The sequence below is a fragment of the Papaver somniferum genome, chromosome 2, assembly GCF_003573695.1.
Source record: "Papaver somniferum cultivar HN1 chromosome 2, ASM357369v1, whole genome shotgun sequence".
Classification (NCBI taxonomy): Eukaryota; Viridiplantae; Streptophyta; class Magnoliopsida; order Ranunculales; family Papaveraceae; genus Papaver; species Papaver somniferum.
In genome coordinates, this window is record NC_039359.1 from 68,657,243 (window position 1) to 68,801,421 (window position 144,179).

Genomic DNA, 144,179 nt, shown 5'->3' on the forward strand with positions numbered 1-144,179 from the left:
ATTTCGCATCAGGGTTCTTCCTCTTAGAGTCAATAATTGTATGCCAACCAAGGAGATTCTTTAGTGCTTTCCAAGGTTCTGCGTAGATAGCTAGGGTCTGGAGTATTGGTTTTTGTGGGTACACCTCTGATAAACCCACCCGAGATTAACTCGGTCACTTTTCAAGAATAAATTTTGCTCTAGGACTAGCAAATAATAAGTTTGGGGGTATTTGATAGACACATTTTTGTGTCTAATTTGATCTGAATACTATATATTGTTGGCACTCGATTTTGTACTAATTTTGTTATTTTATGTATTTGTAGGTATTTTTTTGGAAATAAATATTTTTGGAAAATTCGGCTCGAAAAGTTGATTTTGGCACCCGAAGGACAAGTGTTATTCGGACTCTCGCTTTTGGATAAGGGGTAACCTAATTACTAAAGGGCACCCCCAGGTCACCCCAAGGAAGCTGCTATTCGCACCCCAGTTCAGGATAGGGGGACACCCTTTCTTCTTCGTTTGAAAACTGAAAATTGGCGGGAAACGAAGAACAGTTCTGCATGATGTTTGATCGAGAAAATGAAGAAGTTGGAATGCGATTCAATCGCTTAAAATTGGCATAAAGATGTGATATGACATAGGGAAGACATTTTGGGCATCGAATTTGATCGATATTGGCTGGAAAGCTCGTTTTAATTCACGAGCTCAAAACAGAGCAACGTGAACTGAACACGAGCTCAATCGTGTTTCTGCTATGCATGGAGTGATGTGGAGGCGCGGGAAAGCTTCTGAGGCGTGGAGAAGCTGATTAGGAGCGTACAGGGAGTGAGTTAATTTGGTAATTATTCTTATTTCTGGGCAGCGAGCAATTAGAGGATTAATGGGAAATTATAAGCATTGATGTTAGTATTTTTGGGCTCCAAAACACTATAAATACTAGCCTAATTCGTCGAAAAGAGGTTGGAAAGTCATTGGGAGAGAGATAGAGCCGAGAGAATCAAAAGAAGAGGTCGACAGGCGAAGAAGTTCTGCTGCTGCTCAGCCAAGAACACGAAGAACATTGTACAGTCCAGGAGAGTCGTTGAAAAGTGTCGCTTAATTGCGACAATTTCCAATTCCTTTCTCGCGACTTAGGAATAGCGCTTACAGCACTTCAGTTGTGCCGTTCTTCCGTGATGCTTCATGCGTGTCGCAACGGACGGTCTTAAATCGATTTTCCTATTATTTCATCATTTATAATCAACTTTTGAGCATTAATAAAATCTTTTGAGATGTATTACACCATGATGAGCTAAACCCAATCCCAGGGGTGACGGAGGAAGCCATTCACACAATATTTATGTGGTAATTGTTATTTATTTAATTTTTGCAATATTTTTATATGATTAATTGCATTGAAAAAAAAATGATTTAAATGGTTTTTATTAATCAATTGTATTTTCTCTTGATAATGCATGCTTAGTTTTATACTCTTGATGCATTATGCTTGCGACTAACATTTGATATTTTGGAAATCTGCTTTTGGCAATTATTAAGAATCAAATCAATTGTTTAATTTGCATAATTAAAAATTAAATAACATTACATAAATATTGTTGAATGGTGGAATCTTCACCTCTATTTTTCTCCATAAAAATTCACATCACTTTGTTTAATTTTGTTACATTTCTAAGTTTTCTAAAAAAATCTATCATCACAAGTCTGAAAAGAACCCTGTTTTAAAACCACTATCTACAACAACTTTTGAAAATACATCATGTACCACCGGAACCCAGATGGCTCCCTGTCAAGATGCCTCAGAGAACAAGAGGCACAACAGCGGCTTAACCATATTCATGGTGAAATTTGCGGGCAAACGCTAGTGGTAACACTTTACCGCCGTCTGCAACGCCTTGGCTACTACTGGCTAGAAATGGAGGCTCAATCTCGATTGCTCCAAGTATCTTGCTCCAATTTCCAAGAGCCGCCACATCAATTGGAAGTTTTCAATGTTGGATACACTGGGGACTGAAAAGAGTCGTACATCAGTTATCTTCGCGACGACGTACTCCCTACCAGCAAGAATGACGCAACCAAGATGAAGCAAAGATCCAAGAGATTCATATTCCATGAAGGAATCTTATATCGTAAAAGCTTTGGAGGAAATCTGTTACGGTATCTAGGTGGGGCGAAAATCCCAATCATGCTGAAAGAAATGCATGAAGGCGAACACCAAGGAAAAAGAAGTTATTTCTCCAGATACACGAGAAATACTACTCGCCAACCATGGAGGACGATGCGGCTGCTTTTGTTCAGAGATGCCACGAATGTCAAATCCATAGAAACCTTATCCATGCACCTTCTACCCCTCTGCACTCGGTAAGTCGTCCATGGCTGTTATATAGCTGGGGACTCGACATCATTGGGAAGATCAACCCGCCATCGTCGAAGCAGCATGAGTATATAATAACCGCAACGAAGTATTTCACCAAATGGATCGAAGCCATCCCTCTACGAGGAACTACTGGAGCCACAATCGCGGCGTTCATTAAGGAATGCATCATTTGTCGGTTTGGCGTGCCTAAACACATCATCACCGACAACGGCACTCCTTTGACCAACAAGCAAGTATGGGAGTCACTTGAAGAATATGGAATTAAGAAATTTTTCTCCACCATTTACTGTTAGAGCATTGCTCGGTCGAACTCGCATGCGTTGCAATCTCAAGCATGTTTGTCAATGTTAGTGATCAAAACTATAAGTCTTAATTTCTAGTCTATTATAGCTAAGTCTCGGACTAGGATAGAAAGTGTAGTTGAGCTCAAGGACTTCATGGCGACTCATCATACAAGAAGAAGAACTACTCAAGGAACCGGTGGAACTTCTCGACAAAAAGGTATGTGAAGACTTGAACTTATCTTTCACTCAAAAGTCTATCTACTCCATCTACTACTCTTTGAGACAAGAAGTTGTATGCTATATATATAGTCTTTGATTATACACATTTGGTATTTCGAGCCGAGTATATCTCGCCCATCTATATCTCGAAATATGAGTTGGTAAGCTTTTCGCTTTAACCAAGTTTATCTTTACCATTTGACGAAAGTCATCATATGTTTCAATCATCTTGAAAATTTCTTTGACGAGAAATGGTGTAACAACTATATAACATCCTCTAAGAATGTTTCAATGATTGAAATGAGAGTTTAGATTACATAACCTATGGTGGACATAAGCATTGTTGTGGAAACACATTTATGTATAAGTCCTATTTCTTGAACTAAAGTTTGCGAACTTTGTTGATCAAGAGAACCGGAAGAATGGCATGAGCCAAGTCTGCGAACTGGCGAAGTTCTCATACCCAAGAATTTCTGCTGGAGTTTGTAAACTCTGCACGGTAACTTAAGTCCGCGAACCTAGTCTACGAACTTGAGAAGGTTATATATCTTAAGATGATTTCTGAACTTAAACTTAAAAAGACTAAGGAATGCAGTTTGAAAACCGTGGCTATAAAAGTTCATGAACCAATTCAAGTGAATCAAATCATCTTTGCTTCAATTGTGTCTTGTGTAGTACATGAGATTTCTTTGCAATTGAACAAATCTCTAACTAGTTCATTTTGAATTCATTTGAGCTAGTTATGGTGAAGAAGAACGTGGTTATATGAAATGCTCATATGGCTAACCTTTCGGTTAACTATTGTTGAACCAACAATTGCATATGTTTGGGTACGGTTAACAAACCTAGAAGCGTGCATTGTCAAGTGTGTGTAACAAGCTAAGTTTTCGATCTAACGGTTTTAGAAATATTAGATTGAATCTAAATCAGGTTTTCATCAAACGGTGGATATTGATTGCTTTGTTACCAAGGTAACCTAATTGCAAACCCTGATTTTAAAGACTATATAAAGGAGACATCTAGTATTGTGCAAAACTAATCCCCACACCTCATGTGTGATACTAGTTTGCATACTAGAGTCGGTTCTCCTTTAACCTTTGGTTTTCTTCTTCTAAAACCAGGTTAACGACTTAAAGACTTTATTGGGATTGTGAAGCCAGACCGATACTACTTTTATCGTAGTTGTGTGATCTGATCTTGCATCTTCTATCGTACGAGTACAATCAGATTGATTGGCTTGAGATTGATATCTATGATAGGCAAGATATAAAAAGTAATCACAAACATCTTCGTCTCATTGTTTGTGATTCCTCAACATCTTGTTTCGCTCCCATACGATTAAGATTGTTGTGAGGTGATTGATAACTCTAGGTTGTTCTTCGAGAATATAAGACAGGATTATCAATTGGTTCATGTTCACCTTGATTATTATCAACAGACAGAACAAACCTTTTAGGGTTTATCTGTGGGAGAAAGATTGATCCTTTAATAGACTTGTCTATGTGAGACAGATTTGTTTATTGTCAAGTCTTCCACTTTGGGTCGTAGCAACTCTTGGTTGTGGGTGAGATCATCTAAGGGAATCAAGTGCGCAGTATCCTGCTGGGATCAGAAGAGTAGGGAGTACAACTGTACCTTGGATCAGTGGGAGACTGATTGGGGTTCAACTACAGTCCAGTCCGAAGTTAGCTTGGAGTAGGCTAGTGTCTGTGCGGCTTAATACAGTGTATGTTCAATATGGACTCGGTCCGGGGGGTTTTCTGCATTTACGGTTTCCTCGTTAACAAAATTTATGGTGTCTGTGTTATTTCTATTTCCGCATTATATTTGTTTGAATAATTTAAATAATACAGGTTGTGCGTCTGAATCAATCAATTGGAAATCCGACCTTCGGTTGTTGATTGATATTGATTTATCCTTGGATATTGCAATTTGGTACCATCCAAGTTATTCCTTATGTTTGATTAAAGACTCGCTGATTTCTATTAGCTCGAGTAAATCAAAACAAGAGAGAGATATTAACTCCTTGAGATACTTTTACCTAGATTGAGTCTGACTTTCTAGTTGATGCTCTAGAAAGTATTTCGGAATTAGTCCATACAGATTGCTAAGCGAAATATTGGGTGGTGTTGTTAGACCCCTGACTTTTCATTTACTATCCCCAAGGAATGGGCAGGACGAAAGCACCAACAAGACTCTAATTCGAATCCTCATCCGGACAGTACACGATAACCCTCGGACATGGCACGAACAATCTCCAATGGCGCTTTGGGCATATCATACATCACCAAGGAGATCTACTGGCTCCTCTCCTTATTCTCTCATCTACGGTGCAGACACCATTCTCCCAGCGGAAATTAAAATCCCAGCGGCTAGGATTGTCGAGGCAAGCAGAGTCCGATGGAATGAAACTGAAGCATCGAGTGCCAGGGTAGCGGAGTTAGACACTTTGGATTCTAGAAGAGCTAGAGAATAAGAACACGCGCAAGCATACATAAATAGAGTTTCCCGATAATATGACAAAGCTGTGAAACCTCTTGTTTTCAAGTAGGAGATCTGGTGTTGAAGACTGCCAAACACATCCAACAATACATGTCCGCACCAAAATTCTCTCAAAAATGGGAAGGACCTTATGTGGTCACCAAAGCGTATAACAGTGGATACTACAAGGTCATCAAAGAAGATGGATGAAAACTAGAAGTATACATCAATGGGAAATGGCTCGAGGAATACTACGCCTTACCATTACCCCACCCCTCGTTGTCTCATAGCATGGCTAGCCAATCATTTTTTCCGTTTCCTTCACATCTCATTTATCAAATTTCATTTAATCGAAGTATATTAATGAAAATTCTCTTATTTCTCCAAAACCAATACAAAAAAATATATATTCGATACCCAGAAAGAAAACCAAGTATCTCACAACTACATAACTCAGAAAAGCCCATCCAATAGATTGTAGCTCCTTGAAAGCATCATCTTCAACCTGTTTTGATATCTTTCAGTCCTACTCTTCAACTCCTGGATTGCCTTTTCCACCTTTTGGGACTCCCTCGGTCAGAGCCTTCTCCTCTTCCAAAATGGCCTTTGCGGTAGGAACGACGTTGGCAAGGATACCGGCTCTATCAATCTTCACAATGTCAAGGAAATGCCGCAGTCAACTTACGTTAAACTCTAGAGATTCACAGGTAGACACCATGATTTCCCAATTTTCTATAGTTGATTCTACGACGTCGCGGATGGATGTGCCTTCCATTTCGACAATCATAGGCAGGACACAGTTCACTGTGTTAACCAAGGTAGACGAGCAATGCTGCACCACGTTCCTGGTGGCAATATGGCCATATCTTTTACATATTTTCGCGTACAGAGCCACGAATTACTTTCGTACTAGGAATCCACCAACGTTTCAGTATATAGAAGATAAGCACTTCATGCGGATTTCGAATGACAAACCTGCATTGGGATATTCATGGAAATAAATTCCCAAATCAGCATTTTCCAGATCTGCAGCGGTTGGCGTGCTTGAATTCGAAGGAAGGGGGTGGCCAGGTCATCATCAACGACAACGGTCACAAATTTTCCAGCTGAATATCTCTGCACAAAAGAAAATCTCTCTTTGTCACTTGCTTCTGGTAACAAACAAATATCCATTGGTTAATAAAAGCGTACTGGTATGATCTTTTTAACTCGGATGATCCGGACGGGGGAGTTGTCGCAAGAACCATGTATTTGTCCGCACTAAGAAAAGAAGAGATAAGGAGTGTTATGGAAAAGAAAATTAATCATTTCGAAAATTAAGAGATGGTTAGAGACATACTCTGGATGCAAGCCGCCTGCTTTGGACCGAAGAATCTGGCTGGCTCGAATATGATTCGCTTACGCTCGATATGATAAAGGAAATATGGATTCAACATAGGAAGAGAAACGGATGCTGAGTAAACACGATGAGCTTACACGATAGCCGAAAAATTAGCCTCAATTAGATAAAGTCTCTTTTCGAAACCCTAATGAGGGTCGAGAAAAAACGGTCAGATATTCAAATGAGGAATGCGTTTTCCTAGCTCGGAACCCTGGGTTTAACATGTACCTGGAATATGTTTGCCTTTCCACGGAGACACGGAAACAAAACCAATGATGCAGAAATGAAGGGGGTGGGTAACGCCTTTTATATACTTTGTATTTTTGAAGTTTGAATAGAAGAAGGTTTCTTCTTTTGGCCACGCACAGAAGAAGGCAACTGGGCCCACAGAGCTGGCGCTCCGCTACCAAAACCGACGCACCATCTCTGCCGCTCCGTGGCCAAGCAAGCAGCGCCATCTTTACCACTCCTAGCCGGCGCCATCTTCGCCCGCTCCATATATTAGCAAGCAACACCATGACTCCAACACTCCGCGGTCAAAGCCGCGCCATCTCTTCCCATTCTGCGACCTAGCCGGCTCCGTCCTCACTATTTGGTAGCCAAAGTTCCAAATGTCGTTTTCACCATTATACGGACTTGAAAAGGCAAGGGTACCCAAATATACCTCAAGCTAAAACTTTTCCTACCTATAAGTCCTTCATCCGAAAGTGATTGTCTATGCACTGAGTCGAGACAATACAACTATTCGGTTCATACTTCGTGTGATCGTCTATGGATACGAGATAGAGACAATACAACAAAGAAGTATGTTTACTTGATACAAAGGTTTGGACTTAACCAAACACAATAGGATTGCTTATCAAGTAAATAAGAATTAACGTTTGTGTAATTTACTTTAATTATAATAAAACAATTATAATGCGGAATATAAAAGTAAATGACACAACAAGATTTTGTTAACTAGCAAACCGCAAATGCAGAAAAACCCCAGGGCCTAGTCCAGAACTGAATACTCTCAGGATTAAGCCGCTACATAAAATTACACTAACTTCATATAGTTGAGACCAAGTAACTAAACTTATAATTCACCTAGTTCCTTCTGTATTCCGACGCCTCCAACTTATAAATAAGTCACGTACTTGGAACAATTCCTTTGGTTCGTATTCCAAACAGTAAAGGAACAAAAAATCTATTTGGTATCAACTCTATTCAACCAAGTGATATGAGTCGGACAAAGGATATTCCGTTTATCTCAACATAAACTCCTTCGTCAGGTCCTTAGATCTATCTTATATTCAATCACCCAAAGGTAATCGATTAAGATTAAGCCAACAGCACCTTTAATCCGAAGAATCTTGTTGATGCCGATCTACTTAATTAATCAGTCCAATCTACCACAAGGATAAACCGATTATCAATTGGATCCTCTTTTACCGAAACAAGTATTGTGCACACCAAAGATTATAAAACCCAAGTAAGATCTTCAATATCTTCTTTGTCTTCAAATCTTCTTAAATTTTCAATAAAAACCTGCAGACAATCACTTGAATCTCTTATGATCAATCACGCACAGAACGGAGTCTGTTAACAATGGATTATCACAAGATCGTCTTTAGAACTAACAATAGTTTAAAGATCCCTGTCGAAATTCTGAACTAGTTTGAGTGAATCTTATATCATAATAGAAGATTCTCAAGAATAAACAAACTAGGTGCAATAATATTTCAACCACCGTCAGTCAATCAAATCAATTGAAAACAAAAGATAAACCGCAATTATCTAGTTTCCCACCAACGGTACACATTATAGCTTCTCAACCCCAAATAAGACTTTAAACTGAGCGACCGTAAGATATTTCGCCTAATTAGGTTACTCTCCTCTCCGAATAGGCGGCTACACCAATAACAACAACAAAAGAGTAAATCTGTTTTTACGAAGGATTAGTTTGATATAAAGGAAAACTTCGAGTATTTATAGACAAGGAAGTTTGGACACCAAGGAATTTCAAAAACCGAAAATATTCTCAAGATATTCATAAAAGCACAGATTCGGTTTTCATAATTCTTGGAAATGCTCTGTCCAAAAATAACGATCGAAATCTCTCGGAAAATCTAATTAGTAAATGCACATTACTAATTCTGTAATTCCCCTATAAAATGAAATTAATAACCTTAATTAAAAGATTCTTAACTTACTTATTTTTCGATCCTGGGATTCTCTTCCCTTATCCATTGATGAATATCTTTGAACAATTAAAGAAATAAACATTCACAACACGTGTTCAAAGTTTGTCGACATCTTAACTTTGTAAGTTCTCTTTCACACTTACAACCTTGAAACCGATTTGGAAAACTTCCAAACAAGTTTAGAATTGGTTCATATGACTTTCAAGAACTATGTGATTGATCAAACCATCATTCAATCACAATCATGGGTTTACGGTTCTACCAAAAGAAGTTTTGGTTCTACCTCTATGTGAGTATTGTGCATAGTCACACTAGATTTCCAAAAATCCAGTCGACTAGGTACTAGGATCGGTTCCCCACATATATATGGTATCTAACTTATATGTGTTGCACATGTCCATAAGATCGGTTCCCGTTTGCCTAAATACGTGTTGCACATGTCCATAGGATCGGTTCCCCTTTCTGCTATAAACCTTGCTGCACCCCATACAGGGATCGGTTCCCTTTGATGTACTGCACCCCTTACAAGGATCGGTTCCCCTTTCCTTTTAATTGGTCAGACATACAAAATCCGATCATACCATAGGTGATTACTTAAGATCGGTTTTACTAATATAAGTTATACTAATACATAAGTCAGGCCTTTGTAAAAGTTATACTAATAAAATTTATGCAATGAATAACAAAACCAATAACATATAGAAATTTCCTTTTCGGTCCACAAACAAGTTTATAAACTTACTTCCTTCGAACACATGTAAACATTGTTCCATAGGATGAAATCCTCACCTCATACCCATACATAATCACAATAGCATTCACATGATTATGGCTATGTCTTATCTACAAAGTTTAATGGTTAAGAAATAAATCTCGTATTGTATTCCTTAATACTATGTCTATCTAGAGTTCAAATATGCTTCGCAGTTATGTTTTTAATTTGCACGACTTTAAAGTTACGTTAGGGAATGAAACAGTTCAAGTCAAATATCACTAACCTCAAGTGTAAGGATGATTGTTGTCGTTGTAGCTCCTTGCTTATTCACATCTTCAAGACTTCGCAGTACTTGTAATGTCTCATATCCTAATACTTTCAAGCTAACCTATACGAAGTTGATTCTAGTACATAATCAAGCGACTCTTAACATGAGTTTTGATTCACTAAAATATGACAACCAAACTTGACATATCAACGCTTGGTGAGTTCAACCGAGAAATGCTCTAAGAATCTCCCCCTTTGTCAATTTTAGTGACAAAACTCTTGCATCATATGTATAAAAAAATTACATGAATTCATTACAATCCTCTTGATTCCCGATTCAACATCACAGTAAAATTGCTTACATTCAATCCTTGAAAATGCTACTATTGACATTATAATAACAAAGCTAATACTACCCATAAGTAAGATAGGTAGATATTCAATCCGCGCGTCTTTGTTATACCAATTAATATGACATGTTACTCCCCCTTAGTTTTTGCTTTCACTCTTTCGTCAAATAAAACATTCAAGTACCAATGTTCTTTTCCCTAGCGATGCCAATCAATATAAAATCAATGCCAGCATCACCTGTTTACTCCATATATTTCTCCCTTTTTTTGTCACAAAAATGACAAAGAAACGGATAAATAAAGGACAACACGAAAAGAATCTCACAAATCTCAGAATAGACTTGCAAACCTGTAGAGTTAGGCATGAGGGTTCCACACATCACGTTCTGATAACCAATATCAAAATTGAAACTACAAGTAGTCTCATTTTGATATGTTACCAAGGAAACAATTGTCTGAAACAATTTTTCCAATTTAGTTTACTAAACCAAAAACAACTAAGCACATTAGTCCCTTTGCTAAACCGATTGTTCCAAAACAACCGCTTAATTCGATAAGACCAAAATAAAGATAAACTACATTTTTCTCATCAGGTTCTAATTATCCATAAACTTAGACCTTTCAATTTTAAAAAAGTCAAGTACTAGGTTAGTTAACTAGATTCCTTGTTTAGGCATTCGATTAGACTTGAATAACCGAAAGCTCACTTTGATAAGACAAACTAAGATCAGAATTAACTTATTTTCTTATCCGGAATCGAATTGGACTAAACAACTCATCCCGTACACAAATTATTTCGTTAAGCCATAAATAATTCATACAAACCAAAATAAACCAACTTGCATAATTATTCACCTCAACCGGAAGCAATTGAAACAACATAGACATTAAAAGTACCGCAATTGCACCGTAATTTTGTAAGCCTAAACAATTGATACCATACAAAAGCAAGATAACAACAGTTTTTCTTAATCAGAACCAATTGAGTCACACACACACATCAATTGTACCGAAATTTTGTAATCCTAAACAATTGATACCACACAATAAAGCAATATAACAATAGTTTTTCTTAACCGGAACCAATTGAAACACACATCCACACACACATCATGGAATAAATATCAATTGAACCGAAATTTTATTAAGCAAAAGCAACAAATATATATAATATAAACTCAGGATTTTCTTAAACATGAAAAAAATTAACTAACAAGATTTTTACCTCAAATTTCGCATCCACTTCTCCAATATGATAGCATCTTCGTCCAGGGAGAATTGATATCGAAATATCACCACGTTGTCATCCTTATGCATAAACAAAAGAATAACAACACACCTCAACCTTTACCATAGAAAGGTTGAAAACCGGTTTTAACAATTGCAAGCAAAACTTGAAAACCGTCGAAACACATATGCTTTTATGCTAAACCAAAACCGATTCAACATATTCTGACTTTTTCACATATTGTTTCTATCAAAATCCCTCATGATACTTTGATAAAGCCTACCTACTAGGGATAGAACTTAATCCCGCTAAATCAAAAAGTCACCCAAACCATAAGGGTTCACAATATATGAGATCGAATATTAAGGTAGTAAAACCGAAATCAAACACCCCATAAATCACTTTGCAATACACCATAAATATCCAATAAAGAATCAAGTATTTCTATTACCTTTTTCTTGTAGGGAATTGAATTGCGAAAACAACACAAAAAGAATGAGGTCATTCCGAGTTCGGACGAAGAAGTTATGTGAAAAACAGTTTTTACACTTCTTCGTAAGGGGACCTCTCACTAGGATCGGTTCCCTTACCGTGACATGGTACTAGGATCGGTTCCCTCACCATAACAGGGTACTAGGATCGGTTCCCATGAGTTATTTGTGACAGATCACCACATTAAACTGTTTTCGACATAACTTTTGCATACGATGTCCGAATTCAATGATTTTTGGTTCGTTTTAACCGTAAAAGCAAGAGATACACATATATGATCAGTATATATCAACATCATAAACTCACAATTACCGTTTCTATCAAAACCTCAAATATAGATAGAGAGAGTATGAGTATAGAAGAAAATAAATCTCTTAAAAATGTTAATTAGTCATATAATAACCGAGAGATCATGTGCTCAGATTTTCATGTTCTTCCTCACCTTTCAAAAGATTGAGCACCAAGGTGAGCATGCGCATTCCAACACAACTAGGTTGTGTTGAGTTGATCCTTGTCTTGTACGTCATGAGTGACTAAGACCGAATCATCATTCTTGACCTCTTGCTTGGTTTGTTTTCTCTTGTTCCATATCTCTTGTTTTTTTTCTTTGATTTGTGATGAAGAGTGTCATTATCACAATCTTTACTACTAAAAGAAATTTCAGACATAATGTCTTTCTTTAGTCTTTCAAGAAGACTCTTGTAATTATTGCCACCAACAATTAACAGTCGAGAGTCATTCTTGTGACTAACTTTTGGTCCCTTCTTGGATATGGAGGACTTAGGGACCTATTTAGAGTTGGGTTTCGCAGGAGCATCTTTCTCCTTCATAATACCATTAGGACGATTGTCCTTTTGCGAAACATCCTTTCTCCAATTTGGAACATTAAATCTTGTCTTTGCATTTGAAATATCATATCTCTTTCTATAATTGGGTATTTTATGAGATTACCTTGTCGAATGATATGCAAAATTTGAACTATCATCATAATAATTCTTTTGCCTAAACTTAGGACAATAACGATCTGAGTTCTTATGAGGAGCAAACTTAGCCAATTCATTTGATACAAAAGAAAGTGCATCTTGCATCTTACGAACTTTGCATCCCCATTGCAAGTGTCCTATATTACCACAATAATAACAATGCTTAGTATAAATATACGAAGTATGAGTTTTAATGTTACTTTTTTTTGGATCCTCTTGCATTGGAGCTTGATGAGTTTTCTTCTTATTCTTATCCTTGTTCAACATTGTTGCCTTCTTTACAGATTTCTCTTCTTTACAAGGAATATGATCATCTTTTCCATCAGTGGAAGCCTCTGATTGAGAAGAATTCGTAGCTTTAACAAATTTTACCTCTTTGCTAATATTTGAAGCATCTATTCCCTTATTTCCCAATCCTCGTGTATCACGATGATTTCTACTTGCTTCTAACATTGAGGTTAACTTGTTGGAGCTTTCATTGGATTTTTTCAGTTCCAAATTTTCTTCTTCCAATGTCTTGACTTTATCAAGAGCACCGGCTAGATCAGCCTGCGTTTTTCTCGTGAGAGAGATACACTTTCTTTCTCTTCAAAACTCTTTTGTTGAGAGTTAATCCTTGCATCAGATTCAACAAGTTTTTCTTCCAACAAGTGAATTTTTTCAAGAGAAACTTCATGCTCTTTCTCTAACAATTTTGTTTGAGAGAGACTAGCACTGGATTTTTCTTCAAGACCCTGTACTTGTCGAGAATTAAACATAGCTTCCGATTCAGCACGTTCCTTTTCCGAAAAAAACAGTTCTCATCGAAGATTTTCACATCTTAATTTCTTATAATTTAGATCTTTTGTACGATATTTAAGAAAATATTCACGGTTTTCGAAACCAATATAATAACCTTGAAAAACCTTCTTGAATTTCTTTTTCTCGCAACAAAGAGGAGTCATAAAACCAAGAAAATCCGAAGTTCTCAGCTTTTCATTTTTCAAAGGTTCCAGCAGTTTAGAGTATTCTGAGATATCATCTTCTACTTCTTGTTCAAAATATGAGTCATCATCATCGGAAATTTCATCTAGCCTTTCTTGTAGACTTATTTTCCAGTCATCATCGGTTTCTACATTATTAACAAGATTAACTTGTCTAGTAGAGACTCTAGTGATGATATCTTCAGATATTGATTCGTAGATGCCATCATCAAGTGTTAATTCAAACTCTTGATGTCTTTCTTTACGTTAACTGAATCATTCATTAGATTCAATTCTTATAGGTTGGATCGCACCAAATACAGATTGTTAGATCTTTTCGTGTTTGCCTGCTCTGATACCAATTGAAAAGGCGAGGGTACCCAAATATACCTCAAGCTAAAAAATTTCCTACCTATAAGTCCTTTCTCCGAAAGTGATTGTCTATCGACTGAGTCGAGACAATACAACTAATCGGTTCACACTTCATGTGATCGTCTATGGATACGATATCGAGACAATACAACAACGAAGTATGTTTACTTGATACAAAGGTTTGGACTTAACCAAACACAATAGGATTGCTTATCAAGTAAATAGGAATTAACGTTTGTGTAATTTACTTTAATTATAATAAAGCAATTATAATGCGAAATATAAAAGTAAACGACACAGCAAGATTTTCTTAACCAGGAAACCGCAAACGCAGAAAACCCCCGGGACCTAGTACGGAATTGAATACTATCAGGATTAATCCGCTACATAAAATTACACTAACTTCGTATAGTTGAGACCAAGTAACTAACCCTATAGTTCACCTAGTTCCTTCTGTATTCCCACGCCTCCAACTTATAAATAAGTCACGTACTTGGAACAATTCCTTTGGTTCGTGTTCCAAACAGTAAAGGAACAACAAATATGTTTGGTATCAACTCTATTCAACCAAGTGATATGAGTCGGACAAAGGCTCTTCCGTTTATCTCAACATAAACTCCTTCGTCAGGTCCTTATATCTATCTTATATTCAATCACCCAAAGGTAATCGATTAAGATTAAGCCAACAACACCATTAATCCGAAGAATCGCGTTGATGTCGATATATTCAATTAATCAATCCAATCTACCACAAGGATAAACCGATTATCAATTGGATCCTATTTTACCGAAACAAGTATTGTGCACACCAAAGATTATAAAACCCAAGTCAGATCTTCAATATATTCTTTGTATTCAAATCTTCATAAATCTTCAATAAAAACCTGCACACAATCACTTGAATCTCTTGTGATCAATCACGCACAGAACGGAGTCTGTAAACAATGGATTATCACAAGATCGTCTTTCGAACTAACAACAGTCTAAAGATTCCAGTCGAAACTCTGAACTAGTTTGAGTGAATCTCATATCAGAAGAGAAGATTATCAAGAATAAACAAACGAGGTGCAATCAGATTTCAACCACCGTTAGTCAATCAAATCAATCGAAAACAAAAGATAAACCGCAATTATCTAGTTTCCCACCAACGGTACACGCTAGAGCTTCTTAATCCCAAAGAATACTTTAAACTGAGCGGTCGTAAGAGATTTGTCCTAATTAGGTTACTCTCCTCTCCGAATAGGCGTGTACACCAGTAACAACAACAAAAGAGTAAATCTGTTGTTACGAAGGATTAGTTATCTATAAAGGAAAACTTCGAGTATTTATAGACAAGGAAGTTTGGACACCAAGGAATTTCCAAAACCGAAAATATTCTCAAGATATTCATAAATACACAGATTTGGTATTCATAATTCCTGGAAATGCTCTGTCCAAAAATAACGATCGAAATTTCTCGGAAAATCTAATTAGTAAATGCACATTACTAATTCTGTAATTTCCCTACAAAATGAAATTAATAACCTTAATTAAAAGATTCTTAACTTACTTATGTTTCGATCCTGGGATTCTCTTCCCTTAGCCGTTAAGGAATATCTTTGAACAATTAAAGAAATAAACATTCACATCACGTGTTTAAAGTTTGTCGACATATTAACTTTGTAAGTTCTCTTTCACACTTACAACCTTGAAACCGATTTGCCAAACTTCCAAACAAGTTTAGAATTGGTTCATCTGACTTTCAAGAACTATGTGATTGATCAAACCGTCATTCAATCACAATCATGGGTTTACAGTTCTACCAAAAGAAGTTTTGGTTCTACCTCCATGTGAGTATTGTGCATAGTCACACTAGCTTTCCAAAAATTCGGTTGACTAGGTACTAGGATCGGTTCCCCACATATATATGGTATCTAACTTATATGTGTTGCACATGTCCATAGGATCGGTTCCCCTTTGCCTACAAACGTGTTGCACATGTCCATAGGATCGGTTCCCCTTTCTGCTATAAACCTTGTTGCACCGCATACAAGGATCGGTTCCGTTTGATGTAATGCACCCCTTACAAGGATCGATTCCCCTTTCCTTTTAATTGGTCAGACATACAAAATCTGATCATACCACAGGGTATTACTTAAGATCGTTTTTACTAATAAAAGTTATACCAATACATAAGTCATGCCTTTGTGAATAGTTCTACCAAGAACACAACAAGTTGTGAGCGGTTATACCATATCACACATATTGGTTGTTCATAAGATATGCAATGAATAACAAAACCAATAACACCTGGCAATTTCCTTTTCGGTCCACAAACAAGTTTATGAACTTACTTCCTTAGAACACATGTAAACATTGTTCCCTAGGATGAAATCCTCACCTCATACCCATACATAATCACAACAACATTCAAATGATTATGGCGATGTCTTATCTACAAAGTTTAATGGTTAAGCAATAAACCTCGTATTGTATTCCTTAATATTGTGTCTATCTAGAGTTCAAATATGCTTCGCAGTTATGTTTTCAATATGCACGATTTGAAAGATACGTTAGGGAATGAAACAGTTCAAGTCAAATATCTCTAACCTCAAGTGGAAGGATGATTGTTGACGTTATAGCTCCTTGCTTCTTCACATCTTCAAGACTTCGCAATACTTGTAATGTCTCATATCCTAATACTTTCAAGCTAACCTATACGAAGTTGACTCTAGTACATAATCAAGCGACTCTTAACATGAGTTTTGATTCACTAAAATATGACAACCAAACTTGACATACCAACGCTTGGTGGGTTCAACCGAGCAATGCTCTAACATCTTTTATTTCTTTTTACCTTCTTCTTCCTTCCTCCTTTTCTCTGCAACTTCTTTTGCTGCTGCATCTTCTTCATTATCTTTAAACAATTCATCATCTTCTCTCATCATTCTTCGCACTTTCCCATCTTCTTCCTTATTATCTAATCGTAACCTTGTTAATCTTGATCATAATTTTGTTGATCTGATCTTAATCTCACTGATCTGATCTTGATCATAATTTTTTTGATCTGATATTTACTAGATTGAAAACAGAACTTGGTGCCAAAGGCTATTCACTTTCTCTTCCTCCTGAATCTAGATATTTATCAAAACTCAGTCTTGAATTGATCACCTCTGAAGAATGGAGTAATCTGAAAATTTTAGTTTCAGTAGGACAACTTCTTACTGGCCTTCCTATTTCTCTATACAATCCACAAATTCCTTTATATTATGAGATTCTTTCTGATAAAAGGTTTGCACGAGGAATTTTTCAATTAAGCGGTAACTCCAATAGAATAATTCTGGAATATGCTCGTCACGCAGCTGGATTGGGGTCTTCGTATTCTTATGATGTACGAAATCCTTTACATCGTGATAAAGAAATCAATCCTGCTGATTATACTCTAGAAAACTGCTTCAAGCATTACTACATTGCGATTATGAAGAATAACTCATCCAAGTGGGTCATTCGCTTGAGAAGGAAAGATGGTATCGCTGAGGACGATAAGATCATGCGAGATGTTGATTTTAACGACAAGTCCAATCACACTGCTCGCAGATATAATGATACACGATGGTTTGATTGTCCTGTTATCTTGGTGGGTCCTTATATTTCTGGAAGAGCTACTGATGGTTCTGATCTTCCCCTTCCTGAGAAATTTTCTGCTTATCAACCTTAGGAGTTCATCTTGTCCGAAAAAGAGAATATGAAAGTGGTATGCTATCTTCGCAGAGGTATTTTAGATTTCGCATGATTTCTTTTCCTTCGTCTCTTATTTTTCAATTCTTTTAATATCAGGCTGCTAAGCGAACGAGTGAAGCTAAAAAGGGTAAGATTCTGTCCAATGCGTCTCCTTCGCAAAACAATGAAGTAAGGAACATTCTTTTTTCATTTATAACAATATTGTTGCCTCTGTTTCTTATCTTGATTGTTCTCGTAGGTGGAGGCTTCTCGTGCTAAAGAGAAAGGAAACGGTGTAAAGAGATACAAGAAGTCTGTTTCCGGACACTAGTGGAAAAATGACGTTTTAAGATAGTTTGAAAGTGTCGTATTGACGAGTTATAAGACACTTTCGAAATACCTCTGAAATACACTTTCGAAATGCCTCTGAAAGTGCCGTAGATTCAGTGTCTTTTTCTGGAACGCTTTCAAATTGACTCATATTTACGATACTTTCAAGTTGTCGCTAGGTACGATACCTAGCTTACATCGTAGATTTGATTATATTAATATAAAGAAAACGAGTCAGTTCTGGCTGACTGATTGCAGTTATTCTGACTGGGCTAGAACAATTCTGATTCAAAACTCAAATTACCCTAAATTGAAACTCAAGCTACACTGAAATTGTGCTGGAATCAATTTACAATTTCATATACTTAGATGACATATTTCACCATTCAACCAAACTTTCAAAATCGATGTACAAAATCAATCTCCAAGTTCAATATAAATTTGAATACAGTTTACACATCCTCAAAAATACCAACAAAAGAAATCTAGGAAAATAATGAATTCACACCATAAGTTCTAAAAGGATAATTCTTTCTTACAATCAGTGCAGAGCAACCAAATAAACACAAACTGCAGCAAAAACCAGCAAAAAGATGAACTGACCTGCCCAATCCAGAACTTGGAAGTACCTGTAGAAAAAAAAAGTTTGAGCATTAGAAGTTTAATTACATGTAGACAAGAAAAGTTTGAGCATTAGAAGTTTAACTACAAAGAGGCCATAACTTAGCAATTAACATCAATACGGAATAGCCTTAATAAAGTTGAATGTAAAATTGTTAAACAAGGTATATATTTGTTTGATGTGTCTGCATTGTGGCTGATAAGCAATGTGCATTATTTATTAATGTTTAATGAAGCAAGTAGTGGCATATGAGACATGCAAACAATGATCTAGAAACTAGTAATATTAGGAATTATTATTTCCTTAGGCTATGCTGACTAATAACATGATCAAATCCAAGTACAAACAAAAGTAAGTATGAAGTGGGTCTTTTAGGCACCGAACTTACCGTTTATCATTGAGCTTTCTTCTACTTTTGTAGACTATTATCACTTGTTGCTCCACTACGTCCAAGTGTCTTCTCCTAAATGATTTTCCTGCAATAAAAAGTTAGAAACTATCAGGTATTAGTATACATAGCAAGAGTGAACGCAAGACACGAAACTTTAAACTCTACTGGTCAAGGACAAGGTATTCACCTCTACCAGTAATTACTATGGTATGTACAGGCAGTAGCCATGGTACTTTTCTAAAGGAAACAACTACCAACCGTCGGGTACACAGTAACAACAATGCGGCAGCAACCATAAGCAATAATTCGCAAGCATCAGATTAAAGGCTATAAAAGATTGAATAGTTGCGAAAACATAACCCAAGGAAAATGCATTTAACTGCTTGCAAGAGATGATGACCCTCAGGAGTACCTTTTGGTAGGCAAGAAATTAAGCTGCGATTCTTTTTCAAGTCCAGTTTTATCATTCAGGCCTAAGTTCAGGTCAGGCATACCAGAGAGATCATTTCATGAGAATTTTACCAGTCCCGTCATAATGCAAAACACAGCCCGTAATGACAAATTTATTCAGGAATCAGAGAATAAGAACTGATAGCTGCTTAGACAATAAATAACAGCGGAGCAGAACATTCCATACCTTTTGAGTACATAAGAAGATTCACAGTTCCACAATATCCAGAAATACCTGTAATGCAGTTCTGAGTGTCAAAACTTGGGATTCAATTATTGGATTCATTCATAAAAATAAGCCATGACTCTGTTTGCAAACCGAAGGTACCTATAACTTGTAGAGTCGCAAGCCATGGAACTCTTTTTTCATGTTTGTCAAAGCTTCGCAGTTCGTTGCACGATGATACCCCAAAAAGCTATCAATGTCATCAATAAAGATAACAGCCAGTTGAAGCTTATGAGCTAAGGTGATATAGCAACAACTGGAAACAACCATCATAGAAATGTGTTAGTCAGGAGTTAATGTTACTATAACTAACTTGGATCACAGATATTCAAAACTGAAGATATTAGTATTCTAAAACACACAATTACGTAGTATCAGCATAAGTCTCTTTCTACTAACCCCTAAAAAACAAGCTTAAATTACATAGGCAATAACAACTGTACTAGGCATTAGATATACACAATCATCATATTGTAAACTAAACTACTTAGCCAATTAAAAGGCCTTAAAAGAACAATCAGATTAAAGATATACCCTTGCAAGACTCATGGGAGCATAAGGATTTTCGCGTATGTGCTCGCATACCATTGTGTATGTGCTCGCATACCATTGTGTATCGGTGTTGCTGAAAACAATATAAGATATTTAATTCTAATATTTTCAGGCTGACTTTCTAGACTAAGAAAGAGCACCACTCATTCAAATGAACGAACCTTGATGCAGTGGAGTTTGTGAAGGATGCATTGGTGTCTCGCTTCCCTTTCCATATCGAGGTGTTTCACTGGTAAAGCAATGTAAATGTAAGGAAAAGTTTCCACTAAAAGGCTATATCAGAGAAACAAAAGAAATAAAAGAGCAATACAGAGAATGTGACCAATGTTGATCCTCTTAACTTTTCCAGCATAAGCTAAAGACCCGTGAACTGTACCTGCACCAAAATCACAAGAAAAACAAAAAATTAGAAACAAATGACTATCTGTGCTTTGTTGTAAGTTGACATTCGAAACAAAAAATTACATCTGCCTTGTCGGAACCAGACATGAGACTCCAATAAGACTAGCTATTGCAACTCCTGCAATACACTGTAGAAATACTTTACAAAGTCTGATCAAAGACTAATTAAGGATCAAAGACCTTTTACATCAAATTTCCCTTTTATATACCAGAGATCTTATTAAACATCAAAATACCCTTATAATTAATGATTATACAAATTACCTCAACAGCAGTAGCAACACAAAAGTGCTGTTTGTCTAATCATTTTTTGATTCTCGACATTACAGCCTCGAGATTTCTGAACTCCACCATTTGTAGAAGACTTTCTAATTCCATCATTTGTAAAAGAATTTACATGAGTTCCTGCGAACAAAAAATTCCAAACTCAGCATTGCAGATCGTTCAACAAAGCACATCAGCTTCAAATCAATCCTATGTAACCCAACCGCGATTACCTCCAGTAGAGCAATGGTTCACCACCAACAAGAGAAAGTCCAACAGTCACTATCACCAAAGCACCCATGAGAAACACTTACAGCCACCCATAACACCAACAGCTACAGAACCACCAGCTTCACCATCAAACTACCACCACCAACAATTACCAGAAAAATACCATCAACCACCAATACCTGAAGCCAATCTCTACAACAAAATTTCCATCCACCATGACAAACCCATAAAGCTCTACCAATTTCTACCTGCATCACCGCCAAATCCAAAACTAGTCATCCATGAAAGGCAAAAAAGTAAGGAAATCCATATAAAGATAATACACAATAGACAAGAAAAAGTTGTAAACAAAATCCTATCGAGCAAAATAAAATTTGTTCATAAAAAAAAGTGAAACAAAACCCAAATTAGAGAAACAAAAGGTGCAACTAACCATCTGACCAAGAAAAACAAATAGAAAGAGTACCAAAGAGGGAGATTAAGGATAAATAAATCACAAGAAACAACGAAAAAATCAATCACGAAAACTAAGGTCACTGCATTCAACAAAAAATTAGGGCAAAAGAAAATCATAAATCTGTCTCCAACAATAAAATTAGGTTTATTTAGCAAAATTTCATTCGAGTTTACCTGATTCCTGTTCTCAACTTTCTAGGGTTTCTACTTGAATCTGCTGGGTTCGCGAAATCAGGTTATTCAAAGATGGTTTTGATTTCTGAAAAATGAATCTACTGGGTTGGCGAAATCAGGTTATTCAAAGATGGTTTTGATTTCTAAAAAACGGGTTTGCAGATGTGAGATAAGGTTATTGATTTATCGCAGGTTTCAGGGTTTATTTTTGGTAGGTTCAGGGGATTTTCCTGAATTCCAGCTAAGGAGAGAAAAGATGGGGTCGAGATCGTCTGTGCCACTGCTTGTGTGTGTCCTATGTGTCAGACCAATAGAAACACGCCACATCATTCCTCTCATTAACCATGACTAACTAAATAGATTTTTTATTTATACATCACTAATCGATTAGGAAAGATAATTAATTAGTTAAAGAAGATATTACAAATCCAAGAGAAAATACCGTGTTTCTATTGGTGTGGCACATAGGACACACCCAAGCAGTGGCACAGACGATCTGGACCCGAAAAGATGAGGGAGAAGGAGAAAGAAAGGCGGAGAAGGAGAGAAAGAGATAATGTTTTTCTCTCTCCGCTTTGGGATAGAGCAATGTAGTCAATATAGTACCGAGACAATATATTTCGGTAAATATCGGCCAATATCGATGAAATATCCGCTAATATCAGCAATATCGGCACTTCGGTGAAACACCGAAATCGATATTATCGGCAGTATTTCAACCATCTCGGCCGAAATTAACTACACTGGGATAGAGATAGTTAAGGTGAGGCATTTGATCCAAGTGATCTTATTTTTAGATTAAATTCCAACAGAATATGTAACCAATGGAACAGAATTATGGCCTTGTTTGGCAAAATTTATGATTATCTATTTATGATTATAGATAATCAAAAATAGATAAATGATTTTAGTATAATCATTTTTATAATAAATTTTCACAAACACCTTTATCAAATAATTGATTAACTTTAAAAAATGCTCCCTAAAAGTAGTGGAAAAAATAATGATTTAGAACTTTTTTCTAAGTTCCCTAGTGTTTTTTTAACCCTCTCTTGATAGTTTATAGAAAATAAGAGGAATAAACACAACTCAATTTTATTAAGAAAAAATAATTGATTATAATAATTTTAAACAACTTTTTCTGTTTATGGAAATAATGGATTTTTCAATTATGATTAAAATAAGCAATTATTATAATGGTTACCAAATAAGCAATTATTAAAATAAGCATATAGAATCCATTATAATCTGCATAATGGATTATGGAATGATAATCCATTAAAATAATGGTTACCAAACAGCCCCTATTCGTATGTCGTTGTCCAAGTTTACAAAACTTTTTACACAACGATAACTTGACTTTAGTCAGCGAAGAAGAAGCATCGTCGTCTAAGTCAACAAAAGTACCAACACAACGACGTTTAGATTTTGGTCAACACATTTTCGGTATGAAGTTATTTCGCGAGTTTTAGTTTGTGTCGTTTCATTGTGTCTCAGATAGCCCTTTTTCCACTAGTGAGATCTTCTAAACCTTCTTCTGCGAATCCTTCCAAGAAGCGAAAAGAACTCTCTTCTTCAAGTTAACAGAACTTTTTACACAACGATAACTTGACTTTAGTCAGCGAAGAAGAAGCATCATCGTCTAAGTCAACAAAAGTACCAACACAACGACATTTAGATTTTGGTCAACACATTTTCGGTATGAAGTTATTTCGCGAGTTTTAGTTTGTGTTGTTTCACTGTGTCTCAGATAGCCCTTTTTCCACTAGTGAGATCTTCTAAACCTTCTTCTGCGAATCCTTCCAAGAAGCGAAAAGAACTCTCTTCTTCAAGCTCAGAATCTAGTGATGATGATGATGACATTCTTCTCTATGAAGATCCTTCAACCGCATCATCTATGGGACATCTTTCTAGTCTCTTCTCTGATTCCATGGCTGTTGTAGGGAATGATAAATTACTTCGGAGTTTTGGAATGGTTTCGAAAATTTGTGACGCCGCTTCTTTAGATGATTCGTCTCTTCGTGGAGCTTCGTCCATGCTAAGTCCTATCTTTCAACTTGCGTTTGGTTCTCCGGTAATTTCTATTCCTTTGCACTTTCTTTAATAATGTTTAATGTCTGTAATCTAATATTAATTCTTCATCTTCGCAGATGTCTCGCGTGTCATATATGATATCTTTGGATTATGAAAAGAAACTTCGATCTCTTGAAACTAAAATTTCTGACCTTGAACATGAAGTTTCTTCATATGCGGATACGATATCAGATCTTCGCAAAAGGAATGATCAATTAACTGGTACATTATTTCTTATTTATTCCTCTCTTTTATTCATTTTATATCTTTGATTTCCTTTAGTTATGTATTCTTGCAGAAATTTATCGTCTTTCCGATGAAACAACCTCTCTGTTTCGCTCTTCCCATCATCCTGTTGATGATGACACCCTTATTAGTTACCTTAATTCTTCTTTGAGTAACCTTACTGAAGATAAAATAAATACCCTATCTCTTGAGGAACTCAAATCAGAATACCAACTTCTCAGTATTGATCATAGAAGCGCCTTGACTACTAGCAATAGTTTTAAACGTCGTTTTTGGGAATCCAAAGAAATAATCAAGGCTTTGGAAGCAAAAAATAATTCCCTTATTAATGAGAAGGATCAAGTTGTTCTTAAGGGTGCGAAGGCTTTGAAGAAGTTCCAAGAAATCATTCTCCAAGTTCAAATAGAACGAGATCTTGTTATAAGCGAGAAGAACACACTTATTGACAAGAAAAGTTTATTCGATCTCGACTTCTCATAGAAAGTGACGCTGAATTTGAGTGGGCTGTTAAAGTCTTAAAAAATGCTAGAGAAGACTTAGCTGGGACTGTGAGCCTTGAGTCTGAACATTCTTCATTGGTTAAAGACATTATTTCTAATAATGAAGGTCGTTTGTTACTCTTTTGTACTTGTTATTTTTTGAGGAAAGCATCCCTTTTTGATTCTAACTCTTTGTCATTCTTTCGCAGAGAAATAGAAGAATCAACTTGAGGAGATTGCTGAACTAAAGGCGAAGTTAATTGCTGAAGAGAAGAAACGTCTTGAGGAGATTGCTGAACTAAAGGCGAAGTTAATTGCTGAAGAGAAGAAACGTCTTGAGGAAACTGAGAAGATGGATGCAAAGTTAACCGCTCACAACTCCAAATATTAGAAACTTAAGAAGAACTATATTATCACTGTCTCCAATAATAACAAAGATGTTGTTTGTGTCCGTGATGCATCAATAAAGAAAAGCTGTGCCGATAATGACATTCCTCTTTCAAATTACAAGCTTGTTGATGTTGCTCCCAACGAAGTAATGTCTGACATTTCTGATAGTGAAGGAGAGTATGAAGAATACGAAGAAGAAGAAACTGGTGATATTGATGCTGAGCGTGAGAATGAGTGAAATGGTGAAGACAATCCAGGCAAAAATTTATCATTTTTTGCCTATGTACAATCTTTTCCTGCTTCTTGTATATCTTTATGTTCTTTAAATTTCTTTTCCAATGTACATTTTTTAATCATCAATTTTTCTTATTTAATACAGACTTTATTTTACTTACCTCCATTTTGTGAATAACAAAGCACCATCCTTTCTCACATGTGCATGAGTCTATCATATGGAGCAAGTAACATTCTTTTTCATGCTTGCATTCCCATTCTTGCCTATGTTAGCTGCCACAGAATGTTGGACAAATAAACATGTCTCTGCTGCTTGCCTCAGTTGTGAAACTCGCAGTATATTTATCTTCTGCGATCGAAGATTATTAATTCATGAGGTCTTATTTTTTCTTCCTAATTAAAGGTCTTATTTTTCCTATGATAGTGTTTATTCTTGTGCGACGAGATCGCAGGCGGTCCTTACATTTTAGTGTAATGACCCATTAATCTCGCCTTATCATATTCTTGTATTATTTCCTCTGCAGGTTTAATTTTCGCATAACTACGATAAGCCTTAATACTCCCGTGAGTAAAAAGCCTCATGATATTTACGACTTTTGATACAATTCAGCTCCCTAATGGAGGGTGTCGTTCTTATATTCCCCCTGATTTCCCTTTCAAGGAAGCTTACCCCTACCGTGTTAGGGTGGGCTCCTCCCATCCGGTAATGCAATAATCAGTTGATTTCGCAGTCTCTTATCCCTCTACCGATAAGGTTTATGGTTACGAGACTACACCCTAAGTTGGGTTTCTTCGGACCGAGTGCATCATAGTCAGGACTTGTCAAGAGTGGCAAGGTACACTCCAGATGCCCCGGGCACTCTTGACTCAACCATGTACCTCGGCGCCCTGATCTAGTTTCTGCACTCCTTAGGAGAGATCTTATTACCTTAATCTTTCGATTTAGGTGTCTCTCCTGGATGGGATTTCATCTTACCCCAAATCTCCATGACTCAAGTTCTAGGGTTTACCAGGTCTTCCCCAATTATGACGTGTGTTAGGTCTTATTTTTGCCTCTTGGATTTATGCGAACTAGGGTTCATGCCACAATTGGATGCCTAGCCTCCCTAAGTAGAGTCTTTACTTCTGGTTCCTTCTATTAAGGTCTTATTTTAAGGTCTTACTTTTTCCTTTTCTTAACTCAATATCTTCATAATGAAATAAAAATTTTCATTCCACTGTTACTTTTGAGTTATACAACTCTAGTACATGGAATTTTTATTATATTCTTACTCATGAAGAAAAAAAAAATTACTTCGCAGACTACTCGCTTGTTTCTTTCGTCTTTTGCTCTTCTTTGAGTTCGCATATATTTTTCAGAACATTGATTCGCATAAGCTCTTCAGTCTCATTCGTGTGATAGTTGTCGCATGGTTCATACCTTTTTGAAATATACCTGGTTCCAGATTTCAGTTGATGTCTTTCCTTCTTTTGTTTCTTCTAGCTCGCATATTCCATTACCAATAACTTTCTTGACGGCCCTTCCCATATGCTTGCCATGACTCCTTCACCATCCTTCTGAATGTGTAACTTTTGCCTCAACACCCATTCTCCTTCCTGAAATTCCGTCCTTCAAATTCTCTTATTGCGTTTTCTCGCAGAAGACTCTACTACAACATCATTCTTATTAACTTCTTCATATTTAGATACGACATCAACCATTAGCCTTTCGCCTCTTTGAAATTCCTTAACCTGCTTCTTCCAATCTCTTCGCTTGCTGGCACACTCTTCTCACTTTTCAATATCTATTTCCTGACAGGTTTTGCTTTCAATTGGGTCTTCTCTTATGATTCCAATACCTTGGGGCATATGGAATTTGATGCACTAATGGAAAGTTGAAGCAACAACCAGAATACTATGGAGCCATGGTATTCCAATCAAAGAATTATAAGGTGATTCTACGTCAACTACGCAGAATACAATCTCTGATGTCATGCTCTTCAAAGGAATTCGCATAATTATCTCTCCTTTCGGTTTATTGGATGTACCATTAAAACCATAAATCTTGTACATTGATGGAATCAACTCATCATCTCTTCCACCCATAGTCTTATATGTATGGTAGAATAGAATATCTACGGAGCTTCCAGGATCTATTAATATTATATCTATAGCCCACGCCTCATCCTCTTCATCTTCATCAACTTTCGATTTCGGATTTATTCCTAACTTCACCACCAATGGGCATTCGTGTGGCTCTCCTCCTTCTGGCACCTCTTCTGCATTAAACGAAATCGGTTGTTTCTGCCAACTTTTCAAGGGCGACATCTTCGCAAGATTAATAATTTCTCTTCCATCAACATCTCTCGCATAGACTCGACTTAAGATATTATCATGAAAGTACTCTATACTTCTGGATGAATGTATTATCGAATTACAATATAATTTCTTAGCCTTTGCTCTCACTTCTATTAAGTATGTAGTCCTTCATTTCTCAGCACTTTGCGTATGCCCCTCTGGTGGTGGTGGTGGTAGATTATGTGGTTGTTGCACCAAGAAATGATATAGTTTTCCTTGATCAATCATACGCAGAATGATTTTCTCACATTTCTACAGTTGTTTGTGGTGTGACCATGAAAGCGATGATATGCACAGAACTCTTTACTTCTTCTTCCTGGTGCTGGTTCATCTCCCACATTATGTGGTTCTGGAATGTCTTCCATTAAAATTATAGCTTCCCAGATTTTATCTATTGCAGTATTTAGATGCGGCATTTTTATCTGCTCCCAAAAAACTTTACCAGTTCCTTAACGTTGATTATAGTACGGTTGTTGACCTCCATAACCTTCAGGCTGATTATCCATTCTTTGAATATTATTGTTTCCTCCACGATTTTGAAATTGCTTTTCTTGATACTCTCTATCGAACTCCTCTTGATCTCTACTTCCCATGGCTACAAGCTTTTGTCCTTCCTCTTTGTATTCTACCAAGTTTTTCTTTCCTTGACTTCCTTGAGATGTGCTCGCAACAACATTTGTCATTCTTGGAAGTAAAATTGCATTCCTTTCATTCGAATTTGACATCGCAATTGGGTAAGACTCCATTTCTCTCTGCTTCTCCTCAAGTGCTATATATTCTTCTTGATATTCATGCAACTATGACATAGTTATTATATCTTTTATCCTGAAGATTTGCGTATACAGTAAATCTGTAGGAAAGAGTGCGTTAATGAAATCTAATATGAGATTTCGCTCATCTACTCGTCTTGCCATTTCACTGCACATGGTTCTCCAACGCGTGGTTAAATTATGGAAACTCTCATTTATCCTCCTGCGAAGACTGAACACCTTTTCAATTCCTGGACGTGACATATTATTGCTGATATATTGTCCCAAAAAGACGTTCTGTAGATGATGAAATGACCTAATAGTTCCCACTAGTAACCCTTCAAACCATTGCAAAGCTTCTCCTGTCAAGCTCGCTGGGAAATATTTACACAATACCGCATCATTTTCTTCCCATTGCAGTAGAGATCGACTATATATAAGCTTTTATATGTTGTACCGCGCATGTACTTCCATCAAATATATTAGTGAATACGGGTAAGATACATTTAGGTGGTATTATTGCGAGTTGTATTTGTCTCGCAAAAGGTGTTTTTCCAGCTTCCTCTACTGCTTCTTCCAATTGTCTCCTTCCACCATCTCTTCGCGCCGTCATCAATTCTCTTAATTCCGCCATTTTTCTAAGAATATCTTCGCTCATAATCTGATCTAAGTCCTGATGCATAGGTCTCTTTAATCTCGCTTGTATCATTCTATTTTCATGAGCATTTTGACACATAGCCTCCTGTATTTCTTTATCTTCTTTCCCTTCTCTTCTTCTCCTATGTCTATCTCTTTCATCTCTTGCACGTGCATCTTTCTCTTCGCGTTCATATTGATCTCTCAATATTTCTCTTCCATGCAATATCATCCTCCCTTGCTCTGTATCATCTTCTTCACTTTCAGAGTTATGATGTGTGCGACGGGATTCGCAGGCATTTTCTCTTCTGTTAGCTCGTTGATTTTTTTGTCTGCGAAGATGGTCGTGTGGATGTGCATATCGATTATTTGCTAGATCTTGTTCTGCACGTCTTCTCTCACGTTGATCTTGTAAGTTATCATCTACTTGTAAATTTTCTTCAATGGTACCCAAAAGTTTCCTTCGCCTAGCATCTTTCCTATTAGATCTGCTTCGTCTTGATGAGCTTATGCTTGATCTCGTTCTGGAACTTGCATGTGTGTTACTCCTTGATCTTTCCTCTTGTAATATTATATTTTCTTCTCTCAAATCATTATTTTGTTGTATCAAATTCGCAAGATCTCCACCTTATCTTCTTCGCTCTGCTCTCAATCTCTGTCGAAGTTCTTCAATCGTCATATTCTCGTCATTTCCTTGTATTAATCCTGCATCTCCAGTTTCCTGCATATCTTCTTCTTTAGAATTCTTTCTTGCAGTATGAACACTTACTCTATCATAATCAACATCATTACGTTGGTCTGGTTCGTGCGGAGGTTCAGGTTGAGCTTCATTCCTTTGGTTATTTCTTTCTCCTCTTCTTGGAGATTCAAGTTGAACTTCATTCCTTTGGTTATTTCTTTCTCCTCTTCTTGGAGATTCAGCAGCCTCGCCTCTTCTTCTTCCAACAATTCTTCTATTCCTTCTAATTGTTGTCGCTTGCTCTACAGTAGATCGATTCTCACCATCACAGCTTTCTTATATTGACTAAGGAAAATTTGTTTTTAAGAGAATAACAGGACTTTGATGATGAAATCTCAATTGATTATTCAAGATTTGAAATCTAAACTTCTGAGATTTAACTCCTAAAGCAATTCACCATCAGGGCTTATCACAGGTTCGATCCCTGTTTCAAGCGCCAAACTGTAGTTACAAGAAGTCCCACAACTACATCCCTATAAGAATCTAGACAATAATCTAAGAAATCATGGTGGAAATCACATAATCATTCATTAAGATCTCAATATTGGAGACAAAATAATAAGAAAACCCTAACTTGCTCTCCAAATAAATTTTCTCTCTCCTAAATTTCTTGTCTAATTACTCAAAAGATCTCCCCTTTACATGGTTGATTTACCCTTTATATAGGTATTACATAGTGGATAACATCTAATACATAATGGGATACAGCTAATACAACCCCTATTTTCGGATATACCGTGCGTTACTATCGCACATTCACATAGATCATTTTCGCACACGCTCTTAACTTCACATGGTTCTTCACACTTTACTCTTGACTGTGCTGACATCATTTGATACGTCATTTTAGTTTAACCATGAGCGATGCCCTTCGCTCATACTAGATCATCATTATATCATATAGATAGTAAGTGTGCGATATTTCACTCCTACATTATGCGTTATTAGAGGTGTAAAACGTGTCAACCCGGCACAGCCCAGCCCACGAAGTCACGTGCTTAGCGTGCTACGTGCTGTGCTGGGTTGTGCCAACAATTTAAACGTGCTGGGCTGGGATGTGCTTCATTAGTCAAAATCTCGGCACAACACAGCCCACGGGCACAACACGTTTATTCGCGTGCTGTGTCGTGCTGTGCTGTACCGGAACACGTGCTATGCGCAATATACCAAAACAATTATATATATTAAGATAAAAAAACATAAGAAGCGCACAAGTCTGATTGGTGAACCGCTAGTCCAGCTTACAAGTTAAGGAACTGGGGTATACCCTATTAAGTAAACAGAAAAAGAAAAAAAAACAAAGCAAATATTCAGCAGAGAACAAGCTCATCACATCTGAAGTATGCCATTGAAGGCTTTATCTTGTTTGAAGAACACCATATCTGGAAGAACAAACAGGAACATAATATGTTTAGATGAAACCAAAACAAAAATGTAAATTAAACATTTTAACAAACACTTCATGTCCGCATTCTAAAATCAAAATCACAAACAAATGCATGAAATCTCTTGAAACATCACAGATCTAAACAATAAAAAGTCCAATTAAGTAAATTACCAAACCAGAACACGAAAGACTAATTTAAGAACAACAAAACGTACCTTGAGCTTCAAATTGCTGAAAAAATCCCACTGAAACCAAACCGTGTCAAGAAAATATAAACAAATTAATTAGACGGAATGTAAATAGAAAGAAAGAGTGCTATCAGATTAAAGATAAAAACATTATGTTAAATTTGTTAGAAGATTTACCAACGGCGGCAGCAGCTGTTTGGTTTCTTCTGGCTAGGATGTACGAAAAAGAGAAATGATATCTTAAACTTTTTCCTTGTAATACTAGTCAAACATAGGGTTGTGCCTAGGTAACTGCATGATAACGGGAGTATTGAAACTAGCTACGTGTTGTTACTTCCCTACTGAAAGTAGCTACGTGGTTTGGTTTTAGGTAATGGACCGTTAAATAATAAGGGGATTGACTAATAGGTCTTGCTTTACACGTGTTGTGCTTTACATGTGCTGTGCCGCGTGCTTACACATGCCATGTGTTGTGCTGTGCCGCGTGCTTACACATGCCATGTGCCGGTGATGATGAGGATGAATACGTGCCGAGAATGTTTCCAGAAGTTGGTAATTATAGAAATAGACTACGCACATTTGTTGCTACTGAAGTAGGAGACTGTGATAAGATTGAAAATGTTTTCCGGAATAGGAATTTGCGTGTATTATACTTGAGTGGTTCATCAATTCAGAAACTACCGGCTTCGCTTTCAAAGTTGAGGCATTTAAGATATTTGAACCTCTCGGGATGCAGTAATCTTGATGTTTTGGATGATCAGTCTTTCAATAATCTCCATAAGTTGCAGACATTGGCATTACACAAGTGCACCTCCCTCTCGAAACTTCCCGAAGGCATTGGATCAATGAGAAACTTGAGGCACCTTGATATTTCACACACAAAAATTAAAGTATTACCTACTTCAGTTACTAGTCTCCAAAACTTGAGAACATTAAACGTCTCTAATTGCGCAGATTTTGAAGAGTTACCTGAAATTTCGAAAGTAGAGGTGCGGGACAGTCGCCTACTACCTTTCCTTCAACCAAGAGCATATTTGTCCGCAGCTTCTGGTGTCTACCTCGCCAGCTAGAGCTTAAATCGAAGAAAGTGCTAAGCCTAACCCGCGGAACATCGTTTCCTCCATAAATTCTCTGATCCAAATGGGAGAGAAGTTTCAATCTTTATACCTTTTATTGTCGGAGTTGTTCGGATGGGTGTTCACCCCAAAGTGCGGAATGATCTAATGGCAGCAGGAAGGACGACATTAGTTGTAGCTTCACAAAAAGCAGGATCGGAGAGGCATCCCTGCGCTTTGGAAAATTTGCGGAGCCTTGATATTTCACATACAATGGTGAGAAAATAACCAGACTCTACCAGTGGTCTCAAAAGACTGGAGAAGCTTCGGTTTCACTCGTGTCCCAACCTCAAAGATTTTCCTAAAGGAATTGAAGCATTGGTATTACCATAAAGTTCTTCTTAACAGAAGGGAAAGATTATAGTTTTCCGCAAGGACCTATTCAGGCCTAGGCTTTTCTTTTTTCATGTCATTTTTAGTGCTTATATATAAAAAATTTTATATTTTTATATGGAGCAAGCCCCCTTGGCGATCATGCGAGTCTAACTCAGTCACTTATTCTAAAGGAATTGAAGCATTGGTATTACCTGAATTTCTCAACGAAAGGGAAAGATTGTAGTAATTTGAGAGTTTATTATGCACTGCAACGACCTTAATAATCTAATTCAGGCCTAGACTGTTAATGTAATGATAAATTTCCTCTACAACTTAATGAGTCTTTTGACAATTTATGAGTAGAACCAAACTTACAACTTATATATATTTTGCCGTCGATATTATTAACTTAAAAATAATCAAACTGTTGAAAAACTTATAACTTATTTTATATCTTTTAAAGTAGGGAAGTTGAGCTTTTGGATAATGTTTTACACTTCAACTAGTTGCTTTCGGATGCACTGCATATTGACATATTATGATAGAGATAAATTTTTGTGGTAGTAATCAATGAGTGTTGGGAAAAATGTTCTTCTCGTATTCTTCGACAGATTTGAAAAGAGCTGAGATGTTTCCTTTTCCAAATCCTCCACATCCTCCTTTCTGAATAATATCACCTTCTTCATCTTGTTCCATGCATCCAATTCGTTGTATTATCTCTAAGAGTAAAGTTGGCCTGAAAAGTTCATGAAATAGAAGTTATAGGATAATGCAGAAAAGAGACCAGACCATGAGACTACATATGTATGCATTCTGTTAATTGTTATCGTGCACACCTATCGCCCACAGGCTTGGTGAAGATTTGAAGTATAACACCTTGATCATCTTTATCTACCAAAATCCCCAACTCTTCACATTCTTTTATCTGTTCATCTTTCAGAACGTTCTCTCCAATTCTACGCCTCAAACTTTTGTAGTAAGTTGGTGGGGGTGGTGGCATGAATTCAAATCCGTGACGGTTTCTTTTTTTCATTTCTTTCAATGTTGTAAATATATCTTTACTAGCAACTGCCATGTGCCATACCCCTTCACCTTGGTTGTGTTCAAGATACGTCTGAATTTGACTCTTTCTTTCTGTACCATAAACCGGTTCTGATATTGCTAACAACACTGATTCTCCGTTATTCGCCAGCATTGTTGAGTTCAGCCCGCTCTCAATTTTTCCTGTTATGTCGTCTATGGTAAACTGAGCGAAGTCGTGAAACCCAGAAAACATTTTCACGTAAGTGGTAACTTCTGCTAAATTCATTACGTTACCTGCTACATGATCCAAGCCTCGTATCCCAAAATCATCTAAATATTTTGAAGCTAGTGGTTCGTTATCCTTCATTCCTATAAGATAAGAAAGCTAAGTGTGAACATTAATAAATGCGCAAACAAACATCAATTCATGTATACGACTAGAGAGTAAAACGCACCTTTGAAGCCTGGTAAGAAATTGACACCAGGATCTGAGTTTTTGAAGCTAATAAAACGCAGTACAACATCGCCAAAGAGCTGAATCTCTGAGATGATTATACCATTATTGATTTCGATAGGAGGATGTGACGGTCTGGCACCATAAGAAACGCTGATATTGAATGCAGACTCTGCATCGTCGACTTCCACTGCAATTGCTCGAACACCAAGACCGTGTGAAGTGGAAAAAGCACATGCCGCTGAATAGTTAAAGTAGGGATGGAGGCAGTGCTATTCTTGATTATACTGTGCATCGGTATTTCAGCTACCGAAGGAGAGTAAGGAGCTGTGAAGATTATGTTAAGATCACCTGAATGTAGAAGATAAGATGCATGTGCCGTGTTTCCTGTGGAAAGGTCAGATTTTGCTGTAATTGGTATGCCAAGTCCATAAGAAAATCGTTGAGCCACATTGATTGCATCAGTACACCAAAACTCGAGGTGGTGAAAGTGTTTGACTTGAAATCGATCGGATTCTGGATTTGTTCTTATGAAAGTTGCATGACCGACTAGTTTAAATGTTAATCTTGAACCATCACCATCACGGTCGTTATCTTGCTTCTGCATATCTTTCTCTATCTAACTTGTGTTAGGCTTTATAAAAAGATATGAAGATCAGAAAATGTTGTCACTAATTGGCGTCACGGGTTCTCTTTATATAGTAGTAGGTCTAGATAGAGGGCATTTGAAGGTGTTGTGCAACTACTTAGTAAGTGACTAGTGGAAGACTCAACCTAAATAAGTCTAGAAAATTTGAAAATTTGACTGGCAAAGACTCCAAACCCTCCCATTTTTCCTTAGAAAATTAAAAAATTTGACTTGTGAAGACTAAATAATCTTATAGCTCAACCTAGCTCGATTGTTGACGAGATAAGGACGTCATTGACCTTTCGAAATTGCGAGTCCTTGAATAGGACTTACGCCCTTCAAGTTTGTATTTTGCTTTGTGATAGACAGAAGTGGAAACGACCTTGGCACGGCTCGTCTTTTTTGTTAACTGACATTTACTTGGTTTCTTTCGCACCCAATTTCTCATTCATTCGACCATTTTAATTTTTACGTTTGGACATCTAAGCCTTTAAGCTCCTAAGTCATGTAAGACTCCACATCGCTCGGTGAGAATACTGATGAGTGCTAAAAAGTGCATATTTCTATATCTTTTTGTTGGCATTTAACTCATCTTTTGTGCATTAATTCTACATTTTATCCCATATTCTGTATTTTCTTTGTTTTCAAGAATAAATATTTTTATTAACTAATTTTGCATTTTTAGGTAATAAATAAAGTTTGGATGAATAGCGGAGCAAAAAGAGCAGAAAAGTGGTGGAAGCCAAGAGGAATCACACAAGGAAGCCGCGAAGAATGTTGTGCGCAAGACCAAAAGGCTAGAACTGGGCTTGAAGAGGAAGAATTGTTCTTAAAGAAGATATGGGCTTGGCATACCCAAGGCCCAAAACCCTCACCCAAACCCATTTCCAATATCCATACCCGCCTTCATATTCAGCCGTCAGATTGGATCATCTCAGCATCGTACGGTCGCTTCATCATAGTGCATCAAAATCTGAAGATCCTGAAAAACACTATAGCACCTAACTTCATCTTGAGCCGTCAGTTTCGTTGTACTTCCGCATCCAACGGTCGCTCCTCGCTTCCTTCTATCTCGTCGTTAGATCGATCCATCATCTCCACATCCCACGGCTCGGCTTCGCGAAACATCAAAAATCCTTATCCTCGCTCAACACCCTAGCACCTAAGTTTATATCCCACAAAACAAACACACCCTAGCCATCGAACCCATCTTCTTCTTCTCCCTTCTTCCCTCTGCAGACGCCATCACCACCACCTGCTCTGCCTCTGCCACCACTACCAACTCCGTCTGCACCTTCCATACCTCCACCACTATAAACCATCATTATCAACACGTTCACCATCCTTCTATCAACTTTTTTCATCATTTCCAAACCCTATTTTTCTCTGAACCCCTAGGATTAGGGGATGATGAAATAAGTTAGGTTAGAAAATCAATTGGGAGTAGCAGGAGACGCAGGAGAAGAAATTGAAGAGTGGGTGAAGATAATTGATTGGATTCAGAGATTAGGTGAGACCTAATTTCACTTTTCATGAAACCCTAGTTTTCTGACTTTGGGTATTTTTTGGGGGAAACTTGCATGTATAAATTGGGGGACTTGGGTGTTGATTTTGGGTATGCCTGGATTAGCCAGAGCATCAGTAGAATAGTTTAAGTTTTTTTTCAGTTTTGTTATTTCCATGAACTGTTAGCTTTGAGGGTTATCAATCTTTTCAATTCCATGATTCTCAATTCAAATGCATTGTTAATTTTAGCTGTTCTGAACTCCAACATGTATTTAATTTGAGTGTGTGATTGTTACAATTTATATCAAGCTCCTGTTCATGTTTATGTTATGTTTTGTTCTTATGATTTGTTCTTAGGATAGTTTCATTAGCCCTAGCATTGTTATGTATCTTTTTTCTGAATGTTGAGTGAGTTTTCATTGCAACTTCATGCTGAATTCACATGCCTTTGACTAGTTGTACCTTAAAAAGACAACTAGTACTTTGGAAAGAACTATAATTGTGTTTAACATTTCAATAAGAGAATGCATAGCATGAACTAGGGTGAAATCAAACCCCTTATTTCACTGATCTTCTTAATCCACAACTGTTTACTTTCATCTTCTTTTATTCATTACACTAGTTCACTGCCTTTGGCTCAATGCCATTGTTTCACAGTTATTCCTTGGTTCACTATCTCACTGCCACTTAGTTACTTGTTTAGATAACTTTAGCTTAGGAAGATTTCAACACACACCTTGTCCCTGTGGATCGACTCGCACTTGCACATTAGCTACATCGACGCCGTGCACTTGCGGTATTAGTTTGTGACTCTTTTAGAGAGCCACCAAATACCTACCCTTCGTTGAACGTCCCCGCTCTCTTGAAAATTCTCCAATCCACTTTTCCTCAAATAATATGAATGTAACACTAAATATCTCTTTCGGTGAAAAAAACGGCAAAAACAAACCGGCTGATAAAAACTGAAATAGACTAAATAAGAAAGGGTGTTCCTTTATGTACCTCCACCAAATACTAACAATACCCCTTTATATGTGTACCCTCTGCTCTAGTCTTCCTACCCATCAAAAATGTTTAGTGTTTATACCCCTATAAACCAATAATATTTTCTTCTTTAGAAAAACGCAAATATTTGGCTTTCAATTTTCTATCTTACAAAACATCGCAGCTAGGGTTCTTGGATCATATCTGAAACACTCATCGTGATCACAAAAACTTCCTGCTTTCCTTTAACATTATCCATCATCACAAACACTTCTTTTAGGTTTTTTTTCGATTGATTAAAATTCATAATACTGAGATTGTTGAATTTACAGACCTTCCATTCATTTTCAAGTTCTGTAGTGGTGGAATTCGTTGACCATTAATTACATACAATAGAAGATTTTGGAAAGGATCATTATTGTATTCGGTGGATTATTAGTGATCATTAGTTCTCCTCAAGTTCTTTACCATCACCGAAATTACAACTCAAAGGAGCAACATCCATTACCAACGCGGCGATGTCATAGAATAAACTATTAGTGTGCTTGTTTCCCATACTAATCGGTATTCTTCTCTTAGATGCCATTGCTGGTGCTGTGATATTCAATTTACCAACCAAAATAACCTTGCTTCTCATTCATGATGTAATTTTGTAGTGGTAAGTAAAGTGTTCATTTCTCGGACTTGTTGAGATTTGATTTTAGACTTAATATAATATGTACAAGGAAAGATGTCACAGTATCGAGAGATACTGAGATTCAGGATTCCACCAAATTCCATTCATGTGACTCAATTAATAACTCCAATCAATTATAGCTCAAATATTAAAAATATGGACTCTTATTCTTTGCCAAAAATAGATTTTTAAAACTTTAGATGTAAATCACAAGCATGGTGTATCAAAAGCTCTTACGTCTAAGCATACACCATCAAACGAAATCACAACTAATTAGTGAAAATTATGAATCAATTAAATTAAGTGCAAAAAGTCATAAAGAATTATTAAAATTACCACATGCGTGAAATAAGGTTTCCTCCGTCGTCCCAGTGTTGGGGTTTAGCTCCTCATATTAATCATGATCTCAAAATACATGTGTAAATCTCAAAAGTTGATTAAAAGGGAGTAAAACAATTGAACAGAAAAATCGAAACAGAAATAACTGTTGCAAAGGCGTTGATCATTGTTACCAGAAGAACGATATATATGAAGTGCTGTTGAGACTGCAGCTGCGACCCCCACAACTTTGTCATAAACACTGTTGAAGAACGACTGTCTTCGGACGTCCGTTCTTCGTGTTCTTCAGCAGCAGCAGCAGCAGAAACAAAGTTTGATCGAACTCCGATTTCTTCTTCTCTGGCCCTCCTCAGGTTCCCAAACTCTCGACACCCCTTCTATATGACCCAACCAATCTATTTATATCAAAAAGGCCGATTAAATCTCTCCAAAATCTTCTCGAAATCTCTTTTTTTCTTTTCTTGGCAGTTACGGCAATAATCTTTTCTCTAAATTGTTCCACGCGTTTCTGAGCTTTCCCGATTGTCTCAAACTCTTCCTTAGATAGATATGTATCTTTGGAAAGATTTTTAGGTCTTCAGTCTCTATAGAACTTCTAAAAATAATCTCAATAGGGTCCGTGTAAAAACACTTTCCCTGTTTAGCTCCAACTCGGTTTCTAGCCCAATTCGATCCAAACAAACAACTATACCAGACTTGTTTAGTTGAATCACGTCCAGCCCAATCAATTCTGGCGATTGAATCTCACTAAAACACCTTTGAAACCAATCCCCAACTCTGCCAGTTGCATGCAAAAAATTTCCCGCCAATTTCAGTTTTTGAACGTGAATGGGAAAGGTTACCCCTTATCCAATGGTCGCCCCTTATCCGCTTCTGGAGTCCGTATAACACTTGTCCCTTGGGTGCGTTTAGTAATTTTTCTGGGATCTTTTCCACACTTTTCTCGGGGTTCCTCCGGGGTATTTATGGGATGTCACTGGTACGTCTGCTACGGAGGTTCAAATGCCACGTTTTGAGCCAATTTCGCCGCAAAAGCTTATTTCTCCAAAAATACCTACAAAGAGATAAAATACCAAAATAAATACAAGAATGATAACTATCAATATATAGAATCGAGACAAATTAGACACAAAAATGTGTCTATCAAATACCCCCAAACTTATTATTTGCTAGTCCTCGAGCAAAACTAAAATAGAAAACAAAATCCTAACTCACTGTCGCAGGCATCGTCGATTGCATTTAGCGTATGCAATAAGCGTTTAAACCCCTAGGTGTCCCTAGTGGCCGATTTATAGTCTCGGGAGGGCTTACAAGAGATATACCCACAAAATATTTTCTCCAGACCCTAGCTATCTACGCAGAACCTTGGAAGGCACTAAAGAATCTCCTTGGTTGGCATACTTATTGACTACAGGAGGAAGTACCCTGATGCGAAATTCCAATTGTTGTACACGAGTTTGCACTCAAGCATATTGAAATTCATATAAAGTGACAGAGCTCTACTCAGATAGTTGCACTATGGACATCAATATCCGGAGTCAAAACTAATCACGTGGATAGGTCAAGAAGATGGATATAGAAAAACATAGATGGTTTTGATGTTTACTAAGTGAACGGCGTTTCCCATATCTGTCTGAAGGCCTCCACCAAAATGAACCTATCATAATGGATTGAGATACTAGTCTGACTAATATCAACACACTGGCATATACAAGGGAACCAGTGGTCGATAACCTAACTCTAGGTCAACACAACTGGCACATACAAGGGTACCAGTGGTCGACTTTATTGAATTTATTCATTTTGGTCAAATGGTCTGGTCTCAATTTTTTTTTTCTCTTTTTTTTTTCAATCTTTTTTTTTTCTTTTTTTTTTCTTTTTCTTTTCAACTTTTTTTTCTTTCATGGTATCTCAATCACTCTAATTCACCCTAGCATTGGTAACAACTTGAATAGTGAGCCCCACCAAATCACTTAGAAACATATTTAAAAATAAAAATAAAAACAGAAGTGAAAAGGACTCAACGAGATATGGCGAAACTACCATGTTATTTCTAACACCTGAGCTCTGTGCTTTTATGAATAGACTCTTTAGATGTTTCCATCTAATCATATTGGTTCCTCAACTCCTACAACCAAAATGCTTCCATCCACTTAGATACGATCCTTAATAGGCATAAATTTCTAGGCTCTGGAGTTTATTTATTCATATTGCAACTAAAAAGTTTCTCCCATACCCCCAAACTTAAATCTAACATTGTCCTCAATGTTCTAAAGATAAAATTAAAAGCATGAACAAGGAGAAACTGTTACCATTTGAAGCAAAAGAGATAAGAAAAGATATTACCGTGTCGCATGAATATTGGGTTACCTCCCAAGAAGTGCTAAGTTTAACGTCTTCAGCCAGACTAATAGATGATTAGTCACCTCATGGAATCATAAACTAATAGCCGAAATTTCTGTGGGTCATCAAAACCAAATAGATCTATCACAAATAAAAGGAATCTGCAACCTGTCAAGAAAATAAGCAAATAAATCACATCCTTGTCTAGTTTCTTGTTTAAGACAACTACATCTACCTGTGGTTCAGGTTCAGGTTCTATAACTGGGTCCAAATAAAATATTTTTATGGGTTGGAATTCCTCAAAGCTAAGATCCGGTTCAGGTATTAGAGTCTGAAGAAACTCAAGTAAAAATTTAAAAGAACATAATAATAACCTGAATAATTGAGGATCCTTAAAGTCAATCAGTTTTGACTCACACAATCGACCACAATGAAACTGGTGGTCAATCTTAAGCAAATGTATCGACCCTAATCTCTTAAAGTAATTAGGTTTAGTCTCAAAACTAAATAATTGACACATCTGAAAGTTATACGTTCCCACAATTGGTTGAAAAATATTTGGTGGGAAAACAAAATCGATCTTGGTATCATAGCTTGGTCTAACCTCATCAACCAGAGGATGGGTTTCCAACAACTGAACTTCCTTATGGACATCACTAGGTTCAGGAAAACGTGTATGAAGATAATCTTGCTAAATGGTTGAGGCACATATGTCAAGTCCGAAGTGAGGGACCTTTCTAAGAGTTAAGGAACATGGAGAATGATAATCACCCCCAAACTTAGAGTTTTGGGTATCTCTAGATACACTAGCTACAATTTCCTTAATTTCTAGATCGTTGGAATCCTGAAAATAGTCAATTGCTTCTTCTAGGTTATACTCAAGTGACGCATCCTCACTCATATTTAATAGCGTACGAGTTCATTTTCTTCGTCTAAGACCATTGTTTCTAAATCGCTAGACTCTAAAACGATATTCTCAGAATAAACTCGTTCCTCTAAACTATTATCGACTTCGTAATCAAAAAGAAATACTACATCGTCTAAAACGGGGGTATATCTAGTCAAATCCTCGTCCTTTTGAATAGGTGAATAATTATTAAAATTATTTGGATTTGAACTAGAAATAATAGTATCATTGTAAAGCTCAATTGGAGTAACAAATTCCTGATCACTATGCCTACTTATTTCAAATTCTTCATCAACACTATCCTCATCATAATCATCATTATAATAACATGAAAATGGTTGAACCGCATCTAAACAAGTAGTGTTACCAATTTTATCCTCGTCATCTTGATTATGTGAATAACTATCTTCATTTTCAAAGGTACTATTGGAGACACTATATTGGAAATTAAGAGCACTTATGTTCTGGGCCTCTAACAAAATATTTTGAGTCGACTTACATGACTTCCTGATTGAATATAGGAAAGAAAGTTCACTCGTTGCATTGGTTTCGTCCATAACTAAGTTATTCATTTCTTCTAACTTACGTGTCGACTCAGCTAACTTACGTGTTGACTCTAGTAGAGAGGAATTTTGCTCGTATGACCGGTTGGCGTGTGGATAGTAATTGGTCTCACCATGGTATGAACCATAACCTTCAAAAGTCTGATGTTCCCAACCATTATTCACACTATGGTCAAAGTAGTAACGTCCATTTTGAAACTCAGTCTGATATTCGTTGTATTGGCTATTGTAATACCAGTTCGACATTCTATCGCAGGGGTGTGAGTTGTTACACAAAATAAAACCCACTGACAGGGGATTCGTGGGTGGATAGAATATTACCTCCCGAACCAGACGGGCGATGAACCGTTGAAGTCGACTCAGGCCACCGACTCCGATGTCAGTGTACGAACCCGAGGGGCCGAGACAGTATCGTAACTGTCGTCCTTCCCTGCAAACAGTTGATATTTAATTTTGACCCTTCCTTAGGGTTTAAAAAAAATAATGTCCAAGAATGTCCAAAAAATAAAAATGTCCAAAAAGAAAAAGAAAAATTACAAAAACAACACCCTATTTACAGTTTCTAAAAATAAAACAAAATAACTATATACAAAATCTTCTTTTTCACTCCTTTCGGATTCCTCTTTGCTTTCCTTTTTTGGCGATGCTTTCCTTTTATAACACTTTTTCTTCCCTTGTAGATTCGCTCCAAATCTGAAAAGAATCGAAAAATACCAAAACGCGTAAAAAAGAACAAAAATAAAAAGAAACCTAAAACAAATCTATACACAAATCCGCGTCGGCGGCGCCAAAAATTGATGTAATTTTGTAGTGGTAAGTAAAGTGTTCATTTCTCGGACTTGTTGAGATTCGATTTTAGACTTAATATTATATGTACAAGGAAAGATGTCACAGTATCGAGAGATACTGAGATTCAGGATTCCACCAAATTCCATTCATGTGACTCAATTAATAACTCCAATCAATTATAGCTCAAATATTAAAAATATGGACTCTTATTCTTTGCCAGAAATAGATTTTTAAAACTTTAGATGTAAATCACAAGCATGGTGTATAAAAAGCTCTTACGTCTAAGCATACACCATCAAACGAAATCACAACTAATTAGTGAAAATCATGAATCAATTAAAATAAGTGCAAAAAGTCATAAAGAATTATTAAAATTACCACATGCGTGAAATAGGGTTTCCTCCGTCGTCCCAGTGTTGGGGTTTAGCTCCTCATATTAATCATGATCTCAAAATACATGTGTAAATCTCAAAAGTTGATTAATAGAGAGTAAAACAATTGAACAGAAAAATCGCAACAGAAATAACTGTTGCAAAGGCGTTGTTCACTGTTACCAGAAGAACGCTATATATGAAGTGATGTTGAGACTGCAGCTGCGACCCCCACAACTTTGTCGTAAACACTGTTGAAGAACGACTTTCTTCGGACGTCCGTTCTTCGTGTTCTTCAGCAGCAGCAGCAGCAGAAACAAAGTTTGATCGAACTCCGATTTCTTCTTCTCTGGCCCTCCTCAGATTCCCAAACTATCGACACCCCTTCTATATGACCCAACCAATCTATTTATATCAAAAAGGACGATTAAATCTCTCCAAAATCTTCTCGAAATCTCTTCTTTCTTTTCTTGGCAGTTACGGCAATAATCTTTTCTCTAAATTGTTCCACGCGTTTCTGAGCTTTCCCGATTGTCTCAAACTCTTCCTTAGATAGATATGTATCTTTGGAAAGATTTTTATGTCTTTAGTCTCTCTAGAACTTCTAAAAATAATCTCAATAGGGTCCGTGTAAAAACACTTTCCCTGTTTAGCTCCAACTCGGTTTCTAGCCCAATTCGATCCAAACAAACGACTATACCAGGCTTGTTTAGTTGAATCACGTCCAGCCCAATCAATTCTGGCGATTGAATCTCACTAAAACACCTTCGAAACCAATCCCCAACTCTGCCAGTTGCATGCACAAAATTTCCTGCCAATTTCAGTTTTTGAACGTGAAGGGGATAGGTTGCCCATTATCCAGTGGTCGCCCCTTATCCGGTTCTGGAGTCCGTATAACACTTGTCCCTTGGGTGCGTTTAGTAATTTTTCTGGGATGTTTTCCACACTTTTCTCGGGGTTCCTCCGGTATATTTCTGGGATGTCACTGGTACGTTTGCTACGGAGGTTCAAATGCCACGTTTTGAGCCAATTTCGCCGCAAAAGCTTATTTCTCCAAAAACACCTACAAAGAGATAAAATACCAAAATAAATACAAGAATGAGAACTATCAATATATAGAATCGAGACAAATTAGACACAAAAATGTGTCTATCAATTCACATCATTAATTTAATGTCACAAATCCTAAATCAGCTGATCTGCTCTTAATATAATTTATTATCTCAATGATTCAACAATATGGATGTTGCAGCTTTTTCACTGAATCATTTTGATGTTAAAATTGATTCTCTCCGTGATTATATTTTTAGTACACACATAATTCTGAGTTTTGGGACGAAAGATATTGCAGGCATTTTGCATAAGATTTTTTTCTTTTGTTTTAATGGTTTTGTTACATGGTATAACAAATTTTAGAAGGGGGTATTGATATAAAAAAATTCAAGTAACTTAAGGATTTTCATGCTAACTAAATTATAACTAATCTAACTAACTAATAGGGGTACCGTTAGTATTTTGTGGGGGTATATAAAGGAGCACCCATAAGAAATAGACTTTCTCTTTCACGCGCGCTAAGAAGAGAAAACTGAAGCAAACTAAAACCCTAAAACCACAGAACAACGGAAAAACAGTAAAGATATAGAGTCAGGGTTTTGTTTTGAGATAAAGGAATCAAGAGCAGTTTTGAGATCCAGGGATGAGGATAAAGCTTAAGAAAGGGATGATGAAGTTTGTACCGATTGTTTTGATAAACTCATCATCTCTAATCTCTATTTGTTTCAAGTTTTCTCCTAGCCCTAATCTTCATATTAGTTTCTTATTTGATTTTCGTCATTGTCATCTTTATTCTGATTTAGGTTGTTAATATTTTTTTTCGTTTTGCCTTTTTTTGCAGGCAATTATTTCTCAATTATGTTGTTATATAATTGTGGTTTGGTATCTCCTCATCCCCAGGTTCTTACCGAAAAACCCCTGATTCCCTTATTCTTTTTGGGCTTTTCTTTTTCTTTACAATTCTGATTTATGTTTTGATTTGTAAAAAAATCAGAGAGCTTCTGCTTCGGCAAATCTGGAATTCTCTACATCAGTTGTTCAGTTGATTGGTTTAATTTTTTTTAGAATGCAGTTACAAATGCAACCATGAGCTTGAGGTTGGCCAGTTTCTATTTACATTATAAGAAAAAGGAAATTGAGGTGAGATTCAGGTTTACTTGGTTTCACTCATCACTTATGAGTTATTTGACTGTGTGCATTTTATTGTGTTCTGATGCTCATCATATTGCAGGTGCTGCTGATAAACTTGCAGATTGTTGATTCTGAAGACAAGGAAGAAATCTTCCAGTGAGACTTACTCTTAGCTTCTGGATATTGGTTAAATATTGGTGATGTTTTCTATAGGCTGCGTACATATTGACAACTTTCAGGTGTTGTTTCTCTTATTATCTTTTCATTTTTCTATAAAAGCATGTATATGTTTTAGTGTGCATCCTTTAAGTAGGTCCTTCTTATAATCTGAACGTTGCTCTCACCGTCTCACAGTAATCCCAATACCTCTGCTTGGGTAAGTTGGATAATGTTGGTTAATATTTCCATGATATAAAATGAAGCATTTTCAAAGAATGCAGTTCCACACCGGTAATGAAATTTTTCGGGTGCAACCAGCTCACTAATATCTATAAAATAGTATAAGCCTTATATTGTGTTGAGTGTTAATGTAATGTTCAAATGTAATAGGAGTGTAAGAATATAAGTAGTAGTAGAATTGTATGGACAATAGATGTCCACATGTCATCTTATCTCTATGGTCTTATATTGACCATGTGTAGAGAGAGAAATTATTATGAAGAAAGAAATCAAAAGAAAATAGAGTAAGTAGAAACTATTAGTTTCTCACTCCTTCATGATCAAAAATCCTTCTAATCTTCATCATAAATTTAACCAAATATCTAACAATTGGTATCAGAGCATAGATCAAGTGAATCTGATCTTGGAGAGTGAAGAAAAATCAATTTCTATCCATTAAATCTCAAAAATCAGCAACATTTAAAATTCTCAAAAACTAGATCCAAATAAGAAAAAACCAATTTCTTCAATCAATCATCAACCAAATCAATGGCAAGTACTAGCAATTCAAGTTTATACATTCAACAACCATCAATACCTCTTTTCCATGGAGAAAATTATGATTTTTGGGCCATCAAAATGAAGACCTTGTTCATGTCACAAGATATGTGGGAGATTGTAGAAAGTGGGTATGATGAAATTGAAGATACATCAACTGTAGATCAAGACCAAAAGAATTTACTTAAGGAGAGTAGGAAGAAGAATGTTAAAGCATCCATGTACATCCAACAAGGAGTTGGAGACACTATTCTACCAAGAGTAATTCATTTTCCTAAAGCTAAAGAAGCTTGGGATATTCTTCAAAAGGAATATGGTGGTAATAAGAAGGTAAGAGAGTTAAAATTACAATCTTATAGAAGGGATTTTGAGAATCTTAAAATGAATGAGAATGAATGCTTGAATGAATTTTCTTCAAGAGTTGTTGAAATTGTTAATAATATGATGATGTGTGGTGAGAAGATGGAGGAAATAAGAATTTGTGATAAGTGTATATTTCTTGGATATAGCCTCCAATCAAAAGGTTATAGGTTGTTGAGCTTGAAAAACAACACAATGATCACAATCTGTGATGTCTTGTTCGATGAAGGTGTTTCATGGAATTTGGAAGAAGGTAAAATTGAGAAGAGAACCGATATTGTTGATGAAGAGCAAGAAAATTCAGCAACAAGTGAGGTTGTAGAAGGTGAAGAACTACCTAAATACCCCCAAATGCAAGGTTTAGAGCATCTCCAAGTATGTCTCCAAGTACTAGTGCATCAACATTACCACCATCGGCACCAAAGAAGATGCATAGGTTGAGTAAAGTGTATGAAAGATGTAACTATTGTACGGTTGAACCGTAAAATTTTGAAGAAGCATCAAAAGAACCGGTTTGGATAAAAGCTATGGAAGAAGAAGTTGTTGTCATTAATGAGAATGACACATGGGAGAAAGTAGCAAGCCCAAGTGACAAAGAAGTTATTAGTGTGAAGTGGATCTACAAGGTGAAGTACAATGCGGATGGGTCACTTCAAAGGGACAAAGCAAGGTTGGTGGCAAAGGGATACTCTCAACAACCCGACATCGACTACAATGAGACTTTTGCACCGGTTGCTCGTCTTGACACCATTAGAGCCGTGATTTCTATGGCATCTCAAAGAGGTTGGTTACTTTATCAACTTGATGTCAAATCGGGATTTTTGAATGGAGAACTCCATGAAGAGGTCTATGTAGAACAACCACAAGGTTTTATGATTGAAGGAGAAGAAGACAAAGTATATAAGTTAAAGAAAGATTTGTATGTCCTAAAGCAAGCACCAAGAGCTTGGTATAGTGAGATAGATGGATACTTCAAAAGGCAAAACTTCAACAAAAGCATGAATGTGCCAACACTATATGTAAAGACACAAGGTACATCTATTCTCATTGTTGCTTTATATGTTGATGATCATATCTTTACGGGTAATGATGTTCATATGATTGAACAACTCAAAAGAGAAATGATGATGAAATATGAAATTAGTGACATGGGTCTACTCAAGTACTTCATTGGTATTGAAGTTCATCAAAGTGAAGATGGAGTATTCATTTATCAAAGCAAGTATGCCGAAAAGGTGTTGAAGAAATTTGGTATGCTTGGTTGTAACCCCACATCTACACCAATTGTAGTGAATGAGAAACTCAAGAAAGATGATGGAGGAAGAAAAGTTGATGAGACTTACTATAGAGGTCTTATTGGAAACTTGTTGTACCTTACACATACAAGACCCGACATCATGTTTGCTTCAAGTATGCTTTCTAGGTTCATGAGTTCACCTAGTCATCTACATCTTGGCGCGGCAAAGAGGTTGTTAAGGTATATTCAAGGAACAATGAATTATGGAATCATGTATTCAAGAAATTTGGATGTCAAATTAGTTGGCTATTGTGATAGCGACTTGGGAGGGTGTATTGATGACATGAAGAGTACATTGGGTTATGCCTTTTCTCTTGATTCGGGTATATTTACATGGGCATCGAAGAAGCAACCAACCGTAGCTCTATCCACGGCGGAAGCGGAGTACATTCGGCATCAATAGCTACATCTCATGTTGTATGGTTAAGAAGAATCATGGAAGACATTCAAGAGAAACAAGAAGGGTGCACCGAAATTTTTTGTGACAACAAATCCGCAATTGTTATGTCCAAAAATTCGGTTGAGCATTGTAGAGCAAGGCACACCAAACTCAAGTATCACTTCATTCGAGAAGCGGTTGAAGATGGTGAGATAGAACTCAAGTATTGCAAGACGGAAGACCAATTGGCGGACATATTCACCAAGGCACTTCCCAAAGGCAAGTTCCAAAACTTTAGAGAATTACTTGGAGTTGTAGAACATCACATTAAGGAGGAGATTGTTGAGTGTTAATGTAATGTTCAAATATAATAGGAGTGTAAGAATATAAGTAGTAGTAGAATTGTATGGACAATAGATGTCCACATGTCATCTTATCTCTATGGTCTTATATTGACCATGTGTAGAGAGAGAAATTATTACGAAGAAAGAAATCAAAAGAAAATAGAGTGAGTAGAAACTATTAGTTTCCCACTCCTTCATGATCAATAATCCTTCTAATCTTCATCATAAATTCAACCAAATATCTAACATATTGCATTACCATTAAGTTGTGCATTTTAGGAGCTCGACTCTAACTGATATTGTGTTTAGCTGGATGGTCCTTAATTATACATGGATTATTCTGGAGGAGTTATCTGACGTTTCTCAATGGATTTTTCAGGGTCATAGGTAGCTATATTATGACATTTCTCATGAATATTTGTCAGACCTCTCATACTTCCCTCTATAAGGGCTTAAAGCTGCTGAGAGCCTGAGACTTTTAAATTATTACAGGTAAATATAGTGGTTTCTACGTCCTATCCGAAATAGTCATAAGGTGCTTACAAATATAATTTTTGTGATAGCAATGCCATCGCCAAAGCATCAACGGATTTGGTAATTTCTTTTTTCCCCTGGCTAAGTTTTGTCTTCACATTACTTTTGTTTCGTTACAGAAAGGGAAGAGTGTAGAGTTCAATGAATTAACACAATTTTGATATGGAGGTTACTGATAAACAAAAGAAAGAAGCTGAACAAGCAGGGGTATCTTGCTTTCTCATGGGTAGAATTATCTTCACTGGTAACAGCTTGAAATTTATTTGTTTTGTTGTAACAGTTTTCAGTTTGGGGATTCTTAATTAAATTTTGAAATTAGGTTTCCATAACAACCTGGGGCAGAGGGAAGCAGGAAAGGTGTTGCTTTATTCTGATAACATGCACCAGCAAACTGCTCTACAGACAGTGCAGAATTTCTTACGAACATCTATCCAATTATTAAGTTAAGTTACGACCGTCTGTCGTCATCAGCTTTGAAACAATGCTTTTCTTACTGTTCTTTATTCCCAATGGTAGGGTGATCGATAGAGAAGAGATAATTCAATTATGGATGGCCGAAGGCTTTCTTGTGCCATCTAGTAGACAAAGAGGGAGAGAAGTGTTAATGGAAGATATTGGAAATGAATATTTTAACGAGTTGTTGTCTGACTCTTTATTTCGAAGTGCAGAAAATAAGGCTGATTTGGCTAACATTCAGAAGTGTAAGCTGAACGATCTTGTACATTATGTAGCACGTACTGTTGCTGGAAATGCTGGGTGCTCAACTTTAAGAGTCAATGAGGTAGTAAGTTTTTCTGAAATTCGACGTTTGCATTTAGTTTTTGATGAAGATATGCCGAGAAGGTTTCCAGAGGTTGGTATTTATAAAGATAGATTACGCTCATTAGTTGCCCTTGAAGTAGGAGACTGTGACAAAATTCAAAATGTTTTTCCGAATAGGAATTTGCGCGTATTATACTCGAGTGGTTCAACGATTCAAAAAGTACCGGCTTTGTTTTCAAAGTTGAGACATTTAAGATATCTTAACCTCTCGGGCTGTTCTAATCTTGATGTATTGGATGATCAGTCTGTCAAGAATCTCTATAATCTGCAGACATTGGTATTAAACCGCTGCACCACCCTTTCGGAACTTCCTGAAGGCATTGGATCAATGAGAAGCTCGAGGCACCTTGATATTTCGTACACAGGAATAAAAGTATTGCCTATGTCAGTCACTAGTCTCCAGAACTTGCGAACATTGGATGTCTCTAATTGCACAACTTTTGAAGGTTTACCTGAAAACGTCGGAGCTTTGAAAGATCTACGGAGCCTTAATCTTTCACATACAGGAATAAAAATATTACCTACTTCAGTTACTAGTCTCCAAAATTTGCGAGCATTAAACGTCTCTAATTGCACAAATATTGGATCTTTGAAAGATCTACGGAGCCTTGATATTTCACATACAAAGGTGAGTAGATTACCAGACTCTATCAGTGGTCTTGAAAGATTGATGACGCTTAGATTGCACTCATGTCCCAACCTCGAAGATTTGCCTAAAGGAATTGAAGCATTGAAATGTATTTAAGGTTTGGTACGAAGGTCAAAGTAGTACCAAAGTTCCCTTCTTAACGGAAGGGAAGACTGTAGGTTTCCTCAAGAGCCTTAAAGTACTTCATGCCTGGTTTTTCCTTCTTCTTTTTTTCACGTCTTTTCTAATATGCTCGGAGAGTTTATACATGTTTTTGAGTTTCTATTAATCTTTCCAACGGGTGTATGAATCCTCGCATATATTAGAATTCCAAAATTCTTGGATTCAGTTTATGTGTTGATAATGTAAGTGCGTATACAAATGTACCCCGTTTTTTTTGGAATTTACAAATGTACTCCTGTTTTGACCTTTTTTTGATAAAACGGTAAACGGAGAGTTATCCTTCGTGTCAGCAGTTAAGTCCACTTGAAAAGACCTTTTTAATCCTCCAAATCGCTGAGTTGACAAATAACCTATTAACTCAGTTCAAATCGCAGATTTCACTGTTCATTGAAACCTTTGTTGTGATTTCTTCTTGATGTTTTAGATTTACACTTAAATCCCACAATCAATATAATCAAAAAATTAGACTAAAGGGAAGGGATAGAGATTAACTGTTAAGGAGGTCAAAATCAAATCTTTGGAGAATAATTTGTATACGTAAAGAGAGCATGATTGATAAGGGCTGATATCGAAATTACTGGGGGCTGATACCATTTAGCCGATCCACGGTGAGGATTGCTTAAGACTTTTTTGTCCTATATGAAATGGTATCATCCCCTAACAATTTGGTATCAGCCTATATCAATTGTGAAAGAGGGAGAAAAAAATAAAGACTAATTAAATTGGTAGATTTCTGTTAACATGTATTACAATTTGGTATCAGCCTATATCAATTGTGAAAGAGGGAGAAAAAAATAAAGACTAATTAAATTCTGAGATTTCTGTTAACATGTATTAAATTGGTTAATTACCTGAGACATAATTAACCAAATAAAATAGTTCATGTGCTTTCCTATCTAAATAACCGCAAACTAGTGTGATACCAAATGAAAACAAATGGAAAAGCATAATATAAACCTGTCCATGAGTCCATCTGTTTGCAGCTGCATGGAGACCTCAACTGCTAGATAGATAAATTAGAACAAAGTGCGACGGAAAAAAGATTCCAGTTAATACTTTACAAACCAAGGTATAGAGCAACAAGAACCATTGAGTACCTGCAGGAAGAAAGAGTTAATACAGACAGATACAGATAAATTAGAACCATTGATATACATATAATACAGACAGATACAGAAAAATCTATCCGAATTTGCACTTTCCCTGACGAATAAACTTGAGGCTTGTTATAAAAGCTTTGGTGCCAAAGTTACTAGAACCTACCAAAAGTAAACATTCTCTATAAACATACAGTAAGTTTTTCTCAAATAACATAGCACTAAAATGCTTATCCGGATTAACAAATTATGCTACTTTCATTAACAACAGAGGGCAACGAGACTCAACAATACTCATTCAAAAGCCTTCCACAAGTGGACATACAAAGTGAACACATTCAAGAACAACAACATTAAGAATCAAAATATACTTACCAAGATGGTATCAAATTGGCAGCCACATATAACTAATATCCAGTACTACCCAGAAAAGCATTCTTCGACCCCCAACATCCTAACTGTTGCCGAAGAAAATAACGAGAAAAAGTAAATGATACGTACAAAATCCCCAATGTTGTAGTTCCCAAATGTTGCTCCTGAAACCAATAAAAATAAAAAAAATCAGCAAATCCCCAGATCTAATTGGCATCTGCAGCCGCAGGAACATAATTATTACTCCATACTGACCCGTGATACAGTATAGTGAAACTAGTCATCAATGCATACACTGGACACTATGGATGTGAGAATAGTTGCACATGAATGTGTACCACTCAGCCTTAGTGCCTGTATGTTTCCTAAGCAACTCATCCAAGTTATAGATGATAACTCCAGGCATGAGAATATGCTTGGTCAAATAAAATGACTTATTTTTGAATAGTGTAAAAGCTTTCTATAATTAATTAGCTTTCATTCCATTGCCGAATTGATTCGATCATGTTACTGTCTAAGGACTAAGATGGTTAAAGGCTTAGTGGAGATGGTGACACTGAGACATGTTCTGAACTCTAATGTACCAGTTAATTACTTAATAAATAATAAGCCAAGACACAAGCTCTCGATGAACGCCAATGTGGTCCAGAGATGACGTAACAAATATCTGTGAATATCAAAGTGAAACATGACACTAAGAAAGGCAAGACTTACTTTAAAACTTCCGAGTTGTGATCAAAATTAAATTCACACATTAAGATATTCAAAAGCAAAGAAAAATATCACAAGAAAACCTACAACAGAACTGTTCATCACGATCGAGATTCATGGTTCCACTCTACCAGATCAATCAATGTCAAAACATGAGCTTATATATAGCAAAACAAGAAAATATTATGCCATGTAACCATGAATAAGCTAGGTGTGATAATAAAAACAACGCGATGATTTCCTTTGAGCATTATTTAAAAGTAGAAGAGTTGTGATAAACTTAATTGTCATATAAGATATCTAACTGAGACTATCAATATGAGCAGGTAAATTATACTATCTTGAATCTATACATTGGAATCATCTTCCACATATCACTACAGAGAATCAAATTAACGCAGTAATTCTAGTATGAAAAGAGCTCTGACATGCTGTCTTTGTGATGGGATATATCCTAGAGTACTTAACCAAATTACACTTGTGATACCATTTTATAATCCAAATTTTCATAATCCAATATTAATTCTAGGTGTTTACTAAATACCCAATTCATCAATTCATGGAAAGGGCTATAATGAAACCCCTATCATTACTGAAATGAATAAAGAAAGCAAGAAGAACTTTACATTTGTTTCTTTTGGAATTTTTCTCAAACACTTGCTATGCAGTTTTGCTAGTGTTGGCCTTAAACCTCCATAGCCTGTATAAACCCCAAAATCAGTTGTTATAAAGACCTTGACTATTCTCAAAACTGAAACTAACCATACTTAAGCTACAATTTACACATGAAGGTTTTTCAATCTTCAATTTTTAATTTAACTCTCAATTTTTTATCCCATTTGAAAATCGCAATCTACATATTTCAAGTAGCAGTACCCGTCAAAAAAAAAAAAATCGAGCACGACAAGAACACATCAGCACCGTCACCACCAGCAACTTCGAGCGAGAACCCCATCAAAAACACAACAGCAACCAAATCATTACGCCGCCAAGCACCATCTCTCCCACTGCTATATCTTCACCAAATAAACAACGCAAACGCAATCATTTGAAACAAACCCCTAAGTTTTCGATCGATTTTGTTGAGAGAAGAATAGGTTGTTCAGAACCAGAGATGAGAAATGAAATAACAGAGAAACGAACGATATGGCCCGATCTAACTCCTTCTACTTAACACATGTGACTTCATCTAAAGGGTATAATAGTAATCAGTGTATTCAATTTCTCATCTCGGTCAATGAAAATCTGACTGACAGTATGTTAAATCGACTAAAATAACAGATTTGGATGGAAAAGGTAAAACATGCTTATATTTGTAAAAGTAAAAAAAAATGGGGTGGATTTGTCTATCGGGTGTAATAATAGGGGTACATCTATTTATAATTCATAATGTGATGATAAATTTCCCACACAATTTCTTAGACTCAATGCCTATTGCAATCTATGAGCAGAAGCCTCGTTAGTTTCTTCTGTTTGAAGGTTCTTTGAGAAATCAAACATCATGCTTTTTGAATTTATATCCGATTTAGAGCCGCATGAGCTAACGAGACAACATTCATTCGGGGAACTTGCATTTCTCCTCTCTTTTTTGAAAATGGGGATGACCTCGGGTAGACAAAAGGGAGTGGTTAATTGTATGAATAACTAACCAAATTATTTAACTAACCAAATTATTTACAGAAGTCTTTGGAAAGTATCGATTCATTTGACATCGCCGCAAATTATTCTCGTTAGTTGAGTCACAAAGAAGAAAAAAAAAGTTTTATAGTCGGCCAATCCTATTGCTAACTTGTGCATGGGTCACTTGGAAGAAAAAAACACCGATGCCATTAGTTAGGTCCAATCGGACACTGCATGGGCATAAATTTTGTAATGGTTACCTAGTTTTATTTATATATGGTTTTTCTAGACTGGCATGGATTCTCCTGCTTCTCCAAGTAATGATCTCTTTGGATTTTATCAAGATGTTGAGGAGCTTATACTTCCAAATTCCAATAACTGGAACACTGATCTTCTTCACCAACTTTTTGATGATAATACTTCTCAAAAGATTCAAAGTTTATTTCTAGATATCACTAAGGACGATATCATGATTTGGATGCCAACAAAAGATGGGAAGTTTTCTGTAAAAGATACCTATAAGCATCTTACAATGAGCTCTTCTGATGTTCAGGTAAATGGAAGAAATATCCAAAATAAGGTATGGAAGTCTTTGTGGAAGACAGGCACTGCACATAGGATCAAGCTTTTGGCTTGGACATGTATTAGAGAACCGCAAAACACCAGATATAAGTTGTCCTTTCATAATGATAGTATTGACACTCGGTGTGCCATATGTGGAAGAAGTGAGGAAACTATAGAGCATTTAATATTTGCATGTGACCATGCAAGAAAAGTTTGGAGGTTAGTCAATGTGGACATAGATTAAGTTCAAAATAGGTGTAATAATGTTTTTTTATGGGTGAAAAGTTGGTTCTTAGGAAACAATCATTATCCGACGAGAAATTGCTTTACACTTTGATGATAAGTGCATGGGTCATCTGGAAAGAAAGATGTGAGACAGCATTTCAGGAGGTCTCTCTTAACCCTATTAACTCCATGCACAAAATTCATTATCACCTGAATTCTCATCTGCCGGAACCCTGTACTATTAACAGTAATTTGAATTCTATCATGATTTCTCAGTGGAAACCACCTTTGCATGATATTTTCAAACTTAATGTTGATGCTTCTTTTTGTCATGATACTAATAAGCTTGGAGATGGCATTATGTTACGAACAAATACAGGAAGCTGCGCGCGAAGGAATCAAAGGGAGCTTCGCAAACGGAGTTCGGAGTCCGGAATTTGGTGAATGCATGGCCATATGTGAAGCTTTAATATTGGAGAAGGAAAAGCAGATGATGAAGATTCTTATAGAGGCTGAGGCAAAGCTCGTCATTCAATCAATTACATATGATGTACTTCTGATTCAATAGGAAAACAAAAGCATCCTAAAAGAAGTAAAACATTTAAACTTAGGCTTCTTGCATTATAATTTTTCTTTTGTTGTTAGGAGGGATAATCAGGTAGCTGATGCAGTTGCAACGTCTTATAGAGACACAATTATAACTTTCTTTAATAATTTTCCTACAGATATTGTAGTATTGTAGTCTCCTCGCAAGAGACAATTTCAACTTACATAGTTAATCCAAGACTTTCTTTTTATCAAAAAAAGAAAAAAGATATTGCTATACTGAGCTTTTTGTCATTGAAATTGTGTTTGAAATGAGAGAAGCTCAACCTAGCTGGATTGTTGACAACACGAGAAAATCATTAATTGACAGTTATGTTCGGCCTTTTGAAATTCGATGAGAGGATCGCATTGCGTTACCACTTTTGTCTTGCGACAAGTGGGACCCACTTAAATCAAGGTTGACAGTAAAACGTATATGCGTACTAAATTTCAAAAAAAGAAAAAAAGAATATTGTTTGGTTTTTATTTTAATTTTTTTAATTTTTTTTATTAATGATAACCAAACTAAGCTCCAACAACATACTATTACATTAATTGAACAGGTTGCTGTGCTAGCGTACCAACGAGTCTCATGGATAACCAAGCAGAAGGGTGCTGAGATTGGAAAATAAATTTCTGCTCCATTGACACGTTGAAATAATGCACAAGCTAGCATATCATATTCTTGTAGCAGTAATGTGCCAAATTTGTGATTAAGTTTGCATCAACTAAGTCAGAGCTTCTTAGCTAGTCCCAATCCTGTCAGATGATAGATTACGAATCTTGGTCTCATGGGGTTGGATTTCTTGTGTAACACAGCATGCATGCCCCATATATATTTTGGTGTACACAAGGATCTCATGCAGTAGCTAGAGTCGTGGCAAAGACACTTTAGCATCACCGGCTGACACCTTATTGTGACTTAGTTATGGTTTTGCCAGAGAAGCAAACTGCTTTTCAAGTCGCTAAAGTGGTGTAGAATAGCAGCCGTCAGCAGAATAGAAGTTCGCTATTTTTAGAAGTCGGCCTTAATTTAGTTGTTTCCTTTCTCTAGTCTTTTTCTATTTAGTTTCAGAGTTATTTTCAGTATCTAGTTTATGCCTATATAAACCGGCAGATGGTTAATTTGCCTGTTAAGAACATTATTATTGCTTCACAGTATATTGAATTCTCTTTGATCTCTTCAATGGAAGAAGAAGTGGGAGAAGTTTCGGGTACTTCACTAATGCTTAACGACTAGATTTTTGCAATTGCTCAAAGGATTGCTCCGTGCTTTAAAATCACAGGCGACTTGAAGAGACTTGATGACACCATGCAGAGGATTTATGCTATAGCTGCCGAGGCCGAGAAATTACAACAAAGGGATGGAGATGTTAAACGTTGGTTGGGAATGCTTAAGGATGTTGCTTATGATGTTGAGAATGTATTAGCTGAATTCTCATATGAAATCCTGCATCGTCGAGCTCACGCGGACAATCCGTTGCTCAAGGTAAAGGATTTCTTTTCTTCTTCTAACCGTCTTGTTTTTGAGTAAGGATGGGTTATAAGGTGAAAGATGTAACTAAAAGATTAAAGGAATTATTACGTAGTTCAGATACCTAGTAATGTTCAAAATTTACAGTAACCGGTTATACCACCAGCAGTAGCTCAAAGAAGCAAGAACCGGAAGCCCCGGTCGTAGTAAGTGATTTGGTAAGGGATATCGACAGAGTTGTTGGGAAGATAATATTGTTACGCACGAGGACTATGATAAAAGACATGTCAGATTAAGGATTCCTTTTAATTCTCTTCATTTTTTTTTCTTTTGATGCTTTGAGAGTAAATGTTTTGAGTTTCTGTTTCTCTTTAACGAGTGTATGAATAATAATTTCAGTTTTCCAAAGTCTTGATTCAATTGGCGGGTTTATAATATAGTGCTAATATCCTAAATAATTTCTTACACCCAATGCCTATGTTTTCTTTCAATAAGGGGGGGAAATAAGGTAACAGTGAAATATCGCATATTCGTTATGTATGCGAAATAACAACTCTCTAATATAAGCGAAGACCATCGTACATAGCAAAATTGAGATGACGTATTTGATGATGTCAGCACAGTCACGAGTAAAGTGTGATGATATGTGCGAAGTGTAAAGTGTGCGAAGTTGAGTGAATGTACACGAGCGATTGTAACGCACAGTGATTCCGAAAATAGGGGATATGTTAGCTGTCATCCACTATATAATATCCTATATAAAGAGAAGGGCTATCATGTAATGGGAGATATCTTTTAGAGTGCGTTAGACAAGAAATTAGGAGAGAGAAAATTTATTTGGAGAGCAAGTTAAGTCTTTGTATTATCTTGTATCCAACTTAAGATCTTAATGAATAAACAAATGATTTTCACCGTGATTTCATAGACTTGTATGGTTGTAGTTATAGGATTTCCAGCAACTACAAATAAAACTATGGTTCGTGGCAATCTATGAGCAGCAGCCTCGATCGTTAATTCTTCTGTTTAAAAATTCCTTGAGTAGTAAACCAACATCATAACTTTTTGAATTGTTTAGCTGATATACTACAGCCTAGTTTTAGAAGTCGGCTATATATATACTACAGGCTACAGCCTTAATTTAGTTCTTTCCTTTTTCTAGTATATCTATATTTAGTTTTAGAGTTATTTTAGGTATCTAGTTTTTGCATGCCTATATAAACAGGCAGATGGTTTCTTCAGTTCAACATTACATTATAAAGCAATCATGCTGTGACCCTAGTCGGTATTATATTCTTTATAGCAGAAATGGACGAAGCAAATCTTGTTTTCGGTACTTGACAACTTTTTCGTAGTTTGATCGTTACAATTGCTCAAGAGGTTGCTCCTGAAATAAAAGGTGACTTGAACAAACTTAATGACACCTTGAGGATGATTTATGCTCTAACTTCTGAAGCCGAGAGATTACCACAAAGTGATGATACTATTGAAGTGCTGAGAAGGCTTAAAAATATTGCTTATGATGCTGAGGATATATTAGATGACTTCTCATATGAACTCATGCGTCGACGATTCGAAATAAACAACAATCTGTTGCTCAGGGTAAAGGATTTGTTTTCTTCTTCTAATCGTCTTGTTTTCCGAAATTCGCAAAGGCCGTTATACTACCAGCAGTAACACAAAGAAGCGAGCAGCCCCGGACACGATATGTGATTTCGATAAACTTATTGGAAGGGACAAGGACATATCAAATTTAGTAGATTTGTTGGTCGCACCATCAAAGGATCAATATGAACGTGAACAAATATCGGTCGTGCCAATAGTGGGTATGGGGGACTCGGAAAAACGAGACTAGTTCAATCAGTTTACAATGATCAATCTGTTATAGAACACTTCGAACTCAGAATATGGGTTTCTTTTTATCTTCTGGTTTTTGTCTAAAAGATGTTTTAAGAGAGATCATAGGATACATTGATGATGATGATGATAAACATGATTACGATTATGGAAGTCTTGAGCTAATGATCAGACAAGTTTCTAAGATGTTGAACGGGAAGAAGTATCTGCTAGTACTTGACGACTTGTGGGATATTGAGGGTCAAGACAACTGGGAAAGGCTACAGTACATTTTGATGTGTGGTTCTCATGAAAGTAAAGTGAATGTTGCATCGGACGTCTTACTGGTCACCCCTGCATATCTCTTGCAACAATTATCAACAGATGAGTGTTGGTCAATTATCAAGGAAAAGGCATTTTCTCGTGGCGGGGTATTGGAGAATCTGAAAATGGTTAACATAGGAAAAGAAATAGCAAGAAAATGCTGTGGTTTACCACTTGCTGCCAGAGTATTAGGAAACATTTTGTGCTCAAAAACAAAAGACATTGTGTACACATATATCTCACTATCGGACACGTGTATACAGAAAGGTACGTGGAAAGCATGCAAGCCGAAACATCAAAACATGATGCGTCGCGAAGCACCAAATAAACCCCGAGGAGTTGCTTTATCTCATCCCCAGAAGAGGGGCTAAGATCAACGGCGGAGAGAAAGTTAGCTGACACGGACTGACAGGGGCAGAAGACACTTGTCTGACACGAGCAGACCCCTCAACTACCCGCATTAAACACTCTGAGCAGTGCACGTGTCGACCAACCTGTGGAACGAGCGAAGATGCCTCCGCGGGATCGAGGGGGAAACGCAGACCTCCGCGTGATGGACGCAAGGACACGAGAAGATAAGGTTCCAACGGTCTTCAGAGATGGGTCCCACGTTCCAACCTTATAAATACCCAATCTCCACAAAGAGGAAAGGGGATCGAAAAAACATCAGGAGAGAAGGAGAGAGAGAGAGAGAGAATAGTAAGGGTAAGTTAATCCCTTAGTGGAGAGAAACATGTAAACCCAAAGTCATTCAACTATTCGTGTAACCGTGAATAATATAGTAGAACAACAAACCCCGTGGATGTAGGCCTTAGTGCTGAACCACGTAAACCTTGGTCTTATTTACATTTCAGCACTTTACATTCATTTAGCTCCACACGTATTCGCTTATATGTTTTGTTTTCCTTTAATACTTGTATCCCATGCATGATCGCCACGCACGGGGTAGTTGGAGGAGGCCATGATAAACCCGAAGGTTTTGAGCCAATGAATCCACATCAGGGTATCATCATCGTAATCTCTTTAGACGTTAATGATTGATTGTGTGCATTCGGACCCCCACGTAGTTCGTGTGTCCACAATTTGGCGCTAGAAACAGGGACTTCGTCCCGGTAAAAGATTTATCTTGTCCTGTGATTTCATTCTAATTTGGCATAAGATTGCTCCGATTTTATCAGCTCGGACCGTATAGATCATTCGTCAACGGTATTATGTTCAAAAACCCACCTTTTGCCTTCGATAAGAGTTATTGTTCCAAGCAGGGGTTATTGTCCTAATCCGTCGGATTTATAATTTTCGTAGTTTTTTTTTATACTAAGGATCTCCTTTAATAAAACTTTAACCCGTATTTTATAGCCTGCGGGTATTAATTCCCTCTTGAAAAATTGTATTTCGCCAACTAACCCGCTTCACGCGGATATTCCCGTTTCTGTTTGAAATAATTTATACAGAGAGAACGTGTTGCGAGTAAAGAAGGCAAGTTTACGCGAGATTTCGTTATCAACAAAAGGGCACGTGATGGAGAAGACGCAGGAAGCAGGAAAATCCAAAGCTTTGTCAAAAGAAACACCCAGGACAACCCCGATCATCACCCGAAGCAAGCAGAAAGGAGATAAAACTAAAATGACCAATCGAAGGCAGGATACCGCAGAAATCACTTCACCCATGAACGCTAATTCTGTTGCAGTGGCGGCTCTCAGAGCAGCAACGATAAAATACGGGGAAGCTGCGGTAGTCCCGAAGGCTGCGGAGGCTAGCAATACCTTCGCCATGAGTCAACTTAACCAACCAAGGGAAAGGGTGGATGAATCCAGAACATTCCAACCCGCGCATCTGCTAACCTTTGGAATGCCGCTAACAAATAACCAGAATCAAACCATACCGGCGGCTCTGGCACCGCAGAGGGGTGCTCACTCCAATTTGGAAACACCAGCAACAGAAGCTGAACCCCTGCCACCTTTAGTACAGACCATGGAGGAGGGCGGCGCCACGGCTGTAGCGGCACGCGCGGGGACTCCCCATCAGGGGTCCAACCAATCACACCAACTAATGGCTGAGCTCGAGGAACTGAGGAGGAACCAACAGGTTTACGCAGAAGCTGTAGCTCTGTTGGCCAGAGAAAATCAAGATTTAAAGGAGCGGATTGCTCTAAGCACGAAGACCAGCCAACAACTTGATGAAGCAAGCTCCAAAGCACCAGAGCCAAACCAAGACTGTAGAGTCGTCCTAGCGACTAATGAAGACGCGACAAGGAGACATAGCGTATCCGACCCGGATTATGACGATGGAGAGTCAGACGGAAATGAGCTGAAGAATTTAGAGCACCAACGCGCAATGGAGGAACTGCGAGATGAGATGATGGCAGAGATCAGGCAATTGAAAAATAAACAAGGTGGGGGAAGGTTAGAATAGGTCATGAGAGAAGCTAACTCCACGCCCCTAACGCATCGCTTGGCCAACACCCCTATTCCCCTGAAATGCCCTGTCCCGACGTTCGAATGCTATGATGGGTCCAGCGACCCTGCTGCACATGTTCGGTACTACAACCGTGTCTTAGATAGATGGGGACAGAACGACGCCGTACTCTGTAGATACTTCCCGTCAAGCTTGAAGGGATAGGGGTTATCATGGTTTGATAATCTGCCACCAAACTCCATACACTCATACGACCAACTCGCAGAGAAATTCTTAAGAACATACATGTACAACAAAACTGTAAATACCGGGATGGATAAGCTCTTTTCACTAGCAATTGGCTACAAGGAAACCACGAGGGAATACACAAACAGATGGCATAGGATCTGCCAAGCCATAGGAAGCGTGGACCCAGTGGTAAGCATCAATTGCTATAAATGGGGCTTAGACCGAATGAGTCCCCTATTTGTTGAAATTCACGGGAGCGTGCCCAAGACAGAAGGCGATCTCCGAATAATTATCGAGAAGCACGCTCGACTTGAAGAAATTCAACGGGAAAACCCGAGGGCATATCCGCAGAGGTCTCTGGTAGGCCCCGAAGATATTATATTTAAATGCAAAAAGATCCCCGGCAACGGCGCCAAAAACTTGGTGGGCCTTGAAAGGGTATAGAAATAAGCGTGATAAAACGGGGGCCTACAGTAATACCGCAAGTGCACGGTCGTCGGTTGTAGCTCGTGCAAGTACGGGTCGATCCACAGAGATCGGGTGTGTTTTGGAAGTGATTTAGCTATTTGGGTTCCTAGATTTGCTTTGGGCTTAGAAGCCTTTTGGAAACTGTTGGGCTTAAAGTACTAATGGGTTTGTTCACAATAAAAAGAACTGAGCTTGGGCTCAGTTAGTCTTTGAAGTGCAAATGGGCTTTGGCCTTAAACTTAGGCTTTTGATTAAGCCTGAATTGGATTGGGCCTTAATGAATTTGGGCTTTGGTCTTAAACAACTGGGCTTTGGTTAAGCCCACAGTTGACTGAATTGGGCTTGGCTATTGAACTAGGCCTTTGGGTTAAACAACTGGGCTTTGGTTAAGCCTGAATTGGATTGGGCTCAACTTGCTTTGGAAGGCAGCAGCAGCAAACAGCTTGGCAGAGGCAACACAGCAGCAGGCACCAGTAGCAGCAGCAGGAGCAGGAGCTGCACAGCAAGGCCAACAGCAACAGCAGCTGCAGGGCACAAGCAACAGCAGCAGCAGAAGGGCAGCTGCAACAGCAGTGCAGCAGAGAAGGAAAGCAGAGGCTGCAGCAACAGTAATGCAGCAGGGGAGCAGAGAAAGCAAAGCAGCAGAGGCAGCAGTGTAGCAGAAACAGACAAGGCAGTGCAAGCAAAAACAACACAGGGCAAAACAAGGAACAAAGCAAAGGAAAACTAAACAGCAAAAAACAAAACAATGCACAAAAGCAAAACACAACAAGATGAACCAAGGCCTAAGGCCAAGGGCAGAGATGAGGTGAAGAAACTGAAATGAAGCAAGGCTAGGCTAAGGCATTCAGGAGATATACTAAAAGAATGGGAAGAGAACTAGCTTGCTATAAGCACTAGTTTCTCCCAATGCACAATCAACACTACAACCTAAGCATACAACAAGAATGGCAAGAAAATCAGCTTGCTATGAGCACTGATTTCTTCCATTACACAATCACATCAATGCTTCAAATGTATCTAGCCTAGCATTCCATCATGTAACTGACAGTGACAGGAGCAACAACAAACATGAACACAACTAACTGAACTAACAATGAATAACATCTAAACAGGACACATGTTAACAGGAGATGAAAATAAAAACATTAACAGAACAAAGTAACAAACATTAACATGACAAATTAACAGTGAACTAACATGACATTGCACATTCAACAGAAACATTAACAGGATATTGCAACTTAACACATTGATATTAACAGAACATAGTGATCATGAACTTAAATTGAGCTGAAATTGAACATTTAACAGGACATGAAAGTCCTGGATGTTGGCTAGTCCAAACATATTAACAGGAGAATAACAAATTTAACATATGCAGTGAAATTAGAATTGAAACATAACAGGGAATTAAAATTGAAACCCTAAAATTAAACAGTTGAAATTGAAGTTAAAAATTAAACCTAAACTAACCCAATTTTGGGGGAATCTCGGCTAGCCCAAGAACACCCTTAAATTGCTCTACACACTCTCTATTTATAACATACAAAATACCCAATTTTTGTGAACCCTAATTTTGAAATTAGGGTTTTGAAAATCCGAAATTTACTCACCAAACATGTGATTTGACACTTCAATCGTCGACCCATTATTTTCCTTGTTCACCTGCTCCGTCCCATGCCTCAATTGCATCTTTCCAACTCGTCCTATTTTATTGATTTCTTCCCTAGGTTTTTAGAGAGAAATTAGGGGAGAAAACTATATAATAGGAGGCTAGAACAAGGGGGTAATGATGGGGAAAGATAGGGGTGATGATGGTGGAGGTGTGGTGGTGGCAGTGAGTTGGTGGCAGAGGTGGAGAAGGTGGTGGTGTACGGTGGATTTTCTGCAGAGGAGAAGGAAGGGGGGCTCGACTGTTTTGGGAAGAAGGGGGGTGTTTGGTTAGCTGGTATAGGTTCGATTGCTAGGGTGTTAGGCGGCTTCATCAAATTGGATGAACAGCGAGGATGAGCCGTGGGATGTGGAGCTGGTAGGTAGATCGGACGGTGATGCGGAGGCAAGCGAGGATCGACCGTCGGATGAAGGGATACAACGAAACGAACGGTACTTGATGGAGTTAGGTACTGTAGTGTAAGGCGGAGATATCAAACTTCGATGAACAGCAAGGGATCAACCGTTGGATTCAACTACCATCTAATCTGAAGGCTTGGAATTTCAGCGCTGTGGTGCTTGGCAGATACTTCAGATTTTGATGCTCTATGAAGGAGCGACCATCGGATGCTTCTGAGAACTGATCTGATGGCTGAGAACGGAGGCGTTTTTGTGTGTAGAAAATGAGGTTGTGCGCACCATTCTTCGCGGCTTCCTTGCGTGATTTCTCCCGGCTTTTCACTACTTTTCTGCTCTTTTTGCTCCGCAAGTCATCCAGACTTTATTTATTACCTAAAAATGCAAAATTAATTAATAAAAATATTTATTCTCGAAAACAATGAAAATACAGAATATGGGATAAAATGTAGAATTAATGCATAAAAGATGAGTTAAATGCCAACAAAAAGGGATAGATATATACAATATTTGGCATTCATCAAATACCCCCAAACCTGAATTTTACTTGTCCTCAAGTAAAACAAAACTAAGGAAATCCTAACTATACCACTGTCGCTGGTCTCTCGAATGCATTTAGCGTATGCACTAAGCCTTTTAAACCACTAAGTGTCCCTAGTGGACGAGTGAAGTCTCGTGAAGGTTTACCAGAGGTGTGCCTACAAAACCTAAGGACAAAATATGAGCTCAGATTCCATCAAATGTGACATGTGCAAAACAGTTTAAGCTCACAGCAAAATGGAGATGTCAATCTAGCTATCAAAGGCACAATCCTAGCACTGATAACAAAAAAAAGACATGTGATAAGAGTGTAAAGTGTATCTACACATGTGTAAAGAAAGATCTGAAGTTATGACTACTAATCACCAAGAGATAGTTTCTCAGGCTAAGAACTGAGGTCGAAATCTAGCTAGATGTCCGGACTTTACGAGAATTGTGAATGAGTTGGAGGTATTTCACAATTACTCGCGTTGTACATCAATGGCATACACCCTCCTTGCTTATTACAATAAAACAACAAAATGACTATTTACATGACTCTTATTTACATTGACTATTCTCTTTTATTTTTGGAACAAGAGATGATGGAATTGATAAATACTTGATTATTTTTTTTTTGTATTTTTTTTCCTTTTTTTTTTTTTTTTTTTCTGAATATATACATCGATTTTTTTTTTTTTTAACATAGAAACACTTTTGATACAAATACAAAAGGAAACAAAAGATTACATGACACTTTGCAAGAGGTAGCCCTTTTTGATGCACCCAGTTAAATTCGATGGTTGTCTTTCTTAATGTAACCTCCACCTTCTATCCCAACCAACCAAAGAACAAGCTAGTCAAGTTTCGTTCAGTATTCTAAAGTGATTGGCAATCGTAACTTCCTATCAAACACCTTGAAGATCGAGGCCATACATGTATTGGTAGATCGTGCGTGTGCAAATTTCTTATCACTATGTGAATTGTGCTAGAATCAGGGTGCCTAAATATCTAGACTAAGACTCCTAATAATTACATATTTGCACAAGAGTCAACATTTCAAGGTAAATGAGCTCCATTTTTATGATTTTTCATTTTTTAATTTTTTTGAATTTTTGAATTTTTTTTTTTTTTTTTCAAAAAGAAGGAGTTCTTGTTTTCAATTATGACAAATTATCATGGTATCTACTCTATACCCCCAAACCTAAACTAAACATTGTCCTCAATGTTTCAAAATATGGAAAGAATTAAAATGCAACGTATGGAAAGGGACATGCTGAGTAGAGTAAAAGGAGAGAGAATACCCGATTTCGGCGAAAGCAGAATTAAAACTTCGTTATTCAAGGCAAAAATCCAACATATTTCAGCCGAGATCATATTGGATTAGCAAAATATATACAAAAGGAACAAAAGGGTTTTTAAGAAATTTTAGCTACTGGATTATATACAAAAAATTCACCATACACTAACAATCTAAAGAGTTGAGGATCAACCCAAAAGAAAAAGTGTAGAGACATAGAAAGTTTCAAAACACTAAAATTGGACTTAAATGGGAGTGAGAGTGAAAAACCGAATGAATCACCCCTAAACCAAAATTTTTCAACAGGTTCACTTTTAAGCACAAAATCTAACAATTTTAGGGGTTCAGGATTCAAAAGGTCTAACTCATAATGGACTGTTTTCGGGATGGGCAAACATGCAATTTCCAACTGTGGCTCTTTAAAAGTGTTATATTTTGAAGCAAAATAGTCCAAGAGGACTTGGGAGGCACACAGTTCCAATCCTAGATTGGGAATTTTCAGAAAAATCGGTTTGACAATATGGGTACAAACCAAATCTAGGTTGGGTGGAAGGCCATCAGATTGTGACTTAGGTAGAAGAATAGGCATATCATTATCAATCAAATCAAAATCTTCTAACTCATCTACACATGTCACATCATGCTCACAATCATCAATCAAATTGGCAAGATTACAATCAGAATTATCAACATCATCAACAGATTTATTCTCGTGTATCGGCACATCAGGGGAAACATCACGGAATACTAGAAGAAATATCATGCATTAAGGTCGGGGCAGAGAAGCCTAATGTATTTGAACCCAAAGGTTCCATAACATTTTCAGTATAGACATGTTCTTCTAACATAACATCATAATCATCATCATCATCATGATAGGAATTTTGCAATCTAGGATAATTTTCAATCCTAAGGTCGGAGCTATTACAAGAATAAAACTCTAATTCATGGGGTGATTCATATCATGTGGTTTTGTTCCTGTTTCCCTAACGGATTCCCATTGATGGGTTTTCTCTGCAATCTCGGCTAAAAAATTCCATGCATCATCCACAGATTTATCAATAAACTCACCATTACACATAGACTCAACCATGGTTCGAGATTTAAAGTCTAGTCCCTCATAGAGGATGACGACAAGTCTCCACTTCTCAATTCCATGGTGCGGACATTCACTCAACAAATCATTAAAACGTTCAAAATAGTGAAAAACAGTTTCCTCATCCAATTGGACAAAACAATTGATACTTTGACGAATAGCGATGGTCCTATGATGTGGAAAGAATTTTTGAAAAATAGATCTGTGAGTTGGTCCCAAGTGTTGATTGATTGTGGTCTCAAACCGTAAAACCATGTTTTGGCCCTTTCCTTTAAAGAAAATGTAAACAAACGCAATTTCAGAGAGTCTTCGGACATATGATCAGGTTGCATAGTCCGACAAATTTGTTCAAACTCTTACATGAGTATAGGGGTTCTCAGAATCGAACCCTCGAAATATAGGAAGTATTTGTATCATGCTTGCATTTATTTTAAAAGGGTTATTGGTTTGAGGTAATACAATACATGATAATGGAATTTTATTGACGGATACATGTATTCATGGAGAGCACGAGGTTGGCCCATTTTGAAAAGACACAAAGCCCACTATTTGGTTTTAATGGGTTTGGATTTTTGGGAAAAATTTGGTTTTGATGGGATATAAAGAAAAGAAAATTTGGTTTAAAATGGGAGCAAAGAAAATTTTGGTTTTTTTTTTTTTTTTTTTTTTTTTTGAAAAAGAAAATAAAATTTGGTTTTTGAATGGGAGCAAGCCCACTGTGCAAGCCTTTTGTGTTTGCTTTGGCTCCGCTTGGTTGAAAACTTTTGGTGGAACTGAGTCCAAAATCTCGGCCTAGAATTTGGGTACTCGGCCCACTAACGAGTTCAACTAGCGTGTCGGTTACAAGCTCAGCTGGGTTTAAAAACCCAGAATACAAAATACAAGTCCAAATTAAACAAGCTCAAAAATTAAATACAAGCCCACAAATTAAACAAACAAGCCCACAAATAAATTATTACAAACCCAACAGAAAATAAGAGAAGCCCAAAAATTGGCTTTAATATTACATGCCCACAATTAAAAATTGGAAGCCCACAATTCGGGTTCTCTTAAATGGGTTACCTTTTAAGCACAGCCCAGCTGCTCTGATATTGTTGCAAAAACCCAGTTGGGTTTTGGTTCTTTTCCTTGGTGGCATCCCAGCAGAGAAAAACAGGTTCAGAACAGCAGGTCCAACAGCAAATGAAGTGAAGCAGATGCAGATGCAAATGCAATGCAATGAAATGCAAAAATAGCTAATAAAACAACAAGAAAAACACAACACCAATCCCCGGCAGCGGCGCCAAAAACTTGGTAGGCCCCGAAGATATTATATTTAAATGCAAAAAGATCCCCGGCAACGGCGCCAAAAACTTGGTGGGCCTTGAAAGGGTATAGAAATAAGCGTGATAAAACGGGGGCCTACAGTAATACCGCAAGTGCACGGTCGTCGGTTGTAGCTCGTGCAAGTACGGGTCGATCCACAGAGATCGGGTGTGTTTTGGAAGTGATTTAGCTATTTGGGTTCCTAGATTTGCTTTGGGCTTAGAAGCCTTTTGGAAACTGTTGGGCTTAAAGTACTAATGGGTTTGTTCACAATAAAAAGAACTGAGCTTGGGCTCAGTTAGTATTTGAAGTTCAAATGGGCTTTGGCCTTAAACTTAGGCTTTTGATTAAGCCTGAATTGGATTGGGCCTTAATGAATTTGGGCTTTGGTCTTAAACAACTGGGCTTTGGTTAAGCCCACAGTTGACTGAATTGGGCTTGGCTATTGAACTAGGCCTTTGGGTTAAACAACTGGGCTTTGGTTAAGCCTGAATTGGATTGGGCTCAACTTGCTTTGGAAGGCAGCAGCAGCAAACAGCTTGGCAGAGGCAACACAGCAGCAGGCACCAGTAGTAGCAGCAGGAGCAGGAGCTGCACAGCAAGGCCAACAGCAACAGCAGCTGCAGGGCACAAGCAACAGCAGCAGCAGAAGGGCAGCTGCAACAGCAGTGCAGCAGAGAAGGAAAGCAGAGGCTGCAGCAACAGTAATGCAGCAGGGGAGCAGAGAAAGCAAAGCAGCAGAGGCAGCAGTGTAGCAGAAACAGACAAGGCAGTGCAAGCAAAAACAACACAGGGCAAAACAAGGAACAAAGCAAAGGAAAACTAAACAGCAAAAAACAAAACAATGCACAAAAGCAAAACACAACAAGATGAACCAAGGCCTAAGGCCAAGGGCAGAGATGAGGTGAAGAAACTGAAATGAAGCAAGGCTAGGCTAAGGCATTCAGGAGATATACTAAAAGAATGGGAAGAGAACTAGCTTGCTATAAGCACTAGTTTCTCCCAATGCACAATCAACACTACAACCTAAGCATACAACAAGAATGGCAAGAAAATCAGCTTGCTATGAGCACTGATTTCTTCCATTACACAATCACATCAATGCTTCAAATGTATCTAGCCTAGCATTCCATCATGTAACTGACAGTGACAGGAGCAACAACAAACATGAACACAACTAACTGAACTAACAATGAATAACATCTAAACAGGACACATGTTAACAGGAGATGAAAATAAAAACATTAACAGAACAAAGTAACAAACATTAACATGACAAATTAACAGTGAACTAACATGACATTGCACATTCAACAGAAACATTAACAGGATATTGCAACTTAACACATTGATATTAACAGAACATAGTGATCATGAACTTAAATTGAGCTGAAATTGAACATTTAACAGGACATGAAAGTCCTGGATGTTGGCTAGTCCAAAATATTAACAGGAGAATAACAAATTTAACATATGCAGTGAAATTAGAATTGAAACATAACAGGGAATTAAAATTGAAACCCTAAAATTAAACAGTTGAAATTGAAGTTAAAAATTAAACCTAAACTAACCCAATTTTGGGGGAATCTCGGCTAGCCCAAGAACACCCTTAAATTGCTCTACACACTCTCTATTTATAACATACAAAATACCCAATTTTTGTGAACCCTAATTTTGAAATTAGGGTTTTGAAAATCCGAAATTTACTCACCAAACATGTGATTTGACACTTCAATCGTCGACCCATTATTTTCCTTGTTCACCTGCTCCGTCCCATGCCTCAATTGCATCTTTCCAACTCGTCCTATTTTATTGATTTCTTCCCTAGGTTTTTAGAGAGAAATTAGGGGAGAAAACTATATAATAGGAGGCTAGAACAAGGGGGTAATGATGGGGAAAGATAGGGGTGATGATGGTGGAGGTGTGGTGGTGGCAGTGAGTTGGTGGCAGAGGTGGAGAAGGTGGTGGTGTACGGTGGATTTTCTGCAGAGGAGAAGGAAGGGGGGCTCGACTGTTTTGGGAAGAAGGGGGGTGTTTGGTTAGCTGGTATAGGTTCGATTGCTAGGGTGTTAGGCGGCTTCATCAAATTGGATGAACAGCGAGGATGAGCCGTGGGATGTGGAGCTGGTAGGTAGATCGGACGGTGATGCGGAGGCAAGCGAGGATCGACCGTCGGATGAAGGGATACAACGAAACGAACGGTACTTGATGGAGTTAGGTACTGTAGTGTAAGGCGGAGATATCAAACTTCGATGAACAGCAAGGGATCAACCGTTGGATTCAACTACCATCTAATCTGAAGGCTTGGAATTTCAGCGCTGTGGTGCTTGGCAGATACTTCAGATTTTGATGCTCTATGAAGGAGCGACCATCGGATGCTTCTGAGAACTGATCTGATGGCTGAGAACGGAGGCGTTTTTGTGTGTAGAAAATGAGGTTGTGCGCACCATTCTTCGCGGCTTCCTTGCGTGATTTCTCCCGGCTTTTCACTACTTTTCTGCTCTTTTTGCTCCGCAAGTCATCCAGACTTTATTTATTACCTAAAAATGCAAAATTAATTAATAAAAATATTTATTCTCGAAAACAATGAAAATACAGAATATGGGATAAAATGTAGAATTAATGCATAAAAGATGAGTTAAATGCCAACAAAAAGGGATAGATATATACAATATTTGGCATTCATCAGTCTCACCGCACCAATTCAGCAGAACAAACCAATGGGGGCAAAAGGGGTTGCTCAGATGAGAGACCTCACAAAGATAGAAAGGAACGGAGGGATGAACGAAGAACAGGCGACCGAAAATTCGAAGATCAAGTTTACACGAGACTCAACGCTAGCTATGCTCGTATCCTACGAGAGATCAAAGGGAGGGAAAACTTAGAATGGCCATGGTCTAAGGGAAAGCAGCCCCCGAGATCCGAGAAGTCTAAAGATTACTGTGAGTATCACTGTTTCAACGGACACCAGACCGAAAAATGCAAGAACCTTAAAATAATGATCCAAAAATTAGTTGATGCGGGAGAACTCAAACATTACATACGGAAGGAGGTTACCGAGGACAGATCCAAACGAACCAAACCAGTCCAACTTCCGGAAGAAAACCGAACAATCAACACCATCTCGTGTTCCGAAGCCACAGGACCCTCACTCACAGCACAGATTGGAAAAAGGTTACGGAAGCAATTCGAAGATCGCTGCGAGTTATATAAGGTCGATGGGATAACGGTGGACAAACATGAAAAATGGATGGAATTTCCTGTCATCTTCGATGCCGAGGATATCGAAGAAGATATGGAAGACCATAACGATCCCTTGGTCCTAACATTACCAATAGCTGGATGTAACCTCAAAAAGATCCTCATAGACGGGGGAAGCTCTGTGAATGTCCTATTCTATGATGCATTCAAGAGGATGAAGCTCCATGATGAACAATTGATGACCTCTTATCACACCATCTACGGATTCAATGGAGCGGCCACGAAGCCCTTGGGAGACATTGTGTTACAGGTCAACGCAGGGCCCATGAAGCTGGATACCCGATTCAGTGTGGTGGATACCCCTTCCCCCTACAATGCTATTATTGGACGACAATGGGTACACAAGCTCAAAGGAGTTGCGGCAACATACCACCAGTACCTCAGATTTCCAACACCTGAGGGAATAATGGAGATCAAGGGAGATCGAATCGCTACACGAGAATGCCAGGCCACTCAGGATCATATCAACAATGAGCAAGAAGAACAGCGACAAATCCAAAGAGTAAGAAATCAAGAAACCACGAAAGAGAAAGCCGTAGACCTATTCCTTAAGGAAACTACAGGAAAAGGCTTGACGAAAGAGGGTAATGTCCGAGGCTCGGAAACAAGTACCTCAACAATCAACAATGAGCAGAAACACGCCAAATAGCAATTAAAAAGCGCCCCAGTCCTCGGAAACCCAAAGCCTATGTTCACACCAGTGGAACCCACAAAGGAGATCAACATAGGAACGGAAGAAGACCCGAAGATGGTCAAAATTGGGACCATCATGGACGAAGGGAGAGAACATTCCTTAACCAAATTACTTAAGGAATATGCGGATGTGTTCGCCTGGAAGTTAGGAGATATGCCGGGGATTGACCCAAAAGTAATCCAACATGAACTACGCATCAAACGGGCACGCCCCGTTCAGGCAGAAAATACGAAAAGTGGCTCCAGAATATCATGAGGCGGTAGAAACAGAACTTCGGAAGCTACTAGATGCAGGATTTATCAAGGAAGTCAAGTACCCTACCTGGATATCCAACATGGTCATTGTTCCTAAGAAAAATGGAGGGGTTAGAATATGCATCGACTTTACTAATCTCAACAAGGCATGTCCAAAGGACAGCTATCCCCTGCCGAGCATAGATCAACTGGTTGAAGCAGTTGAAGGGATACGAGAGCTGTCGTTTCATGGACGGATACTCTGGTTACAACCAAGTAGCCCTGGCAGAAGAAGATCAGCCACACACAGCATTCTATACACCACATGGCCTTTATTGCTATACCAGAATGCCTTTCGGGCTCCGAAACGCAGGGGCAACATACCAAAGGATGGTCGATGCTATCTTCAAGCCATGGATTGGAGGAACCCTAGAAGTCTACGTGGACGACATGCTCGTCAAAAGCAAGCTGCGTAAAAATCACCACCAGGACCTGAGGAATATCTTCAAGCAATGAGAAGCATCACATGAAAGTGAATCCGGAGAAATGTACTTTCGGTGTCACCTCGGGGAAGTTCCTCGGTATCTGGTGACGAAAAGGGGCATCGAGGTAGACCCAGCTAAGATTCAAGCCATAGTAGAGATGCCGTCCCAAAGAATCTGAAGGAAGTGCAGAAGCTCAATGGGTCCATAGCAGCGTTGGGCAGATTTATTGCACGGTCTTCGGACAAATGCAAACATTTCTTCAATATTCTTAAAAAAGGGAGCAGGTTCGAATGGACCGCGAATGCGAGGAAGCATTCCAAAAATCAAAGAACATCTAGCTTCAATCCCGATCCTGCAGAAGCCAGACCCTGATGAAGTTTTGGCACTGTACATAGCAGCAACGGAGGACGCAGTCAGCGCGGTATTAGTCAAAACCAATACAAAGATAGAACAGCCTATCTATTACGTCAGCAAGACACTCAATTCCGCGGAAAGAAATTATACTAAGATTGAACAACTCATCCTCGCACTGGTATGGGCTACCCAAAAACTGAGAACCTACTTCCTAACTCACCTCGTCAGGGTACCATGCAAAGCACCATTGGAAGCAGTCCTCAAAAGCACGGGAAAAGTGGGCCGAATAGCCAAATGGAACACCCATCTGGACCAATTCAACATCATTCATGAAATTCAACATTCTCAGAAGTCCCAAGTTCTGGCAGATTTCTTAGCAGACCTCCCTCTAGACAACGACGAAGAGATTAAGGGAATACCAGAAGCCGAGGAAGAAATCAAGGATCCAATGGATATCCTCGAACCTGCGAGTCATAGACAATGGGAAGTCTTCGTCGACGGATCTAAAAATAAGGAAGGAGCAGGAATAGGTATTGTCATTATCACCCCAACTGGAGAAAGGATATACAGGCACTTAGATTGGAATTCAAAGAGCATACCAATAACATTGTTGAATACGAAGCTGTCGTACATGCCCTACGTATAATAATAGAGATGGGGGTAACCGATGTAAGGCTGACAAGTGATTCGCAGCTTGTCATACGGCAAATGGGCTCGATATAATGTGTACGATGACACCCTTTCAGCTTACATGGCCTTGGTCCAAACATTGGCATCACAAATCCCGAACATTAAGTTCCGGCACTTATGCAGAAGGGACCTCAGGCACGCGGATGCCCTAGCATATATATCATCCATGCTGAGGGATAAAAATGCCGAAGGTATTAAAATAGCAAGGGTATACGAGCCTTCGATTGCATCTCAATTCTCCTTCGCTACCAATCAAGATACGATGGAAGAAATATCGAAGACCAGGTAGGAGAAGACATCCATAATGACTTTGATGAAGAAGACATCTGTCAAGAAAATCAAGACGAAGACTTCAGCAACGAAGATGACTGGAGGGTGACAATACATGCCTTTCTCGAAAGGAAGCTACCTGCGGATCGGAAACAAGCTAGGAAGATGCTCTCCAAAGTGGGAAGATATGATCTTCGGGAGGGGGTCCTGTATAGAAAATCCTTCCTGGACCATTACTACGCTGCTTGTCCCGGAAAGAGGGCATCGAATTCTAAATGATATCCATTATGGTGACGCAGGGAATCATAGCGGCATGAGATCACTAGCTGACAAGGCAAAAACGCAAGGATATTACTGGCCGACCATGATACAAGATGCGCGAGGATGTCCCGACGATGTGAAGAATGTCAGCGCTTCGCGAAAAAAATCCACGCGCCGGCAACAATGTTAAACTCTGTCGATAGCCCGTGGCCATTTGCAAAATGGGGCGTAGACATCGTCGGGCCTTTCATCGAAGGATCAGGGAAGAGACGATTTTTGATAGTAGCCACGGACTACTTCAGTAAATGGGTGGAGGCTAAGGCCTTGGCCAGGATCAGAGACGCGGATGTGTTCACTTTCATATTCCAGAACATCATTTGCAGATTTGGTATACCTGCTGAAATTGTATCTGATAACGGCAAGCAATTACAGGGAAAAAATATAGACATGCTCTTCGACACCTTTCAAAATAAGAAAGAACAAGTCCACCCCCTTATACCCTCAAAGCAACGGACAAGCGGAAGCTACCAACAAGACCCTCGCCCTTATACTCAAAAAACAATTAGACGAGCATAAGGGAAGATGGTGCGAACAACTGCACAATGTCTTATGGGCATACAGGACAACACGAAGATCCGCACCGGGGAATCCCCGTTTCTTCTAACTTATGGAGCTGAAGCAGTCATACCTACGGAAATCCTCATGCCAACCACGAAGACCGAAGCTTGGGAGAAAAACCTCACAACAGATATGATGTTAGAAAGGTTGGACGACTTGGAAGGAAGAAGGGAAGTAGCATTGCAAAAGATGGAAAATTATCAACGAAGACTAGCAAGGGAGTACAACAAAAAGGTAAAGCTACGGAATTTTGTAGAGGGACAGTATGTGTTGAGAACAATCCCACGTATCAGCAAGAAAAGAAATGGGGAAAGTTAGCACCTACATGGGGAGGACCTTTTATGATCCACGACATTGCGGGTAATGGTTCCTACTACCTTCGTAATCTAAAAGGCGAGGTCCTCCGGCATCCTTGGAATGCTAATGGCTCAAACCATACTTCCCATAGAAGCAACGCAGATTTGAATCTGCTGGAGTGTACCAGAAGAAGAAGGAGCCTGACCGCCCACATGTTTCTATCTCTGGAAGAGGAATTGCAGACCTCAACTTATCAATCAAACAAGCTTTCAAATTATCAAGTCAGTGGAATCTACCTACAATATTGGGGAAAGTAGTTAATCTACAATCTCTCAGGGCTCCCCCATCAGTGTCCATAAGTGTAGGACCAGGGGGAAGGCACCCAGCAGAAAGAGATACCCAACCAATCTTAAGGCAACGGGTCGACGGAATGGGTGCGTAATATTTTAATCCCATATCCTAGAACGTTCCCCGGCCCCCACCGTCTGGGAATCCTCTGGCCCAGGATTGCCAGCGGGGTGACAGGTCTCAAGACGATCACGAAGGTACCTTCCTTCAGTATCGCACTCAAAAACACTTAAAACTTTTGTTTTGATTTTTCACAAACTTAAAATAAAAACAAAACAACATTGTAGGTATATCAAGAGGATTCATTTCATAAAGGGTGATTACAAGAAGTAGGCCAAAGTCAAGGATACACAATCAAAAAATATTCCTTTTACAGGATCATCAGCAAAAAATATCCTTGTTACATGTTACAAAAAGTATAATGATGCCGCGGACCCTACAAACGCTGCGATCTCTACCTAGTGGCGGTCCCATCGCAGGATTATTCCGAAGACTTGATGGGACGCTCCCACCAGAAGAGGGCCCGAGGAGCTGGGCAAGGCAGAAGGAACGGGACGACGAGGATAGTTCTTCACGAGACCATGTTCATTCCTTAGGCCAAGTTCTATCCTCTCCAGCATCTTGTTCGTCTCCTCAGCCAATTGACAACGAGCCTTTGTTTAATAACTGTTGTCCGCTGTTGGGCTTGGGATAATAACGAAGATAGCCGATTCACTTCTCTGGAAGCAGCACCAACGGCCTCCTCGCGGGTGCTGCTAAATTCTTGAAGTGATTGGTTGTTTCTTCTGTGCTAAGGAAGATTGAGCCTTTTCAAGTTTTTCATTTGTGACGCGAAGGCGTCCCTCGAGCTCTGAAAAAGACAACACCACGGAGTTAGCGTAGAAAAAAACAAGATCACACTCGATGAATTGGGATTATACCTTCGACACAAGCCGAAGCCTCTTCATACTCATTAACAACCGCATCTCGCGCTTCATCAAGATGATCATATTCCGCGGATAATTTCTTATAGTCTAGTTGAAGGTTGGTGAGAGTAAATTGACAGGCATCTAATTCTACCTGCTTCATCGAGTCCATATGACGAAGGTGGTCGACCTCTTTATTTATCTCTGAGACCCCTTTGCTGAGTCTGTACATGCACACTTCAAGATTCCTCTCAGACTCAGCAAGACGAGCTACATCGGCACGAGACGCGGAAAGAGCATTGCTGAGAGCGTAGACTTCAGCACGAGCATCATCTCGTTCCTGGCAAGACCGCATATTATCTTGGACCCCTGAAAGAGGAATGGACGCCCGTCTGTAATTCTTCTTCCAATAGCTGAATCCTAGATTCCAACAAGGAAGTACGCTCACGGGCTTCCCGCAGATTATCACTGGTCCACAGCAGTGTGCCATTAAATAAAGCACGATCATGGTTGTACAGATTTTGCATGTCGACCATCTGAACATGCCGCGCGCGCCATACTCAGCCCGAGCATCCCATTTCTAGCCTCACTCTTAATCTTCTCAACCAAATCTCTAATACGAGATTTTTGCCGAGCTCTTTCGTTTCGAAGCCATAGCTCGGGGATGCCACCCACTGGACATAGGGTGGGGAGACTCAGACAGAACAACTAAGAGATAAAAGAATGACGACATACGGCGAGGGAAAAGAACCAAACCTGTGAAAGTGGAAACTTGGCTACGAGTTTGCTCTAACTCAGCGCGCACTGCAATAAGTTCTGAACGAAGATCAGCCTCTGCTTCACCCAGCTTTTCTTTCTCCTTAAGGCTTTTCTTCAGCTCTTCTATTTCCACCTCAGCCGCAGATAATTCCTTTTCCCGATGACGAAGCTTAGCCTCGAGCTTCAGAGATTTGCTTTAAAGAACTGATACAGCACGTGGTTGCAATGCTCGCTCCTCATCATCTACACATCAAATGACAAAACATTATTCAACCGAAGCGTCCGATTCTCACGTACAAGCATGTACGAAAATTTACCTCCAGCACACGCTGCTGCGGAAGCCATATTGATACCCGTCGGCAATAGCCATCATATCGGCAACGAAGTAGGAGGCTCCGGCACGAGGGTAGCTTCGGGAACGTCAACCTTTTTCCCCAGGCTTCAGACACCTGCGCCTTCGAAGACATCTCCATCATGCGACGGGTATACGCGGTTGATTCCTTTTCCCCAACAACCACAGGAGCGGGATGAGAGACAAACAGAAGATTCTTCTCCTTAAACCAACTCATGATGGCGTCCTCACCCTCAGACATCGGCGACTGGGGAAGACTATCGGCGGGCGCGTCAACAACAGATTTTCCTTCTCTGACTCGACCCCCTCAGCATGAACGTTGGCATGCTCCTCCGCGCCTACATGCACAGCAGGCTCCTCCGCACCAACACCTTCTACAGTAGCATCCCATTACCATCACCACCAAGAACATCCCAATCATCATTAGGGGAAAGTAAAGAGAAGTCCTCGGGAAAATCGAGGGCTTCGTCAAAGAACTCCCCCGTGGAATACATCCGATCGAAAGAAAATTCTTGAGAAGTGGGAAGGGTATCCGCGACATCACCAGCAGGGACGGAAACATCCCGATGACAATCATCCGCCACCACACTTGTTCCTTCCTTCATCACCGCGTGACCAGCGAAGACCTCTTCTTCGACATTGATAGGGGAGGTACCAGTACGTTCCTCCCCATCTGTAATCTCGTCCTCAGCAAACTCTTCGTTCACTGGACTAGTAACTTCTTCTTGGGCCTCAACCTCGCCCACCGTAGTAGAAGACTGCTTCGGCCTAATCTTTTTCTTCTTCAATACCTGAAACCGACACCACAAAGGAATTATTCTTCCCGTCTGATGGAAGTTATAAAAACGAAACGCAGCTAGAATCTGCGTACCTGAGCAGCTGAGATATTCTTCGATGGGAGTATAGCACCGGAACCATCCTCCTCGTCTCCCTCTACGACATCCAGGGCATAAGGAAAATTCATGCCCGCAAAGTTCAGACGCCAGGGGCAGAAATCTCCATAGCGAGCGGAGGAGATTCGCGCGGCTTACTATTCTCGGTTGGCCGCCATCCGCGGGACCGGAATCCAACCGTAAGCCCACGGACCAACTATCTCAATAAGTGGCGTGCCACTCGTAGTCATGATCGCGCTTGATCCTTTCTCGCGCGGGGAAGAGTTTCCGACGACTGGACGCCTCCGTGCCAGGAACATACTTCAGCTTGGCATCGCTGACCTCATTTAACAGACGAATCTCGCCTCGAGGAGCAGGAGATTCCGAAGGCTGACACTCCACGGCTTGCGATTCCTACTATTGACGTAATCACCGAAGGAGTTATTGAAATTCTCAGGAGTATACCATTCCTTCTCCAAGGGATTGGGGACGTAGCAAGTCATCGACGTTTCCCCCTTACTCCGCAGATAGCATTCCTTCAGGGCGCGGAGATAATTCCCCGATAGTTGGGATACGGAACGGCTATGAGTATTGGTGGAAGAACCCTCACGACTAGCGAGCACGTCGTAGTAGAAGGAATCACCCGATTTGTACAACGGCAGCATCAGACCAGCCTCGAAGGCCCCAACCGTCGTTAACAAATGAAATTCATCGAATTCGTACTTAGAGCTCATACGTAATATCATCCTCGGGGCATAGAAACGAACCCCGAAGGCTTGAGCTCATGCTTTCCTTGAATATTTCAAGATCGATATGCTTGAAGGTTACTTTTTGCTAACAGAGAACTGCGTATCAAGGGAGCAGCCTCATCCTCCTCGGCGGGGCCGGATGAACTAACAAACGCTTCAGACGCTTTTCTCTTCACGGGGGGATTCTTTGAAGATTCAGCCCTAGGAGCTACGCCCTTTGTATTCTTCCCTTTAAAAGTTGGAGAAGACCGTAGATGATGCTCGGGCACTAACGAACGTAAAGGAGGAACGTCAAAAGCAACAGCGCGGGGGAGCCTGCGTACTCCGTATCTTCACGAGGACGCACCATTGAGTGATTAAAGACTCTCGTGAACCAGACGGAATTATCGGAGGAATCTCTTCCCGAGAGACGAGGCTTCGCTCCAGAAGAAACTCGACTCCGACGAACATCATCTTGAGACTCTCGACGCTGAGGAGATCTCGACAACCTAGAATCAGGAGTCTCATAAGTAGGCCGCGGACGGTCAGACATGGCTGCGGAAAGAATAAAATCAAGAACAGTTACACACAATAACCAAAAAAAAAAACACATCATAGCAATACAACCACGATAACATAGCAACCCTAAAATTAGGATACATCTCAATATCACACCCTCGAAGTAATGGCTTCCTTAATTTAAGATGAAGAACAGGGGCAAACTAGTATGCAAGCATCAGAAAAGTTCTTCATCACAAACAAGGAACAACAGTAGCAGAAAATTCACAAATCAACACGGCATAAAACAGTGAAATAAGAAAAGAAAAACTCACCGGCAAAAACAAGTAGAAGACACAGAATGAAGAGAGAAGATCAGGTGCAATAAAGACTGACAGAATTTAAGATCACAGGTGCAATGAAGACTGACAAAGAATTTAAGGTCACAGGTTCAATGAAGGCAGGCAGGAAATTTAAAGGAAGAATGAACTGAGAGAGTGTTTAGGAAGAATGAAATTAAATTTCCTCTATCCTTAAAATACCCGAAAGAAAAGAGGAAATTAAGGGAGAAATAGGAAAACGTGCCCGTTACATAAGCAGTTAATGCACGAATAAAAGACGTGCCCAAGTATCTAGGAGAAGTTATTAGGAGTGAGAAGAATGTGCGACGATAGTTTTTCTTCAAGGCACCCATTAGTCATTAAGCCCGAAGAAAAGGGGCAAATTGTGTACACATATATCTCACTATCGGACACGTGTATACAGAAAGGTACGTGGAAAGCATGCAAGCCGAAACATCAAAACATGATGCGTCGCGAAGCACCAAATAAACCCCGAGGAGTTGCTTTATCTCATCCCCAGAAGAGGGGCTAAGATCAACGGCGGAGAGAAAGTTAGCTGACACGGACTGACAGGGGCAGAAGACACTTGTCTGACACGAGCAGACCCCTCAACTACCCGCATTAAACACTCTGAGCAGTGCACGTGTCGACCAACCTGTGGAACGAGCGAAGATGCCTCCGCGGGATCGAGGGGGAAACGCAGACCTCCGCGTGATGGACGCAAGGACACGAGAAGATAAGGTTCCAACGGTCTTCAGAGATGGGTCCCACGTTCCAACCTTATAAATACCCAATCTCCACAAAGAGGAAAGGGGATCGAAAAAACATCAGGAGAGAAGGAGAGAGAGAGAGAGAATAGTAAGGGTAAGTTAATCCCTTAGTGGAGAGAAACATGTAAACCCAAAGTCATTCAACTATTCGTGTAACCGTGAATAATATAGTAGAACAACAAACCCCGTGGATGTAGGCCTTAGTGCTGAACCACGTAAACCTTGGTCTTATTTACATTTCAGCACTTTACATTCATTTAGCTCCGCACGTATTCGCTTATATGTTTTGTTTTCCTTTAATACTTGTATCCCATGCATGATCGCCACGCACGGGGTAGTTGGAGGAGGCCATGATAAACCCGAAGGTTTTGAGCCAATGAATCCACATCAGGGTATCATCATCGTAATCTCTTTAGACGTTAATGATTGATTGTGTGCATTCGGACCCCACGTAGTTCGTGTGTCCACAGACATGGAGCAGGCTTTAATTATTGAAGACAAAAGGAGCATCTATTCAGCAATGCTTTGGTTACTGTTCTATATTTCCTAGTGGTTGGGAGATCGATAGAGAAACTATAATTCAGTTATGGATGGCGGAAGGTTTTCTTGTACCATTATCTAGTGGTGACATTTCAATGGAGGATGTTGGAAATAAGTATTTTGACATCTTGTTATCCAATTGTTTACTCCAAAGTGTAGAAAACAAGGATGGGTTAGCAGACATTCAGAAGTGTAAGCTGCATGATTTTGTACATTATCTAGCGCGTACTATTGCTGGCGATGATGGGTGCTCATTTTCAACAGCTAAGAAGGTAGCAAGTAATTCCGAAACTCGACGTTTGGTTTTTGATGAAGAGTTGCCGAGAACGTTTCCAGAAGTGGGTGATTATAAAAATAGATTACGCACGGTTGTGGCCGTGGAAGCAGGAGACTGTGATAATATTCAAGATGTTTTTCGGAATAGGAATTTGCGTGTAATATACTTGAGAGGTTCGTGGATCAAACAATTACCGGCCTCGCTTTCAACGTTGAGACATTTAAGATATCTTAACCTCTCGGGATGTAGTGATCTTCATGTATTCCATGAATAGTCTTTCAAGAATCTCTATAATTTGCAGACATTGGTATTACACGGCTGCAGCTCGCTTTCGAAACTTCCCGAAGGCATTGGATCATTGAGAAGCTTTAAGCACCTTGATCTTTCACATATAGGAATGAAAAAACTTCCTATTTCAGTCACTAGTCTCCAGAACTTGCGAACATTAAATGTCTCCAACTGCCCAGATTTTGAAGAGTTACCTGAAGACATTGGAGCCTTGGAAGATTTACTTGATATTTCACATACCAAGGTGACCAAATTACCTGGCTCTATCCGTTCTCTCAAAAGATTGGCGAAACTAAGATTACACTCATGTCAGCTTAAAAGTTCTTGACATCTCTGGTAGTACAAGAGTTTCTTAATGGGATGGAAAAGATTGTAGTTTCTTGCTCTGAGAGTGTCCATGTATAAGATTGTAAAGAAGATCAGTGTGTTTGTAATGTTTATAATATAATGATAAATTTCCTACACTCAATGCCTATGGTTTGAATTTCATAGCTGATTTAGCTCCATAAAAGAGAGTATTTCAGCTTCACAGGAAGTACACACTTCTAAAGCACTTACAGTGGCTTACACTTGTATCAAACCTGCAACCGGGCACTTACTGACACAAAAAGAAAAAAAAAAAGTAATGTACAAAACTTAAATTCATCCCATAAAACCAAAGATATGAGATAATATATGCCTGAGAATTCGAATTTGTTCACCATCACTTAGAGGAGATGCACACTCAACTTAGATTATGCATGTATGGTACAAAATAAAAGAACAAACGATTTCTGACAGATACACCCCTCTTGAGACCTGTACTTGCATCACTCGGGGATCTCACCTTCTTCCAGTTCTTCGTTGCTAAAACTTTGCAGAAACTCACCATCAAGATCAAGAAAGTCATCGGGATTTATTTCTCCAATAAGCCCTGAATAAGCATCTCTAAGGTCTTGTTCGAAATTAAAACCGGAATTTTCTGGGAGTTCCAAATCCCCAATATTAGAAAAGAAGAATTCGTCGGTATCTTCTGTTTCCCCTCTCAACATCGATTCTGCATTTATACACTTCATAGGATCTAGTATCTGTGGGTCCTCTTCTTCCTTTGGTTCTTCTACCTTAAAGGTAACACGTTTACGGATTGGCGAATTAGTTTCATTCGACTTGTAAGCGGGAGGAGCTGCATCTTTAATGACCCACAAATCGTCGCTGGCAGAAGGAAGATATACGTAAATTACAGGATACTCCACAACGAATGTATTGGCCAACTGTCGCGATATTGAAGATTTTATGTCCAATTCACGATATGGAGACTTGTTATGCTGCAAGAGAGACAGAGAATGGGATCACGAACTTTTACAGTGTCTTTCATTCTTTGCTTAATGATGTACCAAGTTGAGAGACTATCGTTACTCACACAAATTCATAAAGCCGATCAGAAAAATAAACAAAAATAAAATCGTATAGGACCACTTGATAGCAACAACGCAAAAAAAAAAAAACCATCAAGAACTTGTAGAAAGCAACGCAAGTTCACAGCACAATTAGAAAAACACAAATATCACTGAACACAGTAGCTATACCAAAGAACGATCAAGGACTTCTTCAACCCTGCATAATCAAAAGAAAAGTAGGGTACCTTTGCATTTTTGCGAATGAAGAATTTGAGACGATCTAATGGCTCCTCAGAGAATGGCTTCAGCTTATTATTCCGAGGACCAGGCTTCAGATGCTCCTCAATTACTGAACAGAGTTTAGTTTTTTCATCTACTCTGTGCAACAAAACCAGACATACCGAGCCAGTACGTTAATCAATTTTTTACTGATATGCGAGGGCAGAACACATAATAAACTTTGCTGTCCAAAACTACTTCTCAAGAAAAGCATTAGTTATATGACTAACCCGCTGTCAACTATAACCACATCAGTTGAATGAAATCGCCATTCAATCGTCCATAAAATGGATGCCTTCCTGAAATAAAAATAGAGACATTGCAACGAATTATCAGTCTTCAATCCTTTAAAAAATTGACAACTACTCAACAGAAATATGACTTAACTATGTTGGAGTCTCCCTGACACCTAGAAATCATTTCAGGCTATATAGCACATAAAAATTCAAGCTTCAAAACTCGAAAAAGATAAAACAAAGCAACATTAGATCTATCATGCATTGCCAAAACCTTTAAAACATCCTTTTCTTCATATCACAGGAGAGCTAAACAATCCAAAGCCTGGTAATATCTAGAATTAGCAGCTGCCAATGTAAACAAAATTGAGATAACAACAGAAACCCAATAGCTAGACAAAAAGAGCAAACCATGAGCATACAATGTGAGACCCAGATGTGAATTTCAACCCAAGTATAAAGAAGAACTCCATGAGGTGGATTAGCATATTAGGACGGCCTTGGTACACTGGTAAACAGAATTCCAGACAATTTTTAACTTCCTAATAATGACAAGATCATTTGGCTACCTAGATATACATATATAACAGCATTGAACAAATCTTGGGATATGTGCAGAAGATATATCTGAGATTTCCTGTGTGACCTACTAATTATGCAACAACAGTCACGATATAAACTATAAAAGCAGAACATACCGTAAAATTATCACATTAAGAACAAACAATAAAACACGAAAACATCAAAATCAGTTAGGTAACAGTTCTCTATTAGAAATAATTTGCAGCTCTCAGGAAGTTAATAAGAAATCCTACAAAATCTCATGCCTGTAGAAGCAAAATCTCAAGTAAATACTTGCAGGTCTAGCCTTCACAGATATGAAATGACTAGTTGCAGAAACAATTTTGTAACATCATTTATGTGAGTTGAAGGTGTTTCACCTTGCTAATTGGGCTGCTTTTATATTTCAATTCAACTAAAATCAATCTTGAATTCTAAATGACAGCAAACAGATACAGTAAGCCATTATCTACTCGACGACCACTTAACTGTTACCAATATATCATGTGACGATCATTTCGTACCCCCAGATTATGTCTATCCCTATGAGGAGCTAATAGTGTAACTAACATGCCTTGCATAAGCATCCAAGCTCCAAAACTCAATCAAGAAACTTCACTCGTTGAAACTCCAACAAATCAACATCTTAGTAAAGGGCTGTCCAAGTAATCAAGATATGTACACATCATCCAATTCAAAAAACCACATAATCAGCAAGGTCACTAAATCATGAATCATACACAACTTAAGCACCAATGACGAACCAAGGGATCACGATAAATAAGCAACAGCAGATACTAAATGGGAAATCGAAGTACACCTTTGTTAGTAATTCTAGATCGCCAGGTCTAGTCTTCCTCTCATATCCTGGTGGAGGAAATGGAAAGCAGCGAGACATTGCACGTTATCCAGGAATCAACACTGTTGGGGTTTCCCTTGACGACCAAATGATCTTCACCTAGGTTTAGTACCAATAAGATACAGAAACCGCCAACGTTGCTCTTGTCCGTGCACCATGTCCCCGCACTCATTTCCAGTTTCAATAAGACTCTCAATTTTGTCTTCCTTATTATACGGAATCATAGACAGAGAAGTAAACTCAGAAATTTCAACAAATTCGACTACTGAACTCACACACCGAGACAAATCAAATCTATCTACTCTAAGAATGAAAATTACACTAAACTTAAGTCAATCCAAACGGTTTCTTAAGCGGCGAAGAACAGCCACTAGTAAACTCTGATCTTGCAGGTGGACATAGGAATATCACCAATGTCATGGGCATTTCCAGATTCGTAGAAAATCACTGTAAAATCTCAATTCTGAATCGACCGGAATTCTAAACTCTCCTTCACTGAATTTTAAAGTGCAATCTTCTTCCATGACCAAAAGGGTAAAATCTTTACCATCTCCTTCTCTCTCAAACTCTTTTCTAATAACAAGATTCAAAGTCTGAAAACATACCCCAAACTCAAAATCCAAAACTGGTATAAATATCCCAACTTTTAGAACCCAGAACCCAATCCCGATCTTGAATACAGTAGTAACTATTAAAAAAGAATTCGACCGGTTTGGCGTCGTAACAGCTAGTCAGGAATCTCGTGTGCAAGCGCAGCTCATCGCACCATGACAGATGCTGCTTTTGCACAAATAGAGATGTTTATCATTCTGTGTCTACAACAACGAAGTGGAATTCCCGTTGAGCAAAACTTATGTATCTTCAACGACGGAATACGTATATTTATATTTAAGCCTTTGAGAACCATATATGGTACTATAAGTTCTGTAAGGATGAAATCAAAGTTAGCTCATATAAACAATCAAAAATATATAAATTACTGTCCGTTGTCTACAAACTCGCTCCTTTTTGCCTGATTTCGGTCTTTGTATAACAAATTGGAGGTTTTGGTCCCAATTGATAAATTGTTTTAGCTGAAACTGGTGTGGCAGAACTTTCTAGTCCAACAGGTCTAATCTCATGATTTCCATCTCATGGCTATAAAACTAAGCTTCAATCATATGACATCAGACCAACCAAAGCATTGATAAACCTAAATAAAAAGCTTTATATATGTAATCCACCACCATAAGTGAAGAGAATTGAAAAACGGAACAGAAAATCAATCAGAAAGATAACAATTAAGCAAAAGAAAGCAAAAAAATAAAATAAAAAAAAATCAAGCCTTCTATCGCATCTGGACATGGTTTTTTCCCTCTAAGACATTCCACTTGGAAGAAAAGACACTTTCTATGATAACGTACTTTTAGTGGTTCTTTTAAAGTACATTCAGCCAGTCTAATTACTATACCATTCAAGCTGTTCTTGGTCTGTCTTGTGAGCCTACACTACAGTGCAGGTCAGGCCCTAAATACATTAATTACTAAGAGGGAGAGGAGATAGCAGTGACTCAGACCAAATGTGAGTCTAACTGTTTCTCTTCCTTGAATTTATTAGATCAATCTCTTGCCATGATCACTTTCATAACTGAAGAGCTTTACCCCATAGGTTAGCTAATTTCTCCGCTTTCGAGATATAAATGCAAGTAGGTGCTTTTTTTGGTGGTATTCACGCATGCATGTCAGTGTGTAGTGCCCAAAATCGGGCACTCCGGTTTTATTTAAGCATAGTTATTTCAACATCCACCTCCCCTTAGTTGACTGGTCATACACAGTTAACCTCCACTCCCCTTCAGTTGAGTGGTGGTCGTACTGTCTAACTCTTTACTAGTGTAATTACATGGAGAGTTTCACCCGCCATCCATGTTAAAATGCAATTCCATTTGAACACAAAATCATCTCCAATATGCTTTTATTAAACTTAGCGACTCCTAATGCATCCTATAGTAGCATAACTACACCACAAATTCCAGATATCAAAACCGGATACACATCTTGCAAATACACATTTCGCAGGCTCGCAGCATTCAAATCAAACTTTATAGGTAAGTTCATTTTCTAGCTGTTAAGCAACCAATCAGTAACAGTAAACTTAAATTGGGACCAACACCCTCAATAAATCGTTTAAGTTAGTCTTAGCTCAAACTGGTGTCACCATACTGCCTAACATATCTAATCATACCTCATGGCTAATAAAACTAGGAATCGAACATATAACATCAGATCAACCAAAGCATTGACAAACCTAAATCAAAACCCTTATTTATATATGCAATCCATAACCATAAGAGAACGGAATTAAGTGAAATACAGAACAGAAAAATAACAATTGAAATAGGAAGTCTAAAAAAAATCAAACCTTTGATCGTATTCCGATTTGTTTTTTTCTCTCTTAGACATTCCATTGGGAAGAAATGCAAGTTTTGTGTTTCTTTTCCAGGCTTTTTCTCTAAGCTCCTTGAGCTTAAATGGCAACTTATTAACCTCCCCCAAAGAATCACCAAATACAGCTTTTCTCGTTCTCTTTGCAGATTCAGCTACTCGTTTAGCTTCTTCTAAGAATCTATAATCAGAGATGACAAGATTATCATCGAACTGTGACAATGGAATGATTTCATCACGAGGTCTTTTACCAGTACATGAAGTTCTTTGTTTGTGTGATTTTACACATGGTAGACTACATGAACGAATTAAACAACCTGGGCATTTGTATTTCCATGTATTTTCTTTACATTCTTCACACATTGAGGAGGACTCTTTCAATTTAGGGTTTTCTGTTGATGATTTTTCTTCTTCCCCTTCCACCATGATTACACACAAAATTACCCCCAAATTTTCTTCCTTTCTGTAATAATACAGAAATTAATGGTTGGGTTTGTGATTAATTATTGGTTTGATTATTTCTGGGAGAGAAAATTTGGGAGGCTGTGGAATTTCAGTTGCAGAGAAAAGAGGGGTTTTAGAAGAAGAGCCAAAAAGGTTTTAGATTTTAGGTTTTCCATATAAAACTCAGTGTCAAGCACGAACACCTGCACTCCGGTATATATGTATACGTGGCGACATCTAACGGTGTAAATCAAATTACAAAACGACAGACGGGTGTCCGGTACGGGTTACACGGATACGGGTGTCCAATACCAATGCGTGTCTGATATCAAATTTGTTTGTTTCTTATCACAACTTTTTAATTAGGCGCCACTCGCCAATTCATAGCCATGCAGCATGAAAAATGGCAGAAGAATCTCTGCTCCAGCAGGACACCAAACTCAACCACTTTCATTTCGTGTCAATCCGCCACATCTTCATCTGCTCTATAAATACTAAGCAAATTCATTTCTCCGCTTCACAGATCAATCACAATAATATAGTTGTCTAGCCATGGCGCCTAAATCTTTCTTCTTGGTAAGTCTTTGTTCAATTATTTTCTTTCATGGCTGTTTAGCTCAAATTGAGCAGCAACAGGTATGGGGAGGACAACAACAGCCTCAACAACAACGACAACGACAGTCCCGTCAAGAAAGTGAATGTCGCATTGAGAACATACAAGCTCTTGAACCCACTCGAACAATCCAATCTGAAGCTGGTGTTACTGAACGTTGGGATGAGAACGAAGAACAATTGCAGTGCGCTGGTGTTGCTGTTACTCGTCATGTTATTCAACCTAGAGGCCTTCTGTTGCCTGAATTCGTCAATGCTCCTAAACTTATCTATGTTGTCCAAGGTTAGCTAATTAGCTCCATTCCCAGAGTCCCATTAACATATGTTCATGCAATTACTGGTTTTGCATGTCCCTTAATTTATATACCAACTGCGTTGCAGGTAGAGGTATCCAAGGAGTTTCGATTCCTGGTTGTCCAACAACATATCAATCATTCCAACAATTAATTGAAGGAAGAAGCAGCCAAGGCCAACAAAGCAGGTATAGAGATGAGCATCAGAAGATCCGACACTTGCGACAAGGCGACATTGCAGCATTGCCCACTGGAATCTCTCACTGGTTCTACAATGATGGAGAGACTCCACTTGTCCTTGTCAGACTTCTTGACACAAGCAACGCCCAAAACCAACTTGATCAGAGACCCAGAGTAAGAATTATTAACCACGCATTAACTGATTTAACCATGCATGCATTAATTTATTTATATTTCTCAGCCCGAAGAACGAATCTGAATCATTAGAACCAGAACTAATATATATATATTTCTCTCTTAATCATGTAGAGATTCTACTTGGCCGGAAACCCGCAACAACAAGGCCAGACAACCTTCGAGCGAAGCCGCCAGACTGAGGAAGAGAGATCAGGAAACAATATTTTCAGTGGATTCGATGTAGAGATGTTGGCAGAAGCTTTTGGAGTTAGCACCGAGACTGCTAGGAGCCTCCAGAGCCTAAACGACAACAGAGGCAACATTGTTAGAGTTGAAAACGGACTTCGAGTGATTAGGCCACCAAGAAGAGAAGAAGAAGAAGACCGTGAACAAAGAGAAACTAGGTACAACGGTTTCGAGGAGACTCTTTGCGCTGCTAGACTTGTGCATAACATTGCCGACCCTGTTCGTGCTGATGTTTACAGCCCACTCGGAGGAAGAATCAGCAGTCTTAACAGTCAGAAACTTCCCATCCTTAGCTATCTCCAATTGAGTGCCGAAAGAGGTGTTCTTTACAGGGTAAGATCAATAAAACAATCAAATTCGACTACGGCTTACTAATCATGTTCGTAACTAATCAAATAATTTTTCCTGCAGAATGCTATCATGGTACCTCACTGGAACTTAAATGCCCACAGTATCATCTATGTCACACGAGGAAATGGTAGAATTCAAATTGTTGGAAACTACGAACGTCCCGTATTCGATGGACAGGTCCGAGAAGGTCAAATTTTGACAGTTCCACAGAACTTTGCTGTGGTGAAACAAGCAGGAAGCCAAGGATTAGAATGGGTTGCATTCAAGACTAACGACAACGCCATGATCAGTCCTCTAGTCGGAAGGATTTCAACTCTAAGGGCAATGCCAGAAGATGTTTTGATGAACTCATACAGAATCTCAAGGGATGAAGCAAGAAGGTTGAAGTTCAACAGAGAGGAAATGGTTGTTTTTGCTCCATCTAGGTCTGGTTCCCAGCAGGAACAGAGATGGGCTTCTGCTTAAAATATGTATATGTAGTTAGGTTATGTTTTATGTAATTAAGTCGCGTAATAATAAAAATCCTTATGAAGGTAGACAGGTTTGGCTTGGCACAGTTTGTTCGTAGCGCCAATTGGGTGTACGTAAGTATGATCAAACACTTGAAGATATATAATAAATGGTAGTATTTTCATTTCATTTACATTATTAATGACCGTCTAATATGCACATTATTTCATTATATACCGACTTCGTACTTAGTTTTAGTCGTTGTCGTCGTAGTAGTAGTTGTAGAAGTAGTCGTGGTGGTGGTAGTAGTAGTATATGTAGAGGTGGTGGTTGTGGTGATAGTAGGAGGAGGAGCGGCAGCAATAGTAGCACTTATTGTGAGTTGGGATAAATGTCATTCTTCTCGTATTCTTCGACAGATTTAAAAAGAGCTGAGATGTTTCCTTTGCCAAATCCTCCACATCCTCCTTTCTGAACAATATCACCTTCTTCGTCTTGCACCATGCATCCAATCCGCTGTATTATCTCTACCAGTATTGTTGGCCTGAAAAAGTCATGCAATAAAAATTTAGTTCAATGCACTGCCAAAAAAGGCTACACAATTGTACCTATACATGTATTGCGTTGTTTGCGTACATACCTATCGCTCACAGGCTTGGCGAAGATTTGAAATACAACCCCTTGATCATCTTTATCTACCAGAATCCCCAACTCTTCGCACTCTTTTATCTGTTCATCTTTCAAAATATCATCTCCAATTCTACGCTTTAAAGTTCTGTAATAAGTTGGTGGTGGTGGTGGCATAAATTCAAACCCGTGACGGCTTCTTTTTTTCATTTCTTTGTCATAAAAATATCTTCACTAGCAAATGCCATATGCCCTACTCCTTCACCTTGGTTGTGTTCAAGATACGTCTGAATTTGACTCTTCCTCTCTGTACCATGCACCGGTTCTGTTATATTCAGCAACACTGATTCTCCGTTATTCGCCAGTACTGCTGAATTTAAACCACTTTCAATTACTCCTGTTAGGTCATTTATGGTAAACTGAGAAAACTCGTGAAACCCAGTGAACATTTTCACATATTTAACAACTTCAGGTAAATTCATTACGTTCCCTGCTACATGATCCAAGCGTCGTATCCCAAAATCCTCTAAATCCTTTGAAGCCAGTGGTGGTTCCTCATCATATATACCTATAAGATAAGAAAAGATAACGGGTCAAGTACATGTACGTATAAAAGAACATTAACTTATGTAAGACCTGAGATCGTAAACACCAAAAGCGAACCGATCAATGAAGATATATTAATATATAGTGGTTCTTATGCGTGCATGTAGGAAAAAGCATTGTCGAGGCTGCTAAGTGCACATCTTGTTGTTCATCAATAATACAGTACATATATACGCACCTTCGAAGCCTGGCAAGAAATTGAGACCAAGATTTGAATTTTTGAAGCTAATTTAACGCAAAACAACATCTCCATAGAGTTCAATCTCTGAGATGATAATACCATCATTGATTTCCATTGGAGGATGTGATGGTCTGGCACCGCATGAAATGCTGATATTGAATGCAGACTCTGCATCGTCAGCTTCTACAGCAACTGCTCGAACACCAAGACCTTGTGAAGTGGAAAATGAACGTGCCATGGAATGATTAAAAGTAGGAATGGAGGCAGTGCTACTAGTAGTGCGAGTTAGTATTTCGGCCACCGAAGGAGAGTAAGGAGCTGTAAAGAGGATGTTAAGATCACCTGAATGGAGTAGATAAGATGCATGCACCATATTCCCCGTGGAAAGGTCGGATTTTTCTGTAATTGGTATGCCAAGTCCGTATGAAAATCGTTGAGCCACATTGATTGCATCACTACACCAAAACTCAACGTGGTGGAATTTTTTGACATGAAATTTGTCGGATCTTGGATTTGTTCTTGTGAAATTTTCATGACCGACTAGTTTGAATGATTCATCACCACCATGGTTGTTATGCTGTTGCTTCTGCATATCATTCTCCATCTCGCACTCTCTTAAAATATCTGTTTAATTTGCTCTTGCAAGGCTATGATAAAGAAAATTTGAAGATGAGAGAATTTTGTCATTAATAGGCTTCACGGGTTCTTTTTATATAGTAGATGGGTGTAGTTAGAGCGTATATGAAGCAAGTCGATACCGTAAATGCAATTCTAACGATGGTATATTTAAAAGCTTAATGTCAATCTCTTTATCATTACAACCGCAAAAATGAAGTAGTTAAATGGCTTATGCCAATCCCTTTGTCACTGCAACCGCAGCAATGAAATAATTAAATGTGCCTTCTGTTAATCCTATTTGACAGTGCAGTTCGAATTTGATACTAGTGAAATAATCATGCATGATAAAGAGATTTGAAGAAGGTAAAAATATACAAACCGATTGACCCTGGCCGTGCGACGTTGACTCTGCTTTTAGGCGATTAGGGTTGCAGAAAAATCAGGAGAGTGCTGAGCTTCCTTTTCCTGTAGCCATGGCTACAATTCTCCCTCCTGATCCAGGTATTGAGCTTTCTGGTGCTTCCTTCCCCCTTCTTCCTGGTCAGAGTTCCGTTGTTCCCCCTTCACTTTCGTCTGCTAACCCTAAGAGGGTTGAATCTCCAAATTTGAGCTGGAACGGAGTGGCTAGTAGATCAAGATCAGTTCTTCCAAGCTCCTCTGAGGATCTGGCTTATGTACCCCCGGTGATGGTAGATGGTAATTTGTCTGCTTCGATCAAAAAGGATGATTTTAGTGAACTGGTGAATGCATATGAAAGACTTGTTGTAGGCGGATTTGTTGGTCACAGATTGACTTATGGGTTGGTTAAGAGGACTGTTGAGAAAGCATGGAAGATAAAAGGAATCCTTGAGATGACTGTCCATGGAGCTAGAGCTTACATCATGAAGGCAAACCCCTCTTTCTTAATGGTCCAAATGCTGCTAGAACTCGAATGGCATATGCTCGAGTATGTGTAGAAGTTAACCCAAAGTCGGATTTGAAGAGCTCAATACCTGTAGTGACTGATGATGGGAGGAAGTTTAGTGTTGGAGTAGAGTATGCCTGGAAACCTCCACAGTGCTCCAAGTTTTCGACCTTTTGTCACAATGAATCAAAATGCCCAAAGCAAACAGAACAGCAAGCAAAAGTAGCACAAGTAACCCACCTATGGTGAAACAGAGGAGTGTACATGGTAAGCAGAAGAGTAATGAGATGGTATTGCCACCCCCAGTAGAGCAATGTGAATGGATTCCTGTGTCGCACAAGAGAAATAACATGAAAATGAGTAGTGAGCCACTGAGGATTGAGACAGCAGTGACCTCTCACATGCAGGTGGATGACACCGACCCTGACATCCCTCCTGGGTTTGAAGGTCCCCCTCCTCCCCCTCCTTTGCAGCTTAGGCAGACGTCTATGATGGCTACAGTTAACAACTCATTCTCCCCGTTGTTGGAAGATGAGGAAAGCGAGGGTGTAGATGAAGAGATAGTAGTACAAAGGGCCAAGACAACTCTATGAGGGAAATAACCAACTTCTCAATTAACTCAGTAAGAGGGGCGGGTATGGGAGGAGTTAGTAATGTTGTGCAGAAATTGAATGTCATTCATGATGCGTCAGGAAAAGCAAGTGGAGCGCACATGGGTGTTAGAACTACCGACCTAAAGCAACCGGGTCGGGTGAGAAAGTCTCCCGCCAGACTTTCCAATGACAATTAATATGGGTTGTTGGAATATCAGGGGGCTTAATGACCCTCTGAAGCATGTGGAATTAAAAAAAATCATTTATAAGAATAATATCAATATTTGTGGTGTGGTTGAAACTACAGTTCAAGAACAAAATAAGGACAGAATCCTGGCTAGCATAGCTCCTTCGTGGAAGCATTTTGATAACTACTCGCATCACGAGTTGGGAAGGATTTGGGTGATTTGGGATGGGAGTGTAGTGAAAGCTAATTACATCTCCAGCTCAGCGCAACACATTACTGTAAGTGTTTCTATACAAAATGGTCCATGGTTCATTGCTACTTTTGTGTATGCTCACAACTCAGAAACGCAGAGGGAAGATCTTTGGTCCAATATCAAGTGTTTTTCAGAGTCGAATACATTTCCTTGGTGCCTTATGGGTGATTTTAATGCTTGTTTGTACGCTCATGAGAAAGAAGGTGGCAATCCGGTTTCCACCACCAGTATGGCAGCCTTGCAGGGATGCTTACAAGAATCCCAAATATTTGATTGCCCTTATGCGGGATGTTTTTATACTTGGTCGAACAGACAGGATGCTGAGTCTCGAATAACCTGTAAGCTTGACAGATCTATCATCAATATAGCTTGGATAGAGGTTTTCCCCGACTCAGTTACTGATTTCTGCAATAGTGGAATTTCTGATCATTCACCTATGATAATGAGTGTTTTTGCTGATCGTGGAAATGGCCCGAGAGTTATAGATTCTTCAACACTTGGACAGAAGAAGACGATTTCTTAAAGGTTGTTGAGGAAGCTTGGAATATCCCAGTGCAAGGTACTTCAATGTTTATTTTTGTTACCAGGCTAAAAAATGTAAAAGCTAATCTGATCTTATGGAAGAAGAATAAGTTCTCTAATTTCGGAGACCAAGTTGTCGCAGCTAAAGCTCAGTTAGACACGACACAGAGTACCCTACAGTTAGCTCCTTTGTGTCAAGATTCAATCAACAACGAGAGGACGTCAATTAAAAATTACACCAAGAAATCCAGACAAGAAGAATCGATGAGGAAGCAACAATCGAGAGTCCAGTGGCTGAAGTTAGGGGACAACAACACTAAGTTTTTCCACAACTATATAAAGGAGAGGCGGTCTAGGAACCGTATTCTGGTGTTGAATGATGACGAAGGGAACAGACTAAACAGTGATGCCGAGATATCATCTGAGTGTGTGGCTTACTATACGAAGCTATTTGGCCATGCAAATGAGACTCCTTATGATGAGAATGCTTGGGACCAAATTGAATTAGTTAATATCGTCACTGAGGAAGAGGGCAGAAAAATGGTTGATTCAGTCACCGACAATGAGATCATTCATGCTCTTTCCACTGTCGACTCTAACAAAGCCCCAAGCCCGGACGGGTTCTCTGCTCATTTCTTAAAAGCTGCTGGAGGATCATTCGTGGAGACTTCATCAAGGCTATTAAGAGTTGTTTTTCGAGTGCAAAACTTCTGGGAGAGGTAAATGCTACTCTTATTTCCCTAGCTCCTAAGGTTACTAATGCGACTACCTTGAATGATTTCAGACCCATAGCGTGCTGCAACGTTATGTACAAGTGCATTGCCAAGATCCTTACCGTTAGGCTTTAAAATGTGGCGAGGAAGCTGGTAAGTCCGTGCCAATCAACTTTTATATCAGGCAGAAGCATTCAGGATAACATCATGCTTGCGCATGAGCTGCTCAGGAATTACCAAAGAAATAACGGAGCTGCCAGATGTGCAATTAAAATTGACCTCAGAAAGGCCTATGACTACATCAGTTGGGATGATATCCTTACGGTGCTCACTAAATTCAATTTCCCTGAAAAGCTCATCCGGTGACTAAGATGTGTATTACTACCCCAAAATTCTCCATCATGGTCAATGGAAGTGCATATGGTTATATTCATGGCAGAAGAGGCATAAGTAAGGGGTGCCCGTTATCCCCTTACCTTTTTTTACTCCTCATGGAGTTTTTTAACTCGATCATGCTTAAACAGGTGGCCTCCGGGCAGTTCTCTCTGCACCCAAAATGTAAAATCCCCGTCATTACTCACCTTTATTTTGCAGATGACCTTCTTGTTTTCATGAAGGGTGATGTCAGGTCTGCAAATGCTTTAGAAACTCTTCTCCTCGGTCGATGATATTACCTCTTATAGCATCAAATCTGTCCTGGGGTTTGAAGTCGGCACTCTCCCAATGAGGTATCTGGGCCTTCCTCTCCTCTCCACCAGACTTTCTCATCAAGATTTCATTTCCTTAGTTGATAAAGTGAAGTCCAGGATTAAATCTTGGAATGCAAGGGATCTTGCGCATGCTGGTAGGGTCCTTATGATTCAAGCAGTTCTCAGTAACATGCTTATCTTCTGGACCTCGTGTTTTGTCCTCCATAGAAGAACCATTAATGAACTTAATAGCATCTTCAGAAAATTCCTATGGGAAGGCATAGAGCTGATCTACAAACAACCTTTTGTCAAGTGGACAAAAATTTGCCATCCTATGTCGGAAGGAGGCTTGGGCATTAGGTGTATTGCCACCACCAATACTATGGCAAACCTAAGGCATATATGGGAACAGTGAGCAGCAAAAACATCATATGGGTGAGATGGGTACAAGCTAATTTAATCAAGGATCAAGATTTCTGGTATGTGAAAGCCCCGGCGGATTCTTCTTGGTGTTGGAGACGTATCCTGGATCACAGAACTATAGCTACAAAGTTTGTACTCCACCTTATAGGCAATGGGGACAACACAAAGCTGTGGAAAGATAATTGGTTGGGCCATGGTAGCCTTATGAGCATGTTTCCTCCACAAACTCAGTTTGACTCGGACCATCATCTTGACGCCAGGGCCAGCAGTTGTCTGGTTGAGGGGACCTGGAACTTATCTCCAAATCTGAAAAATGCGTTGGGGAATTTTGTGACGGAGGTAGAGAGCATTCAAACAGATCACCTAATTTGTGACAGGGTTGTGTGGACGGCTGGCAACACGGGGGAATTTGTCCTCAAGGATACTTACAATGCTTTGAGGCATAAAGAAGTCAAAAAAAAGTGGCACAAATTGATTTGGTTTCCACATTGCATCCCAAGGCACTGTTTTATTGTTTGGGTCAGTCTTCAACGTGGCTTGAAGACCAAATTCAAGCTTCTTTCGTGGGGAATGGAGGTCGATCAAGTCTGCAGCCTTTGTAATATCATGCTTGAGGATGACTACCATCTGTTTTTTAGCTGCAGCTATTCCGCTTTCATTTGGAGGCACATTATAAGACTTTTGGGACTTAGAGACATTATTGCTCAAGACTGGGACAAGCAGATTGACTGGTGTGTGGAGCACATAAAGGGTGGAAACTCTATAGGTACAATCAAGAGGCTCATGTTTAATGCTTTCATATATCATGTTTGGTGTGAAAGAAATAGGAGGACCTTTTCTCAAAAGAGCATGCCTGCTGGCCTCTTACTTTTAAAGATAATCGAAGATGTCAGGCTCCGTTTGGACACGTGCAAAGTCTATATGCCTGACAACAATGAGTCCCGTAGCTTGACAGCTAGAATAAGGTGTAACACTGAGTTCTTTTTACCTGTTCAAAAAGCTATAAGCTGGCAAAAACCAGAGGTAGGGGATGTGGCAGTCAATACCGATGGATCCTTAAGTGATGATGGTGCTGTTTTTGGGGCAATAATTCGAGATGAGCATGGAACTGCTCTCTCTGCAGTGGAAGGTAGTTCAGGTCCCTCCTCCATTACTTTGCATGAGCTTCAAGGCATTGAAGCGGGTCTTAAACTTGCTCTTTTCAATGACCACTCCAGAATCTCTCTTAGGTCTGATTCCAAGACATGTCACCATGTGTGGGAGTCTATTAAAAGACTCCGAATGTAGTTTGAAAAATGTTCTCACTCTCATAACTATAGAGAAGTTAATGGTGCGGCTGATTTGCTTGCTAGTTCTAGACCTGCAGGAAATTTTGTTGTGGTTCACCCAAACTCGTTTTCTGAAGAGTTGAAGAAAATCATTAGGGAGGATGCCATGGGAAAAACATACTACAGATAGGTGTAGCTTGCAAGAGTTTTTCCCCTTGGGGAAGTAGTGAGTTTGTTGCTCTTTAGTGTTTATTTTATTTTTTTGTCTGTTCCTTTTCTGTTTTCGTTTCTAGGTTGGGGTCTCCTTGACCCCATCTCCTTTTCAAAAAAAAAATAATAATCATGCATGCCTTGTGTTGATCCAATTTAATGCAAATGAAATAAATATGATAACTTCAACCAACACGAGATATTTAATTGGTTTGTGTCAATCTCTAGCTAGTAGCTATGACTCTCAAATTTTAAGAAAAAATCACTTTAGAATTTGTTTTTACAATAATGTGATATACTGGATGGCTAAGTTCAGTGGGATCCAGGAATTCTTAGAGAATTAGACTGGGTCTTATGGGCATGCTCAGACCCTTCCCAAAGCTAAAAAGCATGGCCAAAACCCCCACTTCCCGGAAGCTCCGGGAAAAGTCCGGAAATGGCTATCCATGCCCTTTTGAAAAAGCTGAAAACGGTAACTCATTAACCGTTCTTCTTCAATATAACGGGTAGCGATTGACCGTTCTTTGAGAACAGTTACTGATTAGCCGTTCTAAGATTTCTAAGAACGGTTAACGGATAACCGTTCCTTGACCTTTTTAAGCTTACACCCCGTATACACTCATTTCCGGTTTTAGAGTTGCTTATCCAAATGGTCCTTCTTCCTGGTTACGTTGTTTTTGGTCGGAGCAAATTTTTGCTTGGTTAAGAGGCTACTTGGCTCACCGAATAGTTGATCCGAGCTTAATTTAAATTTTCAATTTTTAAAATGGATTCCAGTTTACACACAAAACGTATTGGGACGGAAATATATTAATATATAGTACCAAGATGAATAAACAAGTTCATTTTATTGGAAGCTTCTAAAATCAATATAAGTTTCTAAAATCAATAATATTGCATAAATTGAAAGCTTCAGAATGGATTAGATATTAGGACTTTCATTCAATTCATCCTATTCATTGCAAATATAATGTAAATCTTTGCAATTGAATAAAAGTTAAAACTAGGGTATTAAGGTTAATAAGATTACCTTGGATTAATTTGATGTCCAACCTCTTTAATGATCGACCTTGTGGTTAAGAGATTCCTCAACAAACCCGGTTAAAGAACTAGTATAAATGATGTTTTGGTGAAAAGGTTGGGGAAGAAGAAGAACCTAGAGAGAAACGAAAGGGGAAGAACACAAGAACTGTGAAGAACTGTGCTCGATTCTGCTTGTTTTGGGAAATTTTCTGAACGGTTAATGGTTAGCCGTTTCAATGGGCGTGGACTGGTCAAGATACTGAAAACGGTCAATGTCTGTCCGTTATATGGAAAACGGGTGATCATTGGCCGTGATTTTATAATAAAACGGACAACCATTAGCCGTTTCAGGAATCCTCTGGGAAAAACCGCAAGGGCTAGCCTTTTCACAACGTAAACCATTTCTAGGGAAGTCCACTAGTATAACGACTGTTAAGGGTACTCGATTTTATTTTGATCACAAAACGTCCACCGTAGGAAGCCCAACCCATTAAGAAAGCCTTGGGGAAGTCTTTCTTATAAATCACAACCAGACTTAAAAAATTCATTTTCCACTAGTGACTTTTGTAAAATTATATCCCTATCATGTATGGATGTAATTCTTGGTTTGGAATTATGGTCTGGAACTAGTCGTGCCTGAAATATCTTAAACCTCATTTTCTCCAGCATGAAGGGTGCACTGATTATGGTCTAGAATCTTGTTGGCCCGCCACATAGATACAGTTTCCTTCTATGAAAATCTGGATTCTGAAACATGAAATATTTAATTGGTTTGTGCCAATCTCTAGCTACCTACGCCTCTTGAATTGTAAGAATTCCCATGGCGTCAGTAAAATTTGCTAAGAAGGATTTGTACCAGCATTTGATCTCTTACCGTCTAATCAGTCGTTGTTTAGCAATGAAATGCAAAGGTCAAATTAGCACCTTTATCTTTAGAACACCAAATTATACTGCCATTCCCTTTTTGACTTCTTATGTAGTTGCCCAGTCTCCTCTCTTTACAGTACCTCCAACAGTCCAACACCACTTACCTTTGAATCATGAACTCCCAAGCCTCCTTGAATCTTTGGTGTACAGATCTTAAAGTAGACCAAGTCACCCAATTTCCGAAGAAACATAGTGCCCTACTCTACTGAGAAAACATTCAAAACATTTTCAAAAATAAAAATAAAACATTAATAGCTACAGAAAATTTAAATTTACTTAAACAAGCCATGTTTAATGTTAATCCAACCTTATATTTTTTTTTTGGACAGAAAAGGGTAAAATTTTATTAATGAAGCAGAAAAGAGAAAACAATGTAAATGCCTAAGCGTGCCTCGAGGGAAGGCTAAAGCCGACACCAAAAGCAATACGAAAATCAAATGGAGGGAAAAAATCAGCTCCAAGACTAAACAACAACAAAAATAGAACCAAATCAAAGCCCTAAGAAAACATTAACTTAGTAACGCTTCTTAATTTGCTTCTTAATTTGCGATCTTTGTCCTCTTCCCAAATTTTCATTATTCGGACTCTCATTCTTACCATTCCAGGCAAGTCTCTGAAGCTCTCTTTCTTTCCATTTTGAAGCCTTGTCCTCGCTAGACGAGGATTTGAGAGATTTCTCAAATTCAATTTCTTCAATTTCCTCTCTAACCCCATCATCTGCCTGAAGGATTGAGATATTCTCATTATTTAAAATATTAAAAGAGTTTTTGGTGCAAACTGTGCCAGGTGACCTGGCACAGTTTGCACCAATTGGACCATTCCTCTATAGGCCAAAATATTGAGTTATTTAAAACTTATTTTATCATCTCTCACCCCAGTTATTCCTTCACAATGAAATTTAAACCTTGCTTTAAAAAAAAACAAATGAAACTTAAATGATTAATTAATTAAATGAGAGATGTGGGTGTGAATAATCCACATATCCAGGTGGAGCAATCCTAGGTAGTAGGGCATCGACAACAAATAAAGAGTGAAGCACCAAATCATCCTACGCGACCTTGGCGCGAGAAAAGAGACACCAAGGAAACCCTTGTAGACAATACGTGTAAAGATCGGAAGTGACTGAAGAGATAGCAATCGAGTACAAGAGCAATAAATGCACCGACGAGGTAGTTGAGAGGATAAGGAGAATCTGGTCAAAGTAAGACTCGTCTAAGAACATCAAGGGCGAGATCGTCTACACTTGCTAAGCAATCGATATCGGATGGATGCACATCGGGAGAAGACATCACTAGGTTCGGACCTACATCTTGGATGAGACATCACCAGCCACCCGGAAAGGACATCAAGGAAGATATACCGCGACACACACTGTAACTTGGATGTATCATCATTTGTAGCTATAAATAGAGAGCTATGTAGAGAGCTAAAGGACAAGTAATGAGTGAGGGAAGAGAGAATACTAAGAGCTTGTAGTGAGAAAAGAGAGCTTGCTAGTGATTGACATCCCTTATAACCTTGAAATCGAGTAATAAGATCATTCTTTCACTCCGTGGACCTAGGTGATCATACCGAACCACGTATATCTTGTGTCATTGTGCATCTCTTGCTGTGATCATACCGAACCACGTATATCTTGTGTCATTGTGCATCTCTTGCTTGTTTACTTCATTGTGTGTGTGTTTATGTTTCTTGGATGTAGAAGTAGGTTTCCCCATCTACAAGAGACTTTGAGTAAAGTTTTTCATCAAAGACTCTCCTGTTAATAACAAAAGAAGCAAAAATAGCATCCTCGTTTTGTCTTTCAAGTGGAATTCAATCATCCTCATTTTCTATGCTGCCAATGGTTCCCTTAATATCTCGGCAGTTAAGGCCCGTTATTCCGCAACCTCCTCTACATCTGAAAACCCGAGAAACCAGATTTAAAATATGTCAAAAATTTAGCAGTAGCTGATGCCATCTGAGTGATCATAGGACAAATGCTTCAACTGGTTCAGTAGAAAAGGAGATTGCTAAGAACCGAAGTGACGATGGTGACAAAGTAATTGGAAACTAAGAGGAGGTGGTTTGTAAGTTGTCGACTTCATGGATTGATTTACATCTTCCTAAGGCGGTTCGTCCTTACGCTCACCTTGCTCGATTGCATAAGCTAACCCCAACATGGTTATTTGCTTGGCCATGTTTTTGGCTTTTCTTCCATCCGTAGGCAATTTATTAATCTATTGAGCGTGAAAACTACATGATTTGCAACATATATATAGTCATTTGAATCAAGAAAAAAAAAAGAAAAACTATCAAGGATTAATTAGAATTAAGACTGTTGAGTGTTGACAGATGATTTGATCGGATGATTCGGATCAGTACATAGAATTATTAGCTTTATATATCTTCTGTTTGATCCTGAAATTTGCATGAAATCATATATACAGTTAACCTTTTTTTCTGCTACTATAATTTCTATGTTCATCAGGTCGATAACTTTAGCATCGCCCTCATCCAGACTTCTTGATATTGAGATGTTGGTACTTTTTGGACTCGGTTCATTGTTTCTACGGTCAGTGGCATGCGTGATAAATGATATCCTTGACAGTGACATTGATGCTAAGGTAACACTACTATTTTTATGGGTTTTTCCGAAGTTAGTCAAATTATTTTGTGGTAGTACTCTTTTCCATCCTACAATGTCCGTATTCGCTGCAATTTCAATATAAACGTAATCGTCTTCTCTCTTGCTTTAATATTTTTCAGTAATTGATTCTTAATAGGTTTTAGTGGAGACAAAGCTTTTTATCATGTTAATAAGTTCTTTGATATGCTTCAGGTGGAGCGAACGAAGTCTAGACCACTAGCTAGTGCTCTACTGACACCATATCATGGGCTCAACTTTCTTGGCTTTCTAGTTCTATTATACATTTATACCTTGGATTCCTCTTTCAACTTAATAACTACAGGCGACTCGCACTCTAATCTGCTGATTAGCATGATTTCACAATCCCATAAGCTTGGCTGACGATGTGTGTAGTACATCTTGCAATTATTATGTTAAGTAAAAACGTATCTAAATTTGTTCTGCTACAGCCGTGTTTTAGGGTTACTCTTGCTGCCGTTAATTTTCTCTTATCCCCTCATGAAAAGGCTGACATTTTGGGTAACTAATTAATGACTTCTTAATGTACAAGAACTTATATGCAAAGCATTCCTATATAGTATATATTCATAAGTTAAGATCATATGGTTGCAGCCTCAAGCATATTTGGGTGTTGCGTTTAATTGGGGAGCTTTATTAGGATGGGCTGCCATTGAAGGAAGCTTGAATTATGCTATTTCCCTACCGTTATACGCATCTGGAGTATTTTGGACTCTTGTTTATGATACTATCTATGCACATCAGGTAAGATAACTAAGATATCTCATTAAAAATCCTTGACAGTTTTTCCACCTAAATAGTTAATTATGTTAACTTTTTGATCGTACATGAAGTCGAAGATATATATTCGAAAGTTGGAAACTCTATTGCAGGTGATTAGCTAGGATACAACATGATATCGATGAGTTTCATTTTACCACCATGCAGGATAAAGAAGATGACTTGAGAGTGGGCGTCAAATCTACGGCAATACTGTTTGGTGATCAGACGAAAATTTGGATAACTGCTTTCGGGATTGCATCTATTATCACCTTAAGTCTCTCTGGATATAATGCAAGCATTGGTACGTACTACGTATATTACTTATAATGACTCCATGATATTATAAATATATAAGCCAATTATATGTTTAGCTAGCTGACTAGCTCAATGGAGGTCGAATGGACAAGCTAGCTCGTCCTTCTTAACCTGCCCGCATGTCCTGATAAATCTTGAAATAATGATCCGGTTCCAGCCTTTAATTACTACACTAACAACATGGGTAGATTGATGTACAGGATGGCCATTTTATGTATGTTTGATCGTTGCTTCTGCTCAATTAGCATGGCAAATTTGGACAGCTGATTTATCGAATCCTGTAGATTGTAGTAAGAAGTGAGTGATTATGCATCTGAAATCAATGAACCATCAAACATTGAATATTTCGAGAAACGAGACATTGATTCAGTCATTTTGTTTTTTCCTTGATGCAGGTTTTTATCCAACGCATGGTATGGAGGAATTGTGTTTTGCGGAATCTTGTTGGGAAGACAAATAACATGACTCACAAATGGTATGTGTACGTTGAGGGTTTTAGGTCCGTTTGGCCAAGATATCTGGCAATGCCTGTGTGCTCAATATCAACTTGAGCACAATAACAACTTGCTTGTAAAAAGAAAAAATAATTCTGTTTTTCTCTGTGCTTCTGTTTCGTTTGGGGTTTTCAGTTTTCTTATTCCTGTCCTGTACGCTCAATGTCAATTATCAAAACATTTAAACATCAACCTATTAGACTCACCGATCGAGCATTTTTCTCTGACAAAGAGAGTATGGAGTATCACGTATCCCAATGATGAAAGAGGGACTGTCCAAAGGCCATTCGACCAAATAGAGTATGAGGGATCACACATCCCAATGATGAAAGAGGGGATAATTCTCAAGATATTTGGAGGCAAGTCTAAAACAACCCCCTATATATAAAGGTCTGACCTACCGAGGGTAAGAACAACCCTAATCGTCAGAGGATATTAAACTAACAATATTTAGAGGCCACTTTAGCCATTACGTCATCAACAAAATTACTTTCTCTATACTGATGGTATTCTACCGACTTCTGAACTGGCTTGTTGGCTAGTATGAACTGGCTTGTTGGCTAGTATTTGAGTTGACACCATCCTAACTGAAGGCGGTTTAAGATAGTGGTGAAGATTTTCAAAGGAGAATCTTGGAGGTTTTTGTTAAATAGTACCACATCGTCTAGGGCAATCTGAGTTCCATGCTTAATAAGTCTTGGGCAATTTTAACCTTGCAAGTCGGTTTTCGAGGTTACTTAGGTCCATGGATTTCTAACATGGTATCAGAATCAGGCCCCTCTCAACTCGTACCACTCTGTATTCCCGTCAGTGTGCGCCCATGATTTTCGTACCACTCTGTAACCCCGTCAGTGTGTCTCCGTGGCTTCTGTGCCACTCCATCTATGTAGCCCTAATCGTTGAGGGGGGTGTTAAATAGTACCACATCGCCCAAGACAACTTAGGTTCCATGCTTAATAAGCCTTGGACAATCCTAACCTTGCAAGCCGGTTTTCGAAGTTAGTTAATCCCATGGATCATTACACTCTCTTTCCCTTGCTCGTCTTCCACAGATCATTACACTAAGTACGTAACAGTTGTAACGCGCTGGTGTACGTTTGTTATTTCCGCTTGTGCTTTGATTTATTTGAGTTTCACTTTTTCTTGTAATTGGCAGAGACGAGGCATTGATCGTTCACAAGGGATGACGAAAGAAGCAATTGCTAAAGAATTTAATGTCGAAAACCAACTAATAAACAACCCAAACACCACCATTCGCATTGCTGACTTGGGTTGTTCAGTGGGATCCAATTGTCTCAGTGCTGTAAACGACATAATTGAAGCCGTTGATCTTAAATTCAAATCATATATCGAAGGGCTTAAACTCATGCAAACTGTAATACCTGAGTTTCAAGTATATTATAATGACAAACCAACTAACGATTTTAACACTCTATTTCTGTTGATTCCTTCATAAAAGCATTACTTCGCAGCAGGTGTACCAGGTTCATTTTACGGCCGTTTGTTTCCTCGAGCTTCCCTTCATTTTGTTAATTCATCTACTGCACTTCATTGGCTCTCCAGAGTTCCAAAATAGGTTGGTGATATCAATTCCTCGGCATGGAATGAAGGCAGGACACATTATAGTAATGCTTCAAATGTGGTCTTCCAAGCTTATTCAGATCAGTATGTTGTGGACATGGAAGCTTTTCTTCGTGCTCGTGGACACGAGATTATCCCTGGTGGATTGATGTTTATTCTGGTTCCAGCTATCACTGATGAAACATTGGTTTCTCAAACAAGTCCTGGTCTACTTTTGCATGTTTTGGGATCTTGTCTCATGGAAATGGCGAAATTGGTAACCTTCATTTTATATTATTTTTTGATCGGTGATAACCTTCGTATATTTGAGGTCACATTACTGCAATGAGCCTATATTTATTTTGCAATCATTTTAGGACTACATTGTATTCCAACACAGCATCGAACTGTTCAATTACAACACAAAAGTGTGCCCAAACTTCGTTTGATTACTTGACATTGAGTTGAAATTGATATTTAGTTTGTTGCATGCGTGCAGGATATTGTGGATCAAGCTAAAGTGGACTCCTTCAACTTGCCAGTTTATTTCACGTCACCCAAACAAATGAAAGAATTGGTAGAGAGAACTGGGTGTTTCACTGTAAAAAGACTGGAGAGATTGGAGACGGTGTTTCCACGGGCTAGTAGTGGTGCACGAATAATTAGTAACCATACGAGAGCAATCGTTGAAGAAATCATCAAACACACTTTGGGTTCAGCGATAACGATTTAGACAAATTGTTTGATCTTTACACCAAAAGACTTGTTGATTCTCTCTCAATCTTTACTAAAATAGAAGATACGTCTTTTCAAATGTTCCTTGTTCTGAAGCGCAACGATGTTACTATTGAAAGCTAGTAAAGCGGTTATGATCAAATTTTTAATTGTGCTTCAGTTAATGAATTGACAATTATATTTCTGAAAAAGATAAACCTCAGAAGGGTAAGGGTAGTATTGCTTCTCGGCTAGAAGCAGTCTTACATTTTGCTTTATTGCGTATACAAGTATTTCTTGGAGCAACAACTTGCGGAAACCTTCAGCTGGTAGTGGTCGGGAGAAAAAAGTATGGTGTATGGTTTAAGTATTGTACGTTCGCACGGTGATGTATGTGTATTTTAGTTTCTCTTGTTTTGGTACTTTTATTTCTATAAGTTGCACTGTAATGGTTTAACTTCTGAATCTATTTCTATAAGTTGTACTCTTAATATCAGTTGGAATATAATATTCTTTAATTCTAACGAGATTTTGTTACTCGATGGTTTTTGAAGAAAAACAAGTGCGTCAAAATTCACAAACACGAAGCAAATACAAAAAAAAAACCCATACAAAATGAAATTAAATCACGAAGAAATGAACAGTCTACAATGGTGCTAACTGCTAACACCCAATTCTTATGCATTGAGACTGGAGAAGGAATTGTACATGGAATAATAATTCAACACCCCTTACCAAGTTTGTTCAAGTTCCTAGAAGATTGCCTAGGGAAAAGTTTACTAACTTTATTGGGGAAAACAAACAATCAGCACCCTAACTAGCTAACATCTGGCCCCAACATTTTTCTCAAAACATTATCTACGATTTTAAAATTCTTATCCGGTCTGCATGAGAGTACGAGGAATTTCATGCACCAGCAAATCCCTGATTTGATCCTCGAGGACAGGGATCAGTTACCAATAATTCAATCATCTTTTTAAATTTCTAGAGGAGAGGAATCATTTGGGATAGTGGGTATCTGTCGTGGCACTCATTACGGTAGAGTTAGTGTTTGCTGTCATCTCTTAGTTTTGGCGTGAAGTTATTCAGCAGCATGTCGGATGCTGTTTTGTTGTTGTCGTGCACTTCGTAATCAAGTTTGTCTCTTATCCTTTATGCCTCTTCTTCTCAATCACGCGAGAATTATCTTGTGGGGAATGACACTCCCACCGAACCAAAATCCTATGAAAACCTAGGGACTAAAACAGATTCCTACACTGATACAGAATCAAGACACCGTCCCTCCGATTATATCGATTGTCAATAATTTTATATTTTTATTATATTACAATCCCTACCCTGTGTTAGTACGTTTTTCTTGTATCTATAGATTCTGGCCCCGTCGGTCATAGGGATTAACAAGGGTCACCATTTCTAGTGATGGGTCCCATAATCATGTGTGAGTCGGGAAGTGCAAAATATTTGGCTTGGTACGTTTATCATTTCGGGATATCTTGTTGTAGTGGTTACACCAAAGATTATGTGAAGAGGGTGCATATCCCGTGCTTATAAAAACGGAAATCGGATTAATTGTCTAAATATTTTTAAAACATGATTCTAATGGATGAGTAAAAATTAGTACTGGTATAATGGACACCAAAAAAAATAACACGAATAAATATGGAATTGTCGTTATTTTACAATTCCAAATTTACTTTCTCATCCATTTAAACAGTGTCAAATTTTACATGTTTTTTTCACCCAAATATTATCGTTATTGAGTTAATTGACCAATTTTATGTTATAAAAATACTCTTATATCTTATTCGCCTTCTTCTTGATCTCGAGAGAGTTCTCCTGGTGTAGTGTACATCACCAAAGATAACGTGGAGGGTACATACCCAGTACACGAGAAATTGTATACAGCAAAGTGTTACGTACAAACCCTATCGCATGTGTACGGTATAATGTCAGGCCACGGTATGTGGTTACTATATATCGTTTTGCTCATGGCAATTATGAATTGTTACCCTTACTGCTAATCATTTGTTTTTCTTCTATTTGTATGTTGTGTTGGTCATTCGTTGGTATTAGAATATTAAGTTTGAGAGGGGAGCAAAGAAATGGATTACTTGAATCTTTTTCTGTGGGTTTTGGTTTCATATGCATTTTTGAGAATGTGTTCGTGGATTACGAAATCTTCACATTCAAATCTTCCACCTGGTCCGGTTTCTTTACCGATCATTGGAAATTTTTTGCAGCTCGGAAAAAAACCTCATGAATCACTGGCTCGGATCGCTGAAATCTACGGACCTTTGATGTCATTAAAACTCGGTTCTTTAACAACAATAGTCATTTCTTCACCTACAATGGCCAAAGAAATTCTTCAAAAGCATGATCAATCTTTTTCTAGTCGAAATGTCTTAGATGCAATTACAATAGGTGATCATCATAAGTCTTCAATGATATGGTTACCTGTTTCTCCACAATAGAGAAATCTTAGAAGAATAATAAATTCACTCATTTTCACACCTCAAAAGCTTAATTCAAATCAGTACCTAAGGCAACAAAAGTTATGTGACCTTATTTCTCACGTCCACCAAAACGCAAGATCTGGCACTGTGGTTGACATAAGTCAAGTTGCTTTTACTGCTGTTCTTAATTTGCTATCAAATACTTTCTTTTCGGTTGATTTAGCTGATTACAGTTCAGATTCTGGTTCCAGTTTTAAAGCTGCTGTTAGGGGAATAGTGTCGGAATTAGGAAAGCCAAGTCTGTCTGATTATTTTCCAATTCTCAGATTTTTTGACCTGCAAGGTAATAGACGTCGTATGAGGAGTCACTTTGGAGTGCTGCATGAAATATTTGATAAAATAATAGATCAGAAACTGATTTTGTCACAGGATAACGAGACAAAGAGTAATACTTCAGGTGACTTCCTTGATATGATTCTTGATCCATGCACTGCGAACGGGATTGAACTTCAACGGCATCAAATCAAATCTTTACTTCTGGTTAGTGCTAGTTTTCTTTGTAACTTGGCATTTCCTTTCATAACCAAATTTTAGACTCATGACTAAGCCTTGCGGAATGCTATGAATTTTAATATAGCATGCAGCATGCTTGATAGCTGTTTGAGGATTGCTAACTTTTACTTGAACTTGCATCCCAAAAATATGTCTCAAAAGCTAGTAAAAATTTTGCCTTGGGTAAGTGGCTCGAAAATTGGAAAATCAAGGACTTGTAGCTGCAAATTTTTGCATAACTATTTTTATTTTATTTTTTGAGGAGAAAAATTAAAATAACATTAAAAGAGAAAAACTTTTTGCAAGAATTAGTTTCTGAAATGATGTTTTACATGAATTTACAATCTATCTATATAATAAATTGTGTAAATTTATGTTACATAGTGATGTTTCAACTTATAATTTATATTATGTAAATGATGTTTCAATCTATAGTTATATGTTGTGTAAATTTATATACTTGTGTTATAATCTATAATAATCATATTTTACATTTTTCATATGTATTTGCATATTTCTTATTAAAGTTAGTTATGCCATGTATTTCTTTTTCTTATTTATAACCACAAGACTTATAAAATGGTATATGATTCAGGACTTTTTCGGTGCGGGAACAGATACTGCCTCATCCACGATAGAATGGGCAATGGTTGAACTACTTCAAAATTCATCTAAGATGAAAAAGGCTCAACAAGAGCTTGCAAACATCGTAAGTGAGGACCGACTTGTTGAAGAATCGGATATCATTGGACTTCCTTACTTGCAAGCAGTCGTGAAAGAAAATTTACGACTTCATCCACCAGGTCCTTTTTTAGTTCCTCACAAAGCATTAATTGATGTTAAATTCCATGATTTTGTTATTCCTAAGGGTGCCCAAGTACTTGTCAATGTGTGGGCAATTAGTCGAGATCCTACCATATGGACGGAGTCAACTTCTTTTCTCCCAGAAAGGTTTTTAGATTCAAAAACTGATTACAAAGGCCAAGATTTTGAGTTCATTCCATTTGGATCAGGACGCCGAATGTGTCCTGGTTTACGATTAGCACATAAAATGGTACATGCAATGTTAGGTTTGCTACTACAATCATTTGATTGGGAATTGGAAAATGGGTTGAGCCCAGAAAGATTGGACATGGAGGAAGAATTCGGGATTACATTAGCTAAGGCCAACCCTCTTCGAGTTATTCCTACTATTAGATTATAGATTATTAAAGTTGTGTAGACTTGTGTGTAGTGGAATAATTAAATTCTCCAAGTTATGTTAACTTACTACAATTTTCAACTTAATGATATGGTGATGAAAGTTGATATTCCATCTGTTTTCGGAAAAGAGTTATTTTTCTTTTGAAAATTTGTATCTATAAAAGAGATACTTTCATTTGGTTGAACATCAAACTATCCTTCCCCATGGTAATGGTAATAGTGACAACTGTGGTAATTAAATAGTTTTTTGAGGTTTTTTGTTGAGGGTGGTTTTGGAAATAAATTTAAAAAATTATTCTCTCACATACTTGCCTTAAAGATTGTGCAAATTGGAAAAGTAACATTTTTCCAGATTCGAAGGGAGTATTTTCTTCTACCTTTTTTGTTATACTCCCAACAAGCATTTTTTTCGATAATTGCTCGTTTATCATATATAATTTGTATGACGCATAGTCGTTGGATGGATATAAGAGAAGATTGTAGTCGTTGGATGTATATAATCAAACAAAATGATGATGAAAATTGATAGTTGTCCGATTCAAGTAGACAACATAATGATAATAAAAATGAATAATTATTTCAACCATTTTTTTTCTCTTCTTCTTCCTGACAAAATCAAATTTATAGTTACCCATCTGAGGAAGTGGGGTCGTCGGATGGATGAAAATAACTGACTAAATATTAATACAAGATTATAAATCTTAGAGTAAGTCACATGGAACAGAAAAAATTTGATAATATGCCTATGCAGGTGGATACATAAACTGAGATTTGGGCAGTGGGAAGGAAGTTTTTCGAATCCAAATAAGCTATCCGGCTCAGACGGAGACAAACGGATCACATAGGGCCGAGGCTGGGTGCACATTGAACCGAGGCTCGGTGCACATTGAGCTTGTTAGAGCATAACTCGGTAGAACCCACCAAGCGTTGGTATGTCAAGTTTTTTTCTCATATTTTAGCGAACCAAAACTCATTTAAAGATTCGCTTGATTATATACTAGAGTCAACTTCATATAGGTTAAACTAGAAAGTTATTAGGATATGAGACATACAAGTATTATTCGAAGACTTGAAGAATGTGAAGAAGTAAAGAGCTACATCATCCTTACTCTTGAGGTTAGTAATATTTTGAATTGAACTGTTTCATTCCTAACGTATCTTTCAAGTCGTGCTATATTGAAAACATAACTGTGAAGCTGTGAATGATTATACTCTAGTTAGACGTAGTATTAAGGAATTATAATATGAGGTATAACGCTTATCTTTTGAACTTCTTATATAAGACATCGACATAATCGTATGAATGCTATTGTGATTATGTGTATGGGTATGGGTATGGGTGAATATTTTGTCCTAGGAAACAATATTTACATTTGTTTAAAGGAAGTACATTCATTAACTTGTTTTGTGAATCGAAAGGAAAATCGCTAGGCTTATTGGTATTGTTATTCATTGCATATATTTGGATTACCAATATGGGTGAGTTAGTAGAACCGATCATAACATGTTATATATATTGGTAAAACTATTCACAGTTCCTGACTTATGTATTGGTATGAACTTTATTAGTGAAACAGATCCTAAATAATCACCTAAGATGGTATGATCGATATTTGCAATTGGTGTGACCGATCCTAGTAACTAGTGTAACCGATCCTAGTAATTGGTGTGACCGATCACAAAAGAATGTGTAATCGATCCTTGTAATTTGTGTAACTGGTCCTGGTAATTGGTGTAATGGATCCTGGTAACTTATGTGACCGATCACAAGTAATACCATGAGTATATGGTAACCGATCCTGGTAATTGATGTAACCGATCCTGGTAACTGCTGTATCGGTCCCAGTAACCATATGGAGGAAGAACCGATTATTGTGTTTGGTAGAACCGTAAACCCATGATTAGTGATTTGATAATTGATCAATCACATATAGTTCCTTGGAAATCAGAGGAACCAATTCTAAAATTATTTGGAAGTGTGGCAAATCGGTTCCAAGATTGTAAATATGAAAAAGGATTTTCAAAGATAAAAATGTCAACATACTTTGAACATGCTCAGTAATTCTTATCTTTTATTGCTCAAAGATATTCTTTAATAACTAAAGGAGAATCCCGGACCGAAATAAATTGAGAATCATTTAATTAAGGCTTTTAGTTTTATATGCTTTTAACTACCAGCAATTAAATGTATATCTCTGAAAAATAAAAATTGGTCATGTGCATTTACTAATTGGAGATTTTCTAATGATATTTCGGTAGATATTTGGAAAAGGCATTTCCAGGAATTATGAAAACCGATTTGGGAATTAATTGCATATCTTGAGAATATTCGTTTTTTGAAATTCCTTGGTGTCCAAACTTCCTTGGTCTATAAATACCTAATTTTGCATTTCGAACAAACTAATCCTAAGAGCCAGCAAAACTACTAAGTTTTGTTGTTGCTGGTGGAGCCGTCTATCCGGAGAGTAAAGTATTGTTTGAGGGTAAAAACTAATTCTGCCATTTTTGATAAATTTGGGTGTGTTGATGAGAAACGAATTCAAACCCTAAACAAATGTAATGTACGAGAGTACTTTTAGATTCGAGAGATCAATCTGTAAGACTCTGGCCTAAACCAAGAAATGGTAGTTCCAGATTCAATTCAGTCACAAAGTGAAGGAGAAGGGTTTATCTTAGGGAGGGAAGCGAAGAAGGTGTTCGAGATCAGAATGTCGAATTATGAAGGTGTGGTGGTTTTATGACTTGTATCAGAATATGGAACTGGCTTGCATAATGTAAGCTATTAGTTCTTGGTGTTTTCTGGATACCTGTATTGATAACACTTGTTGTTAAGTAATGGAGAAGTGGGGTTACGCGAAAGGTGGTGATAATCACGTTTCCTTTACGAGGGAAGACCGATCATCCTTTCACCTGCTACTATCTTATTTTTGTTAACCATCCGCCTTTTCTTGACACTTTCTCGTAATGGGCGCGTTGTACTCCGCACACTGTAAACCTCCAGACCAATACCGCAATAAGCATCCCCCAGTTTATGACATGTTTGATGTCTCGAGTAAATGGGTTAAGTCGTGAGACTTTCCACTTAAAGTAGCACATGGTGCTTTTAGGTCAAATAACAAAACTATTTGTGGAATCAATATTTATAAAACATCGTTTATAATTGATATATATATAAAGCATCACTTTTAAACAAGCAGCTGAAAATAATCGATGTTCATGAAGCATCATTGTTTCCGAGATCGTCTAAGTTAGTCGCGGAGCTTAGTGTCTTAAAAGGAGCATGACCGCCCTCTTTCAGGGAGTTGATAGGAGCTACGCACGCATCCCAAGGATTGGCCGATTGGTCCCTATAGGAGAGTGATGGATGCTAGCCATTCTAAAATCCTATCGGTTGATCCAGGTTAGATCTGGACCGCTTAAATTGGCTAGCCAAGTTGAGTGGCTGAGACGATTTGCGGCAGTTAATGACTTCTATTGAATCATACAATTAGCACGAATGGCCAATTTATAGTGATCATTTGGGAGCCCTATGAATGATCCATGACTTGGTCGATCGTTCTTTGTGGAGGAGGGGTGACTGATGATCACGGCATTACCCAGTTGGCCTCCTGAAAATAAATCTAGACCATCCGACTAGGCTAGGGAAGTTAGATGGACGAGATGATTTACGACAGTTGCCTACTGCCATTGATTCAATTTTGGCTAATTGATTGGAAGCACTGGGCTCTAGTTTGAGCAGGGCGATTAGCCAAATGTAAAGGCGGGTTGCCAGTGAGCACGCTAACATCTTTTGGGCCGCCTAAAATTGGATCTAAGACATTGAATTTGGCTGGCGAAGATGGACGGATGTCATCGATTTACGACAGTAGTACACTGCCGCAACGCAAATTAGGGTTTCTAAACAGCGCGTTCACCCTATCTAGTTTGAGCATAACGATTTGATGCACTCTTGTCTTGCCTTGGGCAAGTCGATCGACCAGGGATGGACCTGGGTCGCAGGTGAACACGCCAGCACCTCTTTGATCATTTGAAGGAAGATCTAGACCGTCCAACTAGGCTAGCTAAGTTGGGCGGACGTGATGAATTTGAGACTGTTATGGTCGGTTTTAGCTTGTTTAAGATCCTATTTCAATAGCGCAATCACCCTGGTTCTGGATAGCGATCAGGGGTATTGTTGGTGAACTAAAGGGATTCAGATCGTCTGGGATGCTAGTGGGTCCTCCAGTGGACATCATGGAGATTTCCTGGTTGCGATGGGAAGAGGCTATGCTTGTTGTATTGACTGGCCAAATCGTGTGGCCGTGATTGCTCTTTAAGACTGACATGGACAGTCTAGGTTTTCCTTGAGGAATTCAAGCGCGTCGATCATGCTAACTTTTAATTAACAGAGTGTTGACACGAAAATCTCTTTATTAGATAGAGGTGTATCCTGCGTGAGTGTTTTCATGCGGATCTCAATATTGACTCTTCGGGAGATTCGTGCTACTCCATTGCGAGTGAACATTAATCGTCATGTCATGACAATATTGAGAGTTTAGCTGGGGAACATAACATAGGAAAATACTAGGTGGGCAATGCATTAGTGGATAATGCCGGTGGAAGATAAAATTCACAGAATATTTGGGATTGTTGCTATATATATGCACCATTCTGAGTGAATTTTTTATATATATATATATATATATATACAAATATATTGAATTTCTCAATACATCTGTGAGCGAAGAGGTTTATGGACTCATTATTTTCAAATGACTTTTGTTTCTTTGCAGGATGACAACGCATTAAATGCAGGGTTTTACGATTTTAACCCTGAACTAAAAACCACTATCAACACCAATTCCCCTGCTTAGTACGTAATAGTGACATTGTTGCTGGGGAAAGCACTAGATGGTGACATTCTAAAATAAAATTGAAAAGACGGAGAAGGTAAATGTTAATAGTAAAATTCTAATCATCCTTCAGCAGCGGGATCGTGCGGCCAGTGGCATTCATAGTAGTGTGTCGCTAGCTCAGCTATGGGATATGAGTGTTGTGCGCCCATCCATCTATTCCCGTTCATGGAGAAACAAAGAATACTTCTTCTACTCTAACTCTGGGAACTCCACTCGTATAAAAGGGGTAGCGACTATCTTCTGTTTTTGTTGCTCTTCCGGCTCCGTGCTTTCGTCTGAAGCATCCGGCTCCTCTTCGTCACTATCAGCAGCTCCATCATAAGGTGCCAATCATCGGCGGCAAGGTAAGTTCATCATGTCTTCGTATTTTAGCTTTGAGTGTAATATCTATGAGTAGTTGATCAAACTTGGACATTGATGAGCACGAAAGTGCGAAGCATTTTCACCCATAAATACATTAGCTGGGACACATTTTATCACTAATAAACTTGTTTGTAGGTGTTTTTGTGAAATAAGCTCTTATGGAGAAAGTTGCTCGAAAAGTGGTTTTTGTACCCCGGAGGACACATGTTATTCGGACTCTCAGTTTTGGATAAGGGGAACCCAAATTACTAAGGGGATCCCTCTTTACTATTTGCACACCCAGGGCACCAAGTGATATTCGCACCCCAGCTGTTGTTAAGGGGAAACCATCTTCTTCACCATTTGAATCAATTTTTGGCGGGAAAGTATGTGTAAAAACCTGAGAATTACAGTGAAGATTTTGGGCGTGTTTGAAGGAGATTAAATAGCTGTGATCGACTCAGAATATCCTGTTTTAACTAAACAGGGTTGGTAATGTTGTCAGAATCGTCTAACTTGGGCTACAGTCACGCATGGAAGAAAACATGGGTGTACGTACGACAGGATATTCTCCATTAATCTCGAGAACATTTTGGTGAGATTTTCTCGTTCAAATCAATTCATACCATCCTGTTACACTGAATCAAAGATGGTAAGTGTTCTGGATTCGAAAAAATAGGAGTCTTTGATCGGTTTGAAGTCAAACAGGAAAGCAGCTAACCGGAGACGTGTGGAAAGAAAACAGAGTTATTCACGGACTTTCCCGTGTTTCTCTGTGTTTCTCTGTATTTGGAAAACACTATGACTGAATCTGAGACATGTTGGAGTGTGATAGCTTGGATAAAACATCGTGAGAAAAAATAAAAAAAAAGAAAGTAAATTCGGTGACTTGAAGAGAAAATAAAGAAAATATTCTCGAATAATATTGAATTACTGTGAAGATTTTTGGGCAGTTAATGAGGAGATATGAGTTGTTGTTGGGTATAAAAAGGGTTGTCGGAGTTCATAGAATGGGTATCGAGAGTTTGGAGAGGCTACAGAGAAGAATAAGAAACTGCAGAGCAGATTTCTCTGCTGCTGCAGAGAAGGAGAAGCTGAAGAACAAATAACCAATAAGGACTGTCGTTCTTGACCGTCACATATTCATACCATAAACGGCAGTTCTTCTGCGACACCATATAACTATAGTTCTTCGCAATAGTCGTAACAGTGAGTTTTAACGACCATTAAGCATTGCAACCTTGTGGTTTATATTATTTTCCTCCCTTTTCTTCTTTGTAAACACCATTTGAGCTATAAAAATATATTTTGAGCGTGTTTTTTATGTGGAGCTAAACCTTTCTCTGGGACGACGGAGGAAACCAAAATTCATCATGTGGTAAATTCATTTAATTCTTTATATGACTATTTACATTGAATTAAAATTTAAAAAAAAAATTCTTAATTAATTATCATTTCGTTTGATGGTTTATGCCTAGGATTAATTCTTTTGATATGCCATGCTTAAAATTTACAATTAATATTTTAAGAATATACCTTAGGCAAAGAAACAAAGTCAAAATTCTTATTTAATGAGCTATAATGATTTAGAATAAATAGGTGAATCGCATGAATTTAAATATTTGGTGGAATCCTAGTCCCAGTAACTCTCGTCTTTGTTTATTATTTTATTTAAACCTTTAAATTTAATCTTCACAAGTCTCAGAGTTCGAATCTTTATTGCTACAACGACAACTAAAAATCTTATCAGAAATTTACCTCGGTGTGAATGACGTTCTTTGTTAGAAGTGGCAGAGCAAGCATCAATGGCAAAAAAACAATCTCCAATAGTTATAATCAGCAGAAAGGCGAGCCGGGAGAACTCAGGGTAGGTTCCCTTTTCTCTTTTGCGCATGTAGCCACTCAGCAGTACCATCGATCTTATTTAGAATGTGTAATAAGGTTCTGTCTCGAAAAGAATGAGTACCTAACATCTCTAATGTATTTAAAAATTTACTAAACTCCATTGAACTCCTGGGATGGATGGATGAGATATATGTTCGGCAATGATCATGTCAGGGAAAATCTTGGAGAGTGTAGTTGCGTTGTTGATCCGTCCTTGACTTTAAGTTATTTGGTGCCAGGACTCTCGCAATTAAAACGTTCTTTAATCTCCTGGTTTTTGGATGGAACAAAATTGTATTTATTCTGACTCTTTAGCTCATAGGTCTATTCTAGCTCCTTCTGATCGCGATGATGATATGATTGGAATGATTGTATGGGAAAAATCTTCCGGAGCCGTTGAGTGAAGTAGAGGAGATGATAGGAGTTCCATTTCCGACGTGCTGCTATGAAGCCTTCAAGGACTTCGTTTCAAGCGACATCCTTTAAACCGTCTTCTGAATCTTTGATGGTTGTATGGAATGGGATGCAATAAGCAGTCCCCAGTTAAACTCCAGATTGGATCGCGTGGCCGGATATGTGAAAATATCTCTGCGGCGTAATTTTGGAGTCTTTGATGCAGTGTGCGCACATGCGTCTTCATGTTGAGAAATTTCCACGGCTCGTAAAGCTTCGACAGTGATGATGTTTACATCAAAAATAACCTGGTTGAGGGACGTGAAGGAATCCCGTGCTGGCAGTCCCCCTGTGTAATTATTTTGAGCATATTTTCTCCTGAAAGATGTACTTCTATTGCATTTGCTGGTAAGGTGGTTGACGAATTGATGAAGGCGGCAATCTTTTGGATTATTCATTTGTTGATCAATGGGCAGGAGTCGCACATGATAGACCTATATTGTATCCAATGTTATGGCATCCCGTGCACCCCTTCCATATGAAATTAGAAGTTTAGAAACACCAAATCTGACTTTGTCGGCGATGTGGTTGTTGATGCACAGTTTCGTGCAGGCCTTGGGTACGCGGTGCTGAAATCTGAGTAGGTGATGTGGCATACATGATGCGGTTGGTCTGTGTGGCTTGCTGAGATGTGACTTTCCTCTTTGATTCTTCATTGATAAAAACGCTTATGAATGGCTGAACCAAATACTGCTTGTTGGTCAGGCTCCTTCCAGACAGGGAGGTGATGATATCCTTACGCTACGTCCTTGAAGAGTGGTGACCTTGTCACGGTTATGACTTCTTGGTTGACCGTCTCTTCTGGTTTGAAAAGGTCCTTGATAGTGAAGGGATTCCGTGTTGATCCTCAGTCCCCAAGCGTGCTTTACATGGTTCTATCTTGTATGGTCGGTGGATTTACCATAATAAAGATATCACCATCTCGCCTTCATACTGGTGACTCTATTACTTATCCATGGGAAAATAAAATATGCAGAAGTTCGGATTACCTTTTTCCGTAATGGTTGTTGCTATAGTGCAGCTCTGGATGGTAGCAACAGCGGTTCTTGGCAGTTGTTGTGATTATAAGAGACTTGCAGGGAGAGGCGTGGTAGCTACGGGAACGAACTTGGCAGTCTTCATATAGTGGTAGAGCTCGTCTCGTCATTAGAGGGAGAAGATAATGATGCAGCCGATAGCTTCCTTGATGCTGCTTCATGGAATGGAAAAGAGGGAGACAGTTCCCTTCCCACAAGTATCCACTGAGCTTTCAAATTGATATGTTGTCACGCTGGGTTTTTGAAGAAATTATTTGGATGAGAGTTGGAGTTGAACCCTATGTTAATGAGGATTGTTCGAGTTACTGATCATGAGGCGGTCTTTGTGTCTACGTTGTGTTTCATAGAAGTCCAGGCATATCGCTGGTCTTTGAAATACGTCTGCTCTCTTGAGTATGTCTACATCTTTGGACTTCTTTGAATCTAAATGATAGCGTGCTTGCGTCTCTCTAAATTCAGCATCTTTGAGATGGGTAGTGTTGAGCAGTATCCATCCACACTCCTTGCCTTTATCATCTTTGGATCGTGTCTATGAGGAGAAGGGGAGTTCCCTCATGCGAATGACTTGACCAATAAGTTGTGAAAGCACAGGTAAGATCCCCGCTAGCGAGTCCATGATGAAGCTCTTGACATGGAGAGTCCGTATGTACCTCTTAAGTCCTAGGTGCAATCTTCTTCAGTAATGCAACTACTTCTTCTACAGGAGACAAAATTCTGAAAGTGTCTCTCATTGATGTTGTTGCTGTCGAGCCAGATATGGTATATCTTGGACGTTGTTTTTTCATTGTGACAGTCGTGCATGTGGTACTGGATTTGGGGTTGGCGGTTTTGGACGCGCATGATGTTTTATCTCGGTGGTTTTCCTCTTGCCGCTTCAGTGAAACTGCTTACAGAAGGCTGAAGGTTGTATTTCCTGTTGGTGAGATGTATGCTTCCACGAATATCATGAGGCTCTTCATTCCTAGCAGGCCTGATTCTTTATAACAGGGTAGGTGTTGTTGTAGCTGAGCGTTTTTAGCAGCTTCACAAAGTTCAGAGGATGTATGAAAGCGCAGGTCCTCCAACAAAGCACGATAGACAGGTACCATCCTATTGATGCATAATTCCACTATGTTCAGTCACATTTGGATCGTGATAATCCGATGCCTGGATTATGAACCTTTTGACATAATCATTTGGATGTTCGTTGTTTCGCTGAAACATCCTTCCTAAGTATGACAGAGTGATTTTCCCAAACATAAAGAAATATTTCTTCTTCAGCATTACCCGTTTTCCTAGGAAAAGTAAATATGGGAGACGCGAGTCCTTTTGGTGCAGCAATTTCTCAGATCTCCTCTGCGTGAGGTTATCTCGGCTATGGATTCTTTCTCGGCATGATGACGCGGGCTTCGTTATCTTCTTGAGGATGCTCTCTTGACGTGTTGGCTCCAGTAGATTTGAAGATGTGTCAAGCCTCCTTTGTTATTGTAGATGTACGAATTCTCGGAATTACGCCATGTTCTGGATCTACACGTTTTGTTGATGAAGTGATAGCGGATACTCCTGACTATAAATTGGTAGCACTGGTGGAAAAGAGATAAACCTTTTATTTAGTGATCTCTGCAGGTGTCTTTCTAGGACTCCACTGGTATTGAGATTTGTTGTCGACTATCTCCATACTGGAACAACGGCTATGTGAATCTTACCCTTATCTCTCTGGGTGTGGACCATTTGAGGAATTTCTTGCTTGCTCCATATAACACTTGTGGTGTTGCAGGAAAGGCGGTTCCTCCATTCGAATCTCGAGAGAATCCGTTGTTCTCTTCTAAGTAGTAATCACGTCTTTTTGTGTCTCCACCCGGCTTTCTGGTCCTTTTATCTAGGAGATTTACTGTGCTCGGCTATCCAAGGAATTTCCAGTAGGATTGCTTGAAAAAGCATTTTTATGAAGCTTCTTAGTGAATGGAACATCGGAATTGAAATTGGTTGTTGAACCTAAATTGAATTTAGTGATCGAATTGGATCTAAGATCCACCCTTTTGAAATTGAAAACACCGGAATGAATATTGAGAAACCGATTATGCAACCGAGAGATTAACCTCCCACTGTGGTCGCCAATTGTTTGAGGGTAAAAACTGATTTTGTTGTTTTTGGTAGATTTGGGTGTGTTGATGAGAAACGAATTCAAACCTTAAACAAATGTAATGCACGGGAATACTTTTAGATTCGAGAGACCAATCTGTAAGACTCTGACCTAAACTAAGAAATGGCTGTTCCATATTCAATTCGGTCACAAAGTGAAGGAAAAGGGTTGATCTTAGGGAGGGAAGCGAAGAAGGTGTTCGAGATCAGAATGTCGAATTATGAAGGTGTGGTTGTTTTATGACTTGTATCAGAATGTGGAACTGGCTTGCAGAATGGAAGCTATCAGTTCTTGGTGTTTTCTTGATACTTGTGTTGATAACACTTGTGTTGTTGTTGAAATAGGTTGAAAACCTATGTATACAAGTCATTGAGTGCACCCTGATCTCGTAGGAAGTGGAGGCAGTTACGTAATGGACAAGTGGGGTTGTGCGAAAGGTGGTGATCATCACGTTTACTTTATGAGGGAAGACCGATCATCCTTTCACCCACTACTCTCTTATTGATGTTAATCGTCCGCCTTTTCCTGACACTTTCTCGTAATGGGCACGTGATAAGCACGTAATTTCTATATTTTATACCCATATTTATATTATCTAGAACTCGATATTTTAACTAATAATACGATTTTAGTACTTTTGTAGAAAGTACACGCAAATCCGGTTTCCGAAAAAATAAGCAGATAAATGAACAACTAAATGGCGTTTGCGGACAAAATTGATCAGTTATGCTGGCCTTGTATTTATATATATCAGCAGCACTTATTATGCTGGCCTGATATTTCCATGTATCAGCAGCCGGGTTGGCTTGGTATTTCCATATATCAGCAACCACAATAATTACTCATTGTACCCACCGGAGACAAACAGGGATGTTAGGCTACCTATTTATCACCACAACCATTTTACTGTCAGAAAGAAACAAAGAATAGCTTTTGTTTGTTATATCATGAGCCCACTAGTGGGTGTAGACAAGAAAGTGGTGTCACGTGCCCACCATCTCGTTTCTCATCAGCCAGAAGAAAGTCTCAAGAAGCTAACCTTCTTATCAGAGAAAGGTGAACAACAATTCGGTGGTAATTAAGTTCTGATGTTCTATCGAAGCAGCTTAATGGCATGGATCGATTGCAAGAGGAATATTAGATGTTTTCCGAAACTGTGTCTCGTACGGTAGCTATCTGTGAGAATTAATGGAAGAATATTGAGCTCGAGATGGAGAAATTATGGATGGATAGATGAGGTTATGGTTTGTGTACGGACAGAAGATGGAGAAAGGTGTTGGCTGAGGTTGCATTTGGTTTCTGTGGCTCATTCATATTGCAATAGCGAAGAAGGAATCTGTGCAGTACATAATAAGAAAAGGAAATGCAATCGATGTATGGGTTCTGTAGCAGATGGACAGAATGGAAAAGAAAGTGTGGTGATAGTCGGTGTTGAGCTCGCAGACGACTGAGAGAAATGGTTAGCAGCAACAACAATGGTTTTCTGGTGGTGTACTTCGATGTTGAAGGAGGCAAAGCTAGGTATTGGAGTTGGTTGTTCTTCATGGATGACAGCAGACGAGAATGGAGCAGTCAAGATGGGGTTGCTGTGCAGTTAGAAGAATCAACAACAGAATATCATTTTTAAAGCTAGCAATACATTCACGAGAGCTTGTGATACAAGGAATGGTGCCTCGGAATTTTGGTGTTGGTACCGTAAACACAAGAAGCTGAGAAACATTGTTGCAAGGGTCTTGTTTGGCGTTGATAGATCGAGGAGATAAATGGAGATGCATTATATCGAGTTGCTGCTGTGACCCGGGGAGAGCTGGACTGAGTACTGGAGATATTTGGTGGTGGTGCTTGAGTCTCTTCATGTCCAGTTGTAAGTTGAAGAAGTGCTGGTGGAGACTGATTTGAGTTGTGCAGTCGACGGAGCAAAGAAGAATGGTATCGTCTCTACACCCGCTAAAATAACAGTGGAGTATGGGAAGAAACTAATTAAGAAGCTAGTGCAGCGAAGACGAGAACTTCTTGGCAGGGAATTCAGACGAAACACTGATGTAAACTGAAATGCATGGAAAGAATGGTTTTGTGTATGATTGAACAGCGACTGTAATGGTGGACTGATTTGCATTAGACAGACAAGAAGATAGAAGAGCTAATGGATCGAGTCTGGTTAGTCTGGCTTGCTGAGAAACCAGTGTTGAAGTGCACACTTTGCCGATGATGTGTAGGTCGAGATTTGAATGGTCAGTAGAAAGATGTGGTGGCCGAGATTTTGGAGCAACAAACGGAGTTGGATTTGGCTTGAATTTGGAAGCCGGTGGTGGATTGGGCCTGACAATTTCAGCTGGGTCCAGTTTAGATTTGTGACAGCGCATATATAAACATCAGTGAATAGAAACTGAGAGGCCGGTTTTGGGGGTTGCGGCTACGGAGCCAAAACCAGAGGAGAAAGGAGGCGGCTACACTGTCGTTTGGTGAGAGCGGAGCAAGAGGAAGACAACGACGATCCTTTGGGTTTAATCTCTCTATCTAGTCTTATTTGTTTTGATGGATTTTGAGAAATCAATTGTCATGTTTTGCTAGATGTTTTGTAGTTAGGGTTTATGGTTAAAACTACTTGTGTATTAGGCCATTTTTGATTGAATTGAATTATGAAGCATTAGAGCACTATGATTTGAATAAATTAATTATTGATATTGTTTATCAATTTATTGAAAACGAGTTGCTGCATTACCGGTTCTAGAAACCTATGTAATTAATTGATAATCTTACAAATATTTTTGGTCTCATTATTTGATAATTCATACTTGGGTTAAATTCTTTGATGGGTTATGCTTAGGATAGTCAAACAATATTTGTGAATTAATATTTAGTTTCGTATAACTTATTCGTTGATGCGTTTTGATGGTGCAGGCTTGGATTTATTCTTTTGATGCGCTATACTTAGAGTATACCTGTGACGTTTACGACTCTATGCTTATAATAGGTGATGCCAATAGAACAAAAGATAATACATGTTCAGAATTATGTTTCTTATCAGTAATTGAATAGAAATAGTAGTTGATTCCATAAAACCCTTGTTACCGACTCTCACATTATTGGTTACATTTTTATTATTTTGCTTTAATTGTTTCAAAAACTTCTGAAATATTGAATTTGTTTGGTTACTTTTTGGTATTAGTTAGTAGCAGTATTTTCACACTCCTCGCAGGAACGACCTGTACTTGCCATTGTCTACTAGTTAGACACTGTGCACTTGCAGTTTGTTATTTTAGGTTTCCCCAACCTATCAAGTTTTTGGTTGCACACCACACGTTGTAAACCGCCAGACTAATACCGCAGTAAGCATCCCCCGGTTTGTGACATGTTTGATGTCTCGAGTAAATGGGTCAAGTCGTGAGACTTTCTACTTAAAGCAGCACATAGTGCTTTTAGGTAAAATAACAAAATTATTTGTGGAATCAATATTTATAAAACATCTTTTAAAATCGTTGTATATAAAGCATCGCTTTTAAATAAGGAGCTAAAAATAATCGATGTTCATGAAGCATCATTGTTTCTGAGCTCGTCTAAGTTAGTCGCGGAACTTAGTGTCTTAAAAGGAGCGTGACGCACTCTCTCGGAGAGTTGCTAGGAGCTACGCACACATCCCAAGGATTGGTCGGTCGATCCATATAGGAGAGTGGCGAGTGGTAGCCATTCTAAAATCCTACCGATCGATCCCGGTTGGATCTGGACCGCTTAAATTGGCTAGCCAAGTTGAGTGGCTGAGACGATTTACGGCAATTAATGACTGTTACTGAATCATACAAGTAGCGTGAATGGCCACTATTGAGTGATCATTTGGGAACCTTATGAATGAGCCATGACTTGGCCGATCGTTCCCTGTGGAGGAGGGGTGACTGATGATCACGACATTACCGTGTTGGCCTCATGAAAATAAATCTAGACCATCCGACTAGACTAACGAAGTTTGATGGACGAGATGATTTGCGGCAGTTTCCTACTGCCGTTGATTCAATTTAAGGTTTAGAAGTCACGTGGACAACCCTATTTTGGCTAATCGCGTTGGGCGCTAGTTTGAGCAGGCCGATTGGCCAGATGTAAAGGCAGGTTTCCAGTGAGCATGCTAACATTTTTTGGGCCGCCTAAAATTGGATCTAAGTCATTCAATTTGGCTGGTGAAGATGGACGGATGTGATCAATTTGCGACAGTAGTACGCTGCCGCAACGCAAATTAGGGTTTCTAAACATCTCGTTTACCCTAGTTTGAGCAGAACGATTTGATGTACTCTTGTCTTGTCGTGGGAAAGTCGATCGACCAGGGATGGAGCTGGGTCGCCGGTGAACAGGCCAGCACATCTTTGATCATTCGAAGGAATATCTAGACCGTCCAAATAGTCTAGCTAAGTTGGGCGGACGTGATGAATTTAAGACCGTTATGGTCGGTCTTAGCTCGTTTGAGCTCCTCTTTTAAAAGTGAAATCACCGTGGTTCTGGCTAGCGATCAGGGGTATTGCGGGTGAACTAAAGGGATTCTGATCGGCTGGGATGCTAGTGGACCCGCTGGTGGACATCATGGAGATTTCCTGGTTCCGCTGGCAAGAGGCTAGGCTTATTAAATTGACTGGCCAAATCGTGTGGCCGTGATTTCTCTTTAAGACTGACATGGACAGTCTAGGTTTTACTTGAGGAATTCAATCGCGTCGATCGTGCTAACTTTTAATTAAAAGCGCGTTGACACGAAAATCTCCTTATCAGAGAGCGGTATAGCCTGCGTGAGTGTTTTCATACGGATCTCAATACTGACACTTTGGTAGATTTATGCTACTTCGCTGCGAGTGAACATTAATCGTCATGTCATGCCAATATTGAGAGTTCATCTGGGGAACATAGCATAGGAAAATACTAGGCGGGAAATGTATTAGTGGATAATGCCGGTGGAAGATAAAATTCATAGAATATTTGGGATTGTTGCTATATGTACCATATATTATGAGTGAATTATATATATATATATTGAATTTCTCAATACATCTGTGAGCGGATAGGTTTCTGCACTCATTACTTTCAAATGGCTTTTGTTCTTTTGCAGGATGACAGCGCATTAAATGCGGGCTTTTATAATTTTACCCCTGAACTAAAAACCACCATCGACAAGTACCCTTATTAGGTGAAATCTCCATGATAATTCAATCTTTGCTTCCATTTCTAATCATCTTTCTCTTCTTCTCCATCAATATTTCTGCAAGAACTTCCATATTTTGATAGTATGGTCTCAATCCTTTTTTTTTGTTTCTTAATTCTCTGAGTTTGATGCCTTTCAATTCATTTTAATGGGTTTTGTATGCCGTTCTTAAAGATTATGAGAACCAAAATTTAACAATAATCAAGAAATAAAATGTCATAAGTTCGTAATTACATTGTAATATTTATTTTGTCTTTCTGTTTCTTGTTAAGTTTTCTTTTTTTAATTTTTTCTTTCACTGTGTTGTATTTAGTTTATTGAAACTTGATTTAAGATGTGGAGCAACCAAGAAAGACCGAAATGTTCAGTATGCAAGCATAAAGGGATAAGTGGTCCACCATATTGTTTCTATGCTCCTTATTTTCCACCAGATAGTCCAACTGCAGATCAAGAGTTCGCCAATGTTAATAGATATTACGGTACAAATAACTTCAAGTCGCTCATCATACGAGCTGGTGGTATAGAATATGACCCTGTTCGTCGGAAGAATGCAGCCGACACGTTAAAGTCTGAAGCTAATGTTAGAAGACATGATCCACGAGTACCGTTGTTAAACGACCACTCGTTTTAAAGACTTCTTTGGGATTGAGAAGATCTACGAGTACCGTTGGTGGGAAACTAGATAAGCAGTATTATTAGTTTTCGATTTGATTTGATTGACTAACGGTTGTTGAACTTTGATTGCACCTAGTTTGTTTATGCTTGGGAATCTTCTCATTTGATATAAGATTCACTCAAACTAGATCAAAGTTTCGACGGGATCTTTAGAATTGTTTTTAGATCTAAAGAAGTCTTGTGAATCCATTGTTAACAGACTCCATTCCGTGCATGATTGATCACAAGAGATTCAAGTTGTGGTGTGAAGGTGTTTATTGAAGATCTAAGAAGATTTGAAGACAAAGAAGATTTCTTATTGGTTTCATAATCTTTGGTGTGCACAAAACTTGATCAGCTGGGGTTCAACTATAATCTCTTTATCTTGATAAACTTGATTGATTAGTTGTGTATATCGACATCAATATATAGTATCTGCGTGATTTATATATTTGATTTCCAAATCTAAACCCAACTACTTTGGTAGTTGAATATATATTAGATAGATCTAAGACCCGACAAAGGAGTTTATTGGTTAAACGGAAGAGCTTTTGTTAAACTCATATCACTGTGGTTGAGAAAAGTTTTTAGTGAACAGATTTGTTGTTCCTTTACTGTTTGGAATACGAACCAAAGGAATTGTTCCAGTGCGTGCACTTATTGAATGTCGGAAGCGCAAGGATACTGAAGAAACTGTTAGAGCATTGATCGGTCGAACTCGCATGCCTTGCTATCTCAAGCATGTTTGTTAATGTTAGTGATCAAAACTATAAGTCTTGATTTCTAACCTATTTATAGATGTATCGGACTAGGACATAGATGGTGTAGTTGATCTTAGATCTCTCGGCGTTAATCATTTGAAGTCGAAGAACTACTAAGGGGAGCTTGTGGAACTTCATCAACAAAAAGGTATGTGGTGACTTGAACTCATCTATCACTAGGAAAGTCTATTTCTATCTATCTCCTATATTGACACATAAGTCGTATTTACGATATAGTTTTCAACTACACACATTTGATATTTCGAGTTGATTATATATCGCTTACATATTTCTCGAAATATGTGTTGGAAAGCTTTCGCTTTATCCATGCTCATCTTTACTCGTGACGAGAGTCATGTTGACATTTCAATAACTTGAAAATTGCTTTGATGCTAATAGTGTGTGAAAACGACTATTGACATCCTCTAAGAATGTTTCAATGATTGGAATGTAGAGTTGATAATGTAACCATCTTTGGATATAAGCATATATAGTGTGTTAGCACATTAGTGCATAAATCCATAAACCGGGAGCCAAGTGTATGAATATGTGTGTATACCAATTTGGTGAAGGCGACAAGATAAGTATGCGTATCCGTACGCATACTGGTAGAAGTTTTCAAACCGAAAATATCTGCTGGGTTTGGGAATTACAAACTCCTAAACTAGTCACCTTAAGTATGCGTACCCGTACGCATCCTAGAGGAAGTTTTTGAACCGAAAATATCTGTTGCGTTTGGGAATTACAAACTCCTAACCTAGTCACCTTAAGTATGCGTACCCGTACGCATACTGGCGGAAGTTTTCGAAACAAAAAATTGTGCTGAGTTTGGAAACTTACCAAAATCAAAAATCAGGTTGCTTAGGTACGCATACCCGTACGCATACTTAAGATGGTTATTTTATTAAATCGGTCTGTTCATGAACTTAAACATTTAAATTATAAGGAATGCAATCTTTGCAAACCGTGGCTATAATGTTCATGATTGATTCAAGTGAATCAAACCGTTTTTGTTTCGATGGTGTCTTCTATGCAATTTAACAAGTCATTAACTAGTTTCATTTGAAGTCATTTGAACTAGTTATGGTGAAGATGAATAAGGTTAATATGAGAGTAAACATATGGATAACCTCGGTTAACTATTTGTGAACCGACATGGTGTACACGTTTAGGAACGGTTACATAAACCTAAATCAGGGTACATTTCATTTGTGTGTAACAAGCTAAGTTAGATATAATGGTTAGAAGGTATTATCTTGGTTGAATCAGGTGCTTCATCTAACGGTGAATATTGAATTCCTTGTTACCAAGGTAACTTAGATTGCAAACCTTGATTTGAAAATTATATAAAGGAGAACTCTAACAACTGGGAAACCTAATCCCCACACCTCATGTGTGATACTAGTAGTATTTTTAGAGTCGATTATCCTTTAACCTTGGGCTTCTTCTCGAGAACCTGTAGGTTAACGAATTAAAGACTTCATTGGGATTGTGAAGCCAGACCGATACTACTTCTGTTGTAGTTGTGTGATCTGATCTTGTGCATCGTACGAGCGCAATAGTATAATTTTCTTGAGATTTATATCTCCGATAGGCAAGATAAAAAAAGTAGTCATAAACATCTTCGTCTCATCGTTTGTGATTCCACAATATCTTGTTTCGCTAGTCGATTAAGACTATTGTGAGGTGATTGATATTAGGCTGTTCTTTGGGAATATAAGTCAGGTTTATCAATTGGTTCATGTTCACCTTGATTTATCAAAATACGGAACAAAAAATCTTGGGTATTTATGTGGGAAACAGATTTATTCAATCCTATAGACTTTTCTGTGTGAGACAGATTTGTTTATCAAGTCTTCGACTTTGGGTCGTAGCAACTCTTGGTTGTGCGTGAGATCATCTAAGGGAATCAAGTGCGTAGTATCCTGATGGGATCAGAAACATAAGAAGCACAACTGTACCTTGAATCAGTGTCAGATTGATTAGGGTTCAACTACATTCCAATTCGAAGTTAATTGGTAGTAGGATAGTGTCTGTAGCGGCTTAATTCAGTGTGGTGTTCAATCTGGACTAGGTCCCGGTGTTTTTCTGTATTTGTGGTTTCCTCGTTAAGAAAATTCTGGTGTCTTTTTTATTTCTTTTTCGCATTATATTTTGTTATATAATTGAAATATCACAGGTTTTGCGTTATATCAATCAATTAGAATATCCAACCTTTGGTTGTTGATTTACATTGATTGACACTTGGATATTGGTCTTTGGTACCATCCAAGTTATCTCTCTTGTATTTAATTAAGACTCGCAGATTTCTATTTGCTTGAGTAAGTACTAAATCGAGAGATCGAGATATTGTACTCTTTGATATACTTTACTCTAGATTGAGTCTGACAGTCTAGTAAATTCTCTAGAAAGTATATTGGAGTAAGTCCTCTTAGACTGCTAAACGAATTGTTGGGTGTGGTTGTTAGAACCCCACATTTTTAATTGGTATAAGAGCAGGAAAACACATTAAAGACCTTATAAGTCTGTGTTTGTAGCGATCTGATATGGATAGAGGTGATGTCTCGATAAACGTACCACCAGTCTTCGATGGATCAAATTACTTTGGAGGAAAATTGTTATGCGAGATCGCGTGATTTTCAATCATGGGTATATGTAGTTAATGGCTATGATGCTCCCGTTGTGGCAATCGGTAATGCAACCGTTCCAAAGAATATTGGTGCGTCTGATGCTGCCGAGATACTTACTGCAAAGCAAAACTCCGACAGATTGAATGTCATCATTCTTGCCATTACCCCAGTTCTTCAGCATCATGTGACTACGTGCACTCAATCTAAAGATGCTTGGGATATCTTAGAAACCGTATTTTGAAGGAAGTACCAGCGAAAAGGAAGAAAGGCTTCAAAACCTAAATTCTGATTGGGAAAAACTTTATATGGCAGATGAAGATTCAATTGATGATTTTAATCACAAAGTGTATGAAATTGTTAATGCATCTTTTACATTGGGTAAGACTATTCCTGAAAAGGACATTGTGATGAAAGTTCTCAGATCGCTGCCATCTAGATACGATTCTAAGAAGCATGTCATCTTTGAAGGAAATAACCTTGATGCACTCTCCAGATATACGTTGGTTGGAATGCTAAAGATCTTTGATCATGAGCACACATCCAAAATCGGAAAGGATGTTGCCTTCAAAGCACAAAGAAACACTAAATAACTTGAGAAAGGTAAAAGTGTTAGCTGTGGCACCCCCTAAGCTAACAGATGACTAATCCAAAAGATTAACTATAAAACGAGGAACTAACGATCTAAAACATCTATTTAAACACTAAAAAAGAAGTTCTAAACAAAGATTAACCCAAGTCTAAACCCTCTCTGAAATAAATACAAGAACTCCTCTCAAATGATAAATATTTAATAGTGAGTTGGTTTACAAATAGAATATAAACACAAAATAAAACAGAGAGGAAGCTAACCAACTAACGAAACCAACTCCTCGAAGCTTTCATCCCTCAACGACTCTATAAAATCATCAGTTCTACACGAATCGTAACTCCAGAAACCCCAACTTCAATTCAACATCAACATCATCTTATTCTTCTCCTCCCGATATAATTCAACTACAAAATCTACATGTTCACTTTCGGTTCAACTTAATAACAAGTTTTTATGAATATCTTACACGAACAACTCAATTCTTATGAACTAAGCTCGACATAGAAAGTAAGAAAGAAGAAGAACATGAGATAATAAGAAAGAATAAAGGAAAGAGAATATGAAAAGAGAATGATTTTTTTCTCGACACGTTGGTGATGATAAGGCAAAATAAAATGATAAAGGCACCCAGAATTGATAAGGGCTGCTAGGCGGTTTGGATGCAAAAATGATTATTTTTCCCTTCTCATTAATCTGATAATATCCTTTTCGTCTGGTACCCGATTGACACGTTCGAGTAGTCTATGTCGCATAACTTTTCGAGACCTAACTAGTGATACTAATTTCGAAACTAAATCGTTGTTAGATTAATTTCTATTAATTAACGTTAGTGTTAAACTAATCGATTCATTAGAGGCTTAGTCTTCTCTTGATCATCTCTAGACCAGTCAAATAGCGTTAAGGAGCTTGAGGCTCGTTACATTCTCCCCACCTTATATCATTTTCGTCCTCGAAAATCGATCCACCATAAAGTCTTCTAAAACTCCCCACCTTAGAGAGAATTACTATCTTTAGACTAATTGCAAGTACTGCTCATACTTACAAACGCACAATAACTCATTTTAAATGAGTTCGAAACAACAAGAAATGAAACACAAACCTATTTGGTTTTCTACAAATAGAATCTATAGTTTGTAGCTCTAGGTTCAAAAGACTAATTTTTTATTTCACTAATATGATTGTCTCTAAGCTCACTATGGTGAATTTGATTCTAACCGATAAGTATGTCTAAGTACTCTGTTCTAAATTATAGTCTAGTATTTAATAATTTCTTAATTTGATGTAGTGTATCCATATAACTAATCCACATTTGATTTCACGTAAATATATATGATATTTTAACTTTACTGTTATACAGTATATAAATTATCCGAATATTATCTACTTTAAATATGATATTAACATAATTATTAAATATTACTATCAACAACGTTTCTATTCTCCATAACTTCATTATTATCGTTATTAATTTGTTTATAGTCCCGTTGGTCACTAAATCTAAATTTTTCAAGTATGAATATAATTTATTTTACCTAATCATATCGATTTTGTATACCATATATATCTTATTAAATATTAGCGTTGGTAACTTAATACTATTTAAATTTGGGTCTACATAAAATCATAATGTATTCTAATAGTCTTTAATGTAAAGTATCATATTATTATACGAATTTATTTTCTTTCAAGTCTATTTATGTACTAAGCATCCAATTAATATTATAATTCCTTCATGTGTATTTGTTTAACTTTAATGACTTACTAAATCGATTATCAGACTTAATTTAATTTGGGTATAAGATTATTAAGAAATTTAGTCTACTTTAATTTTTATGCATTACATATCTGCACATTCTTAAGTTTTAACCTAACAAGTCGTATATTATATATCTCGTTTCAAAACACCATATTGTATTTTTAATTTTATTTAGTTTACAAAATCTGACCGTAAATAATTACTAATAATTTTGCGTAGCTACTTGACCCTAATTATCACTTTTGTCGTTATATACTTATTAATAAGATTTTTAATTAAATAAAGTTCAATACAATACTAGTTGATATATTATGATCGTCAGTGACCTTATTATCATTTATTGTTACTCTAATAGTCGAACTATTATCTTAATCACTTTTACAATTTAACTTCATTTTTACTTGGATAGATTAAAGGTTCTAATTGCGCGAAAAGATACTTTATTAGTTCCTAAACAAAGTTTGGGAATCTAATTGTTCACTAATAGAAACAAGTCTCCTAATATGAATGGTAATCCAAGCTTGTAGTTGGCCTGTCCAGGTTAGCAAGACTCGACTATGGTTTCCTACGAACAAAGACAACACAAACACACCATAATTACAAACCTCACCATCCTCCAGTGCTAGATTATCTATGTTAACTAATTGAGTCTAACTAATCTCTAATTCTCTATTGAAATATCTAAACAATAATGTAACTGGTTGCAACCTACAACTTTTACTTCATACTTTATATAGCAACATACATACACATCACGCTAAATAAACAAATCAGCATGTTATACAAAACAATCAAACAATTCAATTCAAAAATATTTTAGTTCCTGATAGTTTTTAGTAATTAAAATTTATCTCACAACCCAACCCAGTTCTAAACTAATTTTATTTGCTAACTGGAACTGGATATTCCTATTGTTCCCATGTAAGATCTAATAGTGAGCTCTGATACCAACACTGTGGCGCCCTCTAAGGTAACAGCTGACTAGTCCAAAATATTAACTATAAAATGAGGCACTAACGATCTAAAACATCTATTTAAACACTAATAAAGAAGTTCTAAACAAAGATTAACCCAAATCTAAACCTTCTCTGAAATAAATACAAGAACTCCTCTCAAATGATACATATTTAATAGTGAGTTGGTTTACAAATAGAATATAAACACAAAATAAAACATAGCGGAAGCTAACCAACTCCTTGAAGCTTTCATCCCACAACGACTCTATAACATCATCAGTTCTACACGAATCGTAACTCCAGAAACCATAACTTCAATTCAACATCAACATCATCTTCTTCTTCTCCTCCCGGTCTAATTCAACTACAAAATCTACATCTTCACTTTCGGTTCAACTTAATAAAAAGTTTTTATGAATATCTTACACGAATAACTCAATTCTTATGAACTCAGCTCGACATAGAAAGAATGAAGAAGAACGGAAGATAATAAGAAAGAAGAAAGGAAAGAGAATATGACTTTCTCTCGACACGTTGATGATGATAAGGCAAAAGAAAATGGTAAAGGCACCCAGAATTGATAAGGGCATCCAGGAGGTTTGGATGCAAAAATGATTATTTTTCCCTTCTCATTAATCTGATAATATCCTTTTCGTTCGGTACCCGATTGACACGTTCGAGTAGTCTATCTCTCATAACTTTTCGAGACCTAACTAGTGATACTAATTTCGTAACTAAATTGTTGTTAGATTAATTTTCATTAATTAATGTTCGTGTTAAACTAATTGATTCATTAGCGGCTTAGTCGTCTCTTGATCATCTCTGGACCAGTCAAATAGCGTTGACGAGCTTGAGGCTCGTTACATTTGCGTCTCTGAGGATGATTATTCTGAGACTGATTCATCAGATGAAGATCTTGCCAAATCAGTCTCGATACTCACAAGACAGTTTAGAGATCTCTTATCAAAGAGAAGTATATTGTTTTCCACATATAAACCTAATTCACTAGTTAAGCCTCGTAATCGCATTCCTCCTAAAGAACATGGATGCTGACGAGGCTGATGACGAGGATATGCCACAGTGCTTTAAGTGTAAGGGTTTCGGTCATTTTGCCAATGAGTGTCTAAACCGAAGAAAATACACTGGGAACAAAGGTCTTGCTGCAACCCATGATGGAATGTATGATCACTACGATTCTAATAAATATAAAAAATCAAGTGTTGCACTTCTTTGTGAAGATATTGATTTTGATAATTGTAGCAAAACATACATCAATCTTGATATCCTTCCAGAAGAAAATTCAACCAATCTGGAAGAAAAAATTATCCTTTCCTTTGGAAACTCTTTGTCTGATTTTTCAGGTACCAATCTGTGTCTAGCCGCTTGCACATCTCGTGGATCTGAATCATCTTATACGTTGACATGATATTATTGTTCACTCAAAGGTCATGAACTTTCTAAGTTCTTCAAGTACAAACACAAGATGAGATATGTCAATAAACTTCAATGAAGAGCAAATCACCTGGCAGACAAGCTTAAACTTGTTCAAAAAACCGCTGAGGTATGTAAGATTTTATCGTCTTCAACGAAGTTGGTTTCCAAAGATAGGTCAATACCACTAGAGAAAAGAGTATGGTCTAAACAAGTTGATAGGCAGGGATCTATGAGTTCCTTTCAAAAAGGTTATGGTGGACAGATTGTTGTTCACCCCAGCACAACTTGATTGTGTTGTTTTTGTGCATCTTTTCTCATGAGCCTGATTAAAAGAGACAAGATTGTGCACACCTCAGGCTTTAAGAAAAAATTCTGTTTTTGTTTTTCTTAGATTTTTCTTTTTTTTTTTAGATTGAGATTCTTTCATGTTGGAAGGGACTTCCCTGTTTAATCTATAAAGGAAGGTTATTCTCGACAATTATACTCTCTTTAGGGTTGTAATTGTGCGTGCGTGAACCTGTGTGGTTAAAGGTTCCATAACCCTACATTCCTTTTTCGTTCTCTGAAACTCTTTTCATCTTAAGATTGCATGTTGAGTTTAAATTATGATTTCCTCTCACAAACCCATACACGTATCGATACTCCAAGCATCATAGCGTCTGATGGAAAAGATGTTAATATGATTGTTAAGCCATCAATCATAAAGGAAGAAAAAAATCTCCATTGCCTCCAACTTTGAAAAGAAAAAAGAGGAATATGAGGAAGCCAAGAGTTGTTCCTTCAAATTCTCAAAAGTTTTCTGGTATTCTTGAAGAGTTGAAGAAAACAAGGAAGGAGATTCAGCAAATAAAGGCTCTTGTTATGAGAACTCTTCAAATTCAGAAGGCCCTGGTTCGACATCATCAGCCTAGGAGGTTTTTTGGAATTGACTCCTTTCTCCACGAACCGTATGTTCCCATGGCTGTTGACTACAAGGAGTTCGGCAACGATAAAGAATTCTTCAGAGGTCTCAATGTCTAGTAAATCTTCTTATGAGAACTTTTATTCTTGTTTTTGGTTAGAAGAATAACTAGGGTTTGGAATAGTCATTATTGTGAGTACACATAGCTATATCCAACATTTTCATCTTCATGTTTTTAGATTTATTAATTTAAATTCTAAGTGTTTTGGAAGATGATTTTTGCAATTTTAATCTTTATGATTTTTTATATTGTAAATTGTTTTGGGATATATTATTTGCGTCCGCGAACTGCCATTGTCCCAAACTTGTTCAAAAGTTGTCTCTATTATATGTTGATATGAAAGTATTGATAGAATGAACTTTTGACAAACAAAAGTTAAAGCCTTTATGTCATTAATTTGATAAAAGAAAGGATGGAACTTTTGTTTAAAAGGATTAAGTCTATCATATGTCATTGTGCAAATAGTGATGAAATATAGAATGAATCCTTGTATATTCCACAGTATTGATCAATTTCCGATCCACATTTTTGTGTATGTACTGTGTTGAATTGAATCGATCATTTTCATGGTTTGTTTAGTTCTGTTGCTCCGCAAGTGTTCTTATGATGAGCATGACCAATTGAATTGATCACACTCTTGTGGTTAATTTAGTTGTATATTCCAATTGAATTAATCATGGGTTCTCTTGTGATTAATTTAATTATGTATTTTTGGATTATGAATTCATGTTTTCATGATATTTGTTTGTATCCAAAGAAATCCTTCTTTTCTTGTAAAATCAAGGTCGTCTTTGTTGTTCCTTTTGGAATGACATTTTTTAGGGGAGAGTTCTTTTGAACTTGTGTTTAATTTCCATATCTTTGTGGGGAGTTCGGCTATGGAATTTTTGAGGGGTTATCTTGTATCTTTATAAACTCCTTGATCAATGCAATTAGCTACGGCTATATGATTGAATCTAAATTTTCTGGTATGTTAATATACCTTTGGTCCTGAAGTATCTCTGTGGAAATTTCATTAGGATCCCACTAATTTTCGTACCTTAATTTTCCAATTTTATTGACAAAAAGGGGGAGAATTAATGTGTAGTTCACACTCAAAATACATATGGTTTACGGATCATTATATAAGGGGGAGTGTTTTTCATGTTGAGATAAAGTATTGACTAAGGGGGAGTGATCCATAGTATTGTTGTCAAAGTTGTGATACAATTGAACTTTGATACTATGTAATAATACTATGACATTATGTAACAATGATTGAGAGCATTTATTTTCTCATTGTTATATCTATGGATCCTCAACAACGATGATGCTAAACTTACAACCTTTGGAATCATTGGAGTACTTGGAAGTGACGAAGATTTCAAGTCGTGTTGAAGATGCTAAGGAAATCAAGCATGTGGACGAGAAGCTACAATTCTTATTTATTTTGTAATCCATATGTATTGATAGTTTTTCCACTAAAATTGACAAAGGGGGAGATTGTTAGATCATCGCTCGGTCGAACTCGCATGCGTTGCTATCTCAAGCATGTTTGTCAATGTTAGTGATCAAAACTATAAGCCTTGATTTCTAGCCTATTTATAGATGTCTCGGACTAGGACATAGATAGTGTAGTTGAGCTTAGATCTCTCGGCGTTCATCATTTGAAAACGAAGAACTACTAAGGGGTGCTTGTGGAATTTCATCAACAAAAAGGTATGTGGAGACTTAAACTCATCTATCACTAGGAAAGTCTATTTATACTCTATCTCCTATTTTGAGACATATGTCGTATTTACGATATAGTTTTCACCACACACATTTGAGATTTCGTGCTGAGTATATCTCGCTTACATATTTCTCGAAATATGTGTTGGCATGCTTTCGCTTTATCCATGTTCATCTTTACTCGTGACGAAAGTCATGTTGAAATTTCAATAACTTGAAAATTGCTTTGATGCTAATAGTGTATGCAAACGACTATTGTCATCCTCTAAGAATGTTTCAATGACTGGAATGTAGAGTTGATAATGTAACCATATCTGGATATAAGCATATATAGTGTGTTCGCACATTAGTATATAAATCCATAAACCGGGAGCCAAGTGTACGCATATGTGTTTATACCAATTTGGTGAAGGCGACAAGATAAGTATGCGTACCCGTATGCATAATGGTAGAAGTTTTCAAACCGAAAAATATATGTTGGGTTTGGGAATTACAAAATCCTAAACTAGTCACCTTAAGTATACATACTAGAATAGGTTTTCGAACCGAAAATATCTGCTGAGTTTGGGAATTACAAACTCCTAAACTAGTCACCTTAAGTATGCGTACCCGTACGCATACTGGCAGAAGTTTTCGAACCAAAAAATTCTACTGAGTTTGGAAACTTAGCAAACTCAAAAATACGGTTTCTTAAGTATGCATAGCCATACGCATACTTAAGCTGGTTATTTTATCAAATCGGTATGTTCATGAACTTAAACATTTAAATCATAACGAATGCAATCTTTTCAAACTGTGGATATAATGTTCATGATTTATTCAAGTGAATCAAACCGTTTTTGTTTCTATTGTGTCTTCTATGAAATTGAACAACTTATTAACTAGTTTCATTTGAAGTCATTTCAACTAGTTATGGTGAAGATGAATAAGGTTAATATGAGAGTAAACATATGGCTAACCTCGGTTATTGTGAACCAACATGGTGTACACGTTTAGGAACGGTTACATAAACCTAAATGAGGGTACATTTCATTTGTGTGTAACAAGCTAAGTTCGATCTCACGGTTAAAATATATTAGCTTGGTTGAATCATGTTTTTCATCTAACGGTGAATATTAAATGCTTTGTTACCAAGGTAACTTAGATTGCAAACCCTGATTTGAAAACTACATAAAGGAGAAATCTAACAACTGGGAAACCTAATCCCCACACCTCATGTGTGATACAAGTTGTATTTCTAGAGTCGATTCTCCTTTAACCTTAAGTTTCTTCTCAAGACCCCGTAGGTTAACGACTTAAAGACTTCATTGGGATTGTGAATCCAGGCCGATACTACTTCTCTTGTAGTTGTGTGATCTGATCTTGTTGTATCTATCTTACGAGCGAAATTGTATAATTGTCTTGAGATTTATATCTCCGACATGCAAGATAAAACAGTAGTCACAAACATCTTCGTCTCATTGTTTTTAATTCAACAACATCTTGTTTCGCTAGTCGATTAAGATTATTGTGAGGTGATTGATAATACTAGGTTGTTCTTGGGGAATATAAGTCTGGTTTATCAATTGGTTTCTTTTCACCTTGATTTATCAAAAGACGAAACAAAAACTCTTGGGTATTTATGTGGGAGACAAATTTATTCAATCCTATAGAATTTTCTGTGTGAAACAGATTTTTTTATCAATTCTTCGACTTCGGGTTGTAGTAACTCTTGATTGTGGGTGAGATCAGCTAAGGGAATCAAGTGCGTAGTATCCTGCTGGGATCAGAGACGTAAGGAGCGCAACTGTACCTTTAATCAGTGTCAGATTGATTAGGGTTCAACTACAGTCCAGTCCGAAGTTAACTGGTAGTAGGCTAGTGTCTGTAGCGGCTTAATACAGTGTGGTGTTCAATATGGACTAGGTCTCGGGGTTTTTCTACATTTGCGCTTTCCTCTTTAATAAAATTCTGGTGTCTGTGTTATTTCTTTTCCGTATTATATTTTGTTATATAATTGAAATATCACAGGTTGTGCGTTAGATCAATCAATTAGAATATCCAACCTTTGGTTGTTGATTTACATTCATTGACACTTGTATATTGGTCTTTGGTATCGTACAAGTTATCTCTCTTGTATTTAATCAAGACTCGCAGATTTCTATTTTCTTGAGTAAGAATTAAATCGAGAGATCAAGATATTGTACTCTTTGATATACTTTACTCTAGATTGAGTCTGACTGTCTAGTTGATTCTATAGAAAGTATATTGGAGCAAGTCCTCTCAGATTGCCAAACAAATTATTGGGTGTGGTTGTTAGAACCCCGCATTTTTCAGAGCTAATCTCATATTAACGGTTCGAAAGCAAGATTGGCTCAAGGAAAAGATTGAGGAAACAAAAGTTGATCTTGCATACATGAAGGTTTAAGTTGAAAAGATTAAAAATCAAGAAGTGGTTGCTGACAAGTCTCTAGAGACATGCTTCAAGAGTTTGAACACTGAAGAAACCTCGGTGAACAATCAGAGCACCACTAGGGATTAAGTTATATGTTGTAACACTTAATCCAGAAAAATAGACATCAATGTTTTAATTTACTTCAATTAATGTATAAAGTCTATTTTGAATAAAACTATCATTATTTATGAATAAAATTATTTCTTTATAGTTTTTCTTGTGATAGTTAACGATTACATAGCCTGTGAATGAATGCTAATATTTTTGCTATGTATATTCGGTTTATGGGATGTCTGATTTCGGTTTTTATTAACCTTAATATTCGATCTCATATGATGTGACCCTTATGGTTTGTGTGGATTTTTGATTTAGCGGGATTAAGTTGTAGCCCATGTTGGTAGGATTCATCAAAGGATCATAAGGTGTTCTGATTGAAACTCATATGTGAAAAGTCACAATATATTGAATCAATTTATGTTTACTTGAGTTGTGTTTAGCATAACATATGTGTTTCAGTTTTTCAACTTCTGCCATTGGTACGCATTAATTAAAACTTTTTCAACCTTTCTCTAGTAAAGGTTTCTTTTGTTGTTGTTCTTTTGTTCTTGCGAGAGGATGACAACACACTAGGGGAGAGTTATTACTTGAACTTTCACTTAATGATATATCTTTCTGGGGAAAAGAGGCTACAGAATTTGAGGTAATGAATTTGTTAGTTAATAGTTTTCCTGTTTAAGAAAATCTTGTTTATATAACTGTTCGTGGGTGAAATGGTTTCTGCCGATTTTGGCAAATTTGTGTGTGTGGATGAGAAACAAGTCTAGACCTTAAATAATGCATTGCATGGGAGTACTTTTGATTCGTGAGATCAATCTATACAATCCTGGCCAAAACCAAGAAATGGCCGTTCGAGGCTTGCTTCGGTCACAAAGTGAAGGAGAAGGGTTGGTCTTAGGGAGGGAAGTGAAGAAAGTGTTGAGACCAGAATCTTTGATTCTGAAGGTGTGGTTGTTTACGACTTGTATCAGAAAGTAGATCTGGCTAGCAGAATGGAAAGCTATCAGGTGATTTCTGGATACTGTGTCGTTATCTGACCAAAACTTGTTGTTTGGTGGAAATAGGTGCAACCTATTTATACAAGACGTAATAAAACGTGCCCTGATCTTGTAGGAAGTGGAAACGATTGACTAGTGGAAGAATGAAGTAACATGTAACGTCAGGAATTATGTTTCCATAATGAAGGATCCTTTTACACCATTACTAACCGCCCCGCTTTATGACACTTTCTTGTAACGGGCGTATTGCACGCCGCACGTTGTAAACCGCGAGACCAATACCCTGATGAGTATCCCCTAGTTTGTGACATGTTTGATGTCTCGAGTGTTTACGTGGAAAACATGTAGCACTTTGCTATGTGTGTCAAGTTAAAATCAAGAGGCTTGCCGCAGGAAAATAGCATTTGATGATAGTAGGCTCGTCTTGGATGATCGTCTAAAACTTGCCACAAGTCTGCCAGTTCGATGGGGAACTTGGATGGCTGAGATCGCATCTCATGAGGAAGGGTAGCCTTTGATTATGGCTACCTTCTGTTGGCGCCTGATGATGGCACAATGGCGCTTTGGTGTATTCCAGTGGCAATACGGCATGGCTCGTGCATGCCAGTGGCACGGTGGTAAGGATGACATAGTTTGTGCATGCTAGCGGCATGATGGTGTAAGTGGCGCCTGGCGTAGCCATGGCCACTGGATTTAGGCGGTTGGTCGCTTAAAAGTTTCCACAAGTCTTTCAGTTTGGTGGAAAACTTGGATGGATGAGATTGTATCTCATGGGTAAAGGTAGCCATTGATTATGCCTAACTTCCGTTGGCACCTGACAATGGCATAGTGACGCCTTTAGGCGTTGCGACATGGCTGGCATAGTTCGTGCATGCCAGTGGCGTTGTGGCATGGCTGACATAGTTTATGCCTGCCAGTGGCGTTGCAACATGGCTGGCATAGTTTGTGCATGCCAGCGACACGATGGTGCAAGTGGCGCCTGGCGTAGCTGATAGACACATTTTTGTGTCTACGTTGTCCTTAATTTCATGTATTGTTGGTACTCGATTTTTTGTACTTATTATGGTATTTTATGTGTTTTTAGGTATTTTTGGAAATAAACATTCTTGGAAAACTCGGCTCGAAAAGTCGTCTAAAGCGCCG

The 144,179-nt window shown here is 38.2% G+C and overlaps 5 protein-coding genes, 1 long non-coding RNA gene and 4 pseudogenes across 12 annotated transcripts; 6 read left to right on the top strand and 4 right to left on the bottom strand.

Annotated features, from left to right (window-relative positions):
• Positions 1–18,651: 18,651 nt before the first annotated feature.
• Positions 18,652–22,305, bottom strand: LOC113347944. Of its 7 annotated transcripts, none has more exons than XR_003359355.1 (11): positions 22,074–22,305; positions 21,446–21,691; positions 21,213–21,353; positions 21,012–21,076; positions 20,708–20,922; positions 20,529–20,619; positions 20,097–20,250; positions 19,956–20,003; positions 19,731–19,791; positions 19,316–19,403; positions 18,652–18,934 (listed from the first exon to the last, which is right to left on the bottom strand). It is a non-coding gene; the product is annotated as an uncharacterized LOC113347944 (long non-coding RNA). The 7 variants fall into 7 exon arrangements; XR_003359353.1 differs by lacking the exon at positions 19,731–19,791 and having other exon boundaries at positions 20,708–20,775; positions 20,857–20,922; positions 21,012–21,066; positions 22,074–22,302; XR_003359351.1 differs by lacking the exon at positions 19,731–19,791 and having other exon boundaries at positions 20,708–20,775; positions 20,857–20,922; positions 22,074–22,302.
• A 7,540-nt stretch (positions 22,306–29,845) lies between these two features.
• LOC113351304 lies at positions 29,846–35,045 on the bottom strand (annotated as a pseudogene).
• Positions 35,046–50,059: 15,014 nt separating this feature from the next.
• LOC113351305 (probable disease resistance protein RPP1) lies at positions 50,060–51,145 on the top strand. Its single transcript, XM_026595318.1, has one exon. It carries the CDS (start codon positions 50,060–50,062, stop codon positions 51,143–51,145), a length of 1,086 nt encoding a protein of 361 aa, XP_026451103.1.
• A 4,161-nt stretch (positions 51,146–55,306) lies between these two features.
• Positions 55,307–83,586, top strand: LOC113351306 (disease resistance protein RGA2-like). The gene is made up of 11 exons (XM_026595319.1): positions 55,307–55,564; positions 55,861–55,965; positions 56,077–56,240; positions 56,446–56,530; positions 57,503–57,599; positions 57,672–57,874; positions 59,082–59,128; positions 59,212–59,458; positions 59,761–60,242; positions 82,704–83,127; positions 83,272–83,586. Exons 1-11 carry the CDS (start codon positions 55,307–55,309, stop codon positions 83,584–83,586), a joined length of 2,427 nt encoding a protein of 808 aa, XP_026451104.1.
• Positions 83,587–83,869: 283 nt separating this feature from the next.
• Positions 83,870–89,555, bottom strand: LOC113347945 (box C/D snoRNA protein 1-like). The gene is made up of 4 exons (XM_026591634.1): positions 88,967–89,555; positions 85,144–85,212; positions 84,880–85,012; positions 83,870–84,562 (listed from the first exon to the last, which is right to left on the bottom strand). Exons 1-4 carry the CDS (start codon positions 89,413–89,415, stop codon positions 84,068–84,070), a joined length of 1,146 nt encoding a protein of 381 aa, XP_026447419.1. The 5' UTR covers positions 89,416–89,555; the 3' UTR covers positions 83,870–84,067.
• A 430-nt stretch (positions 89,556–89,985) lies between these two features.
• Positions 89,986–91,757, top strand: LOC113351307 (legumin B-like). The gene is made up of 4 exons (XM_026595320.1): positions 89,986–90,328; positions 90,427–90,692; positions 90,828–91,274; positions 91,353–91,757. The coding sequence occupies exons 1-4, from the start codon at positions 89,986–89,988 to the stop codon at positions 91,755–91,757; spliced, it is 1,461 nt and encodes a 486-aa protein (XP_026451105.1).
• A 357-nt stretch (positions 91,758–92,114) lies between these two features.
• Positions 92,115–93,760, bottom strand: LOC113351308 (annotated as a pseudogene).
• Positions 93,761–98,037: 4,277 nt separating this feature from the next.
• On the top strand, positions 98,038–99,516 carry LOC113351309. The gene is made up of 2 exons (XM_026595321.1): positions 98,038–99,287; positions 99,378–99,516. The coding sequence occupies exons 1-2, from the start codon at positions 98,038–98,040 to the stop codon at positions 99,514–99,516; spliced, it is 1,389 nt and encodes a 462-aa protein (XP_026451106.1).
• A 3,949-nt stretch (positions 99,517–103,465) lies between these two features.
• Positions 103,466–105,675, top strand: LOC113351310 (annotated as a pseudogene).
• A 4,405-nt stretch (positions 105,676–110,080) lies between these two features.
• On the top strand, positions 110,081–112,187 carry LOC113351311 (annotated as a pseudogene).
• The last annotated feature ends 31,992 nt before the right edge of the window (positions 112,188–144,179 follow it).

Coding starts and splice junctions, on each gene's coding strand:
- LOC113351305 (XM_026595318.1), top strand. CDS start 50,060: ATGCTTTTCTTACTGTTCTTTATTCCCAATGGTAGGGTGATCGATAGA.
- LOC113351306 (XM_026595319.1), top strand. CDS start 55,307: ATGGATTCTCCTGCTTCTCCAAGTAATGATCTCTTTGGATTTTATCAA. Junction 55,966..56,076: donor GTGAGACAGCATTTCAGGAG/GTCTCTCTTAAC, acceptor ATGATTTCTCAG/TGGAAACCACCTTTGCATGA. Junction 59,459..59,760: donor ACAACAATCTGTTGCTCAGG/GTAAAGGATTTG, acceptor CTTCGAACTCAG/AATATGGGTTTCTTTTTATC.
- LOC113347945 (XM_026591634.1), bottom strand. CDS start 89,415: ATGGTGGAAGGGGAAGAAGAAAAATCATCAACAGAAAACCCTAAATTG. Junction 85,013..85,143: donor GTGGTTATAGTTGACAGCGG/GTTAGTCATATA, acceptor TTTGTTGCACAG/AGTAGATGAAAAAACTAAAC. Junction 84,563..84,879: donor TCATTCGCAAAAATGCAAAG/GTACCCTACTTT, acceptor TCTCTCTTGCAG/CATAACAAGTCTCCATATCG.
- LOC113351307 (XM_026595320.1), top strand. CDS start 89,986: ATGGCGCCTAAATCTTTCTTCTTGGTAAGTCTTTGTTCAATTATTTTC. Junction 90,329..90,426: donor ACTTATCTATGTTGTCCAAG/GTTAGCTAATTA, acceptor ACTGCGTTGCAG/GTAGAGGTATCCAAGGAGTT. Junction 91,275..91,352: donor AAAGAGGTGTTCTTTACAGG/GTAAGATCAATA, acceptor TTTTTCCTGCAG/AATGCTATCATGGTACCTCA.
- LOC113351309 (XM_026595321.1), top strand. CDS start 98,038: ATGGGAACAGTGAGCAGCAAAAACATCATATGGGTGAGATGGGTACAA. Junction 99,288..99,377: donor CACTCCAGAATCTCTCTTAG/GTCTGATTCCAA, acceptor TCATAACTATAG/AGAAGTTAATGGTGCGGCTG.